Source organism: Littorina saxatilis, linkage group LG13 (genome assembly GCF_037325665.1).
Source record: "Littorina saxatilis isolate snail1 linkage group LG13, US_GU_Lsax_2.0, whole genome shotgun sequence".
NCBI classification, from domain to species: domain Eukaryota; kingdom Metazoa; phylum Mollusca; class Gastropoda; order Littorinimorpha; family Littorinidae; genus Littorina; species Littorina saxatilis.
Window position 1 is genome coordinate 1,169,607 of NC_090257.1, and position 107,500 is coordinate 1,277,106.

The window sequence follows — 107,500 nt, forward strand, 5'->3', positions numbered from 1 at the left end:
CCCTTCCCTTCTCTGTCGGTCTCGAATAGCAGCTAGCATCTGCTGAAGAGATATTAAACCCCAAAAACCAACCAACCAACCATCCCTTCTCTGTCAGACACTGCACCTCTCTCAGCTCTTTTAAACAACAGTTGAAAACTTTCTTTTTCACAGAATATTACACCAACCTGGCCTAATGTCTTCTTCATTCCATTTCTGCACATATTCCTCTCCCATAAAGTTGTTATGATTGTTGAGAGTGTTAGCTGTGTATGTTTGTATATATAGTGTGTATTGCATATACATTCTTCAAAAAAAGTTAAGGATAACTTTTTTACAAGCACGCCACACAAAACAGACAAGACCGAATTCTTTCATTTTTTAAAAATTATATAATTAAACAACCAAGGAGTAATGACAAACAAAGCAAAGATCGAACGCGGTAGCGACAATTTAGCTTTCTTTCTTTCTTTCTTTATTTGGTGTTTAACGTCGTTTTCAACCACGAAGGTTATATCGCGACGGGACAATTTAGCTAGAGTGTGTCAAACGTGACAACCCTCGAAAATGGAATTCACAACAATGTGAATCAGTGTCAATAACGCGTGTGCCCTCCGTTGTGTGCCAGGCATTCAACACATCGTTGACGCATGGAGTGGATCAGGTTGCATATGAATGCTATGGGAACTCCATTCCATTCCTGCTGTAGCCATTGCAGTAGTTGACCCAGATTGGCAGGAGGAGGGTGATGTTGCTGTACCCGACGACAAAGCTCGTCCCACAATCAGTCATGTGCTCTATGGGGTTCAGGTCTGGGCTGTTGGCTGGCCACAACATTCTGTTGACCCTGGCCTGCTGGATGAAGGTGTTTAGATCTGCAGAGCGATGGGGAGGTGCGTTGTCATCCTGAAGAATCGCACGAGGGTCGATCGCTTGGAGGGCTGGAACGACCAGGGGATGCAGGGGTAGCGGACACCGGTCAAGTTGCCCACTACATATGGTACAGAGGTGTCCTTAGACGTGTGCTGATCCCTCCCCAGACCATCACAGAGCCTCCGCCAAAACGCTGTCGTTCCAGAACAGCGCCTTCTGCGAAGCGCTCTCCGCGACGCCTCCACACTCGGATGCGACCATCAGCAGGTTCCAAGCAAAAGCGGGACTCATCTGTAAACAACATCTGAGCCCAATGCTGACCGGTTGCCATCTCACTCATGTCACGTTCGGAGTGCACCAGGCTCGGCGAGCTGCTCCGGCAGTGATTAGCAGTCAGGGTTGTTCCTCGGACTGGACGCCTTGCACGCAAGCCAAAGTTGTGTGAGCGGTTTCGGATCGTCTGACCACTTTGAAGAAAAAAACTAGCCAAACACCCTATTTTCAATACTGATGTGAAGTGCCGACCGGGTCGACCGGGCCGGCCGTGTGTGCGTGCGTGCGTGCGTGCATGTATGTGTGTGTGTGCACACTTCTTTAGTATTAAAATCCACAAACACAAAATGGAATCCCGAATTAGAAAACCTGTTCACGTGCCACACAGCCAGACCACAGAAATATATATATCTGTGCGCCAGACACGCTTACCACTGAGCTATCGAGAACGCTCGGTCACCCAAGAGAGATAACTCTTGAGGCTCACGAAATCAGGAACTCCGGAAGACTGAAAAGAATTAACAGAATCTGAAGATCCTACTTTGAATCTGGTTTGGATGTGGGTTTGAGTGTTCTAAATTTGTGTCTTATTTAACGCGTCAATTATTTCGGTTTACCCAGCACCCTTTATTTTATCAAACATGTTGAGGGGTAAGCAGTTTCAGGTGTGACGTTTTCATCTTTCGCCGTGTTGATATTTCGCTTCTCGGCCTCGTTAGTATCTTCTTTTTTTATGTACAATCCTGTCACTTTTTGACCATGCAGTAGTTTGCTGGTGCAGACTTAAATATTAAAATAGGAATTTGATCCATTCTGTCGGTCATATATAGCCTACTGCGTCAAGGAGATACAAAATTCCATGAGTGAAAAGAGTGAATTTAAAACACCGAAACTTTGACATTGACGAGACATGATTGTCATACATGCCATGGTAAGAACTAAGACGTTATTTTTCAGGGTATCATTCTGAGTGTAACAAATGGAGGGGGATAACAGGAACGCTGAGGAGCTTGGGGCTTGTGGAGGTGTGCCAGAGGTGTCTTGTGCTGGGGATGCTGACAATGGTAAATTGACTTTTTTGTTTGAAGTAACAACACCATGATTGTTCTGATACATTATCTTTGTTGATTATGCATACACACACACATACACACACACACACACACACACACACACACACACACACACGTACACAAATCAGTTATTTAATCAGGAATCTCTCCCTGTCTCTCTCTCTCATGCACACACACACACACACACACACACACACACACACACACACACACACACACAAATGCAAGAAAGTGGCTGAGCATAATTTGACATTTTTGCAGAGACTGCTGTTGCTGTGTTCACGGAGCAAGAGAGGTACCTGAACGGAATTCACACACAGTTTCTTGAAAAGGTAATGCCAGAGCAGTCCGGCATTTTGGACATCCTTCGAGAGGCTGAAGTTCTCAGCTCAGAAGATGAACAGAGCATAGTAGGTGGGAAAACCAGGCGAGAGAAAGCTCGCAGACTTCTGAAAGTCTTGCACCGCATACCTGAAGAGGATTTTGTGGATAACTTTTTGCCAAAGTTTAAGGAAGAATATCCGCACGTTGTGGCTGGAACAGAGTTTAACTTTAAGCGGGGTCCGAGTTCTATCCGATGCCTACGCCATGCGATGATGAAACGTCTCAACTTGAAACGACTGGTGGACATTTTGCCTGCGCTGAACTGCTGCAGTCAGGAAGAATACAAGTAAGAGCAGGTGTTATGTCTTTCATTTAGCAAGGCTTTTTTCGACTGTTCAGTAAGTCAGCCATAGTGTCGTGATTGTAACAAAAGTTTTGCTTGCTGTGTTTTTTTCAATATTGGAAAAGGATGCAATTCCGCTGATTGTTTTCTACTAAACCTAGCCCTCAATTGTTTACTCATTTCCTTTGTTGTTTTTTGGTAGACAAATGCAGGCTCACATGTCTTGTGAGAAATTTCATTTTATATACAGTGGAACCAAGCATTTAAGATCCCCCAATTTAAGACTTTGATTTTTCAGATTTTCTGTTCATATCTTCTGTAAAATGTCCTCGATTTTAAGACCTGATTTTTTCAGATTTGTGTAGGTCATGAAAGGGAGGTTCCACTCCATTACATTTCTGCCTTCATCCCTGGATTATTAAACCTGCCTCCTTATTTACTTGTGGCGGAGTTCTGTGTAAAAATTTGAGATATTAGCAGTGTGTTTCGTTCATGGGCTAAAACTCCCACAGCTTTCACGTGTATGACCGTTTTTACCCCGCCATTTAGGCAGCCATACGCCGCGTTCGGGGGAAGCATGCTGGTTATTTTTGTGTTTCTATAACCCACTGAACTCTGACATGGATTACAAGATCTTTTCCGTGCGCACTTGGTCTTATGCTTGCGTGTACACAGGAAGAGTCACTAGCAGGTCTGCACATTAGTTGACCTGGGAGGTTGGAAAAATCTCCACCATTAACCCACCAGGCGACCGTGGCTGAGATTTGAACTCACGACCTTCCGATTAGGAGGCCGATGTCTTATGAAAAGTTAGAAATGATGTGTGAGAACAGAATCTCACAAAACACTGTTTGTTTCAGTCAGCTTCAGGCAACGGAGAACTATGGGGAGAAGGAATGGATTCCTGTCTTTCAGCTTCTGCAGAAGAATGTTTCAAACCGTCAGCTGTGCCAAAAAGTGGAAACTTTGTTGCTGAGAAAGAAAATAAACCAGCAGGAGAGTTTTCCTACTGTGGCCGCTGCTGGATTTGTCTGCACGTGCATTGCTTCACCAGTCCCACAGGTATTGCTTCACCAGTCCCACAGGTATTGCTTCACCAGTCCCACAGGTATTGCTTCACCAGTCCCACATGCATTGCTTCACCAGTCCCACAGGTATTGCTTCACCAGTCCCACAGGTATTGCTTCACCAGTCCCACATGCATTGCTTCACCAGTCCCACAGGTATTGCTTCACCAGTCCCACAGGTATTGCTTCACCAGTCCCACAGGTATTGCTTCACCAGTCCCACAGGTATTGCTTCACCAGTCCCACAGGTATTGCTTCACCAGTCCCACAGGTATTGCTTCACCAGTCCCACAGGTATTGCTTCACCAGTCCCACAGGTATTGCTTCACCAGTCCCACATGCATTGCTTCACCAGTCCCACATGCATTGCTTCACCAGTCCCACATGCATTGCTTCACCAGTCCCACAGGTATTGCTTCACCAGTCCCACAGGTATTGCTTCACCAGTCCCACAGGTATTGCTTCACCAGTCCCACAGGTATTGCTTCACCAGTCCCACAGGTATTGCCCATACAAAATGAACAAGTCGCGTAAGGCGAAAATACAACATTTAGTCAAGTAGCTGTCGAACTCACAGAATGAAACTGAACGCAATGCCATTTTTCAGCAAGACCGTATACTCGTAGCATCGTCAGTCCACCGCTCATGGCAAAGGCAGTGAAATTGACAAGAAGAGCGGGGTAGTAGTTGCGCTAAGAAGGATAGCACGCTTTTCTGTACCTCTCTTTGTTTTAACTTTCTGAGCGTGTTTTTAATCCAAACATATCATATCAATATGTTTTTGGAATCAGGAACCGACAAGGAATAAGATGAAAGTGTTTTTAAATTGATTTCGACAATTTAATTTTGATAATAATTTTTATATATTTAATTTTCAGAGCTTGTTTTTAATCCAAATATAACATATTTATATGTTTTTGGAATCAGCAAATGATGGAGAATAAGATGAACGTAAATTTGGATCGTTTTATAAATTTTTATTTTTTTTTACAATTTTCAGATTTTTAATGACCAAAGTCATTAATTAATTTTTAAGCCACCAAGCTGAAATGCAATACCGAAGTCCGGGCTTCGTCGAAGATTACTTGACCAAAATGTCAACCAATTTGGTTGAAAAATGAGAGCGTGACAGTGCCGCCTCAACTTTCACGAAAAGCTGGATATGACGTCATCAAAGACATTTATCAAAAAAATGAAAAAAACGTCTGGGGATTTCATACCCAGGAACTCTCATGTCAAATTTCATAAAGATCGGTCCAGTAGTTTAGTCTGAATCGCTCTACACACACACACAGACACACACACACTCACGCACGCACGCACATACACCACGACCCTCGTCTCGATTCCCCCTCTACGTTAAAACATTTAGTCAAAACTTGACTAAATGAAAAAGTATATTTGGTGATAGAAGTGCCCTCCAGCAAGAGAGCCATAGCATCAGTCATTGATCATTGATGCATTCAAATTAATTTGAACTAACCACAGTAATCAGTTTGCATAATTCAACTTGCTTTTTTATGCTTTTTTATGTTTTATTTATGAAATACTGGTTTAGAATATGAACAACAATTTCACTGCTAAATTTCTGGGGAGTAAAACAGCGCTTTATATTGCAGCGACTGGAAAGAGGTCTTGCTGATCTGGAGCTGCACGATGGTGGTTCTTCGGCACCGTACCCATCATCACCTCCATCGTCTCGAAAGAGCATCGGCTCCTACGACTATGACGGTGCAGACTCAGGCATTATGAGCATTTCACCGGATGAAGCGATGCTCCAGCCAGCTCTGCATGAGGATTATTTCCAAACTGTCGAACAGAAAGGTGAGTTTTCTTCTCTCTTATCTGATTGGAGGCCCACGAAAAGCTATTAGGGTCAGCAACGTCGCTGCGGCAGATTGCGGACTTCAACACCCTACAGACCGAATTAATAATTTAGCATGGCTGGGATCGCAGAAGAAGAAGATGTATCCGATTACATCAAATTTAATGTGTGATAGGCAGCTCAACAGGAACAGGCTTAGTTCTTGTTCAAGATTTCTCTAATTCTTTTAGAGAATCAACTTGCATGTAGGAGCACTTTCTGTGAGAAAGTGAAGCAAACCATGACCAATACGGCAATAGTAAATGTACTGCATATTCTAAATATGATTAAATTACATATCTTACCCAACTCGCATATATAGCAATAAACCCTAGTTCAGTGCTGGTAACGCTGTACGCGTCCCCTTGGTAACAAGGGAGACAACTCTAAAAAAGAGTGACCAATAACCAATACTGAGTCTGTCTTCCGTATGTGTGCGCATATGCCGCCATGTTTGCATTCCTACCTCAGCGTCAAGTTGGTCGCTATTTTGTACGCTCTGGCTGTTTTACAGCCGTTGTCTCTGAGTCTTTTGACTTTGTGACATTCCTCTTGGTTTTCTACTCTTCGTTTTGACTTCGCTACAATGTTGGGGTGAGATCTTTCCTTGTTTTTCTTGTTTTTGGCGACATTTTGGCCACAATTTGGACTTGTAAAATTTTTCTGACAAAATTTTTCATGAGTCTTTTTGTCATGGCTGATAGTGTCAGGAAGAGGCATACTCCCAAACAGGTGGCTGCTGAGGCCTCTCCGTCGAAGAAAACGCCTAGAAAATCTAAACAAACTGGCCATGCTGTTTTTTCTGTTTTAGAACCGACCTCCCAGAAATGTATTGATGTTTTGGTCGATTTACCGGCTACCTCCATTTTGCCTGTTAGGTCCTCGGACAAGGTCGTTCATGAAGATAAGTCTCTTAAAGGGACTTCCTCTTCTGTGGGTTCTGGTTTGACTTCTGCGGACGTAGCTGCTTTACTACTTCGCTCAGTTCGCAGGTTACATCTTTGGCTGCAGAGATTTCTTCCACGAGAGCGGAGCTTCGGGCTCTTCCATCTGGGGTGACGGACGTCGCTTCGTTGGCCAAGGTTCGCCCTTCCCCTTCCGCCACGGTCACGCACGTGGATGTTCATGCTTCACAGGATGCTGGTGACCGTCACTTCCTTTCGTTGAGTGGTCCGTCTTCCGGCGTTCCAGTTCAGTCTTAAGTGATGTCAGCTACGCAAGTAACCGGGTTCTCCGGCCAAAGCGTAGCGCGTTCTCAGGAGAAAGTAGCCACCCTCATACTCCGTCGGGGCGAAAGTTCTGATCTCCGGGCTGGCCAATTTCCGCTCAGGCGGTCGGTCAGTTCAGGGTAAGGACCCTGAGAAGCGAACGGAAGTCTTGGTACACCCAGCCTTATCGGAAGATTTAGGCCAGGGTGTGCAGGGTGTGCAGTAAAGCTGACTCCCCGTTGAACTATGGCAGTCAATGTGGGGATCAGCTTCCGGATTGCACGGATGTGCATGAAGGGTGTACTGATGATGGTGCTTCCGCTATGGGGGAATGCACTGAATTCAGGTTGCCGCAGAAGCTGTCAAACGCTGTTGCGTTGGCAGCTGAAACGGTTTTCAAGTATTTTGAGGAAGCAGTTCAGCTTCTCTTCCGCCCGGGGGGCAGGAAGAAGTCAGTAAGAGTCTATTAGGACGCTTGCTTTATGGTAAGATTTTTCCCGCTAGCGCTTAATTCGTTTTGGGATTCGCCTCCTCTAGACTGAATCAAGTCTATTCTAATTCAGAACTGGTTTCAACACATGACAAGTCAGTGGTTTGAGTCTATCTAGATTGGTCTTGATCGACCACGGAAGTTAAGTAACTTCGAGCTCGGTTGGTACTAGGCAGTTTTTGTACTGTGTACTAATCTTTCAAGGCGCCCGCTTTCGTGTCTGCCTTGCGAGAACCGCAGGTTTTAGATTTTGTCCTGTTAGGGCAGTCACTTCACGTGACAGCATTTTTTGGCTCAGTGATTCTCGGTCCATCTTTGTCGAGAGGAGGCATATTTACAGAAACTGGAAGGTTTTTTTCCTTAGGTTCCGGTTGTAAGACATGTTCTGCGACTCTTCTTTGTCAGGAGCTTAGAAAATTCCAGACATCTTGTCTTTCCTCTAGCTGGGGGAACAAGCAGCAAGTTCTTCTTGCCTCTAGTTTCATTGTGAACGATTAGTGCCTATTCCATGGATATTGACATTCTGGCTACTCCATCTCAATCCTTTTAGTGATTCACTCCCCAGAGGGGGTTTACACGCAAGGTCAGTCGGATCTTTCTTCGTTCGATCCTAAGTGCGACTCACAGGTTTGTGGAAATTTGGTTTCACTACTCGTGTCATTTTGAAGACAGGTCTGTTGTCTTCTGTTATTTCACAACTCTCGTTTTAGAATTAGTGCTAATATTTTAAAACCATTGTATAGTTTACATAGGCGAGCGCTGAAACTAATTTTACTGAAACAATCCAGTCTTGTATTTGATGATTATAAGAAACTTAAGATTCTCCCACTAAAACAAAGATTTAAATTAAATGAAGGCGTGCTCCTTCACAAAATACTTTCCGGCCGTGCACCACGAACTTTCGTTGCAAACTTTAAAGTCAAACCAAACCGAAAGTTTAACGTCCCAATTCCAAGGATAGATCTCTTCAAATCAAGCTTAGCCTATTCTGGTAGCGTCCTGTGGAATTCTCTCCCGGAATTTGTGAGAGTCCCAATGAGTCTCAATACTTTCAAAAAACACCTTTCACTGTATTTAATGTTAAATTACGAAAAATCACAGTGATGGAAGACTTCGTTTGGTTATATTTTCATTTGTCCAAAGCATCAGTGTTCATTATATCCACACAAAAACACTCAAATTAATAACACATTTACTCATGCATGTGTATTCAGCATTGTTTTCACTACGTTACATATACGACGCTTTATATTTGTGTATAATATGTAATGTGTAAATATTCATATGTTGTTGTTTTTCTCTACCTTTTTTTCTACGTTAATATCCGTGTAAATATGTGATTAGATTAGTCCCCTCTCTGGGCGAGGGCTGGTTGAAAAAAAGCTCGTTGTATTGCTTATGCCACAACCCTCGAAAAATAAAATTTGATATGATTTGATTTGATTTGATTTGATTAGGATTGTCTTCCTGTTTTAGCTGATTGCAAGAGGTTCTTCACTCTTTTTGTCAGCGGGAACAAAGACAGAGACAGTGAGGTCGACGCTCTCTCTTGTTGTCAGGAAGTCGTAACTCACGAAACTCGCCAGAACACGCTCAACTTACTGGTGCATATTCTGACTCAAATATCTTTAAGGTCACTGAATCACTGTTCGTGACCTCATGGATGGAACTTTTCCGGCGAAATCTACCCCTTAAGGTAGAGGTTTCTGTCAGCTACTTTCGCTGGTCTACACAAAGGGTTTTCATAAACTTCCTTAGGTTCAGCATTTTGTTTTAAAAACTTACGGAAAGAACTAAGGACTACATTATGTGGCTGAGCTTAGTTCTTGGCACAGAAGCTTTTAGCTTTGGTTTTGTTTTTGTGCTACTTACACAAAAGACATCAATCATCTTTGTTTTTTCTTATAATAAATAGAATCACATTCCTTCTGGTTCAGTGATTCAACTTAGGCATTACGCCTCTCAGGGCCGTTTTTCTCGCACTAGTTAAAAAGCTACATTCCTTGGTAGCCTTCACTACGGCGGCCCCTGGATTTTCTTGACGTTGCAATGAGCTAGGAGGTTTTCTCCTACATTGCAGTATTGCTAGCATCCTCAAAGGCACTTCCCTTGACGCAGCATGGTATAAGTCACAGCTCCCGTCCCGGGATTGGTATTTGGTTTGATAAGAGGGCTCTATCTCCCTCAAATTTAGGCCGGATTTCCTTACTAATTTCAGAAATCCGGTCTATCATCCTCTTGTATCCGCATCTCCTCCCTGAGTAAGTTACTTGCTCTCGGAGATCATAACTTGTTTAACCGTCTGGTTGGGGCCCTCGTCAGATACCGGGTCCGGACATTGCCTATTAGTTCCGTAAGTCAAATAACTTCTCTTTATCTCCATCAATCTTGCTCGTGATAAAGATATTCCATGGGTCACTTTGGCCAAATGGTTAGCCACACTGATTCTACAGGCCTATCTTTGTGGTAAGGCCAGTCATGTGACAATCAGGCAGTCCTGCCTCTTACTGCGGTCAGAGCTCAGGTGGTTCTAGCCTGGGCCTGGTCAATAGCAGTCCTCCGCTCCGGTCTCCTCTCAGAGGTTCTGGAATTAGCCTGCTGGCGCTCAGAGAACGTTTTTATCATTTACTACCTCAGAAATGTCGCGGGAACGCGACAGGACGGTAGTTCCGCTCTACCAGCTATGGTATCAGCAGGACAAGTTCTCTGTTCTTGATATTATGAATTTCCCTCCTCCTACACTAGCAATCTGCTATAGCAGGACAAGTTCTCTGTTCTTGATATTATGAATTTCCCTCCTCCTACACTAGCAATCTGCTATATGTGAGTTGGGTAAAATATGTAATTTAATCAAAAATTTTAGTAATAAATTTTCATAATTGATTGATATACTTACCCAACTCATATCGTTTATTCCCTCCCGCCTCCCCGCTGTTGGGGGTATATATTTCTAAAAAAAGAAGTGAGTTGGGCTTCGGTTGGAATGCAAACATGGCGGCATATGCGCACGCATACGGAAGACAGACTCAGTATTGGTATGGCATTGATACCAGTATGGGTATTGGTCACTCTTTTTTTAGAGTTGTCTCCCTTGTTACCAAGGGGACGCGTACAGCGTTACCAACACTGAACTAGGGTTAATTGCTATATATGTGAGTTGGGTAAGTATATTAATCAAATGAAAATTTATTACTAAAATTTTTCATTTAAGCTTATCACTTGTAATATACGTTATTTGTAAATTTTACAAAAAATATGACATTTTACACAGATCGAGACACTCAGAAAAAAATGTTATGTCTTTTCTTGGTTTTTGGACAAGTGCTTTACCGACGTTTTGATCTTTTTTTCTTAGGGTTAGGGTTAGAGTATCGATTTAGAGAAACAAGTAATTAAAAGTGCTTTAATTGTACATGAGGCATAGCATTTAAATAAAAAGAAAACACCAGTAACCAGGTTAGGTACATTTATATATCAATATTTCGGCACGTTACTGCCTTCTTCGGGATGATAAGCTTGTGGAAAGAATGGAATGCCTATATGAGGCAAGCATGTATGCAGGGATCTATACACATTCTTTTGCCTCAATTCAAAGCACATTTATCTCTGGGTTTTTTACACCAAATGCGCTTCATGTTGTACCCTTACAGAAAACTACAGAAAGAAAATCGACCACATCAACGACACCATCACCAAGGCCACCATCACACGCACTGAACTCAGGCGTCTGGAAATGATTCGAGACCGTGCTCGCAGCCATGCCAAACCAGCCAAAGACGAAGCCGTATCAGAAGAGAACAGCAGAAAACTTCAAGAACTATCATCAGATGCTGAAAGTCGTTACTCAAGGGTCGAAGAGCGTTATCAGGAAGTGCTACAATCATGGGGGGGTGTTGAAAACCAAAATGACTTTGACTCAGTGCTGCCAGCAGGTTGGCAGCAACTACTGATGATTCGCTACCACTTGCTACGTAATGAAGTTGCAGAGTGCAAACACGTGGCTGAAACAGCAAAAAAGGTGTTGGAGGATGTCCGAAAGATCTGCCAGCAGAATCTCCAATAGGATGCGTTCACAGTGCAAATTTTGAGAAAACATTATTGTTCCTTGACATTGTCTGATATCATCTCCTAGTTTTGTTGGTTAGTTTCTTGTTTGGTTGGCAAGGTTGTCTGTTTGTTTGTTTGCTATCTTTTGAACCAACAGGGGAATTTTTCAATGCATTTGCCATTTGGTATTGTCACCATTCGATCATCATTCTTTCACAAAAGCTTCCTTTCTTTTACCTTTTAGGACAACACTTCTAGAGGTGCCATAAAAAAAAGTTTCTGTTTGCAAGGAATAATGATAACCATGCTGGCGCTCACGTGTGCGTGGGCGTGTGTGTGTACAGTGTACATTACCATTTTGAATGCTATTTTTGTGTAGTTTGGTTTTTCTGTCCAAATATTATACGGTACCTCTGCCATAAAAGCATTCCACAAAATGTCTACAAAGTGTCATAAATAATATATGTATTTTGAGAGTTTTACAGAATCGTACAAATCCGAAATGATTGTATTTTGATATTACAAAGTTTATTTTTGAATATAACGACACAATAGGTATGAATTATGACAACCAACACAGTTCATGTTTGTATTTTGATGTCACAAAGTTTTATTTTTTGAAATTTTATATGTGTATAACCTGTGCTTTCCCACTGCCCACAATATTGGAAAATAACATCTTGTTTCATTATTTATTATTTTCAGACAGTATATATCTGTTGTCTGATCATGTGACCTTGCTGGAATCTTTGCAATAGCCTAGCACGCGAAATACGCAAGGTAGCAAAACAAACCAATCTATTCAGGGTAGATAATTGGTTTGACTTTCTTCTCGTATGTCAAAGTTGCAAAGATTTGCCTATTGTGATTGTTTGTGAATTTTTCATTCGGCTCTTCCGTTTTTGTCTGGTCGACTTTCAGGGTACCCTTACTTGAGCGGCGGCCACTTGATCCCTGTAAAAGAAATATTTAATCTAAAAGGTGATCCTGAAGGTTAAGTGAACGGTCTTAACTGGCATATACAGTTTTAATTAAATGACACAGGAATTAATGCTTAGGGGATTCCACCGTACTCAGATTCAAAATACGGTACACACCTTCCACCTCCACATTTTGCAAAGATTCCAGCAAGGTCACATGATCAGAAAACAGACATATACTGTCTGAAAATAATAAATAATGAAACAAGATGTTATTTTCCAATATTGTTCCATTGCCTTTTTCTCCCAGGCTAAACCCTGGAAACCTATCTATAGCGACCATCTAAAGAATAAAAAAAAAGTGATCCTTTTAGACAGGTGGTTGTTATGGAAAGGTGATCCTTTGGGGTGGTTGTACTGGGCAGGCAGTTGTTATCAAGAGGTGGTTGTACTGGACAGGCAGTTGTTATCAAGGGGTGGTTGTACTGGGCAGGCAGTTGTTATCAAGGGGTGGTTGTACTGGGCAGGCAGTTGTTATCAAGGGGTGGTTGTACTGGGCAGGCAGTTGTTATCAAGGGGTGGTTGTACTGGGCAGGCAGTTGTTATCAAGGGGTGGTTGTACTGGGCAGGCAGTTGTTATCAAGGGGTGGTTGTACTGGGCAGGCAGTTGTTATCAAGGGGTGGTTGTACTGGGCAGGCAGTTGTTATCAAGGGGTGGTTGTACTGGGCAGGCAGTTGTTATCAAGGGGTGGTTGTACTGGGCAGGCAGTTGTTATCAAGAGGTGGTTGTACTGGGCAGGCAGTTGTTATCAAGGGGTGGTTGTACTGGGCAGGCAGTTGTTATCAAGGGGTGGTTGTACTGGGCAGGCAGTTGTTATCAAGGGGTGGTTGTACTGGGCAGGCAGTTGTTATCAAGGGGTGGTTGTACTGGGCAGGCAGTTGTTATCAAGGGGTGGTTGTACTGGGCAGGCAGTTGTTATCAAGAGGTGGTCGCTAGGGCAGGTTTGACTGCACCACATATAATTAACTCTCAATAGACGATGTTCGGAAATAACTCTGTATGGGCTGTGAAAGAGTGAATACTCTTGCTTTTATTTTCGAAACTTTTCCATTTGACATTAAACATACGCAGGCAATGTGCTTACCTCACCTATTTTGAATAAAATGTGGAACCTAACATCATGATTTCCCAGTCGGGATTCTTCCTGTGAGGTCGCGCACACTCTTTCACACTGTCACATGCACCACTGGGCGGGGATAATATAGCTCAGTTGGTAGCGCGCTGGATTTGTATTCAGTTGGCCGCTGTCAGCGCGAGTTCGATCCCAGGTTCGGCGGAAATTTATTTCACAGAGTCAACTTTGTGTGCAGACTCTCTTCGGTGTCCGAACCACCCCCCGTGTATACTACATTGGGTGTGCACGTTAAAGATCCCACGATTGACAAAAGGGTCTTTCCTGGCAAAATTGCTTAGGCACAGTTAATAATTGTCCACCATACCCGTGTGACTTGGAATAAGGCCGTGAAAGGTAAATATGCGCCGACATGGCTGCAATCTACTGGCCGTATAAAATTTCATCTCACACGGCATCACTGCAGAGCGCCTAGAACTGTACCCACGGAATATGTGCGATATAAGCCTCATTGATTGATGCATCGTTCCTCTTCAGAAACACCGAGTCTTGTCAGCAGCCAATCAGTCAACTGTGGCGGTCATGCCTCGCCTGTTTTGAATAAAATGTGGAAGCCAACATCATGATTTCCCAGTCTGAATTCTACCTAACAGTGTCACTTTGTTCCCAAGAGGTCGCGCACACTCGTTCCCACTGTCACACACATCACTGATGCATCGCTCCTCTTCAGAAACACCAAGTCTTGTCAGCAGTCGATCTGTCAACTGTGGTATCATTGGCTGCAGCAATATTCCGCATACTCGAAGTGTCTCCATGGCAACGTGAAGAACACTTTTCAGGTGTTTCTCCGAAGAAGCGTCATCCAGTTTGACGAGCGCCCAAGGCTGATGATTCTGCACCATTGCGTTGGCCCAGTGTATGTGTCCCAGTGCCAGGTCAATCACACGAGAGAAGGCGTAGTTTCCGTAGTGTTCATCAGCTTGCTCTGAAACCAAAGGACAATAACACAAGTTGTAGAATCACAGGAACAAAACTGCAACGTCCTTTCAAAAACTGGTAAAACATACACTCTCAAAGACAGCAATGAAAGTTATGACGTTTTAGAACCTTTTTTTTTAACAGTGATAGACCTGATTGTAAATAGCTTTTAAGCTTGGATCTTGCTAAGTGAGGTGACACAAGAAACAAACTTGCATTGGTCTGGAATAGCAATCAGCTGAAGAGATAAATCAAATAATAACCAACCATCCAAGACAGCATAATGCTGCCGACATGGCAGAGTAAAACCAGGTTCCGCACGCCAAATTCCCACCATAAGAAGAAAGGGTATGTAGACGGCAAGCCACTGTTCCCCATTTGTTGCTTCAGCCTAGCTATGATCACCAACTGTTTAGCCACAAATTTCATCTCCTGTCCTGTACACGTGTGCTGCATTTTCCCCCCCAAATTCAAACTTTTTCAACATCTCGCACAAAATATACCGTTCTCAGAAAGACAGAAAAAAAGGGAATAAAAGACCATCACTATACCTGCCAGTGTCTGAAGTGAGCGGTACATTTTGACGTCTACGTCTGTGAAAAAAGCTGCCAACTCAGCATCAGACTCCAAGGGAGGAAACTCCTGCGCCTTGTTGACAGAGGGCGCTGTGGTGCGACTCAGCAAATTGCCGATACTGTTGACCAGGTCACTGTTTATTCTCTCCACCGCACGTGCATCACTGTAGTCTGAGATGAAAGAGAACAAACCAGAAAATATTGTAAACATCTAGTGTTTGGGAACCTTACTTTCTTACTTTTATGACCCCCCCCCCCCAAGCCTCAAGAATTCTAAATCTGATCATCATGATCAGTAAAACTTAACATGCCAACTTTTTTTTCCAGATGTTAAACAACAAACAAGCAAATTAAATTGGAAAGACTATGTGTTCAAAAGACAGTAGTTCAAGACAAAAAGACACAGAGAATGTGAACAATAAACATATTTTCTAAGTAAGCGTGTTCTTTCTAACCTCTCTGGCAGAAACAAGATTTAGAACTTACTTCCATCAGACCCCAGGGACCCTTCTCGGAGGAGAAAATAGCGTAAACCATCGGCTGTGAATCGGCCCAGTCTCTCCAGTGGGTCCACCACGTTTCCTCTGCTTTTCGACATCTGCACACAGCAAAACATTTGTAAGCAGTTAATTACTAAAAAGCACACAAAATTCGAACACAAATTTTTTTTAAATTTTAAAATACTTCCACAATGTCTCAAAAACATGCATATTCCGCAAATGTTCATAGGGTAGTGACCAAAACTGATTCGCTTGTGTTGAAAGTCAACCAACAGTAGCTAGTGACACAAACAACCATGAAGTACAGTATAGCGCAGATTTGACTTGTCGCTGTTGTTGGGGGCAAGCTTGGCAAGAACTAAACACAATTGGTTGATACTGAAAAAGTTGTCTGCACTCGTCAATCAGACTGGCACCTCCAAAGCATCTCAGCTATTCTTACCACATCATTCATCGGGGGATGGGCTCACATCGCAGGGACCACTGTTCTTCTAAAAAGTTCTTATTCTTCAGCGTTCCAGAATTTGTCTGGTTACGTGAGAGACAATACTATACTATAGTTCCCCAAACTATGCTCTGAGTGCATAGTCAGCTTCACTCCGCTTTCGTTGAGTAGGCATGCAGGGTATTTTCATGTTTACATAACCCACTGAACTCTGACATGGATTACAGGATCTTTTCCGTGCGTACTTGGTCTTGTGCTTGCGTGTACACACGAAAGGGGTTAAGTCACTAGCAGGTCTGCACATAAGTTGACCTGGGAGATCGAAAAAAATCTCCACTCTTAACCCACCAGGCGGCAGCGACCGGGATTCAAACTCATGACCTCCCGATTAGGAGGCCGATGTCTTAGCACCACGCCACTGCGCCCGTCAGGTCTCACTGTACAGTCATGGTTAATCAGTGACTGCATGACAAAACGCTCAACTCACTTTATGTCCTTCTACTGTCCAGTGGGAATGACAGAGCAGCGTTCTCGGAGGAGCCATGTCTGCCGCAAACAGGAAAGCTGGCCAGTATACAGCGTGGAATCTGATAAGGACATTTGAATCATATAAAAAAAATTTAATATACATGCTTGAAGAAAGAAGAAAATGAAACAACAACTGCATAACAAAAATATACTTGTGACAGGTCATTTTATTTAACACTCACGGTTACCACATATATCACAGAATCAATGGCAATTAATGTATTGAGTAACCATAACCATTTTCAGACACACACACACCCTCACAACCACAAACACACACACAATCACAAAACAATGAGTAACACACCTGAGTATATCCTTTCCGATAATCTGACACTGAGGCGGCCAACACCTTGGCTGGACACACTGCGGATAGCCAGCCACTGTCAGGTAGTTGACCAGGGCATCCAGCCACACGTACACCTGCAACATGGACACCTGGGGTTAGGCACACTCTTGACCCTTGCAATCATATATCAGTAACAGGCTTAAAAGTCCTTCTTGCTGATCAGAGTGGCAGGGGAAAAAATCCCATAAATCAGATTACCGTACTTTCCGGGTCATAAGGCGCGACTTTTTTCCTCGAGTTCGACCCCTGCGTCTTGTATAATGAAGCGCCTAATCCCTGTATGAAATACGAAAAAAATCAAAGAGACCGCTTGAGTACCAGTCAAACAACTTGTGATAATGCATGTTTCAGCTACTAGGTACTGCCCTGCCTTTGATCTGGCCGCACACACAGATTTTCACTCTGCTAAACTCGGTCACTGACCGGTCACTGACCGGTCACTGACCCCGATGCAGGAAGTGTTTCCTCTCTCAGATATGACAGGGGAACCACCTCTCATGGCAAAAACTGGGTCATTGACCCCTGGGAAGGTCGTGTCTTTTAACAAGGCCACCCAGCTATCACAATGCCTTTGATCTGGCCGCACACACAGAGCACACGTATTTTCACTCAGTTAAAGTTGGTCACTGACCCCGGTGCAGGAAGTGTTTCCTCTCTCAGATATGACAGGGGAACCACCTCTCATGGCAAAAACTGGGTCATTTTGGTGCGCCCTATCGGCCCCCTGCGTCCAATGGGTGACTGGATTACAATTTTTTTTAAAAAGAAGGGGGTGCGTCTTAGATAACGAAGCGCCTTGTCACCCGGAAAGTACGGTAAATTTACAGTAGAACCTGTAATGTGAGGACCCTTGGCCAAACTCTTATCAGTTTGTTTTCTGCTCTTGTCGGGGATAGACCTCCTAACCAGAGACACAGCAGGGTGATGCACTTTAAAGTGGACTTCAATGCTTTCAAATTTAAACCAATTCAAACAACAACACTCTCACAATTGTTAAAACCATGCACTTGAACAAGAGAACTTACAGTCTGTGTCTCATCACCGGGCACGGGAATGCCCCATGTCAGACGCTCTCGTTGCCTGGATATGGAGAGGTCACGAAGGTCATCTACCCAACTCCGCACCATAGGCTCAAACTGTGACGGGCGAATAGCTAAACAAAAATAAAAGTTCAAATGAATAATGATAATAAGGTTATTTCCATGTCACAAATCCTGTTAAAGTTCTAAGCGCTTCTCAATACTGAATAAATAAACAAATAAATAACAGTATGTAAAACTCTGTTTTCTTAAGTGAATAATCAAATGTCTGTTTGCAACATCTATTCTCTCAAAAACTTTCTGTTTTCAAGAGTACTTGCTAAAACAACCTTATTAAAAAAATAAAAAAATACTGTTTTTGTTTGAAACCACAAGTTTCCCTTCATATACCCTTTAGTTGCCCTTATGTGGACCATGAGTTTCCCTTCAGTTACCCTCCACATGCCCTGCAGTTACCCTTCACATACAACTTGAGGGCTTTTTTTTCTTTGATATTATCACTTTAAGTGACCATTACATCAAGATCAAATTATGTAATACAGTTATTCTATTCTAATCATCTGTTCTGTGCTGTGCTGTGAGCACATCCTGCAGTAAGCACAGGTGCAAGCAGGCATGGGTTTTTTTTGAGTCACTTGAGAAAAAGTGACTCTATGTAATCGGTCAGTGTTAGTCTGTCCGGCCGGCCGTCCGTAGACACCACCTTAACGTTGGACTTTTCTCGGAAACTATCAAAGCGATCGGGCTCATATTTTGTTTAGTCGTGACCTCCAATGACCTCTACACTTTAACGATGGTTTCGTTGACCTTTGACCTTTGACCTTTTTCAAGGTCACAGGTCAGCGTCAAAGGAAAAATTAAACATTTTATATCTTTGACAAAGTTCATCGGATGTGATTGAAACTTTGTAGGATTATTCTTTACATCAAAGTATTTACATCTGTAGCCTTTTACGAACGTTATCAGAAAAACAAGGGAGATACTAGCCTTTTCTGTTCGGCAACACACAACTTAACGTTGGGCTTAACGTTGGACTTTTCTCGGAAACTATCAAAGCGATCGGGCTCATATTTTGTTTAGTCGTGACCTCCAATGACCTCTACACTTTAACGATGGTTTCGTTGACCTTTGACCTTTTTCAAGGTCACAGGTCAGCGTCAAAGGAAAAATTAGACATTTTATATCTTTGACAAAGTTCATCGGATGTGATTGAAACTTTGTAGGATTATTCTTTACATCAAAGTATTTACATCTGTAGCCTTTTACGAACGTTATCAGAAAAACAAGGGAGATAACTAGCCTTTTCTGTTCGGCAACACACAACTTAACGTTGGGCTTTTCTCGGAAACTATAAAAGTGACCGGGCTCAAATTTTATGTGAACGTGACTCATTGTGTTGTGAATAGCAATTTCTTCCTGTCCATCTGATGCCTCATATAATATTCAGAACTGCGAAAGTGACTCGATCGAGCGTTTGCTCTTCTTGTTGTTTTGTTTTTTATGGGTGGCCGAGTGGTAACGCACTTGCGCTCGGAATCGAAAGGTTGCGTATTCGACTCGGGGTCAGGCCGCTATTTTCTCCCCCCTTTCCCAACCTAGGTGGTGGGTTCAAGCGCTAGTCTTTCGGATGAGACGAAAAACCGAGGTCCCTTCGTGTACACTATATTGGGTGTGCACGTTAAAGATCCCACGATTGACAAAAGGGTCTTTCCTGGCAAAATTGTATAGGCATAGATAAAAATGTCCATCAAAATACCCGTGTGACTTGGAATAAAGGCCGTGAAAGGTAAAGTTTCGCCTAACAGGCTTGAGGTTTGCTGGTCGATGTGAATGCGTTATATATTGTGTGTAAAAAATGTTTGTTTGTCTGTCTGTCTGTAAAAAATTCCATTTCACACGGCAAAAATTAGTATGTAAAGCGCGGAGAGCACAGTTAATTGTGGTTCGCGCTATATAAGCTCACCATAATAATAATAATACCCTCTCTCAACCTCAAAATGACATACCCTTCTCCTTAGTCAAAATTTAGAGGGAGGTAAGAAGAGCAGTACAGAGTGAATGAGCAGCTACAACAGGCTTGCATCCCTTCAACTGCACACTTCATCTCTGTAAAAAAAAAAATCTAAATCTTCATGGAATCATATTCAGTTCAGAGACATCCTGCTTGCTGCCGATCGGGCAGAGAAAATGTTCCCTCTTTATTTTCACTGCGCTGGCAGCAAAACCCCTCACGCAGAGGTATTTTCAGACAGGCCAGACACAGGTTGTCCTGGAGGTGTATTAGCCAGTAGGTATTCAGTATGTCACAGACATTACAGTCTTATTTATAAAAATAAAAAAAAGTGCACTTTGTACTTCATTTGCAGACCATGAACATTACACGTCTTTTTTACCCAACTTTGTATATTTTCAAAAAAGCTTCTCATACCTTTAGAGTCGAGCCAAGAAGTCAACTGTTGCTGGAAGGCAGTAAGACGAAACATGTAGTTTTCTTCTTTTGTCCATGTAACTGGCTGACCACTTGATATGGATACCTGGAAGAATATATAAACATAACTGTAACGCTTCCTTCGTGTGCATGGTAAAACTGCAAACACAGGTAAGAAAACACATATCTTTACAGACACAGACATTGGCTGCTTTTGGCATTTTAAAACAACTCCATTTGAACCCATTGTGTTGATAGTAGGCAGCCTAGGTATGTGTAACACATGTCAGAGAAAAATGATGACAAGTTACACAATGTTTGAGATTGGTTGTGACAGGTGGTCCCATTTTCACTGGATCAGGCACAAGACGCACGGTCATACACCAATCCCACACACACATGTACACACGGTCATACACCAATCCCACACACACATGTACACACGGTCATACACCAATCCCACACACACACATGTACACACGGTCATACACCAATCCCACACACACACATGTACACATGGTCATACACCAATCCCACACACACACATGTACACACGGTCATACACCAATCCCACACACACACATGTACACATGGTCATACACCAATCCCACACACACACATGTACACACGGTCATACACCAATCCCACACACACACATGTACACACGGTCATACACCAATCCCACACACACATGTACACACACACACACATGTACACACGGTCATACACCAATCCCACACACACACATGTACACACGGTCATACACCAATCCCACACACACACATGTACACACGGTCATACACCAATCTCACACACACATGTACACACGGTCATACACCAATCCCACACACACACAAGACACACGGTCATACACCAATCCCACACACACACATGTACACACGGTCATACACCAATCACACACACACACATGTACACACGGTCATACACCAATCCCACACACACACATGTACACACGGTCATACACCAATCCCACACACACACGTACACACGGTCATACACCAATCCCACACACACACATATGTACACACGGTCATACACCAATCCCACACACACACATGTACACACGGTCATACACCAATCCCACACACACACATGTACACACGGTCATACACCAATCCCACACACACACATATGTACACACGGTCATACACCAATCCCACACACACACATATACACACGGTCATACACCAATCCCACACACACACATGTACACACGGTCATACACCAATCCCACACACACACATATGTACACACGGTCATACACCAATCCCACACACACACATGTACACACGGTCATACACCAATCCCACACACACACACATGTACACACGGTCATACACCAATCCCACACACACACATGTACACACGGTCATACACCAATCCCACACGCACACATGTACACACGGTCATACACCAATCCCACACACACACATGTACACACGGTCATACACCAATCCCACACACACACATGTACACACGGTCATACACCAATCCCACACGCACACATGTACACACGGTCATACACCAATCCCACACACACACATGTACACACGGTCATACACCAATCCCACACACACACATGTACACACGGTCATACACCAATCCCACACACACACATGTACACACGGTCATACACCAATCCCACACACACACATGTACACACGGTCATACACCAATCCCACACACACACATGTACACACGGTCATACACCAATCCCACACACACACATGTACACATGGTCATACACCAATCCCACACACACACATGTACACACGGTCATACACCAATCCCACACACACATGTACACACGGTCATACACCAATCCCACACACACACATGTACACACGGTCATACACCAATCCCACACACACACATGTACACACAGTATTACACCAATCCCACACACACACATGTACACACGGTCATACACCAATCCCACACACACACATGTACACACGGTCATACACCAATCCCACACACACACACATACACACGGTCATACACCAATCCCACACACACACATGTACACACGGTCATACACCAATCCCACACACACACATGTACACACGGTCATACACCAATCCCACACACACACATGTACACACGGTCATACACCAATCCCACACACACATATGTACACACACATATGTAAGGACCCACACACATGTACACACACATAAACACACATGTAAGGACCCACACACGTGTACACACACACACACACACACAATGTACACACACACACATGTACACACACACACATGTACACACACACACACACAAATGCACACAACAAATGCAGACACACACACACACACACACACATGTTTACACACATATTACACACACACACACATGTACACACACATGTACACACACACATACACACAAATTCACACACCTAGCCAAATGCCCTCTTCCATTATAACACACCTTTGCGTGTTGTCCATCGGAGGTAACGCCATCTTGCACTTCATCCTCAGTCAGGAAAGCTTCGTCTGACACAGAATACCATCCCTCATAGCCGCCTTTGTAGATGTAACCTCGTCTCTGTAGCGTCTCCTACAACAGCCCATAACAAGATCTGATAAACAAAGAGAAGTAAGCACTCTAAATGTAAGTGAGAGTTTTGGGGAACCATTCTCCTGGCATCTGAGAGAATAACAAGCATTGAAATGAACAAGCGACTTTCATCCTCATTTTTACCCTGTCATTTCTTCTTCTTCTGCGTTTGTGGGCTGAAACTCCCACGTACACTCGTGTTTTTTTGCACGAGTGGAATTTTACGTGTATGACCGTTTTTACCCCGCCATTAAGGCAGCCATACGCCGCTTTCGGAGGAAGCCCTGTCATGACAATGTGCTAAAAGTAAAACATGATATGCAATTTAAAACAGAATGTATCGATTGAACACTGGGTTTCCCTTCTTTGAGCCATGTGACGTCAGAGGCCGACAAAACTTCATATTTAGGCGGCCAGCCGAGACTACAAAATAGTGCATGTTTGTGTGCGTTCAATCATAAAAACTAAAAGGAATTCTAATCAGAATCGATCGATACATAAATGTTATTTGTATTTTTGACGAAAATATGACATTTTACACAGATCGAGACAGTCAGTGTTCCTCCGAGACCGCGCTAGTTCTAATTGCTAATTCAAGGTGAACAATGACTGCCGAGATCTGTGTAAAATGTCATATTTTCGTCAAAAATACAAATAACGTATATTAATTTTTTCTAAGGGAACAGTTATTAAGAAATTTGAAAACACATTACAAAGGTCCTTATCACAGAAGAAAAAGAAAGAAGCTTACCTCAATATTCAATAAAGCATGTCATGACATAAATACAAATAATTTACCTGCAGTTCAAATCATATTACTATAGTGGAACACCCCCGTTTTTAAAACTCCAAAATCTGAGAAAATCAAGTTTTGAAAAGGAGGGAGTTTTAAAATGGGGGTAAATTTACAGTGGTTATGACAGAAAATCTAAAATGGGGGTAAATTTACAGTGGTTATAACAGACAATCTAAAATGGGGGTAAATTTACAGTGGTTATGACAGACAATCTAAAATGGGGGTAAATTTACAGTGGTTATGACAGGCAATCTAAAATGGGGGTAAATTTACAGTGGTTATGACAGACAATCTAAAATGGGGGTAAATTTACAGTGGTTATGACAGACAATCTAAAATGGGGGTAAATTTACAGTGGTTATGACAGACAATCTAAAATGGGGGTAAATTTACAGTGGTTATGACAGAAAATCTAAGAAAAGGTAGTCTTGAAAGGGAGGAAGTCTGAATGGGGGGGGGGGGGGGGGGGGGTCTTCACAGAAGGGAGGAAGTCTGAATGGGGGGGGGGGGGGTCTTAACAGAAGGGAGGAAGTCTGAATGGGGGGGGGGGGGGTCTTAACAGAAGGGAGGAAGTCTGAATGGGGGGGGGGGGGGTCTTAACAGAAGGGAGGAAGTCTGAATGGGGGGGGGGGGGGTCTTAACAGAAGGGAGGAAGTCTGAATGGGGGGGGGGGGGGGGGTCTTAACAGAGGGGCTCCACTGAACTCCAGGTACATACCAATCATCTAGAAACTTACCCAGAACTTGTCAACAGCTGCATACCAATCATCTAGAAACTTACCCAGAACTTGTCAACAGCTGCATACCAATCATCTAGAAACTTACCCAGAACTTGTCAACAGCTGCATACCAATCATCCAGAAACTTACCCAGAACTTGTCAACAGCTGCATACCAATCATCTAGAAACTTACCCAGAACTTGTCAACAGCTGCATTATGCCTTGTGTCTGTTGTACGGATGAACTCATCGTATGAAATTCCACTCTGGTCAAACAAATCCTACACAAGACAAAAATAAAAAAAGGAATGTAGGGATAATTTGCTGAAGAGCACTTGCTGAGTTACAAAGTATGCTCAAAATTACACATGCATAGTCAGATTAGTCACCCCCCCCCAACAAAATTCAGTGTTTCCTGTTCCTCAACCAACCCCATTTTTTCTTAACTAACCTGGAACTTTGTTATTAAACCCTTCAGAATAAATTAATCTAACATGACCAATCTTGATTTTGCAGACTTTAAAAGTAAAGCTACTCTTCCACATCATTGAGGGGACATGGCTCATGCCAGTTACAGCAACAAAAAAGCCACATACACCTGGGTAAAAAATAAAGACCTTAATCAAAAATAACAAGAAATTAAAAAGTTACCAACCTACCAACCCTAATTTTATTTTTCCTTGTCAACAGCCTGTAGGCCTTATTAAACATGTCTTCAAAGGAGAAAAAAATACACTGATAATTAAAAAATAACTTTCAAGGTTTATCAAGAATGTACAGCTACATCAACGTACAACAAGCACATGCAGCAAACATAAAAAACAAAGTGTCAGGAAAAACCTTTGTTATTCTCACTCACCTTGAACTGTGCAGAAACCTTGTCACAATAATCCTTTGGTGATGCGGCATGTTTCTCTGCTGCTTGTTGGATCTGCACAATTAAAAACAATGTCAGATGTGAGCAAACGTTCCTGCACAGAAAGCGAAGTTAAAAATAAAGTTTGGAATGGCAGAAATTAAAACAAAGCGAGGAATCGTGCAAGCTGTGTCCCGTGAATGTCAAAGAACTGTAGCTTGTATGTAAAGCCTGCGAACTCGAGTTCAGTCATTTTTAATTAATTTTATTTTTAAATGTCAAAAAAAGTTGCAGGGTCGGGAGGAAAAAGAAGGGTTGGACAGGGAATCGGAAACATTGACTTTTTTTCTTGGCCTAACCTTCCGATTTAGATCAGAGAGTTCTCTGAACAAAGTGGTCCTCCATGTGTAAAGTACAGTAGAACCTCCGTTTTAAGACCTTCAAAAATCAGAGAAAATCAGGCCTTAAAAGGGGAGCCTTAAAAAGGATGGAGTCTTAAAATGGAGGTAAATTTGCAGACATTATGAGCAAGTAGATCTGGGGAAAAAACAAGGAGCAGTCTAAAAAGTGGGTCTTTCAAGGGGGATTCCACTCAACAAACACAACACCACACTCCTTAAAAAGGACGGAGCCTTAAACTGGAGGTAAATTTAAATTATAAGCAGTAGATCTGGAAAAAAAATAAGGTCTTAAAAAGGGAGCAGTCTTAAAGGAGGGGTTCCACTGTACGCTCAACAACACCATCACACACCTTAAGGCCACGCTCAACAACACCATCACACACCTTAAGGCCACGCTCAACAACACCATCACACACCTTAAGGCCACGCTCAACAACACCATCACACACCTTAAGGCCATGCTCGTCAGTTCCGGTTGAGAAGAGAACGTCCCTCCCTTTGAGTCTCTGCCATCGGGCCGCCACGTCTGCCAGTAGCGCTGTGTACAGATGACCAATGTGTGGAGCTGTAACACGCAAACATTTTAAATGCAGTTACCCCGGCGTATGCTGCCTGAACAGGCATGGGAATTCTAAAATAGATCAAACTCAGAAAATAGGCCAAGGTCCAGGGGCCACCTAGGCCCCGGCGGGGTACAGGGGCAGAGCCCCTTTGGGGGGAGCAGGGGGGGGGGGGGGGGGGGGCGACACCTTCCGGAAGGAAAACGAATGTTAGTATTTTAGACCAATATTTTGATAGTTCTTGTGTAAGAAAATAATAGATAGAGAGACAATAGTATACATATAATTTAATTTACCTTTTTTCCGCGGACAATTTTTGTTTTCTCGCTGAAAAGTAATTTCCTTTTCGCGGAAATTGGCGATTTCGCGGACAATTCCCATGCCTGCTGAAGGGTGGGGTAAAAACGTTCATTCACGTACAAACCCACTCATGCAAAAACATGAGTGAATGTGGGAGTGGCAGCCCAGAAAAGAAGAAGAAGAAGAAGAAATGCAGTGGATACCCCTTTCAAGACCTAACAAAATTCTGAGAAAATCAGGTCACAGAAAGGAGGGAGTCTTAAAATAGAGGTAAATGAACAAACGTTATGACCAGAAACTCTGAAAAAGCAAGGTCTAAAACAGGTGCATTTATCAAAGGGAGTGCCTGAAAAGTGAGGTTCCACTGTATTTCAATGCATTCATGTGTACAGCAATTAGTAATATTACAGCATAATTCTGACAAACTTGTTTGCATTTTTCTTATTTTGAACCGAAAGGAAACTGAAAAACCTTCTGAAAGTGGAACTGGCTTTATCAAATCAAAAAGAAAATTCGTTGTTTTTTGCCTTTCTACTTGCACATCCTCAAGACAACTAAGATGTTTTCTTACTTCTTCTTCTGCGTTCGTGGGCTGAAACTCCCACGTACACTCTGTTTTTTGCACGAGTGGAATTTTACGTGTATGACCGTTTTTTACCCCGCCATTTAGGCAGCCATACGCCGTTTTCGGAGGAAGCATGCTGGGTATTTTTGTGTTTCTATAACCCACCGAACTCTGACATGGATTACAGGATCTTTTTCGTGCGCACCTGGTCTTGTGCTTGCGTGTACACACGGGGGTGTTCAGACACCGAGGAGAGTCTGCACAAAAAGTTGACTCTGAGAAATAAATCTCTCGCCGAACGTGGGGACGAACTCACGCTGACAGCGGCCAACTGGATACAAATCCAGCGCGCTACCGACTGAGCTACATCCCCGCCCGTTTTGTTACTGAAATCATGAGCTTTGAAGAAAAGAAGTTGAATATGAGTCTTGTAAAATTCACAAAACGAATGAACATGACAATGAAAAGTTACAGAAATTAAGTTCAGTTATAGGCTACTTTTTTTCCTCAACAAACAACAACAGCAAAAACATTGAGAACCCCCTGCCGGGTTGCCGCACCTGCATTGACATAAAAGATGGGAGTGGTGATGTGGAATGTCTTCTTCCTGCCATCCTGGGAGGTAACATCACTCTGATTGTAGCAGCAACATGATCGATGGACATGTCGTTTCAATGACAGGTATGTCGTTTTCAAGCAGGAATGCAAGCCCTTTATCCTGAAATAAGATCCAGAAGTTTTCAAGGGATCGTTTGATTAAATGTTTCTTGTACTGACATCAGAAACAATGTGTAATTCCCTTTAACAGTTCCCTTTAGGCCTAAAAAAAAAAATAGGTGTGGTTACGGTAACCCGACCTACCCTATTTTTAGGGGACGATCCTATAACTTTTTATTACATTTGTCAAAACAAAAACAAAACAAAAAAAACGAGTGCAAAAAACGCAATGAAAGCGAAAGCGCCCGTGTCGCACACTTATTTCCCTGTCAAGTAGGTTTAATTTGTACACATTAGAAAAAAAAGTTTAAAAAAAAAAAAGTGATTGCCTACCTACCTACCCTATTTTTTTTGGCTATGTTACCGTAACCACACCTATTTTTTGGGGGGGCCTTACCAGAGACGGGATACATCTAAGTCTCTGCCTTCACAAAATAAATACATAACGTATGAAGAGAATATTCCCACACAAAGACCATAAGGTATAATAATAATAACGATTACTTATATAGCGCGTAAACCTCGTGGTGACGAGCCCAGAGCGCTTTACACTTACACAATCATAATACAAACAAGGAAAGAGAACTAAATCCGAATAAATTCAAACATGGTCACACACACCCACACACGCACGCACACACACACGCACGTGTATGTGGTGATTGCGTGTCTAACCGACCCATACTAACGTCCCAGCGCTAAATGTTGTGTCATTAGCTCGTAATAAAATATAATTAACGTCGCCATTCAAAGTGAAAGTGAAAAATACAGTGGTGACTTTCCGTGTCTTCTTCTTCTAGTTTCCACCCGCCTTCATCTTTTTTGAAGATTCTGGTGTACTTGGGAGTTAGCTGCAGCAATACGTGGAGGGGGTTTGGGAGTGGGAAGAGGGTGGGGGGGGGGGGTAGACCGGAGAGGGCAGGGGGCATGGGAGGGTTTTGGGAGTGGGAAGATGGGGGGGATGGGGGGGGGGGGGTCTAAATCAGGGTCTTGAATGCATCCACCGAGGCTGTTACTGCCTGCGGTGGGAGGGAGGGCGTTCCACTCGCCAATGGTGCGAAGGAAGAATGACTGTTTTCTGTATATTGTCTTACATGCTGGGAGTTGGTAGGCCTCAGTGTGTGAAGAGCGCGTTGATCTAGTGGGGGCCGGTTTCTAGGCGAAGTTGATGGTAATTTCGCCGTTGTGGTATAAATTATAGAAGATAAATGTGAGATTGAGGTCACCTCCTGTGGTACGATTTATCAGTATCCAAGGTGTTTACAGAGGATATTTATCAAAATGACACTGAACGTGAGGTCCAAGAGCATCCAACTATATTCTGAAAACCCCGAACATGACCTTAAAACGGAACTTTCGGGAAAAGTCGGGCATACACTCTTGCCAGAGCAGACGTACCGTATGGGCGCAGACATATTGCTAAGGGGAGTAAGTCTATCAGCATGTTGGGCGCAAAGTAAGAATCCGGGGCAGAGTTGGAATAATCGGGATTTCCCGAAACCTCATTTGATTTCCAACAAAGCGCCGCATTTCCGGAAACGAGCTGCCTCGTTCTAGAAATGGCAACCCTTCGACTGGCACAAAAAAATACCATTTTTACAGGTCATGAATAAGGTGTATGAAAAAGCAAGGTCTTATACAGGGCCCGGGAAGTCTTGAATTGGGGGTGTGGGGGTACACTGTGTAACAATTATCTCAGTGACACTCAGCGCATGCAGCTAGCTTGTTGTTGCTGTCTCGATCTATTTTGAACACAATGATTTTTTTGAGTCACTTGAGAAAAAGTGACTCTATGTAATCGGTCAGTGTTAGTCTGTCCGGCCGGCCGGCCGTCCGTAGACACCACCTTAACGTTGGACTTTTCTCGGAAACTATCAAAGCGATCCGGCTCATATTTTGTTTAGTCGTGACCTCCAATGACCTCTACACTTTAACGATGGTTTCGTTGACCTTTGACCTTTTTCAAGGTCACAGGTCAGCGTCAAAGGAAAAATTAGACATTTTATATCTTTGACAAAGTTCATCGGATGTGATTGAAACTTTGTAGGATTATTCTTTACATCAAAGTATTTACATCTGTAGCCTTTTACGAACGTTATCAGAAAAACAAGGGAGATAACTAGCCTTTTCTGTTCGGCAACACACAACTTAACGTTGGGCTTTTCTCGGAAACTATAAAAGTGACCGGGCTCAAATTTTATGTGAACGTGACTCCCAGTGACCTCTACACTTTGACGTCTGCTTTGGTGACCTTTGACCTTTTTCAAGGTCACAGGTATGTCTTGAAGGAAAAAAATTGAAATATCATATCTCTGAAACTATTCATCGGATTTGATTCAAACTTTATAGGATTATTCTTTACATCAAATTATTTACATCTGTATTGTGTTGTGAATAGCAATTTCTTCCTGTCCATCTGATGCCTCATATAATATTCAGAACTGCGAAAGTGACTCGATCGAGCGTTTGCTCTTCTTGTTCTCAGAGTAGAGTGTTAGTTTGTAAGTTACAACAGGCTGAAATCATCTTTAATTTGAATCAACATTTTGCAACAATCTCTCACATCAATATATAGCGCACAGACTTGCACATCACGTTTTAAGAGCCTAGATTACCATGCAGTGACAAGAGCCTACTCAGTAAAGGGACGTAATGCTAGTATCTGCAGCCCAGAGAGACTGTGTGAGTTTTTTAAGACTGAGTAAAAAGTTATTAAAATCGATAGTTACCAGTGAAAAGTAACTTGTATCGGAACACCCTACCCCTGCCCTCCTCATTCATACAGGACTCTAATAACTCAAAGATTGATCAGCAATATTTTTCAGCCTGATATCCAAGGCACTATTTACAAGCAGATCAGATTATAGATTAGATTTTTAGGAGAAAAAGAACTGCAAAATAAAAACAAGTCGCGTAAGGCGAAATTTCTACATTTAGTCAAGCTGTGGAACTCACAGAATGAAACTGAACGCACTGCATTTTTTCACCAAGACCACATACTCGTAGTTTTGTCAGTCCACCGCTCGAGGCAAAGGCAGTGACATCGACAAGCCAGAAAAGTGCGGTAATGGTCGCGCTGACTAGGATAACACGCTTTTCTGTATCTCTATTCTTTTTAGCGTACTGAGTTTGTTTTTAATCCAAACATATCATATCTATATGTTTTTGGAATCAGGGACCGACAAGGAATAAGATGAAATTGTTTCTAAATCGATTTCGGACAATTAATTTTAATCATAATGTTCATATTTTTAATTTTCAGAGCTTGTTTGTAATCCAAATATAACATATGTATATGTTTTTGGAATCAGAAAATGACGAAGAATAAGATGAAATTGTTTTTGGATCGTTTAAAAAAAATATTTTAATGACAAGTTTCCGATTTTTAATGACCAAATTCATTTTTTAAGTCACCAACCTGAAATGCAATACAAAAGTCCGGCCTTCGTTGAAGATTGCTTTGCCAAAATTTCAATCAATTTGCTTGAAAAATGAGGGTGTGACAGTGCCGCCTCAACTTTTACAAAAAGCCGGATATGACGTCATCAAAGACATTTATCGAAAAAATAAAAAAATAAACATCCGGGAATATCATTCCCAGGAACTCTCATGTAAAATTTCTTAAAGATCGGTCCATTAGTTTAGTCTGAATCGCTCTACACACCCACACACACACACACACACGGCATACACCACGACCCTCGTCTCGATTCCCCCTCTATGTTTTGACTAAATGTAATGAAATTAGAAAAGATAAGAAAAGGTAAACTAATGTACTTATGCATGGGGTTCTTACAGTCATTTTATTGAACTGTTTCTCTTTCTCTCTGTCCTCTTTTCAGTCTCCCTTATAATTTTTATTTTTTTTTATTTATTTTTTTTTTATTTTTTTTTGGGGGGGGGGGAATCTTCTTTGAAGGAGCGGAGCCTGATATAATGCCAATTCAGCAGAAAGCCCCAAAATGAGTGGTTACTCTAGCTATCTTCTTACTTGACTGCTTGGAAAATAAAGATTATGTTTTGGATATTTACTTGTCAGATTACACGTGAACGTGGGCTTATCAGTTTTCTCCCCATTTTGCATAGATTCTTGTAGGCCTATAGCTTTCCTTCTTCTTTTTTGGCCGGAGTGGAATGAGGAGCTTAGTGATTCAGTGCCCCTCATACATTACATTTCATTGAAAGGAGTTAATACATTACAGAGAAATTACAAAAGAAAACGAAAAAAACACATTTTTAACGAGCTTTATCGAGGGTCCCTCCCAAGACCACTTTCCCGCTAACTAACGCAGCTAGCGAGGTTCCAAAAATCTATAAGTGACAGACTTCCGGTCGTTGTCGACAAACAGTCACGTGATAGCAACAGCCTTCACAGCAAGAGGTATCGACGGAAGCGCGGTAGTGACTGGTGCTGTAGTGTGGTGTCCTTCTGTTCAGGTGTGTTGTGTTTTCTACAAAATGCATCGTTCGTACAATTCAATCCTTCCCTGCCAGAATAAGATGTTGCAGCAGCGGTGGGACACTACCTACTACAATGAACACAGACGGAAGGTAAGAGAAGAGAGTTGGACTGTGAACGAAGTGAAGAAAATCGTGGTTTTGTTTCTTTCGTTTTTCTTTGATTTTGTCCTCTGTTTCCACGTATGGTCTATAGAACTAGGTATTGGTACCTAGACATCGAAGACGGAAGGTATACGAAGAATCATGATTTTGTTTCTTTCGTTTTTCTCTTACTTTCTGGTCTGTCTCTGTGTATAGTTCAGACACCACTGTTTGGGCTTCAGGAGTGTAAGGTAGAGAATAAAACTTAGAGTCTGTTTCCAGAAAAGCCTGTAACTCTACGTTACTTGTGCCAGACTCTCAGACGTCATTTCGACAGTAATTTGACATATTTCTTCAGACAGGGAATTATAGTTATGCAAATGGCGTGTGTGTGTGGGGGGGATTTAATGGGACATTTCACTTTTACAAATGCTATGGATTCCTTTTATTTTACAGTGAACTGAAATTGGATTGGTGTGATTGTGTGTGTAAGTAAACCAGAGAGACATATTAAAAAAACTAGCCTTCTCAGGGAAGCAATGGCATTCTTTTAGTCATCCCAAACCCTTTTTACATTTAGTCAAGTTTTGGCTAAATGTCTTAACATAGACGGGGAATTGAGACAAGGGTGGGTGTGTATGTGTGCCTTGTCTGTCTGTGTGTGTGTGTGTATGCGTGTGTGTAGAGCGATTCAGAGAAAACTATTGGACTGATCTTCATGAAACTTGACATAAGAGTTCCTGGGTATGATATCCCTAGACTTGTTTTAAATGTTTGTTGATAATGTCTTTTAGTGAAAGTTGAGGTGGCACTGTCACACCATCATTTTTCAATGAAATTGATTGAAATTTTGGTTGAGCAATCTCTGACTCAGTCTGGACTTTGGTATTGCATTTCAGCTCGAAAGCTTACAAATTAATTCATTAGTTTGCTCATGAAAGTTGTCATTGAAAACGAATTTTTACTGACAGATTGAAAAATTATTGCATAGTACTTCTCATCTTCTGAATTCAAAAATATGTAGATATGTTGTGTTTACTTTCAAAACGCGCTCAGAATTAAAGAAAATAGGTTAAGTATATACAATGTTGGCATGCTTCGCAGAGACAAGCGTGACCCGTCTCGGTCTTGGGGTATGGTTAGCCGGGACTATCTGAATGTAGTCTCGGCGATGACTGGTTTTTGGTGTTGATCTTTCAGTTTGATGCCAACAGATTAACTAAATGTTTTTATATCACTTTACCCGACTTGTTTTATTTATAGGTGAGAGGGAAATATGTTTAGCTCTGGTCAGCACATAAAGCACACACACAAAAAGTCTGTTTACGGTATCCCGACCGACCCTATTTTTTTGCGCAACCCTAGACCTTTTTTTGGCATTTGGAAAAAACTTTTTTTTTTTAAAAAGTCTGTTTTTTGGTAAAATAACTTAAAAATATGTTTTTTTGGAGATTTTTTTTTTTTTAAATCCCGACCTACCGACCCTATTTTTTTGCCTATGTTACCATAAACAGACTATTTTGTTGTTGTTGGCCTAATAAGTTCTATAATGTAATTTACAATTTTCATTCTATTGAAATGTCTTTTGTCTTTTTTTTTTCATAAAAAGGTTAAAGATGCAGCACCAATGGTTGACACAAAGGCGCCACCTACATACATGCACCTGCATCTTAAACTCAAAAAGCTACAGGTAAGTGAAGAAAGAATGTGGCGTACAGTGGACCCCCCTTTTAAGACCTACACAAATCTGAAAAAATCACGTCTTACAAAGGAGGGAGTCTTAAAATGGGGCAAATTTACAGAGGTTATGAACAGAAAGTCTGAGAAAACAGGGTCTTAAAAGGGGGGAGGGGGAGTCTTAAAAGGGGGGAGGGGGAATCTTAAAAGGGAGAGGGAGAGTCTTAAAAGGGGGAGTCTTAAAAGGGGGAGGGGGAGTCTTAAAAGGGGGGAGGGGAGTCTTAAAAGGGGGAGGGAGAGTCTTAAAAGGGAGAGGGAGAGTCTTAAAAGGGGGAGTCTTAAAAGGGGGAGGGAGAGTCTTAAAAGGGGGAGGGGAGTCTTAAAAGGGGGGAGGGGGAGTCTTAAAAGGGGGAGGGGGAGTCTTACAAGGGGGAGGGGAGTCTTAAAAGGGGGGAGGGGGAGTCTTACAAGGGGGAGGGGGAGTCTTAAAAGGGGGGAGGGGGAGTCTTAAAAGGGGGGAGGGGGAGTCTTAAAAGGGGGAGGGGGAGTCTTAAAAGGGGGGAGGGAGTCTTAAAAGGGGGAGGGGGAGTCTTACAAGGGGGAGGGGAGTCTTAAAAGGGGGGAGGGGGAGTCTTACAAGGGGGAGGGGGAGTCTTAAAAGGGGGGAGGGAGAGTCTTAAAAGGGGGAGGGGAGTCTTAAAAGGGGGGAGGGGGAGTCTTACAAGGGGGAGGGGGAGTCTTAAAAGGGGGGAGGGAGTCTTAAAAGGGGGAGGGGGAGTCTTACAAGGGGGAGGGGAGTCTTAAAAGGGGGGAGGGAGAGTCTTAAAAGGGGGAGGGGAGTCTTAAAAGGGGGGAGGGGGAGTCTTACAAGGGGGAGGGGGAGTCTTACAAGGGGGAGGGGGAGTCTTAAAAGGGGGGAGGGAGAGTCTTAAAAGGGGGAGGGGAGTCTTAAAAGGGGGGAGGGGGAGTCTTACAAGGGGGAGGGGGAGTCTTACAAGGGGGAGGGGAGTCTTAAAAGGGGGAGGGGGAGTCTTACAAGGGGGAGGGGAGTCTTAAAAGGGGGAGGGGGAGTCTTACAAGGGGGAGGGGAGTCTTAAAAGGGGGAGGGGGAGTCTTACAAGGGGGAGGGGGAGTCTTAAAAGGGGGGAGGGGGAGTCTTACAAGGGGGAGGGGGAGTCTTAAAAGGGGGAGGGGGAGTCTTACAAGGGGAGGGGAGTCTTAAAAGGGGGAGGGGGAGTCTTAAAAGGGGGAGGGGGAGTCTTACAAGGGGGAGGGGGAGTCTTAAAAGGGGGGAGGGGGAGTCTTAAAAGGGGGGAGGGGAGTCTTAAAAGGGGGGAGGGGAGTCTTAAAAGGGGGAGTCTTAAAAGGGGGGAGGGGAGTCTTAAAAGGGGGAGGGGGAGTCTTAAAAGGGGGAGGGAGAGTCTTAAAAGGGGGAGGGGGAGTCTTAAAGGGGGGAGTCTTAAAAGGGGGAGGGGGAGTCTTAAAAGGGGGAGGGGGAGTCTTAAAAGGGGGAGGGGGAGTCTTAAAAGGGGGGAGGGGGAGTCTTAAAAGGGGGGTTCCACTGTATTACTTGATATTTACCATCTTCACACACAGCAGAACCCCCTTCTCACATCCTTCCCCACCTTCGATGAAAGACCCGGACTTTTAGAGGTCTTGAAAGCGGGTTCCATTGTGGCAGTAGAAACTTTTGTTTAGAATCTCTTCATTGAAAAGAAACAATATTTTCTTCCAATTCCCAGCCACTGTCTTTTCTGTTTGTATGTTGCTCATGTCTTTCATACTGTGACTTTTCTCTCTGTTTTTTTCTTCTTTTTTTTCTTCTTGTTAGGCCTTGGAGTTTTGAATATGCCCTCTCATTTTCTTATGAGGCTTCAATGTCCATCCAAGCTATTTCAGTGTACGTACATGTATAAAGAACATGAACAGGATTAATTGTTGTATTGAACATCAGTAAAAAAAACATTGTTCAATATGTTCACAAAATAAATTTTACATTTGAATTGAAGTGGAATATTTCACTTGCATTGAACAGCACATCATTCCGATCTGATTTGTATACTTCAGATTAAATCATGAAGATGGATTATTAATGTCTAGCTGCAGTGGAATAAACATTACCACAGACAAATACGATCACCTTGAAAATGGGGTTTTCTAGAAAGAACTGTTTACAGAATCCGTTGGAATTCCTCTCATCCATTTTTAGGCTATCACTTTTGTTATCAGGAGAATGTGCGTGCAATGTACTACAGATGAAATCCATGATTCAGTGATACAGTTATGAATCCAGCAATCATCAACATTATCAGCTCCAAGGGTATTAGTTGAACAGTGCCCGAAGATGCTAAATGGGACTTTCACTGCCTGAAAATCCCTGTGTGGGTTAAGTTGGCACTCACCAAAGATTAGATCCTTTCATGCCTTTTGTGAGGAGATTAGCGTAGAGATAAGAGATAGGGCAGTACTGACAGAAACTACAGGTTACCAGTAATGGGAGAATTGTATGAAGAATTTTTTTAGGCTGATGTATTTCTTTTTTATTTTTTTTTTAAATTTTTTTTTTGAGGGGGGGGGGGGGGGGTGTTGGGGGGCAAAGCATTTCTTGGTCTGAGGTGCAGATGAATTTGTTTGTTTGTTTTTGATTTTGTTTAATTCAGGAATTTTAAGCAAACAGTGCACACACTCTTTCTTATTTTTTTTATTTTTCAACACTTTTATTTATTTGAATCATCTTTTTATGATAGTGTTTGAGTGTGTGAGTCTGGGTATTTATAATAGTCTGCTTATACACAGAGGAGAAAAAATGAACATATACATAACATTTTTCCATACTCCTTATATTCTTTCCAGAAGATACATGTACCTTGTTGAAGATTCTAGAGTGTTCCAAATAGCAACCAAGCTTAGGACGTTACAATTTCAGGTTAAAATCAAAGAGTACTGAAAATAGAAAGGTAAACAAACTGTCTATGACAGTCGATTCAGGATGGCGACATTTAAGAACAGCATGCAATATTGATCAAGCATTGCAGCGCAAACATTCAACCCTTTTAACTCCGTGTGGAAACGGCATTGATTTTTTACCACTCTGGGAAATTGCTGTCTGTCTTTTATCTACAGGGGGAAAGCCTTTGTTTAACTTTCAATAATGAATAAACATAATGTTTCCGGCTTTGGATAAAATGGTGTGCTGCTGCTGAAGACATTAAATATGCAAGGTGTATCAACTATTCATGCTCATAAACCCCCTTTAGAATCAAAGGAACATGCTAAATCTTTTACTTTTCATACCTGCTGTTTCAGTTAATACAGGTTCAGTGGACCCCCCCTTTTAGGACACTGTATTTTGTTTGAAGAAAGTGGTTTTAACTGATGTCTTAACCGAACACACCGGCCACTCCCAAGCATACCCAAGGCTTTCTTAACAATATCCTGTAGTTTCAGTAGGTATAACTGTCGTACATGGAGTGGAGCAAGCAGCATTAGATCAACTGGAATCTAATACTGTCAGACAAAGTGTCCCTATATTACTTGGAGAAAAGGGGACGGCTTCACAAGTTGGGTACTTGAGGCCAACACTCAAGTGCTTTATGGTTTGGTCTGGAGTTGTAGTGGTGTCACTCGCAGGACAATTCAGAATACCTTGATAAGAGAAGTTCTGTCTGGGTTGTCAGTCTGGTGAATTTGCCCTTTGCATATAAGTGCAGCTCCTTGTTTGATTTTTGGTTTCTTTGTGGCTTCCGTATTCATTGTTTTTTGTCTGTGTTTTTAGTGGGTTTTTTCTCCCCTTCAGCTTAAGACATTACTGTTTCATGTGGCGTGTCTCTTACAAAAAGGCAAACATTTATTTGTGCATTTTTTTTTTAGTATAATTTTTTTTTTCTTAATTTTTACTTTTACATCACCACCACCCCACCCCTACCCCTTATTTCCCAACATAATTATCACCCCCCACCCCTCGCTGGCAGATGTATACTTTGAAGTACAGTACAGAATAATTTTATTGTTTTATTTTATTTTATTTTTGCGCTCATGCATTCATCAAAAGATTGTAATGATTTCTATACCAACAGTTGGAGGAGGAGCGACTGGCCACCATCGAGCGTGACAACCGCATTTTGTTGGAAAAAATGTCATACATCATGAGAACAAGAGGCAGGATCGACAACCGCAACAACTATGAATACAAGAGGTGACCCTTTGTTTTTCTTTGGAGCGATTCTTCTTCTTCTTTGTTCATGGGCTGAAACTCCCACGTTCACTCATGTTTTTGCATGAGTGGGTTTTTTCGTGTATGACCGTTTTTACCCCACCATTCAGGCAGCATACGCCGATTTCGGAGGAAGCATGCTGGGTATTTTCGTGTTTGTATAACCTACCGAACTCTGACATGGATTACAGGATCTTTTCCGTGCGCACTTGGTCTTTGTGCTTGCGTGTACACACGAAGGGGGGTAAGGCACTAGCAGGTCTGCACAGAAGTTGACCTGGGAGATCGGGAAAATCTCAACCCTTAACCCACCAGGCGGCCGTGGCCGGTGTCACAAACTGAAACCTCTGCTGAACAATCCTTCTCATTGCGGTTAATGCGCATGCGCCAATCTTGGACTTAAAAAATGCGACCCTTTGATTTGGTTAAAAGAAATTAAGATGCAACTTACATTACACAGGGGGTCACAGTTGAGTATCGTTTGTTTTTCAAACTTCAGCGAGTTAGCTCAGGATCTATTCCTATATAGTCACAGAAAACCAGACAGAGACTAAATTGGTTATAGTGTTCATACTTAAAAACCTGTAACTCACAGTGCTTGGTTTCAGCTTGAACCATGAAAAAAGACAGCGCAAGTTTCTGCATTTGAAATCCAATGGAGACTTTGGTTTAATTGTGTCCAGGTGTAAAAAGATGTTACGGAGCTTGGTTTCAGCTTGAACCGTGAGATGGAGACTTAGGTTCTCGTCCATGTGTAAAATCCTGTAACTCTTTCTGCTTGGTTTCAGCTTGAACCGTGAGATGGAGACTTAGTTCTCGTCCATGTGTAAAAAGCTGTAACTCGATCTGCTCCAGGTTTCAACTTGAACCGTGAGATGGAGACTTAGGTTCTCGTCCATGTGTAAAAACCTGTAACTCGATCTGCTTGGTTTCAGCTTAAACCGTGAGATGGAGACTTAGGTTCTCGTCCATGTGTAAAAACCTGTAACTCGATCTGCTTGGCTTTAAGCTTTAACCGAGAGACGGAGACTTAGGTTCTCGTCCATGTGTAAAAACCTGTAACTCGATCTGCTTGGTTTCAGCTTGAACCGAGAGATGGAGACTTAAAGGTTCTCGTCTCTCGTCCATGTTTAAAAACCTGTAACTGTGCTTGGTTTCAGCTTGAACCGTGAGAAGCGACAGCGGGAGTTGCTGCGTGTGACGCGAGAGAACCAGGAGATCTTGAAGCGAATCAACATGAGGAAACCCGAGTACAGTGTACAGGTCTGGGCCAAAGACTGGGAGGAGAACCAGAAATTCATGGACAGCATTTCCGCTTTCCCTAAAGACTGGTGGTTGGAAGAGGTAAGTGGTGTGCGTCTTTCCTGGGAATTGTGGCTTGATTACAGTGGAATCCGCCTTTTAAGACCCAAAAACATTTTAAGAAAATGAGGTCTGAATGGAGAGGGAGTTTTAATGGTACTGAACTTGTCAAATCCAGGTGCACGGAGCCCCTGGGGCTTTTAGTCATACCTCAGGCAGCTATCCGTTAGAAGAACTACCAAGTTTCATTGACTTGCACCCAAAGAGTCAAGAACTGCGATTTTTTTACGAATTAATTTCGTACTCGGACCCGGCTGGTCTTGACCTATTTTTGGATCTAAATTTAGATCAGGTAGATCACCACATCATGCACAAAAAGACACGTCACTAGCAAACTATGTCAGACGTCATCATGAGTTTGTGTAAAACAAAATGGAGGCCGGAATCACTCATTTGAATCGAACTCCGACCAAACACGTTCCACGTAATAACTAGGTTAATTTATGCACTCGCGTGAACAAGAAACTGTCGAGCTTCATAGATGTCGTCGTTGGGTAGTTTTGGGTTTGTTTTACTACCATAGGAGGATTTTTGAACTGTAAATGCACTCAGCTGCAACAAAAACGCAAAACGAAGGCTGTGAGCTGCACTGTGCCTTTTTTTTAAACAGAGGTAAGTTCACTGAAGTTGTACGGAATACAAATCTGGAGAAAAAAAATCTTCCATCGGTTGGGTCTTAAAATGGGGGTTTCACTGTTCTATTAAAGATAATTAGTTTGAAAAAGAAGCAGGTGAGCAATATTAACAGAGGTAAGCTTTGGAAATAAATTATAAGCGAGTTTGCAATTTGGTTTTTGAGTTTGTGGTTTCAATTTTTTTTTTTCTTTTCACCTGGAACGGGGAGGTTGAGTTTTTGTTTGGTTATTTGAGTTTCTTTGTGTTTTGCACCATGATGTTTTGGCTTTCTAATCATCACGCCATCTTGCTGTGCGAGTTGTCTTGCTGTGATCATGTGTTACTTCTCTATCCACCCATGAAAGTGCTGTTTGCAGTTCAACTTTGAGGTTGAAAAACACGCATCAGATCACAGCCTCCATTTTCATTGATGAAGAATGACCATTTAAGTATCAGCATTTAACTTCTAAAATTCTTGGCAAATACTTTTCCTTGTGTGTGCGGCACTATCAGGCATCTCATCTGCAATATACAGTCCAGTAAGGCGCTAACGTTGAATACCATCAAGCTGTCACCCATTCCGAAATCACAGCAAGAGCTACAATCTTGAAATGTGTTGTTTGCATTCAGATCTTTTTTTTCTTGGGGAAATACTCTTGAATGATCTTTGAAAGGTCAGTTTCAGTCTGCTTTTATGGTTGGAACATTTTCTGTTCCTCTGTCAGTCTTTCCCCCTTCATTTGTAAATTGCTTTGATTTTGTTGTGTTATATTTTTTATTTTTTATTTGTCGGGTCTTTTGTGTACATTTTTGTTCATATGCTACTGAAGTATAGCTGGTTTGGGGGGACTTAGATGAGCAATGCCTGCGCATTTTACATAATGTAAAATCATGCCAATAAAGAAACCCCTTGTTTTTAGCACTTTGTCAGTCATGACAAAGACAACATTTTCACAAAAATAGCATACATCGCACATTGTCACATCCACACCCACATCTGCACACCATCTCTTAACACGGCTCATGTTTCAGGAAAATCAGAAGGATCGTTCCAAGAGCCGTCAAAAGGAGCAGGAGCAGAAACGTCAGGGTGAAAGCCGATCGCAGGAGAAGCGTGAAGAAGACGAACAGCAGAAACAAAAGGACGAAGAGGAGGAGCAAGCACGACAACAGAAGGAGAAAGAAGAGGAAGAGAAACAACAGAAAGAGAAGGAGAAGAAAACGCCTAAAAAGGAGAAGAAACAGAAGAAGGAGCCGGAGCAGAAGAAGGAGCCGGAGCAGAAGGAGTCGGAGCAGAAGGAGCCGGAACAGCAGAAGAAACAGTCTGCACAGAAAAAGGAGCCAGAGCAAAAGAAGGATCCAGAACAGCAGAAGAAAGAACCCAGCACGCTACAGGAGAAAGAAAACACAAACACACAGCAGAAGGAGGAATCTTCCCATCTGGAACAACAAAAAGAAACAGCCTAAGAGGAGAATAATCCCCCCTCCCCCCCCCCCCCCCCCCCCCGAAATCTTACTGGTTCTCTCTGACACTGATGGTGATGTTTCGTATTCCAAAGAATTTTGTCAGTCAAGGGTGTCCTGATCTTGTTTTTATGTAAGAAATGTATGGTGAGTAAAGAGACTGATAAGCAGGCAATGTTTTACGCTTACCATTCAAAACAATGGCACCTCTTCACTCATTATAGAGCACACGTTCAGAAACCTCTTCTAATCTTGCATTTATGATTCGTAAAAGTTTCATTTGGGTTCTTTTTGCCAGTTCCTTGCATGTATCTGTTCTGTTTTCTTTGTACATTGAAATACAAATGCAGGTGATAAAAGTGCAGTTAATGGAATGTAAATGTTTTGTCTCTTTCCAAAGGTGCCTTCTCACCTGTTGAAAACAATTGCACATGCTGTAAGCTTTAGCTGTTGATCATTTGTCCAGCACTAAAAAATAAAAATAAAAGAGGTAACACACTAACCATTATACTGTCAATGTAACTAATAAATCCATTTGCAGATGTACCCTTGCATTAAACATTTTCCACAGATGATATTTATTTAAGCTTCAAAATTCCAGCAAGTGTCTAATCTTGCATTTTACCTGTGAATAATGTAAATCTCACCTGTCTCACTTATTACTACATGTATCAAAAACTTTACACTGCGTTTTCAGTTATATCAAAGGTTGTGATTGATTGTGTTTCTTTGTGTGTTAATTCTTTATTTTTGTGATTAAATTGATTTCTGTATGGTAATTAGCATGTTTTACCAAACTGTTGTTCTCATATTGTTTTCCTCCATTTTCATTTTCACCATGTCAAAGAAGCATATCTTGAATACTTCAAGTTGAGATCAAAAATCAAACATTTGTGATAAAATTGTGATAACGTTGATCTCTTGTGTTCTAAACTTGAAAAAGATAATTCCTGCACCCTGAATACTTAGTTCCACACAGTATTATTACGTTAGTGTCAACACTTCTGAAGTATGCTCAATCTTCATTTCGGTCTCTGGGTTTAAAACAAGAATTCATCTGCAGATGCTTCTGTTCCAGAAGAACAAAATTCAGATGCACAAGCGTTCTTTAAATGTTATTCTTTCAACATTCCTTGATGGTACTTTGCATCATGCATTTGTCAGAAATTTGTCAACCAGAATCCATGATTTTTTTCCCAAACATTATTTTCAGATAAGTACGATTATATGTCTGTGACCAAACCCTCATTTTTGTAACTTTAAAGAGCAACTTGATTTTGTCTTAGTCTTTGTAGAAAATCCCAACTGTGTTTGGTAATATTTTTCTACCCACATTGAAAATGTCAGTTAAATCATTTGATCTTACGAGTATTTTTGTTTGGACAATGTCTCCTGTAAAGCATAATTTTCCCATGATTGTTTATTTCTTTATTCTATACCCACAGTCATATTGTTGTTTAGATTTTTATTCTATACATTTTGTGCCAATCAGTTTGTATTTAAAAGTGGCTTTAAGTGTGTGTTGATGTAAAAAGAAAATTCATGCATTTTATTTGTGTTGCATTTTTCAACAAACTTTATCTTTTCAATGTTTGGTGGGATAGACTGAAGGTGAATGTTTTGTGTACAGCAAATTTAATTTTGACCGTCTCCTTTTTTGTACTTACTAAGTATAGTCATCATGCGCCAACATTCTCACTCTCTCACTAATAAACCTGCAGCTTAATCAGGGATTGTCACTTTAAATCAGCTTCGCCATTGTTTTTTTCTTTGGAGTACATGTACTAACAAGAGGCGAAGCCTTCAAGGCTCACGTAAGAAATCGACAAACAGTAACACAAACTCAATCACTCCGTCACACATACACACACACACACATAGGTGACACTGTGCAAGAAAGCGAGACACTAGATCTAGATCTGTTTGTCTGCATGTAGCCTACTTACAGGGACACGACTGCCAACTAGTCTCGGCCCGCTCAAAATAACAATGACCGAGACTTTCAGTAATTCCTTCGCGTGACGTCTAACCCTCTTACGCCATAATGTGACGTCTTCAAATGTTAAAGTTTCTATCACATACACACACACACACACACACACACACACACACACGCACAGACAGACAAAGTTTATCATCGCATAGGCTACACTTACGTGAGCCAAAAATAATGTTTGAAATGCTTTGAGAGGGCAAACAATCATTGAAGTAATAAAGCACATTTGAATGAGTGAAAAGAGGGAAAGTGAAACAGGCTTGCTTAAAATAAACACTCTTATTGTTTGTTTGATTTAAATTTATCACCAGAAGCCATACGCATTTCATGTAAGCACCTTTCTGTATCAGTTGTAATGATTGACCACTCATTTAGATATATTTTATTTTTTGTCGTCTATCTTATTTTAATGAATTGTAAAGTTTATAGCTGTGATCAGTGGAGTGGAGAACAATGCTTTGTTCGGTTATCAGCATTATCACCGTTTTAGTCAACCTTGAACACATTTTTATTTCTCTTCTTGTACATTAATTTTTAAATATTTCAGACCTATATTAGAGGTCCCTGGTCCTGTGTTTCGTTTTGTGCTATTTTCACTTGTGCTCAAAATCTATCTGTTAAATAATACACCTCATCATTATTTTAGCTTTGTCTTAGTCTTCTTTCCTGGTATCGTTAGTGAATATAACAAGTATGTTTCTATTTTTTCTGTTACATTATATTTTCTATCCTCTCATTGAAGTTTACTTCATTCAGTCAGCATTAGCATGCAATATTTGGTGGTTGTTTCAGTTAAAACAAATGTGGCCTCAAGGGCAATGAAAACAGAAATAAAATTCTTCTATTACATTTCGATCAGTTGTAAGGACATAGACAAGTGGCTTTGAAATCATTTTTAGAACTAAGGGTTAAGATTTCCAATTGTTATTTTTTGTTTACATTTTGTGTCTTTTTTCTTTTCTTTTTTCCTTTTTTATATTTAGTCAAGTTTTGACTAAATATTTTAACATCGAGGGGGAATCGAAACGAGGGTCGTGGTGTATGTGCGTGTGTGTGTCTGTGTGTGTGTGTGTGTGTGTAGAGCGATTCAGACTAAACTACTGGACCGATCTTTATGAAATTTGACATGAGAGTTCCTGGGTATGAAATCCCCGAACGTTTTTTTCATTTTTTTGATAAATGTCTTTGATGACGTCATATCCTCCCGCAGTGGGGCACTGCGGTTATGAAATTAAAGGCCCCTCCTGTTTTTGGAACCGCAGGAGCTTTCTAGTTTGCTGTTAGGTAGATTTTTGGTTCCTCTTTCCTGTCATGCTCTCTTTTTCTTCATGAATTCTTTTCTTTTTTCTGCCTTCTTGCTCATTCACCTGTATTTTTTCCAAAAATCTTTTCTATTGCCGCTTGTCTCGCGATTCATGTATAGTTTAATTTGTTAGTGTTCTGATGTAAGTCCAGCAGTAGATAGGTTAAGCCTATTTTAACATACTGGAAACTGGTAATCTTCCAGTAGGTATTAATTTAGTTTTACTAAAGCCTGCTGGGACACAAGTAATGGGTTAGTGCATTTGTAAACAGGAATCGCTTGACAAGTGGCCCCCTTCATCCCCCCCTTCCTCGTCCTGATATGGCTCTGCGTAGTCGGCTGGACGTTAAGCAACAAATAAACAAACAAACAAACAAACGTCATATCCGGCTTTTTGTGAAAGTTGAAGCAGCACTGTCACGCCCTCATTTTTTTAATCAAATTGATTGAAATGTTGGTTGAGTAATCTTCGATAAAGCCCGGACTTCGGTATTGCATTTCAGCTTGGTGGCTTAAAAATTAATTAATGACTTTGGTCATTAAAAATCGGAAAATTGTAAAAATAAATAAAAATTTATAAAACGATCCAAATTTACGTTCATCTTATTCTCCATTATTTTGCTGATTCCAAAAACATATAAATATGTTATATTTGGATTAAAAACAAGCTCTGAAAATTAAATATATATACAAATTATTATCAAAATTAAATTGTCGAAATCAATTTAAAAACACTTTCATCTTATTCCTTGTCGGTTCCTGATTCCAAAAACATATAGATATGATATGTTTGGATTAAAAACACGCTCAGAAAGTTAAAACGAAGAGAGGTACAGAAAAGCGTGCTATCCTTCTCAGCGCAAGTACTACCCCGCTCTTCTTGTCAATTTCACTGCCTTTACCGTGAGCGGTGGACTGACGATGCTACGAGTATACGGTCTTGCTGCGTTGCATTGCGTTCAGTTTCATTCTGTGAGTTCGACAGCTACTTGACTAAATGTTGTATTTTCGCCTTACGCGACTTGTTTTAAGCTGTACGCGGCATGGGAGTTATATTTCATATTTAATTTGTGTCCACCAAATAAAACTGAAATTAATAGTTTTTCAAAAACAAAGTTTGCTTTCCTATCAATTGGTTAGACAAATTCCATTTCTAGACTTGTTTCCTCCATTTGAAGGTCCTTTCATGGTGGTTTGTACCAACACTGCCACAGTACCCAGTCAAAATCTTTCGCCTTTGTCATTGTTTGCGCTGTTAATAACTGCCTTCTTAACAACAAGTGTGTGCTTTTGGTTTAACATAAACTGCTTTGCATTCGAAGGGATTTACTTGGAGATGTTATGGTAGAAACAGTTGGAATGAACGAAGACAGGTGTTGCTTAAATACTATACTTTACACGTTTATTTATAATTGAAACATGGAACTTCTTGCTCAAACTATTGATGTGTAAAAAAAATAATATATCTACCAAAAGAGAAAACCACTTACTCTGTCATTTTGAATGCATCCGTGTGTGTGTGTGTGTGTGTGTGTGTGTGTGTGTGTGTGTGTGTGTGTGTGTGTGTGTGTGTGTGTGTGTTGTTGTACTGTGTGCAATTAAAACTTTATCCAGATACAAAGTTAGTATGTCTACACCTATTCTTTACTATCTGGAACTGTGAGAAAGGAAAGAAACACAATGTAAAAGTGAACATAAATGATTTCACGAATGCCTTCAGAAACACACATCAAGCTAGTTTTACAATTTCAAAATATATTTTTGTCTTTGTTCAAATTCCATGAGAGTTTGAATGACTTAAAATTTCAAACCAAATTTGGTCATTCTTGGATTCTGATTTAGAGGATGTGGTGAGTATGAATCTTTTATGATGTATATAAATGCTGTAATTTGCAATTTTATTCCTTTGTCTGAGGAACTTGTTTTCAATTACAAATAATAATAACAGCAACAAAACTGTGGAGACAGTCCAAAAACAAAGAGACTGCCAACGTTCCAAAATTCAGAATCAAAAAACCTTTCTAGGTTTTTGATTGTGAAGACAGTAAACTGTCTTCTGCTTTTCGTGATTTACATTTAGGCCTCCAATTACATAAGGTACACTACATTGGGGTGTGCACGTTAATGATCCTACGATTGACAAAAGGGTCTTTCCTGGCAAAAATGTATAGGCATAGATAAACAAAATGTCCACCAAATACCCGTGTGACTTGGAATAATAGGCCGTGAAAAGTAAATATTCGCCGTAATGGCTTGAGATTTACTGGCCGATGTGAATGCGTGATATATTGTGTAAACAATTCCATCTCACACGGCAGAAATTAATATGTAAAGCGCTTAGAGAATGTCAAGCGCTATATAAATCTCCCATATAAATAAATAAATAAATAGTTAAATTTCTTGGCTTACTGTAAAGTAGTGTACATGTATGACCATCGTTGTAGTTACAAATGCACATGTATTATTTGACAATTATTCATATTACATGTACTATTAATAATTAATATTGGTATGATTTGTATCATGAAGAGGTTACATTAAGCCCTATAGTTGTATGTACACATTTATCATTCATATCTTTGGCACCAAAAATAAGAGGCAGAATAAGACATGTTGCTAAAATAGCGTATTGTGTTATCATTTTCATCATGAAGAGGTTACATAAAGCCCTATACTCACATTTTTCATTATATTTCTTTTAACCAAAAGTTAAAGGCAGAATAAGACATGTTGCTAAAATTGCTTTCCTGGTGTTTACAGGAGAGGACTGCCCGCCAGGAGAACAGTGATGAGGAGAGACAGGATGAGGAGAGACAGGATGAGGAGAGACAGGATGAGGAGAGACAGGATGAGGAGAGACAGGATGAGGAGAGACAGGACGAGGATGAGGAAGAAGAAGAGAATGAGGAAAAGGAAGAGGAAAAGGAAGGGAAAAAGGCAGAGGAATCAACTCAACAACAGACAGACTCTACAGACAAAACAGAAGAGGAAAAAGCATAAAACACCTAACTGATTTTTATATGGTGTTGAGAAGAATAATCTATGCAATTTTATGCAATCTTTAACAAACAAACCTTATGCAATCTTTAACAAAACTCTCATTTCATGATCCTGTACAATTGGTAATGATTTGATTTTATCAAAAGTCTTAGTTTCATGATCATGGAAACACTGTTTCAAATCACTGTACAATATGTACATGAATCACAAGAATCTCCATATTGTTTTCTTTCCAGTCTCTTGTTTGTTGGTTTGCTTGCTCATTTCAAATTGTAATACTATTTGCATTGTTGAAAACTGAATGTTCTGAAACAAAAATGTTGTAAAAAAATAAAGCATTTATAATTCTGAGTTTTGCATATTTGATCTGTGTGAATGATGTTTCTGCTTTTCGTCTTCTAGCTGTTGTTTTTTTTGTTTTTGTTTTTTTTAATTCCAGAATTATGTGTTTGTGTGTGTGATGAATTTGCTGTACTATGTGTGGACATACATATAAAAGTTGCGTGAAAATACACAAAGAAATAAAAATTTAAGCATCAAAAGTGCAGAGATGGAAAATTCATCCTTTCCCTTCACTCTTAAAATGGCAAGTGTGCACACATCATTTCAGCAGAGCATCTGGAACCTATTTTAGTTCTACACACGCACATACCATGTTGTTGGACTAGGTTGTGAATTTTAAACCAAAACAAACAAGAAGAGCAAACGCTCGATCGAGTCACTTTCGCAGTTCTGAATATTATATGAGGCATCAGATGGACAGGAAGAAATTGCTATTCACAACACAATGAGTCACGTTCACATAAAATTTGAGCCCGGTCACTTTTATAGTTTCCGAGAAAAGCCCAACGTTAAGTTGTGTGTTGCCGAACAGAAAAGGCTAGTTATCTCCCTTGTTTTTCTGATAACGTTCGTAAAAGGCTACAGATGTAAATACTTTGATGTAAAGAATAATCCTACAAAGTTTCAATCACATCCGATGAACTTTGTCAAAGATATAAAATGTCTAATTTTTCCTTTGACGCTGACCTGTGACCTTGAAAAAGGTCAAAGGTCAACGAAACCATCGTTAAAGTGTAGAGGTCATTGGAGGTCACGACTAAACAAAATATGAGCCCGATCGCTTTGATAGTTTCCGAGAAAAGTCCAACGTTAAGGTGGTGTCTACGGCCGGCCGGCCGGCCGGCCGGACAGACTAACACTGACCGATTACATAGAGTCACATTTTCTCAAGTGACTCAAAAAGTGTTCAAGACATATCTGCAAGTAAGTGTTTTGGGCAGTAACAGTATCCTTAAAATAGGTACAGTGGTAAATGTGATGAAACAACACCCTTGGCAATAGCTCAGTGTCACAACATTGCAGCTGGCCTGTCATAACAGGTATATTTTGGTCAAGATATTAAAAGACAAATGGACTTCATAGGGTGTCCTTTCATGGGAGGTGTCCACTCAGCAGAGGGGCCTCACATCGCAGGTACTTAAATGTAGTATGCTTCAAATCAAAAGTCTGATGTGTGTCCACATATCAATTCTGATGAACCATTAATGTGACAAATCCTAGAAATTGGCTCGAAAGCCATCTTTTGCATTCAGTTATCATTTTGGGTGCACGAAATTCACACACAAAAATCCACAATTAATTATCGTCGCTGTCATTCACAAACCTTGTACATGTACCTCAATGTTTGCTGTTTTGAGAAAATCGATGAAAAAAAACCTGTTATAAATATTCACTGCATCAAATGTTACTTCAAATCATGGGTTTATAGTTTCTTTAGAACAGTGCAATAGCAGTCTAAGTTTGTGTTAATGTCAGTAATGTTAATGATATTCGATACAACTGAGAAAATATTGAGAGATGAAGCTTTTCATTCAAAATAGTAACCTTTCATCCAGAATTAGAATATATATTGAGGTTTTTTCTCCATTTGTCACCTAACCTTCAGTGGCCATATTTTATATTTCTGAGAAAAAAAATATCATGGGCAAACAAATAAGGGGGCTAACTCTTGTTTTAGTTCCAAAACCTCAAAAATTGATACTTGTAAGGTTTGTGAATTACAGCAAGATATGAAGAAAGTGTATTCATGATACAGTATATATATATATGCATGTTTGTAAACATACTCTACATTTATAATGTTTTGTAAGGCACATGTATTCACAAAAAGTTGTTTGTTTGCGGGGACAAGTAAAGCCAGACTCACAAAATTAGGTAGGTACTACTCTTTTCTTGTAAAACATATAGTTCTAAACCGATTCTTTTTTTGCCCAGGTGCATGTCAGGATTTGTCAGAAAACTTCTGAAGTTCTAGTCTGCAAATTGAGTTTCTGTGTTTAGTAGTTAAAAAAAATAAAAATAAATGTAAGGGTAAAAATTTTTTTACCTCTTAGAAGATTAAGGAAAAGGATCCCACAAACCTTTTTTGCTTGAGGAATATAAAATTCTACTAGCACTGTCCCCTGTTTCTTTGACGTGAGATTTGGCTAATGGGGCAAAGTATAAGTGTTTCTTGGGGATTTCTCGCCGAAAGGAACCCTAGGATTTGGTGAGAGTAAGCGAGCATGGCTTGGTGTTTAATTCTTGTGTAGCTAGACATCAAAGAGTTTCAGATACACTCTCACTGTCTTGTATAGAGAGAGACTAGCCGCAAGCAATTCTTGCCTCAAGACTGGGGACAGGTGTGAATTATAAAAGTTGGCACATTTTAACAGCACATAAAACCTGTATGAGGTTCAAAAATTCACCCACATTCTTGATTGACTCTTCTTTTTTTTGGCATGAGGATGCCTATTTGGTTTTGAAACAATCCTGCACGACTTTGACTCGATCAGCCGAGCCAAACTGTCTGATTTGTTACCTTTTTTTGTTAAAGTTATATCTTTGTTTCAAAGCCCTCTGGGCCCAAAACAATAAAATACTTGACTTGATTTGACTTGAAAGCAGATTCTTAAACAGCATGCATCCCTACTTGGTAAATGTGTGCAACCTTTGTTTCTCTTTTTTTTTCCATGTACAATCAATTAGTAGTAGTAGTAGTAGTAGTAGTATATAGGGGCGGCTATATTTGTTAGCCGAAGGCCGCGAGGCCTTATTGGTGCCCCTTCTTTGTCAGATACTTTGCATGCCTAAATCCCTATTCTTTCAATGCTTTCAATCAAAGTCGTAAAAAAGGTTAAGAAATTTTGGAGAATTGTCCAAGAAGTTTTTGAAGGCGTCTACTGTGGGTGCGAATTTTATGTTAGCGGGTAGTGCATTCCAATTGTTAGCAACTCTTTGAGAAAACGAAAACTTGCGCTTGTTAGTCTTACAGTGTTGAACAAAGATTTTTCCGTGGCTGTTTCTGGTGTTGTCTGTCTGCTTGAATGTGAATATTTTGTGCATGTCAATGTCATCCACCCCATTTATAATTCTATATGTTTGTATTAGGTCACCCCTTGTCCTCCTTCCCTTCAGAGAGTGGAGGTCTAGGTATTTGAGTCTGTCCGCGTAAGACTTATCCCGGCACTCCTTTAGAATTTTAGTTGCTCGACGCTGCACCCTCTCAATTGTCTGAGACTGTCTCTTGAGGAATGGGCTCCACACCACATTTGCATATTCCACCAGTGGTCTCACAAAGGCTTTGTATAGCTTTAAGAAGGTGTCCTTGTCAAGAAATGAGAACGTTCGTTTGATAATTCCAATCCTCTGATTAGCTTTTGACACAACTCCTCGAATATGCGGGTCGAATGACAAATTGCTGTCGAAAACAACACCGATGTCCTTTTCCTCATCACATACATTTATTTTTTCAATAGCATCATTGACAGTCATCACGTAGTCATATTTGGGATTCTTTTTACCAGAATGCAGAACATTGCACTTTGAAACATTAAAAAATAATTTCCATTTATTTGTCCAATCCTGAAGTAAGTGTATGTCTTTTTGCATGACTGAACTGTTTGTTGCTTTATTGTACAGTTTTGTATCATCCGCAAAAATCTTCACTATACCACTAACCACATCTGGTAGGTCATTTATAAACACTGTAAATAGAACCGGCCCAATAAAATAACATCAGTTTCATTTTCGAACAGGACAGAATAATTTTGGAAACAAAATAAATAAATTTGAAAGAGACACATTTTGGCACTGAACAACTTCCGCCAAACCGTTTACAGCTTCCGGCTAATTTTCGAATCTTTTTTGTTGACAAAGATGAACAGAGCGCCTTACCGGCGTTAGCAGCTTTTGAGACAGTTTTCCTCGATTTGCAGCATTTGTTCCTTTCGTAAAGCCTTGTATTTTTCAAAAAGAATAGCACCATGAATTCAGCAAGCAAGGTACGTGTGTGTGTGTGTGTGTGCAATGCACTTTAATGCAACAACAAAGTACAACCACAATTGTTGTTGTGCGTGTATCCTCGTCGAACGATGTCATTGTCATTGTCAGTATTGCACATTATTTGGGCAAAAGTTTCTGCTCCATAAACTGTAATAAAAAAATGTCGCCCAATCTTGGCCAGCTCGATCCAACTGAAAGATGCTCACTGACCAAGGGTGTCCTTAAAGTTAAATAATTAATGAGACTGAGAGGGACTGCTGTAAACTTGTGGTATTAAGGGAGGTCTAAGAGGGCAGTCACACTCGTGATTAAATCGTCAGATTTACCCTGTCACACAGGCGACTGAGTCGTCGAAAATAGCTGCGACTCAGTCTCATGCGATTCCCTCGTAGCTTTGAGCTTTAGAACTTGTTCTATTCCTGCGACCCAGTCGTCAGTCAATCGCAGAGGCAGAGCCAATCAGAACGCGTCGTTGCGGCCTTCATGCCGTGACGTAAAATAGTGGCGGACAGCGTCTCTTCGTCGATTCAAAACTTTTTGGAAGAACAGAGGGCGGGGATGTAGCTCAGTCCGTAGCGCGCTGGATTTGTATTCAGTTGGCCGCTGTCAGCGTGAGTTCGTCCCCACGTTCGGCGACAGATTTATTTCTCAGAGTCAACTTTGTGTGCAGACTCTCCTCGGTGTCCGAACACCCCCTTGTGTACACGCAAGCACAAGACCAAGTGCACACGAAAAAGATCCTGTAATCCATGTCAGAGTTCGGTGGGTTATAGAAACACAAAAATACCCAGCATGCTTCCTCCTAAAACGGCGTATGGCTGCCTAAATGGCGGGGTAAAAAACGGTCATACACGTAAAATTCCACTCGTGCAAAAAAACACGAGTGTACGTGGGAGTTTCAGCCCACGAACACAGAAGAAGAAGAAGGAAGAACAGTTTCTTATTCAGATATAAAGGAGACGTTTTAGGCGTGTAGAGCGGTCGGGAAACATTAATTGCAACTGTCTGGGAACTTTATTTCTCGCAAAGGCGTAATGCTGAAAGGTATTTTTCACAAAGGTAGAGCGATGCTCGAACATTAGCGTCTGCTCTCGCAAAGCGCGTTTGCCGTGTTCACTGTGACACGTCACTTCCGCCCCGCTCGCGTGGAGTTATCGTTTGTCAATCGTTCGTCTATCGTTCATCGTGTGACGGGTCAATGGCCTACAATCATGTGATGTGCGATCGGCTCTAGATTGAATCGCGCGATTGAATCTCAACGATTGAATCGCGTGTGTGACTGAAGCTTAAGACAACTCGTCAAACGACACATTGGCAATTCTCAACTAATACGGAAGACTCCCTTAATACCACTTACAGTCAAACCCACAACCGGTAAAGCAACACCTGTATAATGAAGCTGCATTAAAAATAAAACTGCAGAAAATAAAACATACGGGTACTTGAGAAAAAAATTGAGATTTTCATCTTTATAATCTGATGTTGAAAGGTTTTAATGCTTTCAATAAGTTCATTTTCTTCACTTCTCTACGTAAAACTAAAATGCGAGAAGGGATTTTTTTTATAGAACAGTCCAAAAACAAATAGACTGCCAACGTTCCAAAATTCAGAAATTCATAAACGTTTTGTTTTGTCAATGATTTTGGTTCAGTCAGTTGTCATTAATATTTGAGACTCATGTTTTTGTTGTGTGTTTTTTCTTGGTTATTCAACTTAGTACAAGTATGCAAGTTTTGCAACCTTCCTGTTCCACAGGTGGGTGAGATCTTCACGGCAGCAGGCCAGGCGTTCAGTAAGCTGGGGGAGCTCACAATGCAGCTTCACCCAACTGCTGAACAAAACACAAGCGGGTAAGCTATCATCATGAATTGATGTTTCGTTGGTTTAAACAAGGTTTTATTTCGCGTAGTGGCCTAATGGATAAGACATCGGCCTCCTAATCGGAAGGTCGTGAGTTCAAATCCCGGCCGCGGCCGCCTGGTGGGTTAAGGGTGGAGATTTTTCCGATCTCCCAGGTCAACTAATGTGCAGACCTGCTAGTGCCTTATCCCCCTTCGTGTGTACACGCAAGCAAAAGACCAAGTACGCACAGAAAAGATCCTGTAATCCATGTCAGAGTTTGGTGGGTTATAAAAACACAAAAATACCCAGCATGCTTCCCCCGAAAGCGGCGTATGGCTGCCTGAATGGCGGGGTGAAAACGGTCGTACTCGTAAAAGCCGTGGGAGTTTCAGCTCATGAACAAAACAAACAAACAAATTCAATTGTAATTCAATCAAGTTGGCGTTTTAATGAAACAGATCCTGTGATTGGTCAGAATGCCCCAACTCATTAAAAATTACCGGTCATTAATTGTCGATAACCACTCGCTAAAAAAGCCATTAACCACCTGCTGGCGAGGCGCATTGATACAACCTCAACTAGTCTCGGTTAGCTTTGAGGGTCATTTTACAAGTAGGAAATATGAAGGCCAACGAAATACCGAGACCATAAGGTATGCGAAGTGATGACGTCGAATACGTGACGTAAGTTGATGCATGAATTCTTCCGGACTACGTCAGTCAATTCCAAAGATCGCTTTTGTGATGAAAAGAATTTGTTTTAGAGTTTGCTGTCCAGAAACCCGTCAAAAAAGAAGGGAAAATGTATGTGAAAGAAAACAAAACAGGAGCAAAGTGATAAGTTGGAGTACAGAGACATATATTTCTTGGGACTTGACCCTTGCAGGTAGGTGGACAAGGTAGTGTGGGAACAGAACAGAACCAATTCTGTCTGTTTACCATCGCATGAAAGCAGGAAAGAGATCGTTGTCAGATTGAATTACAAAAACATTAACATGCTTCCATTTGAAACTTCTCGGTCTTCATCGTGGATTGACGCCCTCCCAAAGTCTAATTGAAGCCCGACGGAGCGAAGTGTAATTGAACATTGTACGATAACGAGATTGATTCTACACTATATCGCTTGAAGAACTGCATCAAGGAGACACAGACTTTTTTTTGTCTTTATCAGATGGTGTGCAGTTTGAGTTGGTTGTGGAAGGAGAGGCCTGTTAACATGAGCATGATTTGGTTATTGACTTATAAAGTTTTAGTATACTGGTGCAGCAGGAACAAAACTTGACATTCTAGAATATATGGCTCATGTAATATACTAATAAAGTGAAACCAAAGCAGTACAAAAGGAAAGCACGCACATTCAAACAACTTATTTTAGAAGATGAGGATTTTAGTTTATTACTTGATGTGCAAAATATGGTTTTTAGTGTACATTGCCATCAGCTATAAACAGTTGCAAAATTCACCCTTACCCTGTATTTCTAGTGTACAAATTTGCATGTGTTATTATCAAATTGGTAAGTTTGTCATACTGTTGTTTTGTTTTGTTCCAGTGCACAATGATATTAACAACAAAGATAAGAAACAAATGTATGTCTTAGCCAGAGCATGAGTCAATAAGCTGCATGTTGTAATGTATACATGTATTGTATGATTGTTTTTACCAAAAAATATTATTTGAACATCTTTCTCCGTACGTATAATTGGTTTTTAAAAAATTCTTTCTCCGTACAGGGGAAAGTGGACCGACCAAGAAATAGAGATGCTGCGATCATCTGTGAAAAAGTTTGGTGAAGATCTGAACAAGATCAGCGAGGTCATCAAAAGCAGAACTGTGTATGTATAACAGTTACACTAACAGTAACACTCATAATTTGTTTGCATTTTTCTTGTTGCATTGCTTTGTCATTTCTGTTCTGAAAAAGTAAGCTTTCCTGCTTCATGAATGTTGCTAGGATTTAATTTCTGCAACATATTTTTTGAAATGGCGCGCACAAAAAAACCCACACACACCTGCAAAAAAGTGTGGCGATTTTGTCAAAATGGCAGCAGGATTTTATCAATTTGAAATCAGCTTTAGCAGCTGCCAAATGACATCACTGAAGGTGGCCTTTTCTATCTGTTTGTTGTAGCATTCTCATGATTTGCGACGTATGAGACGAGGTATGCATGACCATGCAACATAATCATACTCATGGTGTCATGCCAACGGTGACAGCAGAGCTGTGTTGCTAAGTACAGCAGAAGCAAGTTGGCACATGGTTATTTTGATTTTGGAGAGACATTACGTCTTAGTTCTTACTCTCAAGAAAGTGTCACGATCTGCAACATTAAGTCTCGGTGCTACATGTCAGCACTCTATTAACACTTTGTTGGTTTGTCTCCCGGAAGTTCTGGACAAGTAATAAGTTTTCTCAAACAAAAAAGACCCTCTAAGTTAGTAGTGTGAGGTCTTCGATCAAAGAATTGTAAACTCTCTAAACAAAAACTACAGTATAATTTAATGACACTATAATAGAGCTTTGTGGAATCGATCTCCTGACAATAAGAGCATTACAGTGGAACTGATCTCCTGACAATAAGAGCATTACAGTGGAACCGATCTCCTGACAATAAGAGCATGACAGTGGAACCGATCTCCTGACAATAAGAGGGTTACAGTGGAACCGATCTCCTGACAATAAGAGCATGACAGTGGAACCGATCTGACAATAAGAGTGTTACAGTGGAACCGATCTGACAATAAGAGTGTTACAGTGGAACCGATCTGACAATAAGAGCGTTACAGTGGAACCGATCTCCTGACAATAAGAGCGTTACAGTGGAACCGATCTGACAATAAGAGCATTACAGTGGAACCGATCTGACAATAAGAGCATTACAGTGGAACCGATCTCCTGACAATAAGAGCATTACAGTGGAACCGATCTCCTGACAATAAGAGCGTTACAGTGGAACCGATCTGACAATAAGAGCATGACAGTGGAACCGATCTCCTGACAATAAGAGCGTTACAGTGGAACCGATCTCCTGACAATAAGAGCATTACATTGGAACCGATCTGACAATAAGAGTGTTACAGTGGAACCGATCTGACAATAAGAGCGTTACAGTGGAACCCATCTGACAATAAGAGCATTACAGTGGAACCGATCTGACAATAAGAGCGTTACAGTGGAACCGATCTGACAATAAGAGCATGACAGTGGAACCGATCTGACAATAAGAGCGTTACAGTGGAACCGATCTCCTGACAATAAGAGCGTTACAGTGGAACCGATCTCCTGACAATAAGAGCGTTACAGTGGAACCGATCTCCTGACAATAAGAGCATTACATTGGAACCGATCTGACAATAAGAGCGTGACAGTGGAACCGATCTGACAATAAGAGCGTTACAGTGGAACCGATCTGACAATAAGAGCATTACATTGGAACCGATCTGACAATAAGAGCGTTACAGTGGAACCGATCTGACAATAAGAGCGTTACAGTGGAACCGATCTGACAATAAGAGCGTTACAGTGGAACCGATCTCCTGACAATAAGAGCGTTACAGTGGAACCCATCTGACAATAAGAGCATTACAGTGGAACCGATCTCCTGACAATAAGAGCATTACAGTGGAACCGATCTCCTGACAATAAGAGCGTTACAGTGGAACCCCCTTTAAAACCTCCAAGAATGTGAGAAAGTTAGGTCTTAAAAGAGAGTTTACAGTTTATAATGTACTACGTATATTCTTTTTCTGTATGCGCTAACCACCTTCATCTATCATATGTATCTCCTGACAATAAGAGCCAGTGATGTTCCTAGGACTGGAGGGCAACAGGACAAAATGTCCTGAATCAAAAGACTAATAGGACATCATGTCCTGACTACAAAAAAACAATAGGACATTCTGAACAGTTTCAAAGGAAGGCTTGATGGAAACCTGAGAGAGCACCAATATAGTATTGAATTCCCGCTGACTACCTCCAGTCAAGACACCCAAGAAGTGGGTGGAACGAATACCCAAGAGCTGCGACACAAAGACCCACTATAGGCCCTTGGCCTCGGATGGAAAAACAAGTGTATGCAAGTGTAAGTGTAAGTGTATTCAGATCAAGCGAACCAATCATGGCACCTAACCTTTTTAGATGACTGAGAATATATGAATAAAGGCAAATAAAAACCGAACAGTTCCAAATTTATTTTAATATTTTAAATGCAACAGTGTTCAGTAGGGTTACTTTCACACACACAGACACATGCTTCAGAATGTCATAAGTGATCTTTCACACACACACACACACACACACACACACACACACACACACACACACACACACACACACACACACACACACACACACACACACACACACACACACACACACTATGCTTCAGAATTAATGTCACAAGTGACAAGTGATCTTTCACACACTTCAGAATGTCACACGTGATCATTTTCAGTGAGCTTGAACAGCTACTTTCATTTCTTGCGTCTCTTCCTGCGTCTGTTCCTGAGGTTGTAGATCTATTGGCTCACCTTCTGAGGCTTCAGTCTCCGACGGGGCCGAAGGCCCTGCAACTTGACTGTCCGTGTCGTCCTTTTTTTTAACAAAGCCACTCAAAGGTGTCTGCCCTTTTCCCACGCAAACCTTTTTTTTCTGCGGCATCTTTGCAGAAATGTGGCGGCGGAAGTAAAGTGTCGCTGTCAAAAGTAGCGAGAGTTGTGTCGAGAGTTGCGTCCCTTGTGTTATTGTTCGACCGAGAGTGAAAATTGAAGTTCAAGTAGACCCCGATTCGAACTCGTTTTAACGGGGTTTGATACTTCAGTTTGTACAGATTCTTCTTGCAGTGACCGCTCTAGACGTAATACTATCGGACAATGACCGCTGACTTCGCGATCGGATCGGACATTTGACGGGACAGGGGAGGTGTTTGCAATCGGTCATTTTACAACCTAAATGGGTCCATGACCGATGACCGACGCCTCGGAACATCACTGAGAGCATTACAGTGGAACCGATCTCCTGACAATAAGAGCATTACAGTGGAACCGATCTCCTGACAATAAGAGCATGACAGTGGAACCGATCTCCTGACAATAAGAGCATTACAGTGGAACCGATCTCCTGACAATACGAGCGTTACAGTGGAACCAATCTCCTGACAATAAGAGCATTACAGTGGAACCGATCTCCTGACAATAAGAGCATTACAGTGGAACCGATCTCCTGACAATAAGAGCGTTACAGTGGAACCGATCTCCTGACAATAAGAGCATTACAGTGGAACCGATCTGACAATAAGAGCATTACAGTGGAACCAATCTGACAATAAGAGCATGACAGTGGAACCGATCTCCTGACAATAAGAGCGTTACAGTGGAACCGATCTCCTGACAATAAGAGCGTTACAGTGGAACCGATCTCCTGACAATAAGAGCGTTACAGTGGAACCGATCTCCTGACAATAAGAGCGTTACAGTGGAACCGATCTCCTGACAATAAGAACATTACAGTGGAACCGATCTGACAATAAGAGCGTTACAGTGGAACCGATCTGACAATAAGAGCGTTACAGTGGAACCGATCTCCTGACAATAAGAGCGTTACAGTGGAACCCATCTGACAATAAGAGCGTTACAGTGGAACCCATCTGACAATAAGAGCATTACAGTGGAACCGATCTCCTGACAATAAGAGCATTACAGTGGAACCGATCTGACAATAAGAGCATTACAGTGGAACCGATCTGACAATAAGAGCATGACAGTGGAACCGATCTCCTGACAATAAGAGCGTTACAGTGGAACCGATCTCCTGACAATAAGAGCGTTACAGTGGAACCGATCTCCTGACAATAAGAGCATTACAGTGGAACCGATTTGACAATAAGAGCATTACAGTGGAACCGATCTCCTGACAATAAGAGCGTTACAGTGGAACCGATCTGACAATAAGAGCATGACAGTGGAACCGATCTCCTGACAATAAGAGCGTTACAGTGGAACCGATCTCCTGACAATAAGAGCGTTACAGTGGAACCGATTTGACAATAAGAGCATTACAGTGGAACCGATCTGACAATAAGAGCGTTACAGTGGAACCGATCTCCTGACAATAAGAGCATTACAGTGGAACCGATCTGACAATAAGAGCATTACAGTGGAACCGATCTGACAATAAGAGCATGACAGTGGAACCGATCTGACAATAAGAGCATGACAGTGGAACCGATCTCCTGACAATAAGAGCGTTACAGTGGAACCGATCTCCTGACAATAAGAGCGTTACAGTGGAACCGATCTCCTGACAATAAGAGCGTTACAGTGGAACCGATCTCCTGACAATAAGAGTGTTACAGTGGAACCGATCTGACAATAAGAGCGTTACAGTGGAACCCATCTGACAATAAGAGCGTTACAGTGGAACCCATCTGACAATAAGAGCATTACAGTGGAACCGATCTGACAATAAGAGCGTTACAGTGGAACCGATCTGACAATAAGAGCATGACAGTGGAACCGATCTGACAATAAGAGCGTTACAGTGGAACCGATCTGACAATAAGAGCGTTACAGTGGAACCGATCTCCTGACAATAAGAGCATTACAGTGGAACCGATCTCCTGACAATAAGAGCGTTACAGTGGAACCGATCTCCTGACAATAAGAGCATTACAGTGGAACCGATCTCCTGACAATAAGAGCGTTACAGTGGAACCCATCTGACAATAAGAGCGTTACAGTGGAACCCATCTGACAATAAGAGCATTACAGTGGAACCGATCTCCTGACAATAAGAGCGTTACAGTGGAACCGATCTCCTGACAATAAGAGCGTTACAGTGGAACCGATCTGACAATAAGAGCATTACAGTGGAACCGATCTGACAATAAGAGCATGACAGTGGAACCGATCTGACAATAAGAGCATGACAGTGGAACCGATCTCCTGACAATAAGAGCATTACAGTGGAACCGATCTCCTGACAATAAGAGCGTTACAGTGGAACCGATCTCCTGACAATAAGAGTGTTACAGTGGAACCGATCTCCTGACAATAAGAGTGTTACAGTGGAACCGATCTGACAATAAGAGTGTTACAGTGGAACCGATCTGACAATAAGAGTGTTACAGTGGAACCGATCTGACAATAAGAGTGTTACAGTGGAACCGATCTGACAATAAGAGCGTTACAGTGGAACCGATCTGACAATAAGAGCATGACAGTGGAACCGATCTGACAATAAGAGCGTTACAGTGGAACCGATCTGACAATAAGAGCATTACAGTGGAACCGATCTCCTGACAATAAGAGCATTACAGTGGAACCGATCTCCTGACAATAAGAGCGTTACAGTGGAACCGATCTCCTGACAATAAGAGCATTACAGTGGAACCGATCTCCTGACAATAAGAGCGTTACAGTGGAACCGATCTGACAATAAGAGCGTTACAGTGGAACCGATCTGACAATAAGAGCATGACAGTGGAACCGATCTCCTGACAATAAGAGGGTTACAGTGGAACCGATCTCCTGACAATAAGAGCATGACAGTGGAACCGATCTCCTGACAATAAGAGCATTACAGTGGAACCGATCTGACAATAAGAGCGTTACAGTGGAACCGATCTCCTGACAATAAGAGCATTACAGTGGAACCGATCTCCTGACAATAAGAGCATTACAGTGGAACCGATCTCCTGACAATAAGAGCATGACAGTGGAACCGATCTCCTGACAATAAGAGCATTACAGTGGAACCGATCTGACAATAAGAGCATTACAGTGGAACCGATCTGACAATAAGAGCATTACAGTGGAACCGATCTCCTGACAATAAGAGCATTACAGTGGAACCGATCTCCTGACAATAAGAGCATTACAGTGGAACCGATCTGACAATAAGAGCGTTACAGTGGAACCCATCTGACAATAAGAGCATTACAGTGGAACCGATCTCCTGACAATAAGAGCATTACAGTGGAACCTATCTCCTGACAATAAGAGCATGACAGTGGAACCGATCTGACAATAAGAGCATGACAGTGGAACCGATCTCCTGACAATAAGAGCATTACAGTGGAACCGATCTCCTGACAATAAGAGCATTACAGTGGAACCGATCTCCTGACAATAAGAGCATTACAGTGGAACCGATCTGACAATAAGAGCATTACAGTGGAACCGATCTGACAATAAGAGCATTACAGTGGAACCGATCTCCTGACAATAAGAGCGTTACAGTGGAACCGATCTGACAATAAGAGCGTTACAGTGGAACCGATCTCCTGACAATAAGAGCGTTACAGTTGAACCGATCTGACAATAAGAGCATTACAGTGGAACCGATCTCCTGACAATAAGAGCGTTACAGTGGAACCGATCTCCTGACAATACGAGCGTTACAGTGGAACCGATCTCCTGACAATAAGAGCATTACAGTGGAACCGATCTGACAATAAGAGCGTTACAGTGGAACCGATCTGACAATAAGAGCATGACAGTGGAACCGATCTCCTGACAATAAGAGCGTTACAGTGGAACCGATCTGACAATAAGAGCATTACAGTGGAACCGATCTCCTGACAATAAGAGCATTACAGTGGAACCGATCTCCTGACAATAAGAGCGTTACAGTGGAACCGATCTCCTGACAATAAGAGCATTACAGTGGAACCGATCTGACAATAAGAGCGTTACAGTGGAACTGATCTGACAATACGAGCGTGACAGTGGAACCGATCTCCTGACAATAAGAGCATTACAGTGGAACCGATCTGACAATAAGAGCATTACAGTGGAACCGATCTCCTGACAATAAGAGCATGACAGTGGAACCGATCTCCTGACAATAAGAGCATTACAGTGGAACCGATCTCCTGACAATAAGAGCATTACAGTGGAACCGATCTCCTGACAATAAGAGCAAGACAGTGGAACCGATCTCCTGACAATAAGAGCATGACAGTGGAACCGATCTCCTGACAATAAGAGCATTACAGTGGAACCGATCTGACAATAAGAGCGTTACAGTGGAACCGATCTCCTGACAATAAGAGCGTTACAGTGGAACCCATCTGACAATAAGAGCGTTACAGTGGAACCCATCTGACAATAAGAGCATTACAGTGGAACCGATCTCCTGACAATAAGAGCATTACAGTGGAACCGATCTCCTGACAATAAGAGCGTTACAGTGGAACCCCCTTTAAAACCTCCAAGAATGTGAGAAAGTTAGGTCTTAAAAGAGAGTTTACAGTTTATAATGTACTACGTATATTCTTTTTCTGTATGCGCTAACCACCTTCATCTATCATATATATGTATCTACCATTCTTTCTTCCCCCCCTCCACCTCCCTCCCCCCCCCCTCTCTCTCTCTTCCTCCTGCTAGCGTTTTCCTAATTTTTACATTTAGTCAAGTTTTGACTAAATGTTTTAACATAGAGGGGCAATCGAAACGAGGGTCGTGGTGTATGTCTGTCTGTCTGTCTGTGCGTGTGTGTGTGTAGAGCGATTCAGACCAAACTACTGGACCGATCTTTATGAAATTTGACATGAGAGTTCCTGGGTATGAAATCCCCGAACGTTTTTTTCATTTTTTTGATAAATGTCTTTGATGACGTCATATCCGGCTTTTCGTGAAAGTTGAGGCAGCACTGTCACGCCCTCATTTTTCAACCAAATTGGTTGAAATTTTGGTCAAGTAATATTCGACGAAGCCCGGACTTCGGTATTGCATTTCAGCGTGGTGGCTTAAAAATTAATTAATGACTTTGGTCATTAAAAATCTGAAAATTGTAAAAAAAAATAAAAATTTATAAAACGATCCAAATTTACGTTCATCTTATTCTCCATCATTTTCTGATTCCAAAAACATATAAATATGTTATATTCGGATTAAAAACAAGCTCTGAAAGTTAAAACAAAGAGAGGTACAGAAAAGCGTGCTATCCTTCTTAGCGCAACTACTACCCCGCTCTTCTTGTCAATTTCACTGCCTTTGCCATGAGCGGTGGACTGACGATGCTACGAGTATACGGTCTTGCTGAAAAATGGCATTGCGTTCAGTTTCATTCTGTGAGTTCGACAGCTACTTGACTAAATGTTGTATTTTCGCCTTACGCGACTTGTTCTGGTTTGATTTAACTATGCTTTTGATCTAGATAGTTCCACAGTTTATAAGTAATGTTTGTCCGACATCATATTTGTGTTATTTTCCAACTACGTAGGGCGCGTAATATAAGCGTTCGCTTGAGTTGGTGCCCCTATTGGTTATCGTTGTATTATTGTATCATATTTGATTTAATAAAACATTGTTTAAACCAAAAGAGAGGGAGTCGTAAAGTGTGGAGTCAATTGACAAAGGTTATGACCAGAAAATCTGAAACATCAAAGTCTTAAAAGGAGGAGTTTTAAATTTGAATGTCTTAATGACGGGCGCAGTGGCATGGTGGTAAGACGTCGGCCTCCTAATCGGGAGGTCGTGAGTTCGAATCCCGGTCGCTGCCGCCTGGTGGGTTAAGAGTAGAGATTTGTCCGATCTCCCAGGTCAACTTATGTGCGGACCTGCTAGTGACTTAACCCCCTTCGTGTGTACACGCAAGCACAAGACCAAGTGCTCACGAAAAAAATCGAACCGATCTCCTGACAATAAGAGCATTACAGTGGAACCGATCTCCTGACAATAAGAGCGTTACAGTGGAACCGATCTGACAATAAGAGCATGACAGTGGAACCGATCTCCTGACAATAAGAGCGTTACAGTGGAACCGATCTCCTGACAATAAGAGCTTTACAGTGGAACCGATCTCCTGACAATAAGAGCGTTACAGTGGAACCGATCTCCTGACAATAAGAGCATTACAGTGGAACCGATCTCCTGACAATAAGAGCATTACAGTGGAACCGATCTCCTGACAATAAGAGCATTACAGTGGAACTGATCTCCTGACAATAAGAGCATTACAGTGGAACCGATCTCCTGACAATAAGAGCGTTACAGTGGAACCGATCTCCTGACAATAAGAGCATTACAGTGGAACCGATCTCCTGACAATAAGAGCATTACAGTGGAACCGATCTCCTGACAATAAGAGCGTTACAGTGGAACCGATCTCCTGACAATAAGAGCATTACAGTGGAACCGATCTCCTGACAATAAGAGCGTTACAGTGGAACCGATCTCCTGACAATAAGAGCGTTACAGTTGAACCGATCTCCTGACAATAAGAGCATTACAGTGGAACCGATCTCCTGACAATAAGAGCGTTACTGTGGAACAGATCTCCTGACAATTTTAAGAGCATTACAGTGGAACCGATCTCCTGACAATAAGAGCATTACAGTGGAACCGATCTCCTGACAATAAGAGCATGACAGTGGAACCGATCTCCTGACAATAAGAGCGTTACAGTGGAACCGATCTCCTGACAATAAGAGCGTTACAGTGGAACCGATCTCCTGACAATACGAGCGTTACAGTGGAACCGATCTCCTGACAATAAGAGCATTACAGTGGAACCGATCTCCTGACAATAAGAGCATTACAGTGGAACCGATCTCCTGACAATAAGAGCGTTACAGTGGAACCGATCTCCTGACAATACGAGCGTTACAGTGGAACCGATCTCCTGACAATAAGAGCATTACAGTGGAACCGATCTCCTGACAATAAGAGCGTTACAGTGGAACCGATCTCCTGACAATTTTAAGAGCATTACAGTGGAACCGATCTCCTGACAATAAGAGCATTACAGTGGAACCGATCTCCTGACAATAAGAGCATGACAGTGGAACTGATCTCCTGACAATAAGAGCGTTACAGTGGAACCGATCTTCGGACATTAAGAGCATGACAGTGGAACCGATCTCCTGACAATAAGAGCATTACAGTGGAACCGATCTCCTGACAATAAGAGCATGACAGTGGAACCGATCTCCTGACAATAAGAGCATTACAGTGGAACCGATCTCCTGACAATAAGAGCATGACAGTGGAACCGATCTCCTGACAATAAGAGGGTTACAGTGGAACCGATCTCCTGACAATAAGAGCATGACAGTGGAACCGATCTGACAATAAGAGCATTACAGTGGAACCGATCTCCTGACAATAAGAGCATTACAGTGGAACCGATCTCCTGACAATAAGAGCGTTACAGTGGAACCGATCTGACAATAAGAGCATTACAGTGGAACCGATCTCCTGACAATAAGAGCATTACAGTGGAACCGATCTCCTGACAATAAGAGCATTACAGTGGAACCGATCTGACAATAAGAGCATTACAGTGGAACCGATCTGACAATAAGAGCATTACAGTGGAACCGATCTGACAATAAGAGCATTACAGTGGAACCGATCTCCTGACAATAAGAGCATTACAGTTGAACCGATCTGACAATAAGAGCATTACAGTGGAACCGATCTCCTGACAATAAGAGCGTTACAGTGGAACCGATCTCCTGACAATAAGAGCATTACAGTGGAACCGATCTCCTGACAATAAGAGCATGACAGTGGAACCGATCTCCTGACAATAAGAGCGTTACAGTGGAACCGATCTCCTGACAATAAGAGCATTACAGTGGAACCGATCTCCTGACAATAAGAGCGTTACAGTGGAACCGATCTCCTGACAATAAGAGCATTACAGTGGAACCGATCTGACAATAAGAGCATGACAGTGGAACTGATCTCCTGACAATAAGAGCGTTACAGTGGAACCGATCTTCGGACATTAAGAGCATGACAGTGGAACCGATCTCCTGACAATAAGAGCGTTACAGTGGAACCGATCTCCTGACAATAAGAGCATTACAGTGGAACCGATCTCCTGACAATAAGAGCGTTACAGTGGAACCGATCTCCTGACAATAAGAGCATTACAGTGGAACCGATCTGACAATAAGAGCATGACAGTGGAACCGATCTCCTGACAATAAGAGCATTACAGTGGAACCGATCTCCTGACAATAAGAGCATTACAGTGGAACCGATCTCCTGACAATAAGAGCATTACAGTGGAACCGATCTGACAATAAGAGCATGACAGTGGAATCGATCTCCTGACAATAAGAGCATTACAGTGGAACTGATCTCCTGACAATAAGAGCATTACAGTGGAACCGATCTCCTGACAATAAGAGCATTACAGTGGAACCGATCTCCTGACAATAAGAGCATTACAGTGGAACCGATCTGACAATAAGAGCATGACAGTGGAACCGATCTCCTGACAATAAGAGCATTACAGTGGAACCGATCTCCTGACAATAAGAGCATTACAGTGGAACCGATCTCCTGACAATAAGAGCATGACAGTGGAACCGATCTCCTGACAATAAGAGCATTACAGTGGAACCGATCTGACAATAAGAGCATGACAGTGGAACCGATCTCCTGACAATAAGAGGGTTACAGTGGAACCGATCTCCTGACAATAAGAGCATTACAGTGGAACCGATCTCCTGACAATAAGAGCATGACAGTGGAACCGATCTCCTGACAATAAGAGGGTTACAGTGGAACCGATCTCCTGACAATAAGAGCATGACAGTGGAACCGATCTCCTGACAATAAGAGCATTACAGTGGAACCGATCTGACAATAAGAGCATGACAGTGGAACTGATCTCCTGACAATAAGAGCATTACAGTGGAACCGATCTCCTGACAATAAGAGCATGACAGTGGAACCGATCTCCTGACAATAAGAGGGTTACAGTGGAACCGATCTCCTGACAATAAGAGCATGACAGTGGAACCGATCTCCTGACAATAAGAGCATGACAGTGGAACTGATCTCCTGACAATAAGAGCGTTACAGTGGAACCGATCTCCTGACAATAAGAGCATGACAGTGGAACCGATCTCCTGACAATAAGAGCATGACAGTGGAACTGATCTCCTGACAATAAGAGCGTTACAGTGGAACCGATCTCCTGACAATAAGAGCGTTACAGTGGAACCGATCTCCTAACAATAAGAGCATGACAGTGGAACCGATCTCCTGACAATAAGAGCATGACAGTGGAACCGATCTCCTGACAATAAGAGCATTACAGTGGAACCGATCTCCTGACAATAAGAGCATGACAGTGGAACCGATCTCCTGACAATAAGAGCAAGACAGTGGAACCGATCTCCTGACAATAAGAGCATGACAGTGGAACCTATCTCCTGACAATAAGAGCATGACAGTGGAACCGATCTGACAATAAGAGCATTACAGTGGAACCGATCTCCTGACAATAAGAGCGTTACAGTGGAACCGATCTCCTGACAATAAGAGCATGACAGTGGAACCGATCTCCTGACAATAAGAGCATGACAGTGGAACCGATCTGACAATAAGAGCATTACAGTGGAACCGATCTGACAATAAGAGCATTACAGTGGAACCGATCTCCTGACAATAAGAGCATGACAGTGGAACCGATCTCCTGACAATAAGAGCATTACAGTGGAACCGATCTGACAATAAGAGCATGACAGTGGAACCGATCTCCTGACAATAAGAGCATGACAGTGGAACCGATCTCCTGACAATAAGAGCATTACAGTGGAACCGATCTGACAATAAGAGCATGACAGTGGAACCGATCTGACAATAAGAGCATTACAGTGGAACCGATCTCCTGACAATAAGAGCATGACAGTGGAACCGATCTGACAATAAGAGCATTACAGTGGAACCGATCTCCTGACAATAAGAGCATGACAGTGGAACCGATCTCCTGACAATAAGAGCATTACAGTGGAACCGATCTGACAATAAGAGCATGACAGTGGAACCGATCTGACAATAAGAGCATTACAGTGGAACCCCCTTTAAGACCTCCAAGAATGTGAGAAAGTTAGGTCTCAAAAGAGAGTTTACAGTTTATAATGTACTACGTATATTCTTTTTCTGTATGCGCTAACCACCTTCATCTATCATATGTATCTACCATTCTTTCTTCCCCCCCTCCACCTCCCTCCCCCCCCCCCCCCTCTCTCTCTCTTCCTCCTGCTAGCGTTTTCCTAATTTTTACATTTAGTCAAGTTTTGACTAAATGTTTTAACATAGAGGGGCAATCGAAACGAGGGTCGTGGTGTATGTCTGTCTGTCTGTCTGTGCGTGTGTGTGTGTAGAGCGATTCAGACCAAACTACTGGACCGATCTTTATGAAATTTGACATGAGAGTTCCTGGGTATGAAATCCCCGAACGTTTTTTTCATTTTTTTGATAAATGTCTTTGATGACGTCATATCCGGCTTTTCGTGAAAGTTGAGGCAGCACTGTCACGCCCTCATTTTTCAACCAAATTGGTTGAAATTTTGGTCAAGTAATCTTCGACGAAGCCCGGACTTCGGTATTGCATTTCAGCGTGGTGGCTTAAAAATTAATTAATGACTTTGGTCATTAAAAATCTGAAAATTGTAAAAAAAAATAAAAAATTATAAAACGATCCAAATTTACGTTCATCTTATTCTCCATCATTTTCTGATTCCAAAAACATATAAATATGTTATATTTGGATTAAAAACAAGCTCTGAAAGTTAAAACAAAGAGAGGTACAGAAAAGCGTGTTATCCTTCTTAGCGCAACTACTACCCCGCTCTTCTTGTCAATTTCACTGCCTTTGCCATGAGCGGTGGACTGACGATGCTACGAGTATATGGTCTTGCTGAAAAATGGCATTGCGTTCAGTTTCATTCTGTGAGTTCGACAGCTACTTGACTAAATGTTGTATTTTCGCCTTACGCGACTTGTTCTGGTTTGATTTAACTATGCTTTTCATCTAGATAGTTCCACAGTTTATAAATATAAGTAATGTTTGTCCGACATCATATTTGTGTTATTTTCCAACTACGTAGGGCGCGTAATATAAGCGTTCGCTTGAGTTGGTGCCCCTATTGGTTATCGTTGTATTATTGTATCATATTTGATTTAATAAAACATTGTTTAAACCAAAAAAGAGGGAGTCCTAAAGTAAGGTTATGACCAGAAAATCTGAAAAATCAAAGTCTTAAAAGGAGGAGTTTTAAATTTGAATGTCTGAATGACGGCGTGGTGGTAAGACGTCGGCCTCCTAATCGGGAGGTCGTGAGTTCGAATCCCGGTCGCTGCCGCCTGGTGGGTTAAGAGTAGAGATTTGTCCGATCTCCCAGGTCAACTTATGTGCGGACCTGCTAGTGACTTAACCCCCTTCGTGTGTACACGCAAGCACAAAACCAAGTGCTCACGAAAAAAATCCTGTAATCCATGTCAAAGTTCGGTGGGTTATGGAAACACGAAAATACCCAGCATGCCTACTCAACGGAAGCGGAGTGAAGCTGACTATGCTCTCAGAGCATAGTGTGGGGAACCCAAATGGGCAAACGAGCTCACACGTAACCAGAAAATTCTGGAACGCTGAAGAAGAAGAAGAAGGAGAATGTCTTGAAAGGGAGAGTTTCACTGTACATGATCAAGCGACTTTTAGTTTCACCCTCATCAATCTTGCATTTGAACTTTCTAAAAGAAAAAGAATTTTTGGGCACCTTTCGCTTCAAAACAGATCGCAGATCCGGAACCAGCTAAAGAGAAAAGCCTACGAAGACGCGGGCTTGCAGCCCCCTACGGCCACGCCCACCAAAGGTCAGGTGAAGGTCAGCACTTCCTCGGAGTCTCACAGCAAGAAACAGAAAACTTCAGGTAGGTGTTTTCTTTAAACTGATACCATGCTTGGAATTTCTTCAACAATTTTGGGAATTTTGAATAATTCTTTGATGTCTTCTAATACCCTTCTGAAAAGTAGTTCTGCTGTCTCACAAAATGATTGCAACGTTTATGGCGATGTTACCAATGCCAAATGACATCCCTGCCACTTTAAAAAGTTGGTGAGCTCCCCCAAACACTCAGTATGTTTACCATAGCTTGTCTTACTGAAACAGAGTAGACAGATCTGAATAAACTTTGATTTTGTTCTGAGAAATGTTAGGGTCAGTGATAAAAAGACCCGTTTAAGGGTATTGTTATTGTGTTAATGCTGATTTTTGACAAGTTTGACTCTGGGGAAGGTGGGATGTATGGTTCTGATGCAGCTCCTTTTCAAATGTTTCCAAGTTGGCTTGTTCCCATGCCAGGTCTCTCTCTCTCTTTTTCTCTCCCTCTCTCTCCTTTCTCTCTCTCTCTTTCTCCTTTCTCTCTCTCTCTCTCTCTCTCTCTCTCTCTCTCTCTCTCTCTCTCTCTCTCTCTCTCTCTCTCTCTCTCTCTCCTCTCTCTCTCTTTCTCTCTCTGCGGATGCATTTCAGCATTTATACCATCCATTCACAGAGCCACCTGTGAAGAAACAGCGTACCTCTGGTAAGAGACGTAACTCTCGTGCTTGTCCATGTATGTATGGAGGGACTTTTTTTTTTAGCCTAGATGGTGTACCTGTTTCTGTTTATGCCTTGGCATTGAGATTATTTTCTCTTATCTAGCAGCATGTTACATTTCTTGACTCTGGCTGAGCGTTTGGTTGCTGTTTTTGGTGCGAAGGATTTTTTTTTATTTTGGGCAATGGATGAATGGTGCCTGCCTGTTCTTGGTTCTTTTTGCTGTACTTTAATTTTTCAATTTCTATGTGGGCTTCTTGGTGTTGGACAGGCTTTGGGGTGTGTGGTTGTTCTTTTGTTGGGGGGGGGGGGGGGGGATATTTTGATTTTTTTCATTCACCTATTTCTTTGCATACTTTTGTTGTTTTCATTTCATTTCATTTCATTACTTTATTGTCCCATCGCTGGGAAATTCGGGTCGCTTCCTCCCAGTGGAAAGCTAGCAGCAACGGAGTCGCGCTACCCAGGTGTCTGCGTGTTTAGGTGTATTCAGCCACCTGCACTTATGGCAGAATGACCAAGGTCTTTTACGTGCCATTGTGATGACACGGGGGTGGGACATGGCTTCCGTCTCTGGGTCTGCACATAAAGTTGACCCGTGTCCGTCCCGGCCCGAATTCGATCCTGCGACCTTCCGATCACAAGTCCAGTGCTCTACCAACTGAGCTACCGGGCCCCGGTTGCTGTTGGCAACAATAAAAGGGGAAAATGAGCATAATAAATTATGGGGAGTATTTAATCAGCCTCCTCCTCATCCTTCACTGTCTGCGAAGTCGTGTATGTTTTTATCTGCATGGCTTTGGTGAAATCTTTTTATGATATTGAATAATGTTCAATATGCTGTAGTTGTGGTACAAGCCATACTGACATCCATGAGAGTAATTATCACGCCAGTCTACAACAAGCGCTGTCCCCTTCAAATAAATGACTATGTAGTATCAACCTGTGCTGGAATTCTTACTTAGCTAATCAGTTGTTAAACAGCGGTACCTAGAATGTAAAGCCATCAAATGAGAGGACACTTGTCATGAGAGGACACTTGCCATGAGAGGACACTTGCCATGAGAGGACACTTGCCATGAGAGGACACTTGCCATGAGAGGACACTTGCCATGAGAGGACACTTGTCATGAGAGGACACTTGCCATGAGAGGACACTTGCCATGAAAGGCACATTTGATTTCAAAACCCCATGGGTATATGAATTAGGTAAATCACCACAACAAACAAAACACAAAAAATAACAATGACACACAAGAATTCATTGTTAAAAAACATAAATAAATTGAATTGAGTTAACACATTAATAATGGACTGTTCCACAAATGTGTTAACAGGACAGATTATTTTATATACATATAAGATGCCCAAAAATAATAAAAATGGGTTTAGAATGACTTTTTTTAATGTACTTACTAAAATATACTGCGTTGAATAACACTCTTCTTGATTAATTCAAATAAATGTGTAAATGTAAATGCATTTGAATTCCTCAGAAAATACACTGGCCCTGACTTCTTCCTCATAAGTTCCACACAAAAACTGAAGTATGTAATGAAACACGTCTCCAAGATCTCCAGACTGGCATTTAAAGCCCCAGTATGTCTCAAATGGTTTTCAAAACGATTTACTATTTAGATTTTAAAAGTTAGTTCTAGCGACAAAACGAGGCACCTGATTGTAGATCAGACGGTCCACGAAAATAATTTCTTTGAAAATGTCTCACTCTCGATGGAAAGCAACCAGGATGTTCCCGTTCGGTGAGCGTTCAAATGGGTGTTTGTACTGTGTGTAAAAGCCTGACAAGTGACAGTATCTGTGATGGTTTACGGGAGGCTTAGTGTGCCTTTAACATATATGCTCTCCCACTGTGTGGTATATTTTATATTTAAAGAACACCTTCTCTTGTCCTGTCCATGAACTCATCTAACGTATATTTCTCGTGAGAGATTACCTGCAGTGTACTGGACACTTTTGGCTGGTCCGAAGGGTTCCCTATCATCAAATTATCTCTGTACATTAATTTTAATGCATGGGGCATGATATTGCATGAATCCTGTATCCATCATTATATATATGAATAGTAATTCAGAAACTGCTTCTGCTGTTTATGGTTTATTGACTTCATTATTGCGCTTCTTCTTGTGCGTTTGGTTTTGGTATGTTATTTTGTAATTGTCTGTTGTAGAAACTAGAATGCTTATGATTTTTTTCCATGTCACTCCACATTACCATTTGTTCTGGGGAAGAAAATGTTGGTGTCTGATCTTGGTCCTTTTTACAAAATTTATGAATACTTTTTCAACATTGTTTAGGACTTCTCGTCATTGCCATTGGACAGTTTTTTTCTTGGTGGGGGTGATATTTTTATATTTTGGGGTGCCTTGGTTTATTGTTTTGATACCGTCTTTATATGAAAGTCTTTGTTCATTTCCAGTTGACATCAGCTATCCTTTCCCTTTTGCATTTGTGAATCTGTTCGCTTTTATTTCTGTCACTGTTGTAGAGGGACTTTACCTGTACAGAATCTAGCTCTTGGCTGCTTGGGTTGAGTGTATTTTAGTTGGTGTGTGTGTGTGTGTGTGTGTGTGTGTGTGTGTGTGTGTGTGTGTGTGTGTGTGTGTGTGTGTGTGTGTGTGTGTGTAAAAGGGAAACGAAAGGAAAAGGAAAAAAACACTTTTATTCAAAGGAAAAAAACACTTTTATTCCTGTCACTGTTGGAGGTTGGGATGAGTGTATTGTTTTAGTGTGTGTGTCTCAGTGTTTTGTGTGTGTGTCTCAGTGTGTGTGTTTATATATATGGTTGTGCTTTGCTATTGTATAATAATATTATAATGAGTGACAATGAAATGATTGTATTTCAGAGGTGACCCTGTCAGCACTGAACGCACCGGAGGGGGATGTGGACATTGAGGGCCTGGGGGACTCCTCGACCAGCAAGAAACTGGACTTTGACTCAGGTAGGGCACAGTGCATGTGGCTTCTGGGGTGTAGTTGGACGACGAGACATAAGACATAAGATTGTATTACAACCACGTGCAATACACAGGAATGATGCTTGGCTTGAGTAAATTCAATATATATATATACATTAAACACAACACAACACAGAGTGCTCACCTAATTGCTTATACACACACACACACACACACATGCACTCACGCACGCACACACATGCACACACACACATACACACTCACACACATGCAGACACCCATGCACATACACACACAAGAAGAGACTTTGGGCTGAAATAGGACTTTGGGCTGAAATAGGACTTTGGGCTGAAATAGGACTTTGGGCTGAAATAGGACTTTGGGCTGAAATAGGACTTTGGGCTGAAATAGGACTTTGTGCTGAAATAGGACTTTGGGCTGAAATAGGACTTTGGGCTGAAATAGGACTTTGGGCTGAAATAGGACTTTGGGCTGAAATAGGACTTCCATATGAGCTCCAAGACACAATGTCTGATCGAACTGAGTGCTGCCATGAGTCAGTTGATGCAAAACAAGACCTATTTTCCAATGAGCGCGACCCTTGTTTAGCTTTTAAAAATGTAGAGAACCTGAAACAACAGATTTTGGACTACAAAGCAGACTTGAACACCGAAAACACTATCATGACAAAAACATTGAGGCACGTCAGCTTACGTTTTACATTTTCTTTCCTCTGTTTTCAGACGTTGACTCAAGCATCCTCTGATATGCGGATCTTGATTGGACTCTATGACATCATCAGTTTGTGCTACGGATTTGGTGACATCACAGTGTTGAAGTGCTCGGCAAATGTTCTGACAGTTTGCAGTTGTACTGCAGATGTGTGGCATTAGTACGTTTTAACCAAGCTGTATGTCACTGTGGCTGCATACTGTGTCACATCTTTGTGTTCCAGTTTGTGTTGCCGTCGCTGGACATTTTAGCTATGTGAGTTTGTGTGAAGCTGTGAACAACGTTCTGACACAATCACCATGTGCAGCAGTGTCAGCGGCAGCATGAGAACGTTTGAACAGTGTTGAGCATCAGCAAACAAAGCGGTGCTAAAGTTCAGGCACTGCTCACAGGGTCTACACTGTCATCAGTCAACTGTGCAATTATTATTCAGATTTTGTTTTAATATGAGAACATCTCGAATTACATGTGCTCTTCTGATGACATCACTATATGCCAGTGTTTTGATTTTACTTTTTTTTAATTTTTTTTAATATGAGACCATTTAATTCTACAAGAGATACAGTGTGTGTATGTGTGTGTGTGTGTGTACGTGTGTACGTGTGTGAAAGTGTAATAGAGAAACATTGTTGAAGGTGATCATACATAACTGCAGCAGACAAGTCAGGCTACTCTGAACTACATGCGTATGAAGGTCGTTGCAGATAGCCGAGTCTCACGTTCTTATCCGCCCTTGTACCGACCAGTCCGGTCAGTGGTGACATTACTCGACTTTTGTGCAAAGTAACTGGCAGCTAATGACAACAGAAGTGGGGCTCACCTACATTTGGTTTGGTGTCTTGTCGTGGATTAAAGGCACATTCCTTGCCTTGAATATGGTCAAGCTGACTTCTTCAGATCTGACCAGACTTTGGAACGGGATGAGAGCATCCCTCCACTTGGACACATACAGTGGAACCCCCCTTTAAGACACACACCCCCCCCTCCTTTAAGACTTCCTCCATTTTAAGACCTTTCTTTTTCAGATTCTTTGTTAACAAGCTTTGTAAATTTACCTCCATTTTAAGACCTTTCTTTTTCAGATTTCCCGCAGTGGGGCACTGCGGTTATGAAATTAAAAGCCCCTCCTGTTTTTGGAACCGCAGGAGCTTTCTAGTTTGCTGTTAGGTAGATTTTTGGTTCCTCTTTCCTGTCATGCTCTCTTTTTCTTCATGAATTCTTTTCTTTTTTCTGCCTTCTTGCTCATTCACCTGTATTTTTTCCAAAAATCTCTTCTCTTGCCGCTTGTCTCGCGATTCATGTATAGTTTAATCTGTTAGTGTTCTGATGTAAGTCCAGCAGTAGATAGGTTAAGCCTATTTTAACATACTGGAAACTGGTAATCTTCCAGTAGGTATTAATTTAGTTTTACTAAAGCCTGCTGGGACACAAGTAATGGGTTAGTGCATTTGTAAACAGGAATCGCTTGACAAGTGGCCCCCTTCATCCCCCCCTTCCTCGTCCTGATATGGCTCTGCGTAGTCGGCTGGACGTTAAGCAACAAATAAACAAACAAACAAACAAATTTTTCAGATTCTCTGTAAACAAGCTCTGTAAATTTACCTCCATTTTAAAACTTTCTCCTGTCTAAGACCTTTCTTTTTTGAGATCTTTGAAGGTCTCAAAAGGGGGGTTCCACTGTACCAACAACAACAAAACATCGTGACTGATGGCTGTGTACAGTTGAAAGTGTTTCTCGTAAAAACATTCTGACTCCGCACACAAAAATCAATGAGACTGTTGATTGTTGGTATGAGACCAAGTGGAGGAATGGCCGTGGTATGAGACCAAGTGGAGGAATGGCCGTGGTATGAGACCAAGTGGAGGAATGGCCGTGGTATGAGACCAAGTGGAGGAATGGCCGTGGTATGAGACCAAGTGGAGGAATGGCCGTGGTATGAGACCAAGTGGAGGAATGGCCGTGGTATGAGACCAAGTGGAGGAATGGCCGTGGTATGAGACCAAGTGGAGGAATGGCCGTGGTGTGAGACCAAGTGGAGGAATGGCCGTGGTATGAGACCAAGTGGAGGAATGGCCGTGGTATGAGACCAAGTGGAGGAATGGCCGTGGTATGAGACCAAGTGGAGGAATGGCCGTGGTATGAGACCAAGTGGAGGAATGGCCGTGGTATGAGACCAAGTGGAGGAATGGCCGTGGTATGAGACCAAGTGGAGGAATGGCCGTGGTATGAGACCAAGTGGAGGAATGGCCGTGGTATGAGACCAAGTGGAGGAATGGCCGTGGTATGAGACCAAGTGGAGGAATGGCCGTGGTATGAGACCAAGTGGAGGAATGGCCGTGGTATGAGACCAAGTGGAGGAATGGCCGTGGTATGAGACCAAGTGGAGGAATGGCCGTGGTATGAGACCAAGTGGAGGAATGGCCGTGGTATGAGACCAAGTGGAGGAATGGCCGTGGTATGAGACCAAGTGGAGGAATGGCCGTGGTATGAGACCAAGTGGAGGAATGGCCGTGGTATGAGACCAAGTGGAGGAATGGCCGTGGTATGAGACCAAGTGGAGGAATGGCCGTGGTATGAGACCAAGTGGAGGAATGGCCGTGGTATGAGACCAAGTGGAGGAATGGCCGTGGTATGAGACCAAGTGGAGGAATGGCCGTGGTATGAGACCAAGTGGAGGAATGGCCGTGGTATGAGACCAAGTGGAGGAATGGCCGTGGTATGAGACCAAGTGGAGGAATGGCCGTGGTATGAGACCAAGTGGAGGAATGGCCGTGGTATGAGACCAAGTGGAGGAATGGCCGTGGTATGAGACCAAGTGGAGGAATGGCCGTGGTATGAGACCAAGTGGAGGAATGGCCGTGGTATGAGACCAAGTGGAGGAATGGCCGTGGTATGAGACCAAGTGGAGGAATGGCCGTGGTATGAGACCAAGTGGAGGAATGGCCGTGGTATGAGACCAAGTGGAGGAATGGCCGTGGTATGAGACCAAGTGGAGGAATGGCCGTGGTATGAGACCAAGTGGAGGAATGGCCGTGGTGTGAGACCAAGTGGAGGAATGGCCGTGGTATGAGACCAAGTGGAGGAATGGCCGTGGTGTGAGACCAAGTGGAGGAATGGCCGTGGTGTGAGACCAAGTGGAGGAATGGCCGTGGTGTGAGACCAAGTGGAGGAATGGCCGTGGTATGAGACCAAGTGGAGGAATGGCCGTGGTATGAGACCAAGTGGAGGAATGGCCGTGGTATGAGACCAAGTGGAGGAATGGCCGTGGTATGAGACCAAGTGGAGGAATGGCCGTGGTATGAGACCAAGTGGAGGAATGGCCGTGGTATGAGACCAAGTGGAGGAATGGCCGTGGTATGAGACCAAGTGGAGGAATGGCCGTGGTATGAGACCAAGTGGAGGAATGGCCGTGGTATGAGACCAAGTGGAGGAATGGCCGTGGTATGAGACCAAGTGGAGGAATGGCCGTGGTATGAGACCAAGTGGAGGAATGGCCGTGGTATGAGACCAAGTGGAGGAATGGCCGTGGTATGAGACCAAGTGGAGGAATGGCCGTGGTATGAGACCAAGTGGAGGAATGGCCGTGGTATGAGACCAAGTGGAGGAATGGCCGTGGTATGAGACCAAGTGGAGGAATGGCCGTGGTATGAGACCAAGTGGAGGAATGGCCGTGGTATGAGACCAAGTGGAGGAATGGCCGTGGTATGAGACCAAGTGGAGGAATGGCCGTGGTATGAGACCAAGTGGAGGAATGGCCGTGGTATGAGACCAAGTGGAGGAATGGCCGTGGTATGAGACCAAGTGGAGGAATGGCCGTGGTATGAGACCAAGTGGAGGAATGGCCGTGGTATGAGACCAAGTGGAGGAATGGCCGTGGTATGAGACCAAGTGGAGGAATGGCCGTGGTATGAGACCAAGTGGAGGAATGGCCGTGGTATGAGACCAAGTGGAGGAATGGCCGTGGTATGAGACCAAGTGGAGGAATGGCCGTGGTATGAGACCAAGTGGAGGAATGGCCGTGGTATGAGACCAAGTGGAGGAATGGCCGTGGTATGAGACCAAGTGGAGGAATGGCCGTGGTATGAGACCAAGTGGAGGAATGGTCGTGGTATGAGACCAAGTGGAGGAATGGCCGTGGTATGAGACCAAGTGGAGGAATGGTCGTGGTATGAGACCAAGTGGAGGAATGGCCGTGGTGTGAGACCAAGTGGAGGAATGGTCGTGGTATGAGACCAAGTGGAGGAATGGCCGTGGTATGAGACCAAGTGGAGGAATGGCCGTGGTGTGAGACCAAGTGGAGGAATGGCCGTGGTGTGAGACCAAGTGGAGGAATGGCCGTGGTATGAGACCAAGTGGAGGAATGGCCGTGGTGTGAGACCAAGTGGAGGAATGGCCGTGGTATGAGAAAGCCTGACCAGATCTGAGACGGTGAGATGAATTGTGTACGTGTATTCCTGAGGTCAGAAGAATAAATGTTCATTGTTTGTACTGTCAGTGTCACAGTAAGTTGTTGGACATCTCTGTGTAGAATTGATAGATTTTAGCTGATGCAGTGTTGTTCTCAGGCCTGGCTTTTCAGTCATTGACACATGTAGACTTATTTAATCTGATGCATTGTTGTGACCAGACCTGGAAACCCATACAATTTCGCCCGTACTGTGTACGCATGATTGTCTAGAATACGATCAGTACGGTCAGTGGAAAAAAATAGGATGAGAAAAATTCCTGCACTACTTTTCTTAACAAGCGCATCCCGAAGCCGATCCAGTATGTTAAACATTGAAAGAAGCATTTGTTTCAAATGTATTGGTAAACTTAATTAACGGTGCGACGGACGCGGGTGAATCATGATTGAATCATGGATGTTCAGATGCCGTGTGGAGTATGCTCATTTTTCTGAAAAAACACCAAGTTTGTTTGATGACTTCAAGTGCAAAAATGGGGTTCCCAGGTCTGTGTGACCCCTGGCCGGTCGACCAGCTGATAGCTTTCACCCTTTGACATGTAGGAACTCTTCTGACTCAGCCATTTTTTCATAGCCAGGACATTCGGACCTTTATTTATTTTCAGTCCAGGTCTAACTCAAACTGACATATTGACCTCTTAGTCGAGGAACAACACTGCTCGTGTTTGTGTGTAAATGGCTGTGTGCGACAGTTAGTTTTTATGATGGTAATTATTGTATTTTTGTTATAAAAAGAGTTGGTGTGTTTGTTGAATGAAATTTAATTTTTTTAATTGGTTATGCTCAGTTTGCATTTGAGACACCTACCTACTGATCATTTAGCATGCAGTAACAGTGTATTCTTTCTCTCTTTTTGTTTTGTTTGTAAATACTCGCATGTCTTAGTTTTCTGAAAGGGTGCTATATTTTCAAAACACTGAAGGATTCTTCATACACTGTAGATAAGAGCAAATTCATTACAAAGTTATGCTTATGTTATCTATGGAAAATACATGTATGTTTAAAGTACTGAAAACAAAGTTCAGATTTGTTAGGCTTTATGTCGGAGAAGCTAGGATTTAGGACTGTGCTACTGTACGATTCAAAAATTGACACCTGACCACAGCGTTCTTAATAACCTGACCACAGCGTTCTTAATAACCTGACCACAGCGTTCTTAATAACCTGACCAAACAGACGGAAGCTAAATACAGTGGAACCTATCTATAACAGCTACTCAAGGGGTCAACAACAAGTGGTCCTTCTAGACAGCTGGTCATCATGGAAAGGGGAATTATTTTGGAAATAACCTTGTCAGTGTTCTTTGGGGTGGTCGTAATGAGCAGGGGGTTGCCAGGCCAGATTGGAGTGTAGTACAAGTGGTGCCAGGTTGGAGTGTAGTACAAGTGGTGCCAGGTTGGAGTGTAGTACAAGTGGTGCCAGGTTGGAGTGTAGTACAAGTGGTGCCAGGTTGGAGTGTAGTACAAGTGGTGTCATGGTGCTCTCAATTATCAATGACACTGCTACCCTTAACCTTCCCTGGTGGTCGTATGTCCGTGTGGACCCAGAAGGGTGTTTAATTGCAAATATCTCTTAAAGTTAAACTAGTTGGAATTTTTTAATGAGCTTTTAAGAATGCCTCAGGTACCTAAACAGCTCTTATGTCCTAACATTTCAGCGAGAAGTAATTAAAAAAAAAGGGTCATATTTAGACTACAAACATTGTGGGGCCGTGCGGACCCATGTTTCTCAAATAAGGAAATGAGAAGCATTGGTCCGCACGGCCCCGCGATAATTTATGTGTGTAGTCGATAACCCGGACATGCGAAGGTTAACATGAGGCTCCTATCATGAGAGGACTCCTCCCAAGAAAGGACACTTTCTGTTGTTCCTTTGTCTATTAATATTATCTTGATCAATTGCACCTGTCGTGAAAGGCCTCCTGTTAAATGTTAACCTGTCCCAATGGTGTCCCTTTATTAGGTACCACTGTATCTCTTACTGTTTGTACTTGTGTCAATCTGATGCAAATTCCAGTAATTGTAGATGATAGTGTATTATTCAGAGAGGAAGAATGTAAAAATTGATGTTGGACATGTTGAAGTACAGACCTGATTATTTTTCTTCCTGTTATTTCTCTTTGGTTTTTAGTTCATAAAAATGTTCTGACCCTGTTAATGGCAGCAGCTTTTGGTAAAATAAATGAAAATGTTACAAAAAAGTTGCAGCTATTTGTGTTTGTCCACATTTTTTATGAGTTGATTCTGGCATTCATTGCTACTTGTGTGTGCATACACACACGCACTTGCGCACACATACCGGTACATACACTCACTCACACACACAAACACTGGAACACACACCCACTCGCACAAACAAACTCTCCCCTAAACACACACACAACACTAATCTGAATGAGATCAGAACAAAGAAAATAAACAACTTTCTCAACAACTTTTTATTTTATACTATGTTATTAACACGGCAACTTTTGTCAGCTGACATATAAGACTTCATATAACATACTGTACCACAAGGAACTTAGTCGATAAATATCGACAGGGCAGCCCTTTTCACTCACAACAAATTTGATAAAACATGCATCCAACATTTTTCAAGTACTGTAATTTATTCAACACATTTCTGCACACAACTACCAATGTTGGCAGCAACACATATATATATATTCCAGAGTCCTCAAAGTATTTGCATGTGGGCTTTGATTTTATATGTACTTTTATTTGCCGTTATGGATTTGCTGACAATAAAAAGAAAACAGTCATATCAATGTAACCTTGCTACTCTACAATAGGAAGGTTTCCGCCAGTTATCTCTCTTTGAGGTTTTGGGTGCTTAGAGAGTACCGTGCCCCTTGCGGGGGCATCAAACATCGAGGTCACAAGCAGGGTCAAGGGGAAGGTCGGCTGGGCAGACAGGAGACTATTGGCTCAAACTGATAACGCTGATGTTACATTAAAACTGAACCATATTTGTTCCAAGACACTTTTTAGATCAAATATGGCCATTGACAAACACCGTTTCAATTCTGCAAAGCAGGAGTGACCATAATATAAACTTGCTATGAAAGTACAAATACTGTAATATCAAATGAGAAAGATGCACCTTGTCAGTCAGCCTTCAATCTATTACAGTGGAACCCCCCTCTAAAGACCTCCACAAATCTGAGAGAATGAGGTCTAAAAACCAAGACAGTCTTCAAAGGGAGGTAAATTTAAACAGACTTTGAACAGAAAATCTGAGAAAAGGTCTTAAATTGGGGGGTCTTTACAGGGGGGTCTTTACAGGGGGGTCTTTACAGGGGGGTCTCTAAAGGGGGGTCCCACTGTACGGCAACACTTGTACAACTAGTCTACACCCAGCTGTCACAAGAAAGACGCCTAGCTTTGCTCTGCAGCCTTACAAATGAGAGATGTTCCTGCGATTTGCATAGTGATACAATTTCTAACTACACGTCTTGGCGAGGCTGGACTCCTCAAACCAAGTACCCATACTAGCGATCACAGAACATCGCAGATCTTTCACATTGTGCAAGTTCAAAACTTCCACGCAGGTACGTAAAACCCAAGAGTCCATAGGTCACATGATTTTAAACGAACCTGTCAATGAATGCTATTAGCTAGTTGGAAGATGACATCTCATAACATAATGTGATTAGTTCACAGGTCACCTAATTTTAAACAAACCTGTCAATGAATGCAATTAGCTAGTTGAAAGATGACATCTCATAACATAATGTGATTAGTTCACAGGTCACCTAATTTTAAACAAACCTGTCAATGAATGCTATTAGCTAGATGGAAGATGACATCTCATAATAAGAAAGTTCACAGGTCATCTAATTTTAAACAAACCTGTCAATGAATGCAATTAGCTAGATGGAAGATGACATCTCATAAACATAATAAGAAAGTTCACAGGTCATCTAATTTTAAACAAACCTGTCAATGAATGCAATTAGCTGAATGGAAGATGACATCTCATAACATAATGAGAAAGTTCACAGGTCACCTAATTTTAACAAACCTGTCAATGAATACAATTAGCTGAATGGAAGATGACATCTCATAACATAATGAGAAAGTTCACAGGTCACCTAATTTTAACAAACCTGTCAATGAATACAATTACCTAGATGGAAGATGACATCACATAAGCATAATGTAAAAGTTCAAAGGTCACCTTAGTTCAAAGGTCATATAATTTCAAAATGAACCTGTCAATAAATACAAGTATTTAATTGAAAGATGACATCAAGTGCGTACAGGAACTATGTGACAGTTCAGATGTGTCATCATTTTCAAATGTACTCGTCAATAAATTCAATTATAAACTCGATGGAAGATGAGATCAATGTATGTATAATGTGACAGTTTCAAGTCAAAACCAACAAATACAAACTAATCAATGTGATGAGATGGATAAACTAACACATTGTTTTTCCTTGTGACAACTATAATACAGCTTTCAGAGTAAGTTTTCTTTCAACAATCCTTACTGGTAGTCATTTAATGATAACAAAATAAAAATAAAATAAAAAAAACACTTCAGCCTTATCCACATATCATTACAGCCTAATGCTGTTGGACCCAAATATTGTGCTTGGTCTATTTACAAACATGATGGCGCTCCAAGTACATTTTCTTGTCTTTATTTGGTGTTTAACATCGTTTTCAACCACAAAGGGTTATATCGCGATGGGGAAAGGGGGAAGATGGGATAGAGCCACTTGTCAATTGTTTCTTGTTCACAAAAGCACTAATCAAAAATTTGCTCCAGGGGCTTGCAACGTAGTACAATATATGACCTTACTGGGAGAATGCAAGTTTCCAGTACAAAGGACTTAACATTTCTTACATACTGCTTGACTAAAATCTTTACAAACATTGACTATATTCTATACAAGAAACACTTAACAAGGGTAAAAGGAGAAACAGAATCCGTTAGTCGCCTCTTACGACATGCTGGGGAGCATCGGGTAAATTCTTCCCCCTAACCCGCGGGGGGTGCTCCAAGTACACGTATTAACTCTTAATGATTTAAACGGAAATCGTTTGGCACACCGGTACACTTTCCTGGGCAGAGACAATTCATCAGCAATCCAAAAAGAAATAAATTAGACATCTGAAATGTTCATGTCAGTCTTGGACAGTTTCATACAGGCAGGGAATTCAACACACCCGTAAACAATAGGATACGTTGCAACAACATGCAGTTATACTATCCACATGGATAAACAAATCTAAATAAGTTAGAGCGCTATTTCAACATCTGGGAGGCAAAGAGAAGTAAGCTCTTTATGTGCATACGACATTTGCAAGCTTCCTTTTGTTTACTTGCAGCATTTACTTCCCTTTGTTTACTTGCAGCATTTACTTCCCTTTGTTTACTTGAAGCATTTACTGCCCTTTGTTTACGTGAAGCATTTACTGCCCTTTGTTTACTTGCAGCATTTACTTCCCTTTGTTTACTTGCAGCATTTACTTCCCTTTGTTTACTTGCAGCATTTACTTCCCTTTGTTTACTTGAAGCATTTACTTCCCTTTGTTTACTTGAAGCATTTACTTCCCTTTGTTTACTTGAAGCATTTACTTCCCTTTGTTTACTTGCAGCATTTACTTCACTTTGTTTCTCCAGATCTTGTAATAGCGCTCTGCCTCACTGGTTTCAGATTTGTCACACAACGGAGGTACGAGTAATGCTACATGTGTGGGCGGAGATGTAGCTCAGTCGGTAGCGCGCTGGATTTGTATCCAGTTGGCCGCTGTCAGCGTGAGTTCGTCCCCACGTTCGGCGAGAGATTTATTTCTCAGAGTCAAATTTGTGTGCAGACTCTCCTCGGTGTCCGAACACCCCCGTGTGTACACGCAAGCACAAGACCAAGTGCGCACAAAAAAGATCCTGTAATCCATGTCAGAGTTCGGTGGGTTATAGAAACACGAAAATACCCAGCATGCTTCCTCCGAAAACGGCGTATGGCTGCCTAAATGGCGGGGTAAAAAACGGTCATACACGTAAAATTCCACTCGTGCAAAAAACACGAGTGTACGTGGGAGTTTCAGCCCACGAATGCAGAAGAAGAAGAAGAAGAAGCTACATGTGTGGCAGTATATGTCTGATCCAGTGCAGCATCAATGTTCTCTATTCTACTGTGGAACCCCCTTTTAAGACGACCCCTACTTTTCACCCCCTACTTTTCACCCAGTTTTTCTCTTCACAATGTGTGGAAATTTACCTTCTATTTTAAAACTACCTCTTGTTTTTCAAGACGTGCTTTTTAACGATTTTTGGAGGTCTCAAAATAGTCCGGTGGCAGAGGGCTGTTTTTTCCCAGAGCCTAGAAATCCCTAGTTACAATCGTTTCTTTGCATTTTTGAGTGCTTTTGACCTTAAGGTTGAAGAATCCGGCGGGTGTACAAATGACACCCTCTTGGCATTTTCACAATTCAAGATGGCGGCCAAGATGGCGGCCAAAATATGTCACCGGCCATAACTTTTGAACTATACCTCGTAGAATCATGATATTGGTGTCTATGGTAAGGTTTTTGGGGTCAAGGAATCCATTTCTAGTGATTAAATGAATATTCAATCAGTGTAAGTGGTTGAAATGAACAGTGGCTACTTTTGCGGCTCAGAAAATAAGAAAATCCAGCTTTGTTTTTGCTACAACAAACAAACAATGTGCGCCACATCGTTAATATCAATAGTGTAGAGAAGCAGAGATTATAAACTAATGGTTTAATTATGCAACTTTGTTATTACTCAGAAATATCCTCAGAATGTGCGTGCGCTCCGCCTTCTCACCGAAGAGCTACTCCGACCAGTCATCAAAAACAATGAACTGACCAACATGGCTTCTTTGGAAGAGGTGCTTACTGATCTCTCTGCTAAGAGTCGAACAACAAAAGCTTGGACAGAGTTAGTGATCAAACCGACACTGCTCATCATGCAGTTCACTCGGGCAACTCACGAGCCTGACTACGCCCTCCTCATCTGTACAATGGATCAGATGCTTCCATACTTTTTCGCTGCTCACAAACCCAACTATGCTCGTTACGGCCTGTTCTTCTGCCGCTCTCTTACCTGGCTTCCACCTGAAGTTGAACAGCAGTTCCTTCGAGGAAAGGGCCCGAGTGGCATCATTGGAGTCACACAAAATCCACAAACTGTGGCAACGTGGTCCTACAGCCAACACGCAGTCATAACACTGACAGGGGACTTGCAGACGATGACTGAAGAAGACAGAACACCAAAACTGGTGCACAAAGAAGAATCCAATGGGCGAATTAAAACTGATGCACAGGATCGCCAGTCTATCTGCTCCACGTTGTTAGATTGTGTTGATCCAATGGATCCCGACAGTCATCCTGATGGTGCTCTAATGAACGTCGTCACAGGAGCCATAGCACAGCAGGATGTGAACATCGACAGAGCATTGATACTGGGAGCTTGATGGATAGTGGATACTGGCAGATGGAAGCTTCAGAGTCTTCATGGCCGGAAGGCTTCTACAACCCAATCAAAAAACGGGTTGTTACCTTTTCTGGCAACAGAAAGGCTGTCAAAGTTGGCGACCCTGCTGTTATTGACCAGGAGGCAATTTATGCCAGAGTGATTGGCCTGATGGTGAGCCAGCGGGATGTGGATCTTGGACAGGTACTCAGTTGTGAATTAGCAGCATACCCCCCTTCCATGTTCCATCCAGATGGAAGTATTCGTCTTGCCACTGGGAAAGCATGTTTGAAGAAATGTCTTGCTGTTACAACATCTGCAAGGATGTGGGGAGAATTAAACCTTCTGTCGTCGTGGTCGATGTTTCTGCTGTGTTATGGACAATTCACTGGCCCGCACAGGGAACTGTACAAACATTTGTTGACTCTTTCAAGACATGGGTTGCAGATCGTCTCAGACATGCTGAAGTCCATCTGGTTCTGGACAGATACTATGACTACTCTACAAAGAGCAGCACAAGAGCAGCTCGTGATGGCAAAACAGGACCCTCCCGAGTTTACAAACTAACTGCAAAGTCTCCCCTCCCATCCAGGGATGCTGTACTTAAATGTGTCGCAAACAAAGTTCAGTTAAACCTCATCACATGTGAGCAAATACTCAGTGACCAAGAGTTCCTGGACGAAGGCACCCAAGACCACCGCCTACTGCTGACAGGTGTTGAGCCAGTGCCAACTGCAGTGTACAAGGGGAGAAAGAGAGCAGCGATTGACCTGTATTCAACTCATGAGGAGGCTGACATTAGACTTGTCAAGCATGCACTCTCGGCATGCCAAACTGACGATGCTCAGGTCTGTGTCATCTCAGATGATACAGATGTGTTTGCCCTACTGTGTTACCACTACCAAAAATCTGGTTCCTCATCTCCTTTGATGATGCAATCATCAGTCTACGGCAGAGCTTGTATTGACATCCCAGAGACGGTCAAGACGCATCCAGTCCTCATCCCACAAGTCCTGGCCATACATGGTATCAGTGGCTGTGACACAGTAGCAGCATGCTATGGTATTGGCAAGACAATAGCTGTTACCGTTTCAAAGAAGGGGTTCCTCTTGAATTCCCTTGGTGTGGTCGATGCACTATGGAGTGATGTGGAAAAGGAAACGACTGAATTCATGGCAGCTGCCTACAATGAATCAGGAGAAACAATGAGTGAGTGCCGTCTTCAGCAATGGGCGAAAAAGACATCCAAATCCGCTGGTGCACCCAAACTCTGTTCCTTGCCACCAACTACAGAAGCATTTGTGGAAAACATGAAGCGAGCACACTTCCAAGTTGCACAGTGGTATGCTGCATTGGAATCAGATCCACCACCTCTTGCTCCACTGGACTACGGCTGGGAAGCCGATGACGTAAACAGGTCTTTGTCTGCAATACCTGTGCCAGCAGGTGTTTCTCCAGCACCAGACTACGTCCTCTGGCTCATTCGTTGTGGCTGCGAGTCAGACACAGCTTGCAAGACAGGGAACTGTCGATGTACGGGCCGACAACTCCCATGTACTATATTCTGTGCCTGCACAGGTGGGCTTTCTTGTTGCAACAAGTTCACCAGCAAGCCTCCTAGTGATGATGACGACGAAGTTGACGATGTTGTGCAGGAGACGGGCTAAAAACTGACTTCAATCTAGATTCATCAGGTCATTAACATGTAACCAAAACGATGATAAAACGACGACGTTGTGCAGGAGAGGGAGGACAGGGATATTATGGCCGCCATCTTGAAAACCAAAACAAGTTGTGAAATAACTATACAAACGTAAGGAATGGTTTCCTGGACCCTTAAAACCTTATCCTAGACTGAACAATTATGAGTTTATGTGGTTTACTTCGAAAGATATAGCAAATACCGTATTCGGCCGCCATCTTGGCCGCCATCTTGAATTATGAAAATTCCAAGAGGGTGTCATTTGTACACCCGCCGGATTCTTAAACCTTATGGTCCAAAGCACTCAAAAATGCCAAGAAACGATTGTAACTAAGCATTTCTAGGTCAAAATACCCTGCCACCGGACTAAAAGGGGGTTCCACTGAATAACCAAAGAAGCGCCTTTCAAATATTGTTTACATTTATGTTTAGGTCCCTGAGTAACCTGCAAGAAAAGATTCTGTTCCCATAATGGACAAGTAGACTGGCGCATGGCATACTCATCATAATATCAAGGTACAATGACAATGTCATTTTGTCACAGACTGTACTGAAAATGAAAAAAAACTGCTATATTTTGCACAAATGCCCTGCTGCTTTGGAAATGTAATGCAACTGTCAAGCAAACAAACTCCATCTTTTCACATTTTAATCCAAATGCATGGAAAACAGGTGTGTTGTATATCACACATAAACATCCACTCCTGCTCTCTAAACTTAGAACAAAGAAAAGACCATTTTGGGAAATAACTCTGTCAGGTTTGTATGGGTTGTGAAAGAGTGACTACCCTTGTTTTTTCTCTGACAAATAACTTCACACATGCTCCTGTCCACGTGTTTCCGACACACCCCTTGCTAGTGATTGGCCCCTCCAATGTTTGTCCGAGTAAAAAAGCAAGGGCTTTAACTTTTTCACAACCAATACAAACCTGACAGAGTTATTGTCGGAATTCGTCTATTCACCATAACACAATAAAATGCAAACAAATATTCCAGTTCACCAAGGCATACAAACATATATATCACTTCCATTTTCACTTGTGCCTCGATCAGCATGAACTGTCTTCTTCTTATTGTAACTGTGCTATCAATAGCATGGCATTAAACTCAAGACTAAAAATATTCTGAATACATTGTACTATTTCTCACACTAGTCCCGAAAAGGTGGTGATAAACAATGGCAAACAGTATACCTTAAACAAAACTAAAATACAACCTGAAGTCTAACACTTTTGTAATCTGCAGATCATTCGGATTATTCAAACTCCACAATGGCATCGCCTTCGTTGACGGTGTCACCAGCCTTGAAGTTCACCTTTTTCACCTGAAACCAAAGGACAACAGTTCACATGAAATAAGACTGACCATAACAATTTGCATGATCAAATACAAGCACAATTAAAGTTCAGAAATTGTTAACAGATCTTCAGACCTTAAAGGCATAGAAAGCTGATGAATATACACGCTAATTGCTTTACCCAGAGCTGGAGACAGACTAAATGAAGTTCCCTGCAAAATATTGTGGTCTAGGAGCCCTTAAATGTTGAGATATTTGAATTTTTATTTTGATCTAGATGGTCCTATTTATAGATTTGGCAACACATGTAACGTTGATGCAAGGGAGCTAACACCGCGGCTTTGTTGACATCCTCACTTTTTCAGAGGCTAGAACAAGCTGTAATGCATGTATTATGGTCCGCGCATGGTGACATATCGTCATTATATGGTCTTATGGTGCGTTTGACATCGATTGTGGGCAAACTACACTTTGTAAACACGGGAGTGCGTTAGTATGCCTTTAAATGGTACGGTATGCAGAATCTTCATTTTTGATTCAAGTGGTCAAATTTGTGTGTGTGTGTGTTTTTATTTTTAATTTCATGAAGGTCAAAGTAGACTTTTCATGAAGGTCAAAGTAGACTTTTCATGAAGGTCAAAGTAGACTTTTCATGACAACCGTCTTTTCTTCCTTGTTCATGGGTTGAAACTCCCACAATCTGGTACATGTTTGACCTTTTTTACCCATCCGGTGCGACCCAGATTCAAACCCATGACCTTCCATAGGCCAGTGTCTTATCCCCTAGGCCACTGCACCCGTCTACACCAGTCTCAATGCTGGCTTTATGGGATGGTTAAAGGGAGCAACCAGACCGTTCATGTTTGGTATGTGACCAAGTGGAGGGGTGGTATGTGACCAAGTGGAGGGGTGGTATGTGACCAAGTGGAGGGATGGTCTGTGACCAAGTGAAGGGGTGGTCATATCCTGTGTCAGAGCATGACCAGATCTGTTACAGTGAGCCGACCTGTTTTTTCAGGGGAAGGAGTGTGATTCCAATGGTACGAGTGTGATGAACGACTGTATGCGTGTACTTACCTTGGAGACTTTGGCAGCCACCAGACTGTTCTGCATCTTCATGGCTTCCAGCACACACACCTCCTGCCCCTCAGCCACCTCAACACAAATAAACAAAATTCATATTTGGTTTATGAACGTTTTGCAAAGCTGTGTACCAGTGGAAACCATGTTACGTGAGTGATACTTTATTTCTTCAACAAAGCAATTTTTATCATTGAAGTTGATTTCCTGAATAAAACAAACACATTCCCTTGCCTCACCAACCCCCTCCTCCCCATGCACCAACCCCCTCCTCCCCACGCCTCACCAACTCCCTCCTCCCCTTACTTCTTACCCTCCCCCAAAAGTGGCGTATGGCTGCCTCAATGGCAGGGTAAAAACGGTCATACACGTAAAAACCCACCCGTACGAAAACATGAGTGAACTCGGGAGTTTCACTCCATAAACAAAGAAGAAGAAGAACTCCTCACCTGATCACCAACACTGACGACCACAGTCTTGAGCATGCCTGGCATGGGTGCCAGTATCACAGTGCTCAAGTCAACCTCCTTTTTCTCTGGCATAAACTGCTGCAGCTGGGCTGCGAAGTCATCCATCACTCGCAGTGAAAACTGAAAAACATACAGATGTTCAAATCTGTACAGTTGTACCTGCGATGAAAGGACACGCTTGGGGCTATCCAAGTGTCCCCACATTGCAGGTGGCCTGTCATGACAGGTATATTTTGGCAGAGATAACAGACAAAGGGACGCCAGAAGGTGTCCTTTTAAGGGAGGTGTCCTCCCATCAGAGGGGCCACACATCGCAGGTACCACTGTAATTACATGTAAATCAAGAACGTTGTTTGCTGTCCGGCCTGACATTAAATAACATATTCTTACTACAACTCACATAAATAGCATTAACTTCAGTTTGATGCGTTAGACATTGAAGCACTGACCCTGGTAACAGGGGGAGATAACTCCCAAAACAAAACAAACCCTTGACAACGGGTCCCGGGAGTTACCTCCCCCCACCGGCTGCCCGCGCATGCGCTGGACATACTGCCGGTATAGTCATTCCTTTCTTCAACACGCTAGCGAATAGACGTGTTTGCACTCTGGCTGTTTTCTTCAGCCGCTGGCCTGCCACGGTAGGCCGTTGACCCTTTGAAGTCTGAACGCTTCTTGCCTCTACTACGGTGAGATCTTTCTTGTTTATCTTGTTTTGCCTTGCGCCATTTGCAAAGTGTATTTTGTTGGGGAACTTGACTCTAACTTGTCGGAGTTTCTTGTTCTTCTCAACTTGGCTTATAACGGTCAGTGCACTGTTAGCCGGTGCCGGCCGCCATTTGCATTTTGTAATTGTTGTTGAAATTTTTGCACTTCGTCTTACGAAGTTTTTCTGTACGTCAACTTGGCGCTTTCAGGTAGGAGCACCGTTGTTTAGGTGCCTGCCTTCTTTTGCTTGATTATTTTTGGGTTGTGAAACTTTTTGCTCCGATTTCTGGGGTCTTTTGTTGTCTCAACCTACTGTAGGCAGAGCGCTGTGTTTCAAGCGCATGCCGCCATTTGCATTTTTGTTTTTGTCTGCCGGTTGCGGAACTTTTGACTCCGATTTCTGGAGTTTTTTGTTACTTCAACCTAGTGTAGGCAGTGCCCGGTGTTACGGGTGCATGCCGCCATTTGCATTTTAGAATTTTGTATTATTTTTGCGAAATTTTCTCGTTGTGACTTGTCATTTCGATGGCGGACAAGGAGAAGAGCTCTGCCAAGCAGGTACCGGTGGGGTCGCCGCTGGGCAGTTCTGGGTCTGCGTCTTCGTCTAAAAGTAAATCTAAGAAGTCGCGTTCGAAAGATAAAGATAAAGTTTCGCCGGCGAAACGACCTCTGGTCAATGTGTTTGATCCGGTGAGCAAGGAGTCGTTGCGTGTTTCGATTGATCCTCCTGCTAGCATGCCTGTGTTGTCGCCGCAGGAGAAAGAGACTCAGGCGGTCTCCCGCGATGAATTGTTTGCTCTTTTTTCTACTTTCAAGGATCAAATGAGGGAGATGCTGGCTACTGACAGGGGTGTGTCTTACTCCACCATTCCAGCTTTGCCTCCAGGGGTTGGCAACGTTGCCTCTTTGTCGAGGATTCTTCCTTCTGCTACGATTACGTCGGCGGACGTTGCTGATCCTCAGCTTTCGGCTTCGGCCGATCAGGTACGTGTTAGTGGAAGTTCGGGGTGTTCGGCGCAAATGCGTGCTGCTCATCTCGACGGTTATTCCACCCTTGACGCTGGGGCCGGTACGTCCGGTCCCTCGTACTTGGGTTCAACTGCTTCGGCAAAGGGATTTCCGGCCACAGGATCTCTTCCGAGAGATCGTGGCACTTTCATTTCGTTACCATCGACTTCCGGTTCACAGCCTACGGGGGTTCCGGTCGTTGGTGGTAACGGCAATCCGTTTCCTGCCTTCACTTCCGCTCAGGCGGCTGTGGTCGGCGGGGGACAGGTTGGGTCGGCTTCCGGTCAAAGCACAGGTGTGTTTCCGGTCGCCTTTCCTTCCGGATTGCCAGCTACCAGTGGTAGCAGCTCGGCTATACCGGCTCCCCTTGGTGTGGTTACACAGGGTTCCGGTACGACGAGTTCATCAGTTCCGTTTAGGGACAATGATGGTTCCGGTCATGATCGGTCTTCATCGGACATCTTTGTTGATGATGGGGATGTTGACGAAGATTGTGGCGACTCTTCTGAGGCGGAACACAACTTTCGGGTTGAGAGGAGTTTCTCACGCGCGCTGAGTGCCGCCGCTGAGGTTACCTCTAGATATTTTGCGGAAGGGGTGTCAACTTCGTCTTCACGGCTAGCAGCACCTCCTTCCGCGTTTGGCGATTTCCGGGGGGACAGTGAGGCTGGTGTCCGCTTCCGGTTTCGGGAGTCTCCCTCTATAGCCTATCAGATGGCTAGGGTCCTGGGTGCCAATTCCGATAGCATCGTTCCTCTTTTAACTGCACATGGGGATGCGCCGGAGTCTGTTCAAAATTGGTTGGCATCGCCGAGTGATTGTTCTCGCATGCCGGCGGATTTGAACCGTAAACCTAGGCTGTACGGGAAGCCTGTTCATTTGATCGATTCTTTCGCGCTTCCGAGTTCCCCGCTTCAGGTCACTCCGGAGCTGGCGAACTTACGGAAGGATGGGTACAAGAAGGAGAGGCCTTCAGTCTGTACCGAAGCCGGCGTGATCGCGATTGAGGAAGCTGGGAGAGTTTCTCTCGAATTGTCTTCCGTGTCTGACACTCTTATTAGAGCGTTGTCCAGATCCATCTCTGTGTCGCTGGAGCCCTTTAAGTTCCGGGACGACGCGGTGGAAGAAGATGTTGTAACTTTGTTAGCAGCTCTTGCTAAGATCGTAGCTGAGCAGACCGCAACTTCGGCCAAGTTGTACACGCAGGCCGTGATGTGGCGTCGCGAAGCTCTGTTGAAGGACTCGAGACTGTCGGATAAAGCCACTGTTGAGGCTTTGAAAGTTTCTCCTTTCGCGAGTCAGAGCCTACTGGGTCCTGAGTCTCTTGAGGCTCTCAGGCGAGAGTCTCAAGATGCGAAGGACTTGCATTTTGTTAAGCTGTCTGAGCTTGCCCTTAAGCAGGGTCAGAAAAAAGGTGGTTCGGCGCCGCCTTCATCTTCTCGCGGCTCTGGGCAGAAGATGAGGTCGCACAGGGGCGGCAACCGTTCTCGCCCCTACAATAAGAGACCTTCCTTCGGGAAGAAGGGGTCAGGTGGCAAGCCTAACCCCCAATGAAGGCTCCCCGATCCAGCCACTCCCCTAGCCCCTACCCCTTTGGTAGCGGGCGGCCTCTCAAGGGCCGTTCCAGCTTGGTTGGCTCTTACGAGCAACTCTTGGGTTACGGGAGTGGTTCGATCGGGGTTCCGGTTGCTCTGGTTGGAGGACAAGGCCCCTCTAACCAGGACAACACCCAGGTTCAAGTTCCCCGCCGATCCAGAGGCTTGTGCCGTTATTCAGGCGGAAGTTCTACTGCTCTTGCGGAAGCAAGCGGTAGAAGAGGTCATCGATCGTCGGTCCCCTGGCTTTTACGGGAGACTGTTTGTCGTCCCGAAAGCGTCAGGGGGTTGGCGACCGGTGTTGGATCTGTCTCCCTTGAACGGCTTTCTCCGGAAAGTTCCGTTCAAGATGGAGACTCCAGCGTCTGTCAGGGAGGCCCTTCGTCCGTCGGACTGGGTCACTTCCATCGATCTGACAGACGCGTACTTCCACATTCTGATGCACAGGTCAGATCGAAAGTGGCTGCGGTTCCTGTGGGGCGACAGGGTGTTCCAGTTCAGGGCGCTGCCGTTCGGGCTTTCTTTAGCACCCTGGATTTTCACCATGATAGTGCGCCAGCTTTGCGTGTTAGTGCGCCAGAAAGGGATTCGTCTCAGAGTTTATCTGGACGACTGGTTGATTCTGAGTCAACAAGAGTCCCTGTGCGGGCAGCACACCCAGATAGTCTTGCAGACTGCGAGAGACTTAGGTTTCTTCGTGAACCAAGGGAAGTCCGACTTGGTTCCCTCTCAGGAGTTCACTTATCTGGGCATGGTGTTCGACACCCTAGCTTGGACTGTGCGTCCCGCCCAGCGGAGGATAGACAAGCTGCAGGATCTGGTCAGGTCTCTGTCAAGCCTCCGCCACGCGCCTGTCAGGGTGTTGGCGTCACTCCAGGGCCAGATGGAGTCGATGTCTACCCTGATTCCTCTGGGCAGAGTTCACAAACGCCCGTTTCAGGCGTTTCTGAACTCTGCCTGGGATCCAGCCTCGCAAGGTTGGAATCTGTCTCTTCCTCTTCAGGGATGGTTCCTGGAGTCAACAAGGCAGTGGTTGGATTCGGCCTGGCTGGCTCAGGGCGTTCCGATTTCCTTGCCCCCCCCGGAGTTGCATCTTTTTACCGATGCGTCCCTTCAGGGTTGGGGAGCTCATCTGGAGGGGAACACAGCTTCCGGTCTTTGGGACCAGGATCAGAAATCGTTGCATATCAACATTCTGGAGTTGGAAGCAGTGCGCCTCGGGCTTCGGGAGTTTGTCGCCTCGTTGCGGGGCAAGCATGTGTTGATCCACACGGACAACACAACTGTGGCAGCGTACCTGAACAAGCAGGGGGGTACGCGCTCGCTTGTTCTGTCCAACAGGGCTTGCGAGATTCTCGCTTGGGCGTTCCTTCAGGGAATTGTGATTTCAGCGAAGTACCTTCCGGGGTGCCTGAACATCTTGGCAGATTCACTCAGTCGCACTTCGCAGATCCTGCACTCGGAGTGGACTATCGCACACCAAGCACTGCGGCGTCTGTGGACGCAGGTGGACAAACCCCTCGTGGATCTGTTTGCCACCCGGTTCTCTCGGCGTCTCCCAGTCTTCGTGTCTCCAGTGCCCGACCCGGAGGCTTGGGAGGTCAACGCCATGGAAATAGACTGGAAGGATCTGGTAGCTTATGCCTTCCCTCCCATTCCGTTGCTGAGCAAGGTTCTGAGAAAGGCGGACTTGGAGAAGCCAAGGCTGGTTCTCATAGCGCCGTTGTGGCCGAGCCAGGCGTGGTTTCCGGACCTTCTTCGTCTAGCCGACGGTCCACCCATTCCTCTCGATCTGCGAGAAGGGGAGCTTCTGCAACCGAGGTCGGGGATCCCTCACAGGGACCCTCATCTCCTGGCTCTACACGCTTGGGTTCTGTCAGGAGAGCGTTGAAGCGCGCTGGGACGTCAGACCTCACTCTGACATTGGTGCAGAAGGCGCATAGAAGATCTACTTCTGCTGTTTATTCGTCCCATTGGGCTGCTTGGGCCCAGTGGTGTCGTCTTAACGGCGTTAACCCGTTGTCTCCACGTACTATGCAGGTTGCAAATCATTTGGCTTGGCTGTCCTCCCAAGGTCGGACGGCGTCTACCCTCAGGGTACGTCGTTCTGCCATTTCCACTACCCTCAAGCAGTTGGGACGCTCTATTGCCCTGGACGGGGTGATCGCAAGTGTCATTAAAGGTTCCGCTCTTAGCTCTGCTTCACGCAGAACGTCTGTCCCAGCCTGGGATCTCTTACTGGTACTGGAATTTTTGCGCTCCTCGGTTTTCGAACCTTTGAAAGAGGCTAGTCTGTCTAGTCTTACTAAGAAGACTCTCCTACTTATTTTGCTTGCGTCAGCGCGTCGGGGAAGCGAGGTTCACGCTCTTTCTGGACTTAATCAGGATATTTCCTTCGAAAAAGATGGCTCGGTTATCTTGCGTTTTTCGCCTGTGTTTTTAGCAAAGAATCAAAAACCTAACCAGCCGTCTCCTGTTGTGAACATACAGTCGCTGCGTTCTATTTTACCGCGCGGTGACCCTGACCTCTTGAACTGCCCGGTCCGGGCTCTGCGGGCTTACCTGTCTCGCACGGCTCCGTTAAGAGCTTCATCTCAGAAATTGCTTTTCATCTCGTTAAACGTAGCCAGGGATAAGGATATCGTTAAGACGACTTTGGCGAGATGGTCTGCCGGGCTTATAAGGCAAGCATATGAGTGGTGGCAGACACATGGGGGGGGACGCTCCGTTCTCCCATTACGGTCGCCTCGTACGCATGAGGCGAGAGCCTGGGCCGCCTCTCTAGCGGTCTTGCGCTCAGGCAGGATGACTGAAGTGCTCAGAGCAGCATACTGGAAGTCTGAAGACGTTTTCATAAACTTTTATCTACGTGATATTGCCAGCACTAGGCAAGATGGCTCGAGCTGTTTGCCTGCCATGGTGGCAGCTGGCCAGGTTCTACCGAAGGTTTAGGTGAGTTTCCCGCCTCCTTGTGTAGCAATCTGCTATTTATGTGAGTTGTAGTAAGAATATGTTATTTAATCGAAAATTTCTTATCAAATTTTCATTTAATTAATATACTTACCAACTCACATAGTTAATGCCCTCCCTACCTACCCCGCTTTGTGTGGTTTAAGGTGGTGTTTCAGTGGGAATGACTATACCGGCAGTATGTCCAGCGCATGCGCGGGCAGCCGGTGGGGGGAGGTAACTCCCGGGACCCGTTGTCAAGGGTTTGTTTTGTTTTGGGAGTTATCTCCCCCTGTTACCAGGGTCAGTGCTTCAATGTCTAACGCATCAAACTGAAGTTAATGCTATTTATGTGAGTTGGTAAGTATATTAATTAAATGAAAATTTGATAAGAAATTTTCGAATATAAGTGTGATCGACAAGAAGAAGAAGAAGAAGAAAGTTGTTTCACCCTCATGCGAGTGCTAAAAAGTCTTGTATTTCTAACCTGAGCAGAGGAAAACAAAGTATTTTTTACAGCTACATGAACATCGTACTTACTTCACTACATTGTTTGTTTGTTTGTTTGTTTATTTGCTTAACGCCCAGCCGACCACGAAGGGCCATATCAGGGCGGTGCTGCTTTGACATATAACGTGCGCCACACACAAGACAGAAGTCGCAGCACAGGCTTCATGTCTCACCCAGTCACATTATTCTGACACCGGACCAACCAGTCCTAGCACTAACCCCATAATGCCAGACGCCAGGCGGAGCAGCCACTAGATTGCCAATTTTAAAGTCTTAGGTATGACCCGGCCGGGGTTCGAACCCACGACCTCCCGATCACGGGGCGGACGCCTTACCACTAGGCCAACCGTGCCGGTCTACATTGTTTGTCAGGGAGCTAAAAATAACACAAGTCAAATATACCTGACTAACTGTTCTGAGTTCTGTAATCCGACACAAAAAGTTCACTTTATGCATGTTGAGATAATATAGTAAACAAAATATCAAAGAGAAATTAAACAGTGTCACTAGGGGAAGCAGTTGTGTAAACAATAAACACTTAACTTTAAACACACACACACAAACATGCACATACACACATACACACGCACACACACATGCACACACACACACGCACACGCACACACACACACATCAGAATGTACTGGTCCACATACCACAGTTCCAAAAAGCCGCAGTTTGTAGTAGTTTCCAAATCCTTTTTCCACAAACTGCAAACCACAAATTGTCAGCTTTCATTACAAAACCTCTTTATTATTTTAGAAATACCTACTTTCTGTCATAAACTCACTTTGTTGGTCTACATCCTTCTGTCCAGTGCACGTATATCATGCTTTGATTATCTGCTGGATGAAGTAGATATCAGCAAAATATCAATTTTGGCCGACATAAGCATTTCATATTTTCGAAAATTTCAACTTCCTCTAGCACATAATCAAAACCAAACATATGTACACAGGTCCATAGGGATGTAGACCAACTGTTGCGGTGAAACCCTCCTGACATTGCCAGATTCCAATTAGTCGCTGTATGTACCTTCATTGAAAAACACGAATTACTTCATTTATTAGCGACTATTACGTGTTTGATCCAGTCATACACAGTGAGCCTCACATCAAAGAAAAGTGCAGAGTCATAGGAACACAACAGTACCAAATTCAATATTTCTGGTCAAGAAACAAAGACACACGAAGTAATGCAAAATTGTGACTGTCGTACAAACAGCTTAGTTGACCTTAATCACCTTACTGGACAATAAAGTGTCCTTATTGTTATTGTTTACCTGCAGGAGTCGTCTCTGTCCATTGACCACAAGATCCAAGAGTGGAGAGGTAAAGGCCAAGTCACCAGCCACAGTGTAGGTGTTCTCTCCGACCCTCACCTGAACATTGTGCACACAAATCACAATGAAGAAGGATAGGCATGAAAAGAATAAAGAACTATGGACACAAGAGAGCAATGTACCTGCTGATTGTGATGGTGGGGGGGGGGGAGCAAGGACTATCAAATTAATGACCTTGATGGTTGACAGAGATCAAGCAAACTTTCAGGTACCTGTCTATGATGAACACCCAAGGAACCACCCAAGGAACCACCCAAAAGGCTTCTTTATAGACAGGTGGTCGTAATGGAAAGGTGCATTTCAAAGGGAAAAGTCTTGGGAGATCCTAACGGGCAGAGGGTGGTGATCAAGAGGTGGTCGCAGGAGCAAAGAGCCACCTTGGTACAGGTCAACGCAATCTGAAGGCATGTCTCCGAGAATAGGAGTTGGTCTCATGCAGCTCTGTGCAACAGTGGTGATGAGGATCAGACTCTGCACCATGTTGAGCCCCCCCCCCCCCTCCCCCGCTCGCGAACACAAGACCTGAACAAAACCATTGATGACCTGTGCCAAAATTTGCCAGTTCACAACATCAGCTGGCCCAAGAGTATGAGAGTTAAAACAACAGGATACTGAAGACAAAGCTTGAGATGATCACCACTTACGATTGAACACTTACCTCAAACACATTGTTGTCTTTGACGACCATAGCAGGGTAGGTGGCATTCCCTGCCACTTCAACGTTCATCTTCCATTGAGACTTGGCATCCTTCACTACTGGTAGCCTGCAAATAACAGCCACAACAGTGGTACCCCCCTTTTAACACAACCCAAAATCTGAGAAAAATGGGTTTTAAAAGTGAGATACAGTGGAACCCCCTATTAAGACCCCCCAATTTACGACTTCCTCCCTTTTAAGACCATGTTTTTTCGCATTTTTTATCATTAGCTCTGTAAATGTACCCCCATTTTAAGACTGCCTCCTTTTTAAGACCTGATTTTCTCAGATTTGTGGTCTTAAAAGTGGGGTTCCACTGTAGTGTTAAAAAGGAGGTGAATTCACGGAGGCTATGACTAAAAAATTTGAGAAAGCATGCCGTCTTGAAAAGGGAAAGTCATAAATCAAGGGTCTTACAAGACGGAATCCACAAACAGAAAGACGGCTAACGTTCAAAAATCAAAAATCAAAAAACAAGATTGGTAAGGGAAGGCTTAATCTTAACAAAACAAGATTGGTAAGGGAAGGCTTAATCTTAACAAAACAAGACGTCCAAGATTACATCGGCCCAAGGGTCTTTATAGTGGACAACCCGACAAATAAATGAAATGAAAACTTATCTGAAAAAGCGTTCAGTCTTTCGCAATATGGTCATGCAGAGCCATAAATCAGAGCTGATATATCGTCTTATCGAGTGGACATTGCACAAAGTACACTTCACAGCTCATTTTGTTTCCTGTGACCCCTTTGCTCGACTAATCACTTGCATTGTTTTGCCTGATTCACAGCCATAAAAATCTTACATGTAGACAGATAACGTCTATTATTCACCTGTTCTGGTTGAGAAAATCTGTTGAATTCTGCTGTTCCGTTTCGTGGATGGCACAGGCAAGGGCAACTAACTGCTCCATCTCAACCTCAGACATTTGTTTCCCTTGATGAAACAGATAAAACAGGTATCCACTGATAAGGGTGATGTTTACTTTGAACGCGTGCTGTACAGAATATAAAGAGATGGGTTTCATGTTTCACAGCAACACCAATTTTACATTACGAATGATTCAAAGTCAGTCATAAATCAACTTCTTACATTCCATGAAACACACAGGCACAGACACTCACACACACACACACACACACACACACACACACACACAGATACACACACACATACACAAAGACACACTCACACACACACATAGATACACACACACACACACACACACACACACTCACTCTCTCTCTCTCCTTCCCTCTCTCACACGCTCACACACATACAAACACACACATTCTCTCTCCCTCCCTTTTTCTCTCTCTCTTTCTCTCTCTCATTCTCTCTCTCCTCCACCCACACATACACACACACACACACACACAGTAACTATACCTTTAAAGCCATCAGGGAAGACCTCAGGGAGGTAGTTGGTGGTGATGTCACCTTTGACAAACCTTGGTTCTGTCATGATGTCCCGCAGCATTGGGATATTATGCGTCACACCTGTCAACCAACATTAATAACATTCCAACACTCGAAGCAACTTGTTCAGCACAGCAAACAAATAATCCTGATCAATAGCTACAGATCCACAGCACTGGAAAACATTGGTGCTATAACTGAGGGAAAGATTTGATAAATAGACATTAACCAAAATAACTCTGTCTGCATTTTGTTTTTGGCAATGACTGTTCGATTTTTTTTTTATCAATTTTTGTCAAGAACATGCAAATTGGAGCTCCTTCTTCACAGTGACAATATTTGCACACAGCGGCACCCCCGTTTTAAGACATCAAAAAATCTGAGAAAATCGGGTGTTAAAACGGAGGGAGTCTAAAAATGGGGGGACATTTACAGAGGTAACGAACAGAAAATCTGAGAAAACAGGGTGTTAAAATGGAGGGGGTGTTAAAAGGGGGGTTCCACTGTGTTAACATCTTGCCTCACCTTCAAGGTCTACAACTCTTCCACAGTGCATACAACGCCGACAGAGTTATTTCCCATCATGGTCTATTAGCTGACTCACGATTTGAACTTCTTTCTTTCTTTAATTGGTGTTTAACATCGTTTTCAACCATTCAAGGTTATATCGCGACGGGGAAAGGGGGGAGATGGGATAGAGCCACTTGTTAATTGTTTCTTGTTCACAAAAGCACTAATCAAAAAATTGCTCCAGGGGCTTGCAACGTAGTACAATATATTACCTTACTGGGAGAATGCAAGTTTCCAGTACAAAGGACTTAACATTTCTTACATACTGCTTGACTAAAATCTTTAGAAACATTGACTATATTCTATACAAGAAACACTTAACAAGGGTAAAAGGAGAAACAGAACCGTTAGTCGCCTCTTACGACATGCTGGGTAGCATCGGGTAAATTCTTTCTCGTCCCAACCAATATGGGACTCCCCCTAACCCACGGGGGGTACGATTTGAACTAAGACTGTCAGAACATTTGATCGGTCAAAACTTACCCTTAATGACGTAAGAATCAAGAGCTGTGATCATGGTTTCTCTAGCGGATTCTCGGTCTGGACCGTAGCTCACCAACTGCAAAACAGTTCAACAGATCAATACATCTTCACCATGCAATCCACCTTCACCATCATTTAAAATAAAAAAGTAAAATCATTCAATTTGGGAATCTCAAGAATGTGGATCTGGATTCTAACTAGCTGTTGATTGTGGGATGCATGACAGGAGCCGATGTCAACTATACATTGACAGCGGGGCAGGTGTGCACAGCAAAATTTAAAAGGACCTCTTCGTCCACTGTCGTAGATTTCTAGTCCCATAAAATATGTACAGCATGATGTTAAAATGTTCAAACAGGGATTGGTTTGCTTAGATCTTAGTTGCAACCCACTACCTCCTGACTGCCGACTGAAAGGTGTTGGAATGATCTACAGAGCTTTGAAAATGCCGGAAATCTACTACTTGTTGAAAAGTCTCATGTCTGATCTTTCATTCAGATTGTCCGATTTACCGGCACGATTGGCCTAGTGGAAAGGCGTCCGCCCCGTGATCGGGAGGTCGTGGGTTCGAACCCCGGCCGGGTCATACCTAAGACTTTAAAATTGGCAATCTAGTGGCTGCTCCGCTTGGCGTCTGGCATTATGGGGTTAGTGCTAGGACTGGTTGGTCCGGTGTCAGAATAATGTGACTGGGTGAGACATGAAGCCTGTGCTGCGACTTCTGTCTTGTGTGTGGCTCACATTATATGTCAAAGCAGCACCGCCCTGATATGGCCCTTCGTGGCCGGCTGGGCGTTAAGCAAACAAACAAACAAAATTGTCCGATTTGAGCGTTTTACTGAGTAAGTGACACCTGTGTGTTCCCTGACAGTAATGGCAAGCACTGTATTACCTAGATGCTGTAAGGTTAAGCAACCGTCACCCAACGCCCTCTTCCACCCCTTACCACATCCCAAGTAACCAGAGGAAAGAAAGATAATGAAAAGGAAACAAAGAAACGAGGCCATAACATGTACAAACAAATCTATCGTGTCAATTGACGCTGTTCATCTTCTCCACAGTTGTCATTATTGTCCTACCTTGCAGATCATGGCGTCGTAGTAAATACTGATTTCACTGCCCTCTTGGATTCCACTGTCACATCTCACCTGAAACAGCAAGGTCAAGGACACAACACAGTTAAATAATCAAACGATTGCATGTTAAAAAGAACACACACACAAAAACACAAGCAAATACACATTTCTGGTAAAGGTGTGTGTGTGTGTGTGTGTGTGTGTGTGTGTGTGTGTGTGTGTGTGTGTGTGTGTGTGTGTGTACCTGGTGTGTGTGTGTGTGTGTGTGTGTGTGTGTGTGTGTGTGTGTGTGTGTGTGTGTGTGTACAAGTGTGTGCATGTGTGCGAGCATGCATGCGTGTGTTTGCGCACATGTGCTCATTCATAGTCACAGGAACTTCACATAAAATAGCTCTATTATTGTACATCAAAAGCAAAACACTCGCGTTCATACTGCAATCTGTCCACAGGAAATGCTGACTTACATTTGGGATGTGAGCCGGCTCAATGTACTTTGATAGGCGACCAATTGATGGCATTCCAAAGTTCTTAAAGGGGTCCTGAAATACAAACCAAAATATTCCAGAACAAAACACAATGAAGAACAACAGACACAGCTTAGAACAAAAACAAACCTTCCTGCTGTTCTAACGTCAAACGTTTATAAAGAAAGGACGTCAGGACAAACAACAGTTTCTCTTAAAAGGCTGTCCTTAAATGTGCCCAAAGTTATTCAAAATTCAAAACACTTAACGAAGTCGACTTTGCCAAATTAATATCAGGCTTTAACTGACTGGATACTTAGGGCGGGGATGTAGCTCAGTCGGTAGCGCGCTGGATTTGTATCCAGTTGGCCGCTGTCAGCGTGAGTTCGTCCCCACGTTCGGCGAGAGATTTATTTCTCAGAGTCAACTTTGTGTGCAGACTCTCCTCGGTGTCCGAACACCCCCGTGTGTACACGCAAGCACAAGACCAAGTGCGCACGAAAAAGAACCTGTAATCCATGTCAGAGTTCGGTGGGTTATAGAAACACGAAAATACCCAGCATGCTTCCTCTGAAAACGGCGTATGGCTGCCTAAATGGCCGGGTAAAAAATGGTCATACACGTAAAATTCCACTCGTGCAAAAAACACGAGTGTACGTGGGAGTTTCAGCCCACGAACGCAGAAGAAGAAGAAGACTGGATACTTACAGCAGACAACAAACAAACCCTTCTGTATCAGCGTACAATGCCTTAAAAAAATACACGCAGTGCCACTATCTACAAACAGTATGATGAATCAGAAGAATCCATACCTCAGCATACACTCTGCACTCAAAGGACCAGCCGTCCACTGGAATGTCGCTCTGATGGTGAAGCAGTGTATGACCTGTAGAAAAGGTAAGCAAATGTTTCAAAATCTACCCCAAAATCAGCATATGCTGCTTTTCCCCCGAAATCGGTGTATGCTGCCTGAATGGTGGGGTAAAAACGGTCATTCACGTAAAAATCCACTCGTGCTAAAAACATGAGTGAACGTGGGAGTCTATGCCCATGAGCGAAGAAGAAGAAGCATAGGCTGCCTGAATGGCGGGGTAAAAACGGTCATACACTTAAAAATCCACTCGTGCAAAAACATGAGTGAACATGGGAGTTTCAGCCCATGAACGAAAAAGAAGAAGAGTTTCAAAGTCTTACAGCGGTACCAAAATTTAGTCGTTATACTGAGGGTTGTAAAATAAGAGTTTGGGTTTGTTACATCATGTCAGGGTCAGTCAATGATCCGTAATGACATAGGCGTTTTGCTTGATGCTGCTGGCAATGCGATCATGTAAACACATAAACACAGTCCAGTTGTTATCACTGGCTTTTGTGTGTGTTTTTCCCTTACAGGGATGTTGCTAAAATTTATTTTGGCAAATTTGCTGAAATGGATATACAAGTGAAGGCAATTTTCACAAGTTTTAAACAGTACTGGTATCACATTTCCCCCCACTGTGAAAACGTTTGGCAATACATGTACTGCCATAATGACAACAAAGCTTTCAGCAATGTGAAAAAAGGTCCACTGTTTTGCTCACTGCCAAAGCCAAACAACATCTCTGCCATAGGTGTGCATACTCCAGAAAAAGTTCAGCTAAATTGACCAACACAACATGTTGAGATTCCTCCAGTGCATGGTGACTTTCTTTCTTTATTTGGTGTTTAACGTCGTTTTCAACAATGAAGGTTATATCGCGACGGGGAAAAGGGGGGAGATGGGATAGAGCCACTTGTTGATTGTTTCTTGTTCACAAAAGCACTAATCAAAACATTACTCCAGGGGCTTGCAACGTAGTACAATATATGACCTTACTGGGAGAATGCAAGTTTTCAGTACAAAGGACTTAACATTTCTTACATACTGCTTGACTAAAATCTGTACAAACATTGACTATATTCTATACAAGAAACACTTTACCCCCCTTTTAAGACCTTGCTTTCTCAGATGTTCTATTCTTCTTCTTCTTCTTCTTCTTCTGCGTTCGTGGGCTGAAACTCCCACATACACTCGTGTTTTTGCACGAGTGGAATTTTACGTGTATGACCGTTTTTACCCCGCCATTTAGGCAGCCATACGCCGCTTTCGGAGGAAGCATGCTGGGTATTTTCGTGTTTCTATAACCCACCGAACTCTGACATGGATTACAGGATCTTTTCCGTGCGCACTTGGTCTTGTGCTTGCGTGTACACACGAAGGGGGTTAAGTCACTAGCAGGTCTGCACATAAGTTGACCTGGGAGATCGGAAAAATCTCCACTCTTAACCCACCAGGCGGCAGCGACCGGGATTCGAACTCACGACCTCCTGATTAGGAGGCCGACGTCTTACCACCACGCCACTGCGCCCGTCTGTTCTATTCAAAGACTGCAAATTGAGCTCCATTTCAAGACTCCCTCCTTGTTAAGACCTGATTTTCTCAGATTTGTCGAGGTCTTTGAAGAAGGGGGTTCCACTGTACCGACCTTTGGCGACCCTCAGCATCTGATGCACGATGTCGATGCCTGTGATGCATTCTGTGATGGGGTGTTCAACCTGTAGGCGAGTGTTCATCTCCAGAAAGTAAAAGTTTTTTTTCCCATCCACCAGAAACTCCACTGTGCCTGTGGAAATTAAAGGTATGTGTGTTTATTTTTCATTTTATACTCTGGTATACATAGGCAGGTGTGCATGTGCGGGCTGGTGCAAAGAATGCGTTCGTTTTTGTTGTTGCTAGTTTGTTGGTGTGTGTGTGTGTGTGTGAGAGAGAGGGTGTGCATGTGTTTGTGTATGCATGAGTCAGAATTTGTGTGTATGTATGTGCATGTGTCTGTGTGTGCATATGGGCATGCGTGGGCAAAATCCAGATTTAGCCCCATGTGAGCTTCAATGTCAAATTGGATCAATCTTGAAGTGTTCACT

The 107,500-nt window shown here is 42.8% G+C and overlaps 5 protein-coding genes across 11 annotated transcripts in view; 3 read left to right on the forward strand and 2 right to left on the reverse strand.

Annotated features, from left to right (window-relative positions):
* The first annotated feature begins 1,599 nt into the window (after positions 1 to 1,599).
* Positions 1,600 to 14,117, forward strand: LOC138946221 (uncharacterized). 3 transcript variants are annotated; one of them, XR_011449211.1, is made up of 7 exons: positions 1,600 to 1,684; positions 2,083 to 2,189; positions 2,460 to 2,868; positions 3,726 to 3,927; positions 5,552 to 5,756; positions 11,145 to 12,903; positions 13,448 to 14,117. XR_011449211.1 is itself a non-coding variant. In XM_070317746.1 (6 exons), exons 2-6 carry the CDS (start codon positions 2,105 to 2,107, stop codon positions 11,555 to 11,557), a joined length of 1,314 nt encoding a protein of 437 aa, XP_070173847.1. In that variant the 5' UTR covers positions 1,600 to 1,684; positions 2,083 to 2,104; the 3' UTR covers positions 11,558 to 14,117. The 3 variants fall into 3 exon arrangements, 1 of the variants encoding a protein (XP_070173847.1); XR_011449212.1 differs by lacking the exon at positions 1,600 to 1,684 and adding an exon at positions 1,707 to 1,839; XM_070317746.1 differs by having other exon boundaries at positions 11,145 to 14,117.
* Positions 14,118 to 14,214: 97 nt separating this feature from the next.
* On the reverse strand, positions 14,215 to 29,376 carry LOC138946220 (methionine--tRNA ligase, mitochondrial-like). Of its 2 annotated transcripts, none has more exons than XM_070317745.1 (13): positions 29,332 to 29,376; positions 27,777 to 27,934; positions 26,241 to 26,329; positions 25,394 to 25,465; positions 24,729 to 24,815; positions 22,892 to 23,020; positions 20,438 to 20,543; positions 17,995 to 18,122; positions 16,928 to 17,043; positions 16,580 to 16,679; positions 15,634 to 15,745; positions 15,124 to 15,318; positions 14,215 to 14,579 (listed from the first exon to the last, which is right to left on the reverse strand). In XM_070317745.1, the coding sequence occupies exons 1-13, from the start codon at positions 29,346 to 29,348 to the stop codon at positions 14,215 to 14,217; spliced, it is 1,674 nt and encodes a 557-aa protein (XP_070173846.1). In that variant the 5' UTR covers positions 29,349 to 29,376. The 2 variants fall into 2 exon arrangements, with proteins under 2 accessions (XP_070173846.1, XP_070173845.1); XM_070317744.1 differs by having other exon boundaries at positions 26,241 to 26,356.
* Positions 29,377 to 32,279: 2,903 nt separating this feature from the next.
* On the forward strand, positions 32,280 to 48,432 carry LOC138946222 (sperm axonemal maintenance protein CFAP97D1-like). Of its 2 annotated transcripts, none has more exons than XM_070317749.1 (5): positions 32,280 to 32,484; positions 34,085 to 34,165; positions 38,229 to 38,347; positions 39,526 to 39,709; positions 47,866 to 48,432. In XM_070317749.1, exons 1-5 carry the CDS (start codon positions 32,392 to 32,394, stop codon positions 48,103 to 48,105), a joined length of 717 nt encoding a protein of 238 aa, XP_070173850.1. In that variant the 5' UTR covers positions 32,280 to 32,391; the 3' UTR covers positions 48,106 to 48,432. The 2 variants fall into 2 exon arrangements, with proteins under 2 accessions (XP_070173850.1, XP_070173848.1); XM_070317747.1 differs by lacking the exon at positions 47,866 to 48,432 and adding an exon at positions 41,375 to 46,587 and having other exon boundaries at positions 32,284 to 32,484.
* Positions 48,433 to 52,266: 3,834 nt separating this feature from the next.
* On the forward strand, positions 52,267 to 76,844 carry LOC138946224 (chromatin complexes subunit BAP18-like). 2 transcript variants are annotated; one of them, XM_070317750.1, is made up of 7 exons: positions 52,267 to 52,430; positions 54,187 to 54,281; positions 56,004 to 56,105; positions 70,811 to 70,947; positions 71,569 to 71,598; positions 74,477 to 74,572; positions 75,292 to 76,844. In XM_070317750.1, the coding sequence occupies exons 1-7, from the start codon at positions 52,413 to 52,415 to the stop codon at positions 75,312 to 75,314; spliced, it is 501 nt and encodes a 166-aa protein (XP_070173851.1). In that variant the 5' UTR covers positions 52,267 to 52,412; the 3' UTR covers positions 75,315 to 76,844. The 2 variants fall into 2 exon arrangements, with proteins under 2 accessions (XP_070173851.1, XP_070173852.1); XM_070317751.1 differs by lacking the exon at positions 71,569 to 71,598.
* Positions 76,845 to 82,165: 5,321 nt separating this feature from the next.
* Positions 82,166 to 107,500, reverse strand: part of LOC138946225 (propionyl-CoA carboxylase alpha chain, mitochondrial-like) — a 34,726-nt gene continuing 9,391 nt past the window's right edge. For both annotated transcript variants that reach the window (XM_070317752.1, XM_070317753.1), the window contains exons 9-21: positions 107,065 to 107,202; positions 105,376 to 105,449; positions 104,564 to 104,638; positions 104,103 to 104,171; positions 103,024 to 103,099; positions 101,941 to 102,051; positions 101,385 to 101,487; positions 100,515 to 100,620; positions 99,797 to 99,895; positions 99,171 to 99,224; positions 91,724 to 91,864; positions 91,272 to 91,349; positions 82,166 to 90,221 (exon numbers count right to left, since the gene is read on the reverse strand). In XM_070317752.1, coding sequence (XP_070173853.1) covers positions 90,153 to 90,221; positions 91,272 to 91,349; positions 91,724 to 91,864; positions 99,171 to 99,224; positions 99,797 to 99,895; positions 100,515 to 100,620; positions 101,385 to 101,487; positions 101,941 to 102,051; positions 103,024 to 103,099; positions 104,103 to 104,171; positions 104,564 to 104,638; positions 105,376 to 105,449; positions 107,065 to 107,202 — 1,193 coding nt within the window. In that variant the 3' untranslated portion in view covers positions 82,166 to 90,152. The remainder of the gene's footprint in view (positions 90,222 to 91,271; positions 91,350 to 91,723; positions 91,865 to 99,170; positions 99,225 to 99,796; positions 99,896 to 100,514; positions 100,621 to 101,384; positions 101,488 to 101,940; positions 102,052 to 103,023; positions 103,100 to 104,102; positions 104,172 to 104,563; positions 104,639 to 105,375; positions 105,450 to 107,064; positions 107,203 to 107,500) is intronic.

Coding starts and splice junctions, on each gene's coding strand:
- LOC138946221 (XM_070317746.1), top strand. CDS start 2,105: ATGGAGGGGGATAACAGGAACGCTGAGGAGCTTGGGGCTTGTGGAGGT. Junction 2,869..3,725: donor TGCAGTCAGGAAGAATACAA/GTAAGAGCAGGT, acceptor TGTTTGTTTCAG/TCAGCTTCAGGCAACGGAGA. Junction 3,928..5,551: donor TTGCTTCACCAGTCCCACAG/GTATTGCTTCAC, acceptor TTTATATTGCAG/CGACTGGAAAGAGGTCTTGC.
- LOC138946220 (XM_070317744.1), bottom strand. Junction 24,816..25,393: donor AGGTTTCTGCACAGTTCAAG/GTGAGTGAGAAT, acceptor TGTCTTGTGTAG/GATTTGTTTGACCAGAGTGG. Junction 20,544..22,891: donor CCGATGGACAACACGCAAAG/GTGTGTTATAAT, acceptor ATATTCTTCCAG/GTATCCATATCAAGTGGTCA.
- LOC138946222 (XM_070317747.1), top strand. CDS start 32,392: ATGCATCGTTCGTACAATTCAATCCTTCCCTGCCAGAATAAGATGTTG. Junction 34,166..38,228: donor TTAAACTCAAAAAGCTACAG/GTAAGTGAAGAA, acceptor CTATACCAACAG/TTGGAGGAGGAGCGACTGGC. Junction 39,710..41,374: donor AAGACTGGTGGTTGGAAGAG/GTAAGTGGTGTG, acceptor CTCATGTTTCAG/GAAAATCAGAAGGATCGTTC.
- LOC138946224 (XM_070317750.1), top strand. Junction 54,282..56,003: donor GCTGAACAAAACACAAGCGG/GTAAGCTATCAT, acceptor TTCTCCGTACAG/GGGAAAGTGGACCGACCAAG. Junction 71,599..74,476: donor GAAGAAACAGCGTACCTCTG/GTAAGAGACGTA, acceptor ATTGTATTTCAG/AGGTGACCCTGTCAGCACTG.